This window comes from Rana temporaria, chromosome 4 (assembly GCF_905171775.1).
Source record: "Rana temporaria chromosome 4, aRanTem1.1, whole genome shotgun sequence".
NCBI classification, from domain to species: Eukaryota; Metazoa; Chordata; class Amphibia; order Anura; family Ranidae; genus Rana; species Rana temporaria.
Window position 1 is genome coordinate 29,883,545 of NC_053492.1, and position 130,137 is coordinate 30,013,681.

At 45.0% G+C, this 130,137-nt stretch overlaps 1 protein-coding gene across 1 annotated transcript; it reads left to right on the forward strand.

Annotated features, from left to right (window-relative positions):
- Positions 1–24,357: 24,357 nt before the first annotated feature.
- Positions 24,358–83,176, forward strand: LOC120936074 (fucolectin-like). The gene is made up of 4 exons (XM_040348178.1): positions 24,358–24,575; positions 36,795–36,873; positions 76,202–76,499; positions 82,861–83,176. Exons 2-4 carry the CDS (start codon positions 36,810–36,812, stop codon positions 83,009–83,011), a joined length of 513 nt encoding a protein of 170 aa, XP_040204112.1. The 5' UTR covers positions 24,358–24,575; positions 36,795–36,809; the 3' UTR covers positions 83,012–83,176.
- Positions 83,177–130,137: the final 46,961 nt, after the last annotated feature.

A 130,137-nucleotide genomic window follows, 5' to 3' on the forward strand; every position in this document is an offset into this window, starting at 1 on the left:
GTCCGTGCGCACGCGCCGTATAGAGCCGCACCGACGTTCGGCTTCTTTCGGCAACTGGTGACGAGCTGTATGCGACCGTCGGAAGGCTGTCAAATAGGAACGCCCAGTCCCGAAGATCATACCCGGAAGCGGCGGGAGAACATCGATCTCTAAAAAGTAAGCAGAACACCCGATTCTGCTTACTAAAATTTGTCTCAATCTAATGTTAAAGGGGTGGTTCACCCTAAAAACTACTTTTTCTTATTTACACTTGCCCCCCACATTACAATACGATTAAGCCTATTATCTTTTTTTTGATGCTGTACATACCTTCATACAGCTATTCACCCGTGGCTTCCGGGTTGCGAGTCCCGCGGGAGTGGGCGTTCCTAACATGTCTGTGATTGACGTTTTGACCAAAAACAAGCTCCCCCCGTCGCGTAAGTCGCGTCACGGTTGGCGAAAGGAGCCGAACGGCGAGTCGGCGCTATACTGCGCATGCGCATCACCGTTCGGCTCCTTTCGCCAACCGTGACGCGGCTTACGCGACGGGGGGAGCTCGTTTTTGGTCAAAACGTCAATCACAGACATGTTAGGAACGCCCACTCCCGCGGGACTCGCAACCCGGAAGCCACGGGTGAATAGCTGTACGAAGGTATGTACAGCATCAAAAAAAAGATACTAGGCTTAATCGTATTGTAATGTGGGGAGCAAGTGTAATAAGAAAAAGTAGATTTTAGGGTGAACCACCCCTTTAAAAAAAAAAATTTGGGTGAACTCCCGCTTTAATAACTTCTTTTTACTCAATGTTGTTTCTATTCTGAGAACAAGGCCCTTAATGTTAGTATTTTTATTTTTTATTTTGTTTTATGAGATCATTGAGACTGCCAATGAACAAACGCACAGACCAGAGCCCAAATGTATGCAATGTATTAATATTATGTGACCTATATGGGATGATATGTCTGTGCGGAGAACAGTGCTGGCTCAATGACCCTAAACAAAAAATGAAAAGTAAGAAATAATAAATAAAATAATCAGAGAAAGGGAAATATATATATATATATATATATATATATATATATATATATATATATATATATATATATATATTTGGCTGTTTGTTATATGTTATTGATGGTACTCGCAACATGGTTGGTATGTATTAATACGTTAAAGATACATGTATCTATATTTAAATGCAAAAGAACATGAAAAGGGATATACAAGGACAGATCGACAAATGGAAAAGAGATTTTTTGGGAAAACAGAAAAGCTGTGTGAAGAGGAGGGGAAGGTCCCATGAGGCAGTGCAGGCGCGAGGTGCATGTGATCTTTAGTCATAATAGTGGAAGACAACTGAATTTAATTTAACTTCATTACACTATATCACTATAATATAAACACAGTTCATTTATTTTACCACTTTACTTTCACATTTTATTAATTTCCCATGCACACATTAAAAGGATTTCCCTTTCTTTTCACATTCAGTTCACAGTCCTTTGTTTTAAAGGGTTAAGCTGGTCTAGTATGGTTTTCAAGTGTGTCCACACCCATAAGTGGCCCATTCATTTCCCATGCACACATTAAAAGGATTTTTCCTTCCTTTTCACATCTAGTTCACAGTTCTTTGTTTCAAAGGGTTAAGCTGGTGTAGTATGGTTTTCAAGTGTGTCCACACCCATAAGTGGTTTCCAGCCAACAGATACACACAATGGATTGCCATTCAATTGGGAAGTCTGTATTATTGGTTGATGTTGATCACATGGTGTTTTGTTTGATACTATATATTGTTTGTGCATTTTCTTACATGCTAGCTATGAGTAAGCACTGATTGTAGTGCAACATGGCAGCTGTATGTCCCTGTCTTTGCTGTGATTAAAGATGAGCCGGACACCCCCCTGTTCGGTTCGCATCAGAACTTTAGAACCCCGTTAAAGTCTATGGGACTCGAACATTTGAAATCTAAAGTGTTAATTTTAAAGGCTAATGTGCAAGTTATTGTCCTAAAAAGTGTTTGCGGACCTGGGTCCTGTCCCAGGAAAAATGTATCAATGCAAAAAAAGTTTTAAAAACGGACGTTTTTTCAGGAGCAGTGAATTTAATAATGCTAAAAGTTGGGGGTCCCCCCAAATTCAGGTCTGATATGGATATTAAGGGGAACCCCGCCGTCAATTTAAAAAAAAATTTAAAAAAAAATGACGTGGGGTTCCCCCCAAATATCCATACCAGACCCTTCACTGGGAAAGCCCGGTCTTTCCCAGTGACGTACGAGGGTGCGTCAGAGGGGACGGGGTCACGTGACGGGTGGACGCTTCCCCTATATAAGAAATGTCACAGCTCCAGCGCGTCATTCCGCTGGGCTGTGTCCAGCGGAGAGAGGAGCTCGCCTGCTGCGCTCTGGACGGATGGATCTTCTGCATCGCTGGACCGGACCGCTGATCACTCGTCGCTGGAGAGATCATCCGTCGCTGGATAGAAGACGACCGGGCCGAGAGTGGATTCACATCGCTGGATTTTTTTTTTTTATTAATAAAGGATTTTTTTCTACCGTGTCTGTGTGTTTTTTTTTAACTATTTACACTTCCTTCGTGAAATGGTAGAGGTACAGTGTACCCCATTACCAATTCACATAGGGGGGGGGGGCAGGATCTGGGGGTCCCCTTTGTTAAAGGGGTCTTCCAGATTCTGATAAGCCCCCCGCCCGCAGACCCCCACAACCACCGGGCAAGGGTTGTGGGGATGAGGCCCTTGTCCCCATCAACATGGGGACATCCTCCCCATGTTGAGGGCATGTGGCCTGGTGCGGTTCAGGAGAGGCGCACTCTGCCCCCCCTCTTTTCTGCGGCCGGCCAGGTTAACGTGCTCGGATAAGGGTCTGGTGTGGATATTGGGGGAACTCCACGCCATTTTTTTTTTAAATTTGGGGTGGAGTTCCCCTTTAAATCCACACCAGACCTGAAGGGTCTGGTATGTATATTTGGGGTGAACCCCACGTAATTTTTTTTAAATTGACGGCGCGGTTCCCCTTAATATCCATATCAGACCTGAAGGGTATGTTAATGGAATTTGGGGGGACCCCCAGCTTTTTTATTTTTTATGAATGAATCATCTCTGAATTGCCAGAGCCGACAATTCATTAGAGCCGCAAAGCCGGTTTTAAATGCCTTTTTTTCCTTTCAGAAATGACACTTTGTGCAGGGACAGTTCTATGTACGGGAAACATGCGCTTTTTCACATGCTGACTTTACACCCCCCCCCCCCCAGGTACGAAATTGAAAGTAATATTACACTTTTATTGTTTCACTTTTAACATTATTAAATTCACTGCTCCTGAAAAAACTGCAGTTTTTAAAACTTTTTTTTGCATTGATACATGTTTCCTGGGACAGGACCCAGGTCCCCAAACACTTTTTAGGACAATAAATTGCATATTAGCCTTTAAAATTAACACTTTAGATTTCTCCCATAGACTTTAACAGGGTGTTCCGCGGCTTTTTTGAATTTGCCGCGAACACCCCTAATTGTTCGTTGTTCGCCGAACAGGCGAACAGGCAATGTTCGAGTCGAACATGAGTTTGACTCGAACTCGAAGCTCATCCCTAGCTGTGATGTGTGGTGTTTGAAAACTTTTATCAATAAAAGGCAACCAAGAAGGTTTTTCCAGAGTGCGGCTGTCAAAACATTTCTTTCTACTATTGCAATTATATCATACACTCCCCTCCAGGAGGAGAGTATATTAGGGCAAGACCAGAGTATGTGGTACAGTGTTCCCACCGCTCCACAGTTCCTCCAACAGGTGTTAGACTGTGTGGAGGGATATTTAGCTATTCTGTGGGGTGTCAGATACCATCTAAAGAGAATTTTCTGTGACAATTCCCACAGGTTTACACTCTTTGTTGCAGCGTGCATGACGTGAAGTGCCTTTCTCCACTGATTTAGGGAGTAAGAGACGTCTAGATCCTTCGCCCATGCAGTCATATGGGACGTTTTTGACAATGTGTCCTTGTTATTTAGTATATTATAGAACAATGAGATGCCTTTAATCTTGGTGGTAGGGTTAGTGTAGTATTGGAGTACTCGCCAAGGTATATTTATTGTTGTATTCAAGTTGGAACGTAGTAGATGTGTAATCCTGTGATATGTGTAGCATTCTGAGCTGGACAGGTTGTATTCTATTTTTTAGCAACCTGAAGGTTTTAGGAGTTGGGCCAATCATTACGTCTTCGAGTCTATTTATCCTATTTTCCACCCAACTTGAGATGTGTAAGTCTGGAATGATGTGGGCTAAACTATGGGTTGTGTAAGGGATTAGCTCGGTAGCGGGGGTGTGTGACCCTCTGGATGGGTTCACTACACACGGAACTAGACAGAAAGGCAGTCGAAGACGGTTGAAAACAACGATTTTGGTTTATTCTTCCATCTTGCTAGAAACAAGTGCAAGCATCCAAACAGCATAAACAAAATCAAACATAAAATAAACCCTGGCCACTTGGGGCGTCTACCTTCACCTATCTAGGGAGTCTGGCACAGCCTAGTGCTGGGCAGTCACTGCTGGTCCTACAGCAGAAAACAATAGTCTCTTTTTGATTTTTATCACACAGAAAAATCAACAGCACCTCACCTCTTCAGAAGTATTTCTGCTCACTGCTCTCCTTCACTGAGAAAGCCTCAGGATGCAGCAATCAGTAGTAATCCTCTGGATTACTTATAGAGGCCTTAATTGCCTCATTCTGAACAGCTGAAGTTTTCCAACGCCTTTAAACCGTTCTGGCTACTTCTGCAGCCGGCACCCGATAATAATTGGTGTATTGTCCAAACAAGGCAGAAATGTATTTCCCGTCTGTGACAACACCCACAGATTTACCTGACTTCCTGTCACAGTAGGTAGTGATATTGTGGAGGTGGTTAAGTCTTGAGCAGGAGCGGTCAATAATGTTTACCAGGCGTGAAGTGATGCTTCTATAGTAGGAGAGTGTTGAGTGTGGAAGGATGCGTTGCGAGTGAGCTAGTAGAACGTGATAAAGACCCTCTTTTGATTTGTGTTTTTTTTCTAATTCTTTCCATCTAGTATTGGGACTTTGAGAGAACCATGATTTAAGCTGTGCTAGTATTGAGGCAGTGTAATAATCCCTAATAATCCCTAAATAATACTAAGCTGACACCCCCGGCTTTCCTAGTGGTGGTCAATATGGAGAATGCACATCTTGCTCTCTTCCCTTGCCAGAGATATCGGTTAACCATGGACTGGGCTTTAAAGCGGAGTTTCAACTACAATCTCAATTTCTTTTTTTTTAGAACCTTTCTCAAGCACTTACAATGTCATTATAAAACTCACGTCTCCTATTAAAATCGTCCCCCGATGTCCGGTTTCATCCTCTAAAATAACTTTGATGACTGTGTTCTGGGCATTGTCATTTTGCTTGTGGGCATGTGAAGCCCACAAGCATCCTGTTACGGGATATGGTGCTGCTGAGAGACCAGTATGCACCTCCCGCTCTGTCCCCGATCTCGCGCATGCGCATTGAGGCAATGTCGGAGCGCCGTCAACTATGCAGGTTGCCATCACAATGGGCGGGGGCGTCGGTAGTGCACCGTCCCTTTGTGATGGCAATGAATATAACAAACAATAAAACCAGAGGATTGAAGTTTTAAAATATTGTCTGCCAGGCTGCATTACTTGTTTTAAAATTAGATTCTAATTAGATCTAAGATTAGATCTGCCTTTTATCGCGTCACTTCCGGTTGGGAAGTCCCACGATTCTAGTCCTAGGGGAAACGCACTGACTCCTGAGAAATTATGACACACATTTCCCTGGAGCAGTAGCGAGCAGAGGCGCTGATGGAAATGATGACACAAACCGAGGTGATGATGAAGAAGGCAGATTTCGTGGGACCACATAGCAACAGCAATTTCAAGGTGAGTAAAAAAAAAAATTATCCAAATGTTGTTTTTTAAAGTATTATATGCACATTAATGGCAGATTGTGTTTTTGATGGAAACTCCACTTTAAGAAAGAAGGTGTTAGGCACCGGGATTGGGATGGTTCTAAATAAGTATAAGAATTGTGGGAGCAGCACCATCTTAAGGCCCCTTTCACACTGGGGCGGGAGGCGCGGTGGTGGTATAGCGCTGCTATACCGTCGGAATTACCGCGGGATTCGGTCGCTAGAGGTGCGGTATTAACCCTTGCTAGCGGCCGATAAAGGGTTAATACCACCCGCAATGGGCCTCTGCAAAGGAGCATTGCGGGCGGTATTACCGCGATTTCCCATGGTTTTAAATGGGACAGAGCGGTGAAGGAGCAGTATACATACCACTCCTCTCACGGCTCCAAAGATGCTGCTGTCAGGAGATTTTTTTTCTCTCCTGCCAGCGCATCGCCTCAGTGTGAAAGCCCTCGGGCTTTCACATTGAGTATTCAGTGCAGGAGTTTTCCAGGCGGTATTTATGCGCTAAATTTAGCGCAAAACTGCCTAAAAAACTCCTCAGTGTGAAAGGGGTCTAAAGGCTGCCAGTCTGCCTGACTAGGATAGTTCCGTCTTTGCTAAGACCCCGTTCACACTAAAGCGTTTTTACAGCGTTTTAGCGTTAAAAATAGTGCTATTAAAAACGCTCATAAAACGCTCTCCATGCATCTCAATGGACCCTTTCACACTGAGTCCTGCAAGCAGCATCTCTGGAGCAGCTTTTGGGCGCTGAAAAAAATGCACCAAAAACGCCCCTCTCCATTGAAATGAATTGAAAAGCGCTGTAAAAACTTTCACACTGAGGGACTTTCACACTGAGGCACGTCAAAAACGCCCTAAAACGTTTCGGGCGCTGGCAGTGTGAAAGGGCTCTGAAAGCACTTGGGCTTTCACATTGGGATTGCAGATGAGGCTTCGCTCCAATAACGCTCCAATAACACTCGAAAAACGCCCCAGTGTGAAAGGGGCCTAAATCTCGGAGTTTGGAGTGTAATGTGCCCAAGAATGCGGAATAATTTGCCTTAAACAAGTCAGTTGTCTTAGGTGTTAGGATGATGCCTAGATATTTTATACCCGTGACGTTCAATGTGTATGGATATAACTGTTCCATTCTGCATTTCGTTTTTGGAAGGGACAATAATACCCAGGATATATGACTTAGTATCGTTACCTTGTAGTAGGATACACCATAAGCGTAGCGCCCAGAAGCGATTCAGTTCGCATGTGCTGCGCTCTATAAATTTTTCATTCATTCATTCATTCACCATTAAACATTTGTAGCGTTTGATGTATTCCAAGTGTCCAATGAGGTCTCCACAACTGTAACCATGAGTATGACATCATCAGCAAACAAGCTAATGGTGTGTGCCGAAGAGCCAAACATAAAGCGGTAGTTCCCCCTCCAAAAAAATGTTACCCTTAGATTGATGCTCGTTTTGTCTAGGGGAATCGGCTAGTTGTTTTAAAATCGAAGCTATACTTACCGTTGTAGAGAGCGATCTTCTCCGCCACTTCCGGGTATGTTCTTCGGGTCTGGGCGTTCCTTCTTGATTGACAGGCTTCCGACAGGCTTCCGACGGTCGCATCTATCTCGTCACAATTTTCCGAAAGTAGCCGAACGTCGGTGCGCAGGCACCGTATAGAGCCGCGCCGACGTTCGGCTTCTTTCGGCTACTCGTGATGCCATGGATGCGACCGTCGGAAGCCTGTCAATCAAGAAGGAACGCCCACTCCCGAAGACCATACCCGGAAGCGGCGGAGAAGATCGCTCTCTACAACGGTAAGTAAAGCTTCGATTTTAAAACAACTAGCCGATTCCCCTAGACAAAACGAGCATCAATCTAAGGGTAACAATTGTTTGGAGGGGGAACTACCGCTTTAAATCCTGTGATTTAAGGGGGATTTTGTATGTAACTCACCAGAGGTTCCTCCTCTTTTTAATTATGGGCATCTACAAGATCATTGATTGTAACCACAAATTCCCCCATCTTGCTTTCAACGTACCCCATTCTGGACTCTACCTCCTGTATCTCCTTATTACATTTTTGCATGCAGAACATCATGTCATTTTTGATTGAGCTCCTTAGAGATAACAACATGTCCTTTAATACAGTGTCCATAACAGACTTGCTTGTTGTTGGGAATACCTCAATGCTGTCTGGCAGCTCCCTAATATCCTCCCCAGAATTAGTGCTGGGATTGGCTGTGGGGCTGCATCCAGAGCTATCCATCCGGAATTTGGCTTTAGCTGGACTTGCAGACTGAGGAGTATTAGGCCTTGTACACACGGACGGACTGTCCGATGAAAACGGTCCGCTGGACCGTTTTCATCGGACATGTCCGCTGCTGAATTTTGGTCTGATAGTTGTACACACCATCAAACCAAAATCCCCGCGTACAGGATACGCGGTGACGTGGCCGCGCCGTCGCCGCGGCGATGACGCGGCGACGTGCGCGACCCTGGAAGGTCAATGCTTCCACGCATGCGTTGAATCACTTTGACGCATGCGAGGGCTTTCGGCCGAGCGGACATGTCCGGTAAGTCGTACAGACGACCGAACATGTCCGACGGACAGGCTTCCAGCGGACATGTTTCTTAGCATGCTAAGAAACATTTGTCCGCTGGAAACCTGTCCGATCCACCGGAAAATTGTCCGGTCGGACGTACAGACGACTGAACATGTCCGCTGAAACTGGTCTGCGGACCAGTTTCAGCAGACATGTTCGGTTGTGTGTACGAGGCCTTAGGGTAAGGATGCTGGCTACCAGGAGACCCACTTTGTGTGCTGGCAGATGCAGATTTAGCTGGTATGGAGTGCATGTTATGGGCTGGTGTGGATGTGCTGACCACACCATATTGCCTACCTCCAGGTGTCTGCCATGAAACAAAGTCCGTCAGTTTCTGGGGTCTCCTGTTGTCCTTTCGCTTTCTGGTCATTGTCCCTGGTACTGCGGGGTGCAGAACGCTCTATTTTTGGGATGAAAATCCGGTCTGGTAAGCCGTAGTGAGCCGCTGTAGTTCTGTGGGGAGAGGAGCTCAGCTCTCACGCTGCTATCTCAGTCCGCGACCGGCCACGCCCCCTATAAATGAATTTTAATGATTCTAAGGTATTGGTAGCCAATAACCTGTTTTTCTATATCTCGTTTGCAGGCACCAGGTCTACCAAAGGATATAAAGTATTGGTGAGTACAAAGAACAGTCAAGAGTGCATTGGATTTATTGGTTGCTGGCTCTGAAACTCTGATCCTGTTAGTTCTCGGTATGTTTCCCTATATATCCCCATCACATCAGTACCCCACATCACATCAGAAGCATCCCATCACATCTGATGCCCGTTAGAACAGGAGAGTATCAAACAAGCTCTAACTCCAAGGCACATACAGAAACTACAAATATCACCAGCAGCTCAAAGACACTGCGAGGGAGATTTACTAAAACTTGTGCACTCAATATCTGCTGCAGCTGTGCATGGTACCAATTCACCTTCTAATTTCAGCTTATTCAATTAAGCTTTGACAATAAAACCTGGAAGCTGATTGGTTTCTGTGCAGAGTTGCACCAGATTTTGCACTCTGCGGTTTCAGTAAATAATCCTGGATGTGACAGTATTTTCACAATTTTGGTTCATTCAACTTCTGGTTGGCCCTCTTTCTCATCACACAGAACATATGGCACAGTGCCTGCACCAATGACCTTGGTAAATGCACTTTTTTTTAAGACCTTGCCCCACACATTTTTAATCACCCTTCCCTTGACCCAAAGGCAGAATACAAATTTAAAGCGGAGGTCCACACAAAAATGGAACCTCCACTTTTCGGAACCTTCCCCCCTTCCGGTGTCACATTTGGCACCTTTCAGGGGGAGGGGGGTGCAGATACCTGTGTAATCCAGGTATTTGCACCTACTTTTGGGCATAGACTCCTGCGGGGGGTCACCAGCTGCTGGCTTTTAATATATATATAATTTTTTTTACACAATTCAGAAAAATCTAACAAATGGTCTACATATTTTTAATATTTCATTGATGTGTCTGTCACAATCTGAAATTGAATTTCTTCAAAAAGGCTTACAAAGTAACTGAACTTTTGTCCCCTCTTGGTGATCAATGTGCATTGCAAGGATTTTAACAAAAAAACAAAGACATTAGTATCACTTTAGGCTTGCACTAAGCTCCGGCTTAACCCAGCTGTCCCATGACTTGGGACCACTGGTCCAATCTGCTGTGTTTGGGGAATTCCCCACCTATCAGCTGCACGTAACAAAGGGGTGAGGATGTTAGTGCGATCATTGACCCAATATGGCCATATAGCTCTATCAACTATCCTTATCAGAACCAGTGGGACAGAGCTTTAGAATCCATTCCGGTAGTATCAGTATCTGCGTCACATAGATTATCACAACTATTTATTTTGCATAGGGCATATAGAACACCACTACAAATGTATAGGTGGGGAGGAAGAGACTCCCTCAATGCCAAAAGTCTAAAGTACACCAGGGGGATTTTATACATCTAATATGGAGATGCCCAAAATGACATTGGTACTGGGAAGAAATTTCCCAGTGCATAAATAGATTGGCTCAGGTAGTCCCTTTAGATCCATAGATGCCAAGTTATTTTCAAAGGGAAAATATCTTATAACTAGATTGTTGTACCTGGCGAGAAAACTTATTGCACGCCATTGGATGGCACCGGGGGTACCCACAGGGAGGCAGTGGATCCAATACGTAAATTCTCTACTCCTAAGAGAAAGATTGTCATATAGCCGTAGGGGGGAAGCGAGCAAATTTGAACTTATATGGCAACCATGGTTAGAGGATGCCAGTCTTGCATTGCCTCAATTGATAATGGATAGACATCGGCGATAGGGAGCCTAGAGGGGTAGAGAGGGAGGAAGGCAGAAATTAGAGAAGGGAAAAAAGAGAAGGGAAAAGTTCATGCACTAGACCCTGTAGAAGCCTGTGGGTAGAAGAAATATGAAAGTTAGTCACAAGAGGAAATAAGGTGATGGTGGAGGGGGGAGGGGGGAGGGGTAGAAGGAAAAAGAAAAATAGAAATAATACACAGGCGACATGGCTGATAATAAAAATAAGGTTTTATGGAAATGTAATTAAATGTTTTTTTTATGTATATTTTTGTATATGATTGTAAACACAGAGTGTATCACAAGAGCAAAAAAAAAATATCCTTATCTACTCTCACAGTGGGACAGCTTTGTTTGGCCAGTTAGCAGTAGGCATGAGCCGAACATACCTGCGTTCGGTTTGCACCAGAACGTTCGAACAGACCGATCGTTCGCGCGAACACTTAGAACCCCATTGAAGTCTATGGGACTCGAACGTTCGAATTCAAAAGTGCTAATTTTAAAGCCCAATATTCAAGTTATTGTTGGAAAACGTCTTTGAGAACCCGGGTCTTGTCCCAGGGAACATGTATCAATGGAAAAAAAAGTTGTAAAAACTGTATATTTTTTCTTGAGCAGCGATTTTAATGATGCTTAAAGTGAAAAAAAAAATTCCTTTAAATATGGTACCTGCTGGGTGTCTATAGTAGTGACACATGTTTAGAAATGTCCCTGCACAACATGAGATTACTCTCAGAAAATAGTAATTTAATACTGCTTGCGGCTTTAACCTCCCTGGCGGTATGATTCTTTCAGAAAAAAAATGCTGAAAGCTGTACCATTATTTGCAAGGAAATTTGGCGTTTTATATTGTAGGTCTGTAATTTTTAGAAATAACTCACTTAAATCTGACCAAACAAGATTCTAATAGGCATCCCGGGTATGACATTTTTTTAAAAACAAAATTATAAATTATAATATAATAAATAATTATAAATAATTATAACAAATAATAATATAATTATAATAAAAATTATTCAATAATGTAATCAAATCAAAATCACTGAAATTTGCTCAGTTGCAGAATTGTTGCTGTCATTATTTTTTTTCTTTATGACGAATTTCCCCACAAATCGCTATCGCACAATTCTGCAAGTGATTATAATTTATTATCGCTGTTTTTTAGCTGATCTAAAACTATTTTTGACATAAAGGGACACTTTTGGTTGCTATGGACAATCTACAGTTTGCAGGGAGAAAGAAACGTTTTTATTATATAAAATGACATGCATGACACAGGACAGACCACTAGGGACAAGGGAGGTGTGTTTTTTTTACATACAGTACTGTAATCTATAAGATTACAGTATACTGTATGTAAAGTGTTTGTTTACTTTTTTGAATTTGGCGCCGTTCTCCGTCCCCGTGCGTCGTAACGTCGCAGGGAACGGAGATCGGCATCACACGGAGGCACTGTGTGAATCGAGCGAGGTCCCGCTCGCTCACACAGCGCGGTGGCATCGCTGGATCCAGGGACAAGGTAAGTAAACCATGCCTGTGGATCTAGCGAGGCAAGCCCGAGTCTGACTCGGGGTTACCGCTCGCAGCAGGAAAATCTAACCCCGAGTCAGACTCGGGAATACCGCCAGGCAGGTTAATTTAATGTTTGGTCCCTGCAATATGGATAAAAATCATTGAAAAAAATAGCATGAGTTTCCCCGCCACCACTCCCCCCAGGTCATTACAAGACCCAGTGCCGATGCTGACCTCCCTGAAGCCCTAAGCAAAATGACATGGCACATTAAAAATGAGAATCGGGGGGGGGGGGCGCTGACGACAGTGACATGTCACATTAAAGAAAGTTGAGAAGCGGGGGGAGGCGGTGTTCTGCTGTCGTAAATGACTCAGGCCAGCCAGCGAGTTTAGAAGTGGGGTGAGGGTGCAAAATGACTTCTTACCAGGCGGGGCCTCTAGTAATTTGGAGGGCCCTTTGCAGCTTTGCGTGGCCCTAAGCGGCTTGAATAGTGCGCCTTTAGGAAGGATCGGCCCTGACAAGACCCTTTGGCCCTATATACTTTGAACAGCAGTATACAGGCGGTGCAAACAAGACAAGGACTGTAGGTTTGTTAAGTAGAATCTGAACCATGTCATACTTTGCTGCTGCATATTGCACAATTTCCTGAAGGGACCCTCAACAAACTACATGACACTTGTGCCTGGTGATGAGGCCATTGATGTTCCAGTGATGGCCCGTGCGCATTTGAGAAGCTCCGCACGTTTCCCCGCCCATGACGATCGTTCTACTGATTGCCACGCCCCTTTTTAGTCGGTCAATGCAAGGCGGTGAAGAGTCTGAAGACATGATGGAGGCGAGACAGCAAGCTGCAACCAGGCAGGAGAGAGGCCAGGCACACACCAGGAGGATCAGGAGGTACAAAGCCACCAACATGAGCTTCAACGAGATGGTTGAGATGGTGGCTATTCTAAATAAGGAGGACTACGATGGCAAAAAAGGGCCTTACAAGAACCCCCAAAAAAATAAGGCCCAGATCATGGATAAGGTACGGAGGACTATCCATGCAAAATTTGGGGTGCAGAGGTCCAGGGAGCAGTTGCGCAAGAGATAGTCTGATTTAAAAATCCGAGAGCCAGAGCAGCTGGAAAGAATTCGAAGAGTCCTCAGAAGACGTAAGTAATTTTCATGTGTACTCTGAATATTTGTTTTTATTATTTTGCGGCATGTGCTTTTTATTGCAGGTTGTGTATATATACAGTTCAAGAATAGTCTCAAGGTTCATGTTTGTGGGCATAATAATTGGTTGGTCATTCTATTTAAGATCTTTTTATGTGAGACCAATTTTTTATTTAATGTAGATGTATTATTAACTAGATTTAAATAATCCAACTTAAGTCAATATACAGTAAAAGGAGAGTATGCTCAGCACAGCAGTTGATTACACATATGGACTCAGTAGCACAATGGTTGGCATGGCCGATCCGCCCTATAGGCTCACTATGCAAGCCGCTTAGGGCCCCGCAAAGCTGCAAAGGGCCCCCCAAATAACTAGAGGCCCCACTTGGTAAGAAGTCATTTTCGCCCCCTCACCCCGCTTCTCAACTCGCTGGCTGCATGGGAGAAGAGGCAAGAAGTCAGCACCCCTTGCTTCTCAATTTAATGTAAGATGTTATTTCCGACAGCAGAACACCCCCTCCCCCCACTTCTCAACTTTCTTTAATGTGACATGTCACTGTTGTCAGTGCCCCCCGCTTCTCATTTTTAATGTGCCATGTCATTTTGCTTCGGGCCCAAGGGAGGTCAGGATCGGCACCGAGTGTTGGTCACAAGAACAACCTAGTTAGGGTGTCACACAAAGGTGACCCAGTGTATACTTGTTGTTTTTCCATGTAGGAAACTTGGCCAAAGATAGAGAAATGCAGCAGCTTTGGTAATGGATAAAATCCTGTGTTAAGCTTAGAAGGATTGTAAAAAACAGACAATTGTACCACACTTTTTAAAAAGAATGATTGATATTCCTCTTTCAGGCCTCTAATCTTTTTGATTCATCTATCCCTTTTTTTACAATCTCATAGGGCGCAATCAAGCTGCAGCAGTGGAGCCGACCAACCCCACACAGAGCCAAGCCCCACCCTCGCCAGATGTGCAGGAAGTGGAAAATGCCACCACATCAGGTCAGTGTCATATAGCACAGCTTCAGGTAATACATATAGGCCTGCATAATTGTAATACATGTTTTTTTTTCCAAATTTCAGGAGGTGTTCGAGCTGTTGGGGGCGGATTGGACACCTACAGTGCCCAGGTTCTAATTGGGGAGATCATGTCCTGCAGGGCAGAAATAGAGGACACAAACCTCGCCTTAGAGAAGGTTATAAAGAAAAACCGAAAGGTGGACCAAAAACTGAAGAATCTCATTGATGTGCTGGGGAGGGTTTAAAAAAATAAAAAAATAAAAGAAAATAAAAATGGATGTAGACAAGTATTTCAAAGCAAAAATATATTTGACAAAAAAAAATAAAAAAATAAAGAATTTATATTAAGATATTTTTGGAAAAAATAAAAATGACACATTTTAAGTGTGATACAATAAATGTTTTTGGATACTCAACAATGTGTGGCTTCTTATTATATCAATGCTGCCTAAAAGAACAAATCTAGATTTGTGGTGTTTACATTGACAATGATGAGTATTTAGTACTGGAAAATAAACATGACACTATGATAACGTAGGAGAAAGCTAGAATAAACTCAAATTAGAAAAGAATCAAACAGGATCTCTAAGATCGAAGAAATGGAAGAACTGGTTCATATCTCTCAAGAACGCATTGAAAAATTTACAAACACCTGGGCATGTTGGACCCACTTTAAAACAACAACGTTTCCGCCACCATTAGGAGCTTATCCCTACTGAGTGAATAGTACTGTGCCCTTCGGCCTGTGCCCTCCCTGGCGGAGGACTGCCGACACTGATGACTAGTGTTGCTCACGAATATTCGCATTGCGAATATTCGACTCGAATATAGCATATTCGAGAAATCGCGCTATATTTCGAATTTCGCGGTGAATATTCGCAATTCCGAATATTCGCATTTTTTCAATTTGATTTTTAAAACAGATCACATCCTATCGACGTCTAAAAGCATTGCTGGTATGATTAGAGACCCTGGGCCGAGTAGCTAAGCTGAGGCGATCCTTTTATGTTGCCAAATTGAAAAAAAAAAAATTGCGATTTTTCGCTATTGCGAATGCGAAAATGATTGCGAATTTTCGATAACTGTGGTAGGAGAACTCTGATTGTCTCTGATGCAAAAGGGGGGGGCTTTGTGTATGTGTATGTTATGAATATTTGTATGTTTGATATTATTATTTTTTGTAAGAAGGAAAAAATTGCGCATACCTTAAAAAAGGGGAGAATACAGCAGCAACTCAAAAATGTTATACAACATAAATTAATACAAGACAGAAAATGGAGTCGCTCTACAAGAATAAAAAATATGTCTAGTGACAAGACATGTGGGCAAATTATAAAATAAGCAAGCGCAAATAACTTGTGAAATACACAGTGAAACAAATATATAAAAAAATATAGTCCCAATAATAGAAAAATAATCTTTCATAAAAATGTCTTTGATATGTGAAGTGAAAAAAAGGTGTTTGATTGACAAATGGCTGTGACAGATGGATAGAGTAAAGAATCACCACCAATGCAAAACACTTTTTATTTTCTATTGTAAAATATCAAGAATATTCTGAGCCAATCAGAGTGCTCCTTCCGCATTTGCCGAATATTCGCAATTATTTTGTATTGTAAAATATCAAGAATATTCTGAGCCAATCAGAGTGCTCCTTCTGCATTTGCCGAATATTCGCAATTATTTTGTATTGTAAAATATCAAGAATATTCTGAGCCAATCAGAGTGCTCCTTCCGCATTTGCTGAATATTCGCAATTATTTTGTATTGTAAAATATCACGAATATTCTGAGCCAATCAGAGTGCTCCTACAGCATTTCTCGAAATTGCGCAATAAATATCGCATTCGCATGTTGCGATATTTCGATAAAATATCACGAATATTCTGAGCCAATCAGAGCGCTCCTCCAGCATTTCTCGAAATTGCGCAATAAATATCGCATTCGCATGTTGCGATATTTCGATAAAATATCACGAATATTCTGAGCCAATCAGAGTGCTCCTACCGCAGTTATCAAAAAATCGCAATTATTTTCGCATTCGCAATAGCGAAAAATCGCAATCATTTACTTTCGATAAAATATCACGAATATTCGAATTTAGCGAATATATCTCGAATATTCGAATATATATTCGAGATATATCGCGAAATCGAATATGGCATATTCTGCTCAACACTACTGATGACCTTCCACTATAGACCATGCCCCACCCCCCCTCCCCTTTTTTTTTTTCTTAGTTGTTGTGTTTTGTTTTGTTTTGCTTTGTTTCGTCTTCTCCACTCCCTCTTCTTCTGTCTCTCTCACTCCCTTCTCCCCTCTTTATCTCCACCATTTTCTTAGAAATTGCCCCTTGTCATGGCTTGATTATCGGCCGTCTTTCCAAAACTTTTCAATCCCAGAAGATGGGATAGTGCTCAGTTCAGACATGCTTACCTTGACACCCTGTTATTAGCTGTATATGCAATGTTACCATGCATCAATCTACTTCCATGTACTTTCCAGATCTGTATATTGTACTGTATTGTACTGCCTTATTGTTTCTCAATAAAATTGTTTATGGAAAAAAAAAAAAAAAAAGAATCAAACAAAGAAAAGTACTAGAACAGGGGCAGAAAAACTGGGCCTTAGGCACTTGTGGCGGTGTCACAACACTGCAACCCCTCACAGATAATGTAATTGGAGCTCAGCAAAGAGCCACATGCAAAGTATTGCATCAAAAATTGTTATTAGACGCCCCTGTTAAACAGGGGCAGAAAAATTGGGCCTTAGGCAAAACACAACACTGCAACCCCTCACAGATACTGTAATTGGAGCGCAGCAGAGAGCCACATGCAAAGTATTGCATCAAAAATTGTTATTAGACGCCCCTGTTAAACAGGGGCAGAAAAATTGGTCCTTAGGCACTGGTGGCGGAGCCCAAAAACACAAATGTTCTTACTAGCTATCAGCAAGATCAGTGAGGAGGAAAAGGATATTCAGTCAGCAGCATAACAGGACAGTCACTCAGCATAAGCAAAGGAAGTCTCCAAGGGATATGTCATTTCAAAAAAAATATTCAGTTCCATCAGCATCAGGTGCTTGGTAGCCGGTGTTGATCCAAGCCTGATTCATTTTTATGAAGGTCAGTCGATCGACGGAGTCGGTGGAGAGGCAAACCCTGTGATCGGTCACAAAGCCTCCAGCAGCACTGAATGTGTGTTCTGAAAGAACGCTGGATGCAGGGCAAGCCAGTAGCTCAATTGCGTACTGTGCAAGCTCTGGCCAGTGATCCATCCTCAAGACCCAGTAAGCCAGAGGATTTTCGGTGGGGAAGGTGTCCAAGTCTGATCTTGCCCCTAGGTATTCACTCACCATGTAAACCAAACGCTGGCGATGGTTGCTGGAACCGGTCATACCTTGGGGCTGCGGACTAAAAAATTGTCTGAACGCATCGGCCAGACGGCCACCTTCTCCACCGCTCCTTCTGTGACTCACCGAAGCCTCAGCAACACGTTGTCCAGGAACAGGATTTGGTAATCCCCCAGGTTCTGGGAACGCGTTGCACAGACCCTTCTGCAAGGCCTCCCGAAGATGTTTCATCTTCTGCTCCCTCTGCGACGGCAAGATAAGCTCCGCAACCTTACTCTTGTAACGTGGATCAAGGAGAGTTGCCAGCCAGTAATGATCCCTCTCCTTGATACGCAGGCTTTGCAGGATCAGGGAGGCAATGCAGCGTAGGTTTGCTGAGGCATTCAGGGCACAGTCCTCTGGGTCACTGAGGACGACAGGATCCGCAGCCACCTCATCCCAGCCACGTAAAAGTCCACATGTTACTTGGGACTGTAAGTGATCTCTTGAAGACTGCTGCTGCTGATGCTGAGTGCTAGGCTCCACCTCCATGCTGCTGATACAATCACCCTCCTCCTCCTCCACCTCGTCCTCCTCTTCCTCTTCCTGTGTGCTAGGCAGGCATGCAGGACCACTGTCTGGATAAAAGGGGCCTTGAGAGGTAAGGAAGTCCTCCTCTTCCTCCCTCTGTTCTGCCTCAAGGGCCCTGTCCATTATTCCATGTAGCATGTGCTCCAACAGGTGAATAGGAGGGACAGTCTCACTGATGCATGCACTTTCACTGCTCACCATCCACGTGGCCTCCTCAAATGGTGGCAGGACAGTGCATGCATCCCTGATCAAGGCCCACTGACGTTGGGAAAAAACCCAAGCTCCCCTGACCCAGTTCTGCTGCCATATTGGCACAGGTACTCATTGATGGCCCTCTGCTGCGTGTGCAGCCGCTGCAGCATGGCCAATGTAGAGTTCCATCTGGTGGGCATGTCACAGATTAGGCAGTTCTTGGGCAGGTTGTATTCACTTTGGAGGCCTGTCAGCCGAGCAGTGGCATTGTATGACCTTCGGAAATGCACACAGACTTTCCTGGCCTGCTTCAGGACATCCTGTAAGCCTGGGTACCTGTCCAAGAACCGCTGCACCACCAAATTCAGGACATGAGCAAAACAGGGCACATGGGTCAGTTTTCCCTGTCGCAGGGCAAAGAGGAGGTTGGTGCCATTGTCGCTAACCACCATTCCAGGCTTAAGCTGGTGTGGCGTCAACCACCTCTGAGCCTGCCCCTGTAGAGCTGACAGAACCTCTGCCCCAGTGTGGCTCCTGTCTCCCAAGCACACCAGCTCTAGGACCGCATGGCATCTCTTTTCCTGCATTCCTGCGTAGCCCCTCGTACGCCTATGGAGCATGGCTGGTTCAGAGGAAACATCAGCACAGGAAGAGGCCACATAGGAAGAAGAAGAGGAGGGGGTGGAGGAGAGAGGTGTGTCACAACCAGTAGTAGTGTTTTGGAGGCGTGGTGGCGGAACAACCTCCAACACTACTGTACATTGCTCTGCGTCCTTCCCAGCTGCCAGCAGTCACCCAATGCGCCGTGAAAGAGAGGTAACGTCCCTATCCATGCCTGCTGGACCATGAGTCGGCGGTAAGATGCACCTTACCACTGACCGCCCTGCGAGGCATGGACATTGCCTTCCACATGCCGGTAGAGAGCGGGAATCACCTTCCGTGAGAAAAAGTGGCGTTTGGGTACTTGCCACTGAGGAAGGGGGCAGAACTGACAACTGAAAGGGTAGCAGTTGAAGTACTAGCAATTTCGCTAAGCTAGCATTCAACCGCTGGGCATGTGGATGGCTGGGAGAGTACTTCTTTCGGCGCTGCAGCAGCTGGGGCAGGGAAATTTGAAAGTTGAATCGCACGTGAACGCATTTACTGTAAGTTCACGTTTGCTGTTGAATCGCACGTAAACGCATTTACTGTAAGTGCACGTTTGGTGTTTAATCGCACTTAAGCGCATTTACTGTAAGTTCACGTTTGCTGTTGAATCGCACGTGAACGCATTTACTGTAAGTGCACCTTTGGTGTTGAATCGCACGTCAAAGCATTTACTGTAAGTGCACGTGTCCTGTTTATTTGCACCTAAGCGCATTTACTGTAAGTGCAAGTTTGCTCTTTAATAGCACGTAAGCGCATTTACTGTAAGTGCACGTTTGCTGATTAATCGCTCGTAAACGGATTTACTGTAAGTGCAAGTTTGCTCTTTAATAGCACGTCAAAGCATTTACTGTAAGTGCACGTGTCCTATTTATTTGCAACTAAGCGCATTTACTGTAAGTGCAAGTTTGCTCTTTAATCGCACATAAACGCATTTACTGCAAGTGCAAGTTTTCTCTTTAATAGCACGTCAAAGCATTTACTGTAAGTGCACGTGTCCTGTTTATTTGCACCTAAGCACATTTACTGTAAGTGCACGTTTGCTGTTTAATCGCACGTAAATGCATTTACTGTAAGTGCAAATTTCCTGTTTAATAGAACGTCAAAGCATTTACTGTAAGTGCACGTGTCCTGTTTATTTGCACCTAAGCGCTTTTACTGTAAGTGCAAGTTTGTAATTTTCTAGCCAAAAATATGGATTTTAACTTGTAAACACCAAATGTCATACATAGGCATAGGCATGAAAGGGTTAATAGCACATAAGCGCATTTACTGTAAGTGCACGTTTGCTGTTTAATCGCACATCAAAGCATTTGCTGAAGTCTGCCACAGTTCTCTCCATACAGTGTCTGGAAGCCGTGCAGTGCAGTTGTCTGTTTGTTTTCAGACAGTCCTGGCAAACACAGACAGCGTTTGAAAAGCATGTGTGGAGATGTAAGGAACCCTCTCTGGTACAAAACTGGAACAAGTGTTCCTCCTGTGGCCAGTAGATGGCAGTCAAGATCCAAGAAAGCTGAACTGCAGAGCAAAGTGCGCTGTAAGCACTTCTGTGTTTCAAAGGAGATTCATGCTGACACAGATGGATTACTCAGTAAGCATAGCAGTGGTCGCCAAGTAGCAAACGCATCGTACATCGACTAGTTTCGTGACCCAAACTGGTCCAGACGAAGTGACCAGTTTGGGTAACGAAACTAGTCGATGTATGATGCGTTTGCTACTTGACGACCACTGCAATGCTTACTGAGTAATCCAGTGTAGTATAAAGAAAACTAGGATTGGGACTTTAAATGAAGCATATGAAAAGCATACACCTCCATCCTTGTTGGTTGAAAGAGAGAAAGGAGTTTTTGGGCTGGCAACCAATCCTCTGCTTTTAACATTTAGGCTTCATTTCCACTGGCGTTTTTACAGCCACTTTTCTGAGCGTTTTTTACAGCTTAAAAACGCCTGTCCATGTTATTCTATGGCATCATGCCCACATAGGCATTTTTGAGCTGCAAATGGCATAGGCGTTTTTGAGCTGTAAAAAAAACGCAGGACCAGGGCGTTCTGAAGCTCCAGAGTAGAGCTGTAAAAACGCCAGACGTTAAAAACCGCTCAAAAACGCGCGAAAACGCTCAAAAACACGACCGCGACATTGTTAAAGCTGCAGCTCACAAAATTTTTTTTTTTTTTTTTTACAAAATAAACATGGACAGGCGTTTTTAAGCTGTAAAAAAGGCTAACAACAGTGGCTGTAAAAACGCCAGTGGAAATGAAGCCTTACAGTTTGACAGTTGAATTTGGCTTGCTGTTTGGGTGGTAAGTGTGAGCCTGGTTATTACGTCTACAACTTTATTTATACTTACTGTTTGCTTAAAAACGCATCTCATTCAAAGTCCCAAAAACTCCTTTCTCTCTTTTAACCAACAGGGATGGAGGTGTGTGCTTTTCATATGCCTCATTTAAAGTCCCAATCCTAGTTTTCTTTATACTACACAGGGATGGAGATGCGTTTAGTGATACCCTTAGCAGGGCTCAAAATTTCAAATCCTGAGCTACTAGCCAGGCCTCAAGAGTTACTCGCCACCAGTTGCCCTACCTAATTCATACACTGCCCTGCGCCTAATTGCACCCGTAAACACGCCCTTGTAGATTATCTCATGGAATGACAATGTTTTATGCAGAATCAAGTTACAAAATTAAATATTACCAGCAACAACTTTAACAAAATGGGACAGGGCACTGGGGGTAGACCAGAGGGACAGGGCACTGGGGGCAGACCAGAGGGACAGGGCACTGGGGGCAGACCAGAGGGACAGGGCACTAGAACTGGGTCTCTTCCCCATTCTCTTGCTGTCTCCTCTGCAACTCCCATCCATCCTCTCTCTCTCTCCCATTCATCTCATCATCAGGAGCCTGTGTGTGCGGCTCCACGCTTGCATGTCCCCACTTCCCCCTTTTATTCAGGCTGGCAGAGAGGAGACGAGCTGCAGCACAGCGGGAGAGAATGCAATCCAGCGCTGAGATCCACTCAACTGCACAGCCATTGACACCATAGCACAGCGCACACTGACAGCGCACAGCACACATTGAGACCAGTCTGTTCACAGTGCTCAGGCTAAACTGTTGGACACTTTCATAGAGCACAAGGAGAAGAAAACTGCACAAACTAGAAGGCTGCCACTCTCATGTCAAGGCAACTTTCAGTGAGCGCTGCACCGCAGTGTTTTTTTTTTGCAATCCTCCACCTCACTCATTACTTTCTGCTCTCCAGCTACATTGGTCGGGGCCCGGGGGAGGGGGGCAGGCTCAGAGAGGTCATACTGTTAGGTCAGATGGAAGGGCACGATTTTCCTTCTGTTTGGATTGGAGATAGGTGGCGTAAACAGACATCTGTCGCTCTATAGAGGTGAATTGAGGGTCCCATTTGGTCGGGCTGATCGTGTGAAAAGGGCATAAGACTGCTTTCACACTGATGTGCTGCGGTATACCCACACTGCGGTGAAGCGTAGTTCACCTGTGTCTATCCTACGGGTTAGCTGAACTTTGTCATAGACTTCGCTTGGCAAAAGTCGGCGCTGTAGAGGACACATCAGATTATGGAGCTCTGCTCCGCAGCTGCGTTCTTCCTCTACCACCAGCTTCATTCACAACACTGATGCTGTGGTATGGCGGGTCGGCAACCTGCGATCTGGGCTTGCCAACCCACCTGTCCAGAGCAGGAGGTCGCAGGCCACATCAGAGGGCTCCGCAGGCCACATGTGCCCCCCGGGCCACTGGTTGGCCACCCCTGTTCTAGGCCGACCGCAATGGAAGCGCCACCTAGCGGTCAGCCTAAAAATTACACTTTAGGATACGACGGTGTAAGACACTTACGCCGCTCGTATCTGAGCCTAATTTAAGCGTATCTGGTTTCCAGAATACGCTTAAATTTGCATCGGCGTAGATTCCGAGTTAGGTCGGCGTATATATAGCTATTTTTTGTTTTTGGAACACTATGTTGGAGCTTTGAAGGAGAACACTTGAGAAGATAGAAGACACTACACATTTGCTTTGGAATATGAGCTTTATTTGACCCTTAAGCACTGTATACACAATCGGATATCTGATGGAATCTAATCCGATGGATTTTTTCATCGGATATCCTATGAAGCTGACTTTCATCAGTCTTGCCTACACACCATCGGTCAAAAATCCAACCGTGTCCAAACTCGGTGACGTAAAACACTACAACGTGCTGAGAAAAATGAAGTTCAATGCTTCCGAGCATGCATCGACTTGATTCTGAGCATGCATGGATTTTTGTCCGATGGACTTCCACACAGACGATCGTTTTTTTTCTATTGTTTTTTTTATCCATAGGAAAATTTTTAAACATGGTAGAAAATTTTTAAACATGGTCTATTTTTTTTAACCGATGGAAAACAAACCGATGGGGCCCACACACGATAAGTTTGACCGATGAAAACAGTCCATCAGTCTGTTTTCATCGGACAAACCGATCGTGTGTACAGTGCTTTACTCATGTTGGATAATATAGTCCAGAGAGAGTCTACAATTACTACAAGGGTCAACAACAGAAGCTTGCTCTGTTATAGAATATAGAAGTGTTGGACCTTTTTGTATGGTATTATTTGGCTGGGGCATATTTCTCCAGCAGCTGATGGACTTTCTTTAATTCAGTTGACTTTTTGGACATCTGATCTGATCTCTGAGGACCAACTATAATATTGACTTTTGGTCAATACCCCAATTTATGCATACCTGCTTTGTATCATGTATCCTGTTGGCACTGATCATTATTTTCCTGGTCTATAAACTATACTGCTTTCTTGAGAAAAGTAACACACCTCGTTTTAATGGAAATGTATTTGAAAAATATTAATCTCATCTATGAATCACTTTCTTGAGAAATGTAACACCTCGTTTTAATGGAAAGGTATTTGAAAAATATTAATCTCATCTATGAATCACTTTCTTGAGAAAAGTCGCACTCCTAGTTATTATACAAATTTGTTGTAAAAAATGTAATCTCTTTTACTACTATTTGCATTTGAGGAGAACCTCCAAACACAAAATTTAATATTTGTTATTGCTCAAGTACCATGGTAAATTGTGAAACTCTCAGTTATTTGAGTTATTCTTTATATGAACTTTTCTGGAAAAACAGAATGTAACTTCACCATCCAACTGCTCTTGAAGATAAACATCAAAAACTCATATAAAAAGGAGCTAACTCCAAGCAACATTCATCCAGAAGGAAAAAGGAATCTCCAGGATTCAGAAGATAAACATCTGCAAGCATTGTGCTACTGCTGTTCCATTACTCTTCAGGTATGTGGCTTAATTATAGAGGGTCGTATTCTTGTAGAAAGTAGGCGGGCGGCGCGTAAGCCATTTACACTCCGCCGCCCCAACCTACAGGAGCAAGTGCTGTATTCCCCAAACACTTGCTCCTTAGTTAGGGGCGGCGTAGTGTAATTAGCCCGGCGTATCCCCGCGTAAATCCAAGGGGGCGGCTTCTATTTAAATTAAGCGCGCCCCCGATTCGAACAAACTGCGCATGCGCCGGGCTTAAAATAGCCCAGTGCACATGCTCCAGTTCTCGGCGTAAAACGTCAATGACGCCGACGTGTGCGTCATTGATGTAAAGTCGTATTCAAGAACGACTTAGTAAAACGACGTCCCCGACGGGAAAACACGACGTGGACCCGACGCCATACTTAACATGGCCTACGTGGGACTGGCGTAAGGTTACCCCTCATATAGCAGGGGTAACCTTACGCCTACGCAAACGACGTAAGCAACGGTTACGCGACGCAAATTAGTTCGGGAATCTGCGTATAAGGGTCATTTGCATAAACAAATGAGACCTGAACGTAAACGCCACCTAGCGGCCGGTGGAGTAATTACATTTAGGATCCGACAGTGTAAGTGTCTTACACTAGTCGGATCCTAGCCTAAATCCGGCGTATATTGTTTTGTGAATACAAAACAATGATACACCGGCAGGAATTTCTAATCAGTAGATACACCGGCGTAACTTGTTTAAGAATATGGCCCAGAATGCATAGATTAGTTATGGATCACTATTTAAAGTGGTTGTAAACCTGAAAAACAAAACAAAACAAAAAACCCTGTAAGACAAAGGCATAATGAGCTAGTATGCATCGCATACTAGCTCATTATGAAATACTTACCTTAGATCAAAGCTGTTGCAGCGGTCCCTGCACACCGCTGTGACCGGCAACATGTCTCCCGGAGTTATTTCTGGGTTTGCGGGCTCTGGGAGGTGCCGGTTGTGGAAACAGCAGGAGCGAGCCGTTTCTTCAGTGTGCATACGTCAATGACATTGGCGCAAGTGTATATAGTAAATATCTCCTAAACCGTACAGGTTTAGGAGATATTCACAGTACCTACAGGTAAGCCTTATTATAGGTTTAACTGTAGATACAAGTGGTGTAAATAGGTTTACAACCACTTTAATGGTGGCTGTATCAGGTGTAGTTTCTGCAAATTGCTGTAAAGAGTACCTGTATTTAGGCATTAAGGTTAGGTACTACAGTAAAACCTTGGATTGAGAGCATAATACGTTCCGGAAACATGCGTGTAATCTAAAGCACTTGTAGATCAAAGCAAATTTCCCCATAAGAAATAATGGAAACTCGGATGATTCGTTCCGCAACCATTGATTCATAAGTCCTTCCGTTTATAGTCCATATAAAAAGATTATAGCAATGACGATGCAAGGTTGTGTAACCATAAAATGTCCGTCCACAAATGGAAGCCTCCACAAGGGGAGTGGAAGCAAAATCCAGCAGGAGCCACAGAGTATAAGGGAGAAGAGAGGCACCTCTAAGTGTAGCAATATGTTGCTAAATGTTGTACCTTCATTAAATGTAACCGTATAGCGTAAGGGCGCGGAATTCAAATGTTAAAGATATAGGCGTGTTTTATGTTAAAGTGGAGTTCCACCCATAAATATAACATTACATCAGTAGTTTTAAAAAAATGTCATTAGTCCTTTAAGAATTATTATTTTTTTTTTTAGATGCCTTCAAAGTGTTGTTGCTAGGCAGAATATTTAATCTTCCCTCTTCCTGCACCTAGGTGCTTAAGCTTCCTAACCTACACCGCACAGACTCCTGGGAATGTAGTGGGTGTAACTTTCCAGGAGTCTGTGCACTCCCCAGTCTCGAAGAATCATGTGACTTGGACAGTACAGGTGCTGAAACCAGATCTGAAACCTATTACACTGCTTGTGCAGCACTGAGCATGTGCGAGATCTGCAAGGCTGAAATCCAGGAAGTCATACAGTCTGGCTTCATGATGCCCACACTTAAGATGGCCCTAGTCAATTTCTATTTTATAAAGTGTCTAAATGCTGTAACAACCTAACAAAACGGACCTTAGTTTACAGACTAACTTTACTAGAATACATTAAGCTTTTGTATTACAGGGGTATTTATATTTAAAAAGTGAAATTGTGGCCGGAACTCCGCTTTAATTTTACTTGACCCGGCGTAAATGACGTTTTTTTCTGAACGGCGCATGCGCCGTCCGTGGGGGTATCCCAGTGCGCATGCTCGAAATTAACCCGCAACAAGCCAATGCTTACGACGTGAACGTCATTCTACGCAAAGCCCTATTCGCGAACGACTTACGCAAACAGCGTAAAATTTTCAAAATTCGACGCGGGAACGACGTCCATACTTTACATAGGATACGCCTCATATAGCAGGGGTAACTATACGCCGAAAAAAGCCTTACGGAAACAACGTAAAAAAATGCGCCGGCCGGACATACGTTCGTGGATCGCCGTATCTAGCTAATTTGCATACTCAATGCAGAAATCGACGGAAACGCAACCTAGCGGCCAGCGTAAATATGCACCTTAGATCCGACGGCGTACTAAGATGTACGCCAGTCGGATCTAGCCCAGCTTCAGGCGTATCTAGCCCAGCTTCAGGCAAACTAGAAGTTACGCAGCGTATCAATAGATACGCCAGCGTAACTCCTTTGTGGATCTGGCCCATATTGTTTGCATACTTCATTCCAACTTGTTGCATATTAGTTGTTGTTAATTGTTTGTAAAAATCAGAATTAAAGAACATATAAACCATAACTGCAACTTGCTAAACTACTGTATCATAAACAATTAGAATAACACTAAATAAAATCCTTATTTGCCAAAACAGTCCATGCATATCCACTACATATTGGCCCTGTAATCTATTTTTCAGGAAATGATTCCTTATTTTCCGCCTTTTGTGAGTTTACAAAAAAGGAGTAAGGGGAAGAAAAATTGGAAGTTTGAGCAAGGCAATACATACATATAGGTAGATTCAGGTACGAAGGCTTAGACTTGCGGCGGCGTAGCTTAGCCTGTTTAGACTACGCCGCCGTAAGTTAGCTAGGCAAGTACATGATTCTCAATGTACTTGCCTGCTAATATACGGCGGCGTAGCCTAAAGCGGGCGGGCGTAAGGGTGCCGCATTCAAATGACTTGGAGGGGGGCGTGTTTGATGGTAATGAGGCTTGACCTCACGTTTTTGACGTTTTTTTTTCACTGCGCATGCCCCGGGCGACTACATTTCCCAGTGTGCATTGCGGTTAAGTACGCCGCACGGGCCTATTGATTTCGACGTGGACGTAAGCGACGCGAATCCCGATTCGCAGACGACTTACGCAAACGACGTAAAAGATTTGAATCTCGCGGCGGAAACGGCGGCCATACTTTAACATTGTTATTCCACCTAATAGATGGAATAACTTTAGGCCTGTAATGTGTTGCGGAAACGGCGTAAAACTACTGTGGCGGCCAGGCGTACGTTCGTGAATCGGCGTATCAACTCATTTACATATTCTACGCTGACCGCAATGGAAGCGCCACCTAGCGGCCATCCAAAATATTGCAATCTAAGATAGGACGGCGCAAGCCGTCCTATCTTAGATATGTTTAAGCGTATCTCTGTTTGAGCATACGCTTAAACATAGGTCGGCGTAGATTCTGAGTTAGGTCAACTTATCTACTGATAAGTCGGCCTAACTCTTACTGAATCTACCTAACAGTGACTTAATGAGTTTATTGACATAAAGAGGGTATAGAATCACACTCAGTATGAAATTCATATATGTGAATGTTAAATATAGTACAGTATATGAACACATACAATTAGAAAATACAAATAAATAATCCAAATAGTTCATGTATATACAACCTTAAAAACCCTTTTAAGGTTGTATATATATGAACTATTTGGACTTGTGGTTTCCAATGTTTTTTTGTTTAGGCTTCAAAAAAACGGTGGGCTCTGGGCACAGAGCACGGCACCCCAAGCCCACCCAGTTGTGTGACAATAGAGAATATTCATTCACTATTGTCACACTTATTCTCCTGGTGGCCAATCAGAAAGTGGGTCTTTAGACCTGTTTTCTGATTGGAGTTGAGTGGCATCTTGATATAGCACGTTAATTTAACCCATAAAAGATCCTGACACGATTGATATACTAGGGGCATTTTTTTTAGACAGAATCCGATTAACCTACCAGCGTTACAGATGACCTGAGCAACAATACTTGCAGGACAACACATCTGTGTGCCAACATGCCAGGGGCAGCCGTGGTCATAGCACTACTGCGTCTACGGGCACGTATGAGGAGGAGGAGGGCACGGGAGAGGATATACCGAACGCGCCTGGACCTCTTTGGCCTCGTGGAATCGGAGGTGTATCGCATGTTCAGATTTGACACTGATGCCATCCTGGAAATAGCCAGAACCCTGCAGGATGACATCACCAGCACGACACATCGTGCACAAGCAGTGCAGCCACTGGTCAAGGTCATGGCAACACTCCATTTCCTGGCCAGTGGATCTTTTCAAAGAACAAGTGGAGCTGCGGCTGGGATGTCACAATCCACCATGAGCAGATGTGTGCACCAGGTTGTCCCCGCAATCCTCAGACGCATGGCCCACCACATCTTCAGACCCACCCAGGAGCATCAGAGGATTAAGGCAAGGGCAGATTTCTACAAAATTGCCAGATTCCCACGCACCGTGGGGGCCATTGATTGCACACATGTGGCACTACAGCCCCCCCATGAGACAGAGCACATGTACTGCAATCGGAAGCATTGGCATTCAATCAATGTACAGGTGATAGCCGATGCCCAATGCCTCATATGGCACATCCGTGCCAAACACCCAGGGTCCAGCCATGACAGCTTCATATACCGCCAAAGTGACATTCCAAGAGAATTCGAACAGAACGTGTATGGGGACAGCTGGCTGGTTGGTAAATGACATGGGTGTCAGGCATGACTGTCCCCCCCCATGATGCAGACATCACGAAGAGCACATGCATGACTAACATCCTCCTGTCTTTTCCCTTCCAGGTGACTCTGCATATGCACTTGGACCCCATCTCATGACTCCATACCGGAATCCTGAAACCCCAGGAGAGAGAAGATACAATGAAGCACACACACTTACCCGTGCAGTGGTGGAACGCACCTTTGGCCTCCTGAAGTCCCGTTTCCGATGCCTGGACACGTCTGGGGGTACCCTGTTGTATTCTCCAAACTTTGTGTGCCAGATCATCGGTGCATGTTGCATTCTGCACAACTTCGCCATGAGAAGGGGCCTGCAGATTGACCTACGAGATGACCTGACCCCTGAACCACACAATCCCCCCCTAACCGAGGCTACCCCGTCTGCTGAGGGAAGAGCAGTCAGGAGATGCCTCGTGGTTGGCTTATTTTCACGTTAAACACACACATTAATCATGGCACAATGAGAATGCACGCATGCACACCACTGTGGTCCCTAGCACACACACCCCACAACCCCATTAAATTGGATTAGACCGTAGTACACCGCACGGTACTAGGGAGCAGCAACGCCACTTCAAGGCTCCAATTATGTTGCTGTATATTATTTTTCCGAAAAAATAAAATAAAAAATATTGAGTATAATATAAACAAAATAACACTCATATCGAGTATAATAATAACAAAATAACACTCATATCGAGTATAATATAAAATAAATAACACTCATATCGAGTATAATATAAAATAAATAACACTCATATCGAGTATAATAATAAAATAATATAACTGGCACTCATTTGGCCTGACGTGGACTATGCCTAGTGCCAAGGCTCCTGACCCTCTGTTGCCTGGTGGCAGCCGCGGGTGGGGGGGGGGTGTATCATTGGGAGGAGGATCATCCCCCGGTCTCTCCCTGCCTGCCTGGATTCCCTCCAAAGCCACGGCTATGCGTGTGAGGACCGCATTTGTTTGAGCCCCCACCGCCTCAATGGCTGCTGTATTGGCCTGTATGGCCACTGCCAGGCTCCTCACTTCTGCCACAAGGCCTGAATTTGTGGCCTCCAGGTCACTCACGCAGGTCACTAATGCAGTGCTGTTTACACTGACCTCCTGCACACTTTCTATGATGGTGGCAGTGTAAGCAGCCTGGGTCTGCTGCAAGGAGGCCAGGCTGTCTGCCACCCGGTGCATGTCAGACGCCACACAACCAACATGGTGGGTCTGCCTGGCCTGGTCCCTCGATAAAGTGACTTCTAAGGTGTCTGGATCACCCCTTGTCTTGCTAATAGCCTTCCTGGGTGCAGGTGTGGCTTGGGGACGACTGTATGGGGATGCCCTTGAGGGTACTTCCCTTATGGAGGAGGAGGAGGGGCTTCCCAAAATGGTGGAGGCCCTTGGGGGCTTCCCCTGAAGTTGGAGGCCCTTGGGGGGCTATCCCCTATGGAGGTGGAGGTATGGGAGGGTCCTGGGATGGTGGTCTCATCCCCCAGGTAAATTCCATCCTCAAGGTCCCCGTGCTCCTCCTCTACTTCCTCTAAAGGAGAGGTATGGACACTGGCATCATGGGATGTGGTTGGTTGCCCAGCAGCCGAGGATGGGCCCGCTTCATCCTGCACATCTGTGGATGACACAAAACATTCACATGTTGGTGGACTCACACACTTGTCACATGTTCCCTTCCCCACACACACATGCTACACACCAGATAAGAGATAAAACACACTGACCTGTCCTCAAGGGCTGATCAACAGACTCAAATCTCTCCAGGCCCTCCACCTGCTCCCTCTCCAAGCACCTGGCTATGACCTGCTCATCAGGTGTCAGTGTAATATTCAGGGCTGGTCCACCTCCGGTGCCCCTTCTGCGCCTGTTCATCTTGGCCACCTTTTCCTTCACGAGACGCCGCAGGTCATTTATTTTCTTGGCGATCTTGTCTGGGGTCCGTTCCGCATGGCCAAGGGCACTGACCTGCGCTGCAATCTCTGACAAGATCTCCTCCTTACGGACCTTGCTGGTCGTGCCACTCTCCGATCCGTGGAGGTACTTGTTGTGCCTTGCCATGGCATCAATTATGATCACCTTCTCCTCCTTAGTAAAATTCTTAAGCCTCTTTTCCTTAGGCACTGCTTCAGACATGTTTTTCGAAAATTACAAGACAAAAGTACTCACACCAAACCAAACAAAACTGCTGGTGTACTTTTGCGCTTGACGGGGGCATGTCAGGGCGTATTTATACCCTGGGGCGTAAACGGTGGGCCGGCTTATCTCGGGGGATACGATAGGCGGAGTTGTGCGCATGTGCAGTGGGACGCGGGACATGCAATCACGTGACGGCGCATGCGCCATTCGTAAGGCCCTTCATTTGCATGGGGTCACGATTCATTTAAATGGATCACGCCCACTTCCTTCCCACTTCGAATTACGTCGGCTTACGCCGTCTAATTTAAGTTACGCCGGCGCATCGCAGCACGCATTTGCTTTCTGAATATGCTGTTTGCCTCTCGAAGTTTCGCAAGCGTAGTGTATCTTCGATGCGCTACGCCCGCGTAAAGATGCGCCGAGGTACGTGAATCTAGCCCATTGTATTTATGTTATATCGTGTCTGAGATCTCAATGTCTTTTGTACTTTAGGATGTATTTTATGATAATGTACTGTGTTTTGTAATCCTTTGTTAAATGAATGTACCATTACACCCGAAGGAGCTGCTGGGTTTTTGGGCGACATATAACCTCATGGCTCCTCCGAAATTCCTAGGGGTGAATGATGCGTATTGCATATAGTAGAAGTAAAGGAATTTCCATGACAGGTGCTCTTTGTTGTGCTCTTTATTACCCAGCCGGGTAAAAACAGTAAACTTATGGTGAGGAAAGTAAAGTTGTAGAAGAAGGAAGAATAGCAGATTCAGGCGTGATAATAAGGAAACAGTCCTGCTTCCAAGCGTAACACTTCTCTGCGCCACTCCCGGCGGAGTGGGTCTAGTGTACCCGGACAGGTCTCTCTCACTGACCTGGCAGCCGGAGTATCACTCGGACAATTGTAGGATAAAAGTCTCTGCCACAGACACTCCTTAATAAACTTGAACTTGAGGAAATAGTCTCTGCCACATACCTCCCTCTGTGAGCCTCAGAAAGACACCTCTGCCACAGGCCCTTCTCTGGATTGAATTCTTGTAGATATCCCTCCTTGTAAAGGTTACGCCTGGATCTCCTTCAACTTGTCGCCCAGGTGCCGACTGACAGGTGATCAATTCCTCAGTGTGCAGCTACCTTGATCCCCGGTGGTTTGTCCAGGCCCTTTTGGATCACCAGCCTCTCAATGATGCTCCTCAGACTGACTCCTCACCAAACAGCAGTACAGCTTGAGATCCTCAAAGGTGGGAACCAAGTCACTCACTGGGTCCCCGTCACTGTTCAGATGCTCCGGGCCAGCATGGTCCCGGAACCAGGAACACCGCGTGGCACGCACGCCCCCCGGCCAGGTAGGCCGTAATGCTGGGGTGCCGTGATGTGGTCACCCTAAAGGTGGGTGCCACACTGGACGAAGAAGACCCAGAACCAATGGCGTCTGCCTCATAAATACCCCTCCCCAGCATGCACAGCGAGGACAAACCCTCCTGATTGGCTGCTGGGAAAGAGCACCCAAACCTTGACTCCACTGCTGCCACCTGCAGCACCGGGGCTGGAAGAACACCCCAGCGCAACAGCATAGTCCACAGCACAGCCAAGCTGAGACAGAGACCCTGTTTTGCACATAACAAATCTGGATCAGAGTTTAACTATACTCTGATCTACTCTCAAATTTAACTTGCACTGGTACCATAAAGTACACAGGCTTTACACACTCCCCCTACCTGAATAGACACTGTCCTTAGTGTCTCAATAGAAGTGTCTCAATAAATAGTGTCTGGTAGAAGTTGCAGAACACTGCCCCCAGTGGTCAGCGCACTGGTACTACCAGGATAAGGCAGTCCATTGCTCACTTAGATCAATCAGCAGAAAAAGGGAGATATAAAAAACTGTTTCTTCTCCTCCTTTCTTTTTCCTGGTGCTGTGAAGAAGCCGGCAAGATCCTATCCTTACTAACTTATCAAACCCACCGAAGTTCTGCCCAAACAACGAAGTGTGGATCCGGTGGAATGAAAACAAAAACTGGAAAGGGGCAACAGTTCTTGTCCGTAACTTCTTTAACCTCCTGGGCGGTGTTCCCGAGTCTGACTCGGGGTGAGATTTTTGGGCTAGGATCGGTAACCCCGAGTCAGACTCGGGCTTGCCTCGCTGGATGTACAGGGAGTTTTACTTACCTTGTCCCTGGATCCAGCGATGCCACCGCGCTGTGTGAGCGAGCGGGACCTCGCTCGATTCACACAGCGTCCTCCTGTGCCGCCGATCTCCGTTCCCTGCGACGTTACGACGCACGGGGACGGAGAACGGCGCCAAATTTAAAAAGGTAAACAAACACATTACATACAGTATACTGTAATCTTATAGATTACAGTACTGTGTGTGAAAAAACACACCCCCCTTGTCCCTAGTGGTCTGCCCTGTGTCATGCATGTCATTTTATATAATAAAAACCTTTTTTTCTCCCTGCAAACTGTAGATTGTCCATAGCAACCAAAAGTGTCCCTTTATGTCAAAAATAGTTTTAGATCAGCTAGAAAACAGCGATAATAAATTATAATCACTTGCAGAATTGTGCGATAGCGATTTGTGGGGAAATTTGTCATAAAAAAAAAAATAATGACAGCAACAATTCTGCAACTGAGCAAATTTCAGTGATTTTGATTTGATTACATTATTGAATAATTTTTATTATAATTATATTATTATTTGTTATAATTATTTATAGTTATTTATTATATTATAATTTATAATTTTGTTTTTAAAAAAATGTCATACCCGGGATGCCTATTAGAATCTTGTTTGGTCAGATTTAAGTGAGTTATTTCTAAAAATTACAGGCCTACAATATAAAACGCCAAATTTCCTTGCAAATAATGGTACCGCTTTCAGCATGTTTTTTCTGAAAGAATCATACCGCCAGGGAGGTTAAAGCGAAAAATAAAGATGACAATGCAGGCATGAGGCCTACTTATAGAACCTTGAATCCGGCAGAGTGACAATGTCCCCTCGGTGGTTTGTAGTGGTAACACAGAAAACCTGATTCACTTTCCCGGGACATTTAAGAACCACTCTATCGCTGAAAATTTACCGGCCAGGGCTCCAATCTCTCAAGCAATATTCGAACCGATGACCAACACAGATGAATGCATACTCCATATTGCGGTCAGCCTTTGGCACATTTAAACGTTCCCAAATGGCATCCTTGTACCAGTCCTCTCTCTTTTGCTCAATCACGGACATGAGGGCTGGTGGCACATAAGGATATTCCCACCCATAATCTGTGGTCACCTTTCTCATAAAAATGCGCTGTAGGCGGGCCAGTTTTGGCAAGGCACGGGGGGTCTCCACGGCCTTGTATTACGATAGCATCAGAAGCTCTCTTCAATACAGGTAGAAGAGCAGGTATAGGGTTAGCGACACTGGTGCTTGACACTCCAACTTCCTATGTTAACTGGGGAAGCCCTGCAAGTGGTGCGGCATGGCCGGAGCACTTCTTGCAGCTATGGGACCTGTTGGCTCGGGAGCTTTTACCCCACTGTGACTCGGAAAACTCTGGTTCAAACCATTTAGAATCCCCATCATCAGACAAAGAGTCCAAGTCCAATGTATTACATTCCTCTGTGGGCAGGCATGTACTCCCTCCAGCAAAAACATTGGCTGTATCACTCTTACTCACAGGCAGGCCTCGACCACAGCCGTGGGAAGCCTGAGCGGGGCCCATCTTAGCGATAGCGTGCCACACAGAGACCACATTAGTTGGTGTTGCCCCTGGTACGGCATCCGCTTCCACACTAGGCACGCACTGTTTTTCATCCACATCGCCTACCTCCGGTGATATGGTTGTGGTAGCAGCCGATGGCAGGGTAAGCATGGATGAGACAGTCACCACCTCCGGATCAGCAACTACTGTAGTTTGGGAGGGTTCCGGCCACGGGGCCTCCTCCTCCGCGGTCACAGTCCCAGTGATCCAGTCCACCTTGTACTCCCAGGAGACTCAGTCGTGGTTCCACTTGGAATAGGTAACTCCGGCATCTCTTGCATCTGGCAAAGGGCGGACGACCAGCTCCGAACATCGGGGGCAGGACAGTCCGAGGGCCTCCACGCTGCCGCTGGAAAACAGGACGAACTTCCCCTGGGTCCGCATTCGAATTCTGGTATCTGTCAGGGGAATTCCAGCAGCAGCAGACATCGCGTTGACTCCCGGCACAGACATCGGGGGTCGCAGCTTTCCAAATGGCGTTGATGGCACAGACATGTTCGCACGACCTTCTCTCGTGGGCGGGCAATCACTCTGTCCTTTGGCGTCAAACTCAGCCTGCGTCTCACGCAGGGGTGGGTGACTCTTCCCACCTGAGTTCTTTTCTTCACATGTGGCAGACGCAAATGGCTTCGCCGCACGTGCGTCCAGCTTCAATGGCGACGTTACTTCCTTCCTCACCAGGCCCATTTTAACACCCGACAATTCCTTGAATCAATTGTACATTAAACTTCTGAATTTGGGTATTTTGAGGTAAGAGCCAATCCCGGACAAGCCCCCATGTGTACTATTACCCCCGGAGAAGCTGCTGGATTTTTGGGCGACATATTACCTCATGGCTCCTCCGAAATTCCTAGGGGTGAATGATGCGTATTGTATAGTAGAAGTAAAAGAAATGTCCATGACAGGTGCTCTTTGCTGTGCTCTTTATTACCCAGCCGGGTAAAAACAGTAAACTTGTAGAAGAAGAAAAATAGCAGATTCAGGTGTGATAATAAGGAAACAGTTCTGCTTCCAAGCGTAACACTTCTCTGCGACCCAAACAGCAAAAACAATTATTGACACAGGTTTTAATGCTTCCTTGCGCTATTGAAAACTAAAAACACAAATTTGGGGTTTTACATACACTAAAATGCCCAATTAAAGGTTATCTTTCAAAAATCAAAGAGCAAGTCTAGCTTAATTATACCTATGCTTTATGATGATTGAGTTTTAATGGTTAGGTCTACACAAACCTGAGATTTCTAAAATCAAACAGCAAATACAGTTTTATGCTACACCTAACATTTTATTGTAGAAAGATAACAGTTTTGTTTATTTTCCCTACATTTTCCTTTAGGTGAATTTCTGAATCATGAGAATGATATTTCTACACACCGTCGTCTTCTTATGGATCCTCTGTGGGGTTTCCGCTCAGTGTAAGAACTGTTGTTCCTGACTGTTTGTTTAGAACTTTATTTGCTTTATATTAGGCTGACATTAAAATTGTAATTATAATTATCCTGTATAAGCTACATATAAATGATGGCAAAAAGGTAGATACATACATACATACATACATACACTACTAGATGTGAGGTGAACCTATCTATAGATCTATTGTATAAATAGATACCAATTAATCATAGATTTGAGATAAATTAAAGGTAGACAGAAAGAAAGGTAAATGCTTAGATACATTTTTATTATTATTATACAGGATTTATATAGCGCCAACAGTTTGTACAGCTCTTTACAATAAAAGGGAGAAAATACAGCAACAATACACATCAATACAAGAGGGTTGGGAGGGCCCTGCTCCTGGGAGCTTCCAATCTAATAGGGAGGGGGGTGGTGGAATAAAAGGTAATCACTGTGATTGATGAATTGATGGGAGAAATAAAAGATTTAGTTATTAGCAGAGGACAGTTTGGGTGATATTTGGAGACAAGGTTGGGGCTTGGGGTAGAGTTGTAAATGGCTTTGTATGTTGTTGTTTGGCAATGGGAAGCCAGTGGAGGGGTTGGCGAGGTAACAAGGGAGTAAATAAGCGTCTTAGTGATTTCAAGCATTTGAAAAGGGGCATATTTTGGAGATGTTACGGAGGTGAAATCTATAAGATTTGGAAAGTGATTGGATTTGGGGCTCAAAGGACAGCTCAGAGTCCAGGATTACACCGAGCACCCTGGCACGAGGGGAGGGACTGATAGTTGTATTATTGTTCTTGATGGAGAAGTCAGGGGAGGGGGCATGGACAGAAGGGAATGCTATGAGCTCCGTTTTAGAAAGATTGAGTTTGAAGAAGTGGTTTGACATCCATGCTGATATGTCAGTTAGTAATACGAGAAGAGACTGATGGTTTGAGGTGAGTAGAGAGATAGGAGTAGAGAGATAGATTTGGGTGTCATCGGCATAGAGATGATACTGAAAGCCATGGGAGTTTATCAAGTGACCAAGGGAAGAGGTGTAGATGGAGAGGAGGAGGTTTCCGAGACATTATTTTGAAGTGAAAAAATATATATATAATAGTGCGCTATATGAGTGAGTGAGTGAGTGAGTGAGTAACTTGTATAGCGCAGCAAATGCGAACTTAATCGCCTCAAGGCGCTTGTCATCCAGAGTAGTACAGATCTTTCAGAAGAGGTGGGTCTTTAGCTTTTTCCTGAATGCCCGATGGTTTTCTTCCAAGCGGATGGTCGTGGGTAGAGCATTCCAGAGCCGTGGTCCTTGGACCGAGAATCTTCGTTCTCCTTTCGATTTGTAGCGGGATTTAGGAATTTGGAGAAGGTTTTGGTTGGTTGACCGAAGCATGCGCTTGGTGACGTACGGTTTTATTTTCTCGCATAAGTATTGAGGAGCTTTTCCCTGTGAACATTTGTGGGTGAGGCAGAGCGTCTTGAATGTCACCCGGTCCTGTACGGACAGCCAGTGGAGGGACCTCAAGACTGGGGCGACTGATTCCCACGGCTTTTTACCTGTTACCAGTCTGGCTGCCGTGTTCTGGACGACTTGTAGACGCGCCATCTGGTATTTTGGTAGCCCTAAGTAGAGGGAGTTTGCGTAGTATTACAATGTGTTGGTAAAAAATGTGTAAGGCTGCCAGCACAACATGGAAAAACTGTGAAACAAAATACAAAAAAAGGATGCGGCGCCAATGAAAACACAAATGCCCTGTAAGGCAATAATAGACTCAACAAAATCAATAAGACTTGGACAGTGAGTACATGTGAAGAGATCAAACAGGAACTTCCCCACAATCAGGTAAGTCCCTAGATCAATATATCGTGAATAGTGAGTGTGTTTCTTTATAACTCAGACCACATTCCCAATCGACCGGGAAAGTGAAATCCAGAAATGCAGAAAAAATGTGCACATAAATAAAAACAAATAATTGTGATATTCATAAAGTGTCAATAAAAAAGAACAATGGTTGTCATGAACCATGAAGTCCCATTCGTTGCATCAAAATACTTCTACTGGGGTGCATATCTCGATATGCACCCCAGTAGAAGTATTTTGATACGAAACCGGTCGGGCATCTGATCATATCCATCCCACACTGCGCATAGCTACTTTATCCTTCTCTGAAGTGTGTGTGCTTTGATGCTGAGATTGCTTTGCAGTGCTTTTTTTGGTGTGATAATGGGTTATTGCGATTCCCTTATTTGAGGCTTTTGGAAGCTTGTCCTTGTTTTTGAAATTTTTAATAATTTTTTTACGCGATGAGGAGGTGTTTTCTCTTTTCTTTTTAACCTATATTGGTATACTGGATCCCCTGAGAACTCCAACTACCTCCAGGAATACCATCATCATTGTCATCAGTTCCAGATTCCAGGTCCAACCAGAGTGGAAAGGTCCTACCGGAAAAGAGCTTTAGGAGTGCCTGGAGAGTTACCCCTGTAAGGCAATCGGCCTACGCAAGCCTTGAAGACCCCCCACCGTACGGTGAGATGTGGGTCTACTCCATCCGGTAAGGGCACAACTTATTTATTTCTACTGCTGATTTTGTCTGGAGATAATACATCGCTTACCATAAAGATTGATGTTCCATGAGGACGGTATAAACTTCATGCATACAAATTATTTATATGCAACGAATGGGACTTCATGGTTCATGACAACCATTGTTCTTTTTTATTAATACTTTATGAATATCACAATTATTTGTTTTTATTTATGTGCACATTTTTTCTGCATTTGTGGATTTCACTTTCCCGGTCGATTGGGAATGTGGTCTGAGTTATAAAGAAACACACTCACTATTCACGATATATTGATCTAGGGACTTACCTGATTGTGGGGAAGTTCCTGTTTGATCTCTTCACATGTACTTACTGTCCAAGTCTTATTGATTTTGTTGAGTCTATTATTGCCTTACAGGGCATTTGTGTTTTCATTGGCGCCGCATCCTTTTTTTGTATATTATTTTGAAGTGAAAAAACAAAACGGGAACAAATACTGTACAATATTTAAAATGAAGAACAAGTAAAGTTAAATCAACAAACTCTTGACATCATTGTTTCCTAGGGATTCCAAAATACACAGCGCTACAAAAACAATATACTGTACCAGCAATAACTTTGCCCACACAGAGACATACAGACTGCCCATCAATGCAGTCTGATCTCTTCCAGCCTCTCCCTCTTCCAACAATGATAGGCTGGCTGCCAGGCCGTCCATCTCTTATGTTGGAAAAAAGTAACAGACGGGCAGCGGCGGCAAAAACACTCAGTGGGCCGGATAAATGTCCTCGGTGGGCCACATGTGGCCCGCCATGGGCCGTAGTTTGAGGACCCCTGTTTTAGAGGGTAGGGGAAGGTGCCAGCAGAGAGCGAGAAATTAAAGATGTGTGAGAGGAAGCATAGGAATCAAAGAATAATGTGACCGTAGTAATGAGAGAACAGGGTCTAGCAGACAGGCGGTAAGGCAGGCTTCTGAGAAAACTTTAGCGACCTCTTCTGTAGTAACAAGATCAAAAGAGGAAAATATTGAGAGTGGTTTTGTACAGGCTATGTTAAGTGGGATAGCTATCTGTGCAGTGGAGATGCCCCATGAATTGCATCAATCTTGTTTTTGAAGTGATTGGCAATCTCGTGAGTAAGATAATAGCTACTTAGTGAGTACCGATTTTTAAAAACATTAAGGCTGGGTTTACACTGTCTCACAGCAGGGGTCCGGTGCGTGCTGGTTCATCGTTTCAGGTCCGATTTGAGCCCGAATTTTGAGCTGAAATGGAACCTGAAACGTACCAAAAAAGCACACGTTTTTCGGGCACACCGCACTGGACTTGCTGCAGTGATATGTATCAGGAATCAAGTACTCACCGAGACCGAACTGCCGAGGGTGGTTCACCTTTACGACCAAGCGCGCCCGCCCACTGAGTTTTGGAACAGGTGGCGGAAGCACGAGGCGGTACCGGTGCCAGTGGAGAAGCGTTGACCGGTGACGGTTGTAGATGACAGGTGCTTCTGGGTGACTGCAGACGGAAACAGGAACAAACGATACTGAAGCCGGATAACCGGTACTGAAAGAGTCCAAGAAACAAACTGGAAAGTCCGGGGTGCAAGCCAAGGTTCGGGGAGCAGAGAAGACAGCAGATCCGGGTCACAAGCCAAGAGGTTCAAGGGCAGGAGAAACAACAACAGAGTCCAGGTCACAAGCCGAGGTCGGGGTCAGAAGAGTTCAATAGAGTGGTGAAGCAATCCGAGGTCAGGTTCCAGGTGAGAGGTGAGTCAAACGGAATTCCAACAGGAAATGGTTTCCAGAGACACAGGTTCAGGAAGTAGCTGACGATAAACCAGCAACCTGTCTACTGACAGGAGCTGGTTTAAATAGGGCGGTCACGCTGGTGATTGGCCCCCGAGAGGTCACATGCGTATGCGCACACGCCTAAAGTGCCCAGTTAGCCGCCGGGAAGCCAATCTACTACGCTGGTGTGTTAAAGGAGGAAGTACAGCGCTTTGGCCCTGACAGTGCCCCCCCCCCAAGGGGCGGACTCCGGACGCCTAAACTGGCCATCAACTCCGGATGCTCCTGGTGAAAAACACGAATTAGCCAAGGGGCATGCACATTTCTTGAAGGTTCCCATGAGTTGTCTTCTGGAGGGTAGCCCCTCCATTTGATCAGGTATTGGAGTTGTCTCCCCTTTTTTCTACAGCTCAAAATGGCCTCGACCTCAAACTCCTCTTCTCCATCAATCTCCACTGGTGGTGCAGGAAGAGCTGCCCTTCCCTGAAAAGGGTCGGGGATGGTAGGTTTTAGGAGGGAGGCATGAAAAACCGGGTGGATTCTATAAGAGTTGGGTAATGAAAGTTCAAAAGCTACTTCGTTGATCTTGCGTTTGATTCTAAACGGGCCAATGAATCTCGGACCTAGCTTCCGGGCAGGAACTGGCAACTTCAAATTAGCCGCGGAGAGCCAGACCTCTTCCCCAATTTCAAAAGAGGGACAGTCCTTCCTTCCCTTATCATAGAATTTCTTATAATCCTCTTGGGCTTGCTGCATTACATCCCTGAGTTTCCGAAAGTTAGACTGTAAGGTGGTTATACGTTCCTGGGCAGCTGGGACAGGTATCTCCGGGAGAGGGTCTGGCAGGAAGGCCGGGTGAAAACCGCAATTAGCCCAAAAGAGTGTTTGGTTGGTGGTAGTGTGAACAGAATTATTGTAGGCAAACTCCGCGGTGGGCAATAGAGATGACCAATCATCTTGGGAGGCAGAACAAAAACATCTGAGGTATTGTTCAAGAGTTTGGTTCGTCCTTTCCGTTTGCCCGTTGCTTTGCGGGTGGTAGGCCGATGACAAACATGTTTTGACTTCCAGGGATCTGAAAAGCTCTCTCCAAAATTTAGAGGTAAATTGGACCCCTCTGTCTGAGACAATGGTTTTGGGGACCCCGTGAAGCCTAACGATTTCTTTGAAGAAAATTTTCGCCGTTTCGGCAGCAGAAGGGGTTCCAACCATGGGTAGAAAATGTGCCATTTTAGACAGGCGATCCACGACTACCAGGATTGTCGTGAAGCCCTCCGATGGAGGTAAATCTACGATGAAATCTAGAGCAATATCAGCCCACGGACGTTCTGGAACTGGCAGAGGCTTAAGTAACCCCCAGGTCTTGGTTTTAGGACCCTTGTTGCGTTGACAGATTGCACATGAAGAAATGTAAGTTTTACAGTCTTGTTTCCATTTTGGCCACCAAAAATAACGGGAAAGTAGTTCAGAGGTCTTCCTTGCCCCAAAATGACCGGCTAACTTACGGTCGTGGAAGGTGCTCAGAACTGATTGCCTGATCTCGGTGGGAACGTAGATCCTGTCTTGAAGCCAAAATAAGCCATCGCGCTCCTTTAGTGACGATGATACTGGGTCGGAGATTTGTCTGGATGCAATTTTGATGGAATTTAACAGATCAGTTTCAGAAACCACGAGAAAATTCCGAGAAGGCAGGATGGTACTTGGTTCCGCTGTGCAAGGAGTCTCTGGGAACATCCTGGAAAGTGCGTCCGCCTTTCCATTTTTCGAACCAGGCCTATAAGTAATATGGAAATTAAATCGTAAAAAAAAAGAGCCCATCGAGCTTGTCTAGGTCTCAAACGTTTTGCGGAGCGCAAGTACTCGAGATTTTTATGGTCCGTAAAAATTATAATCGGGTGAATTGCTCCTTCTAACAAGTACCTCCACTCCTCGAGGGCAAATTTGATAGCGAGGAGTTCTCTGTCCCCTACGTCATAATTCTTCTCTGGAGTTGTTAGTTTCCTGGAGGCAAAGGCCACGGGATGGAGTAGGGACTTTAACCCTTGCCTTTGTGAAAGAATGGCTCCTAGGGCTGTCTCAGAGGCATCCACTTCCAAAGTAAAGGGCAACTTTGGATCAGGGTGCCGTAAGACAGGTGCTGAAGAAAAATCTTTTTTAGTTTCTCAAAAGCTTCCTGAGCCTCCTGTGACCAGTGAAAATGGCTGCCTTGGTGGGTAAGTTTGGTGATAGGAATCACGATGGCAGAAAACCCGACGATAAATCGCCGATAGAAATTGGCGAAGCCAATAAACCGCTGCACTGCCTTCTTATCCACTGGTGTCGGCCAGTCTAAGATGGCTTTGATCTTCTGGGGATCCATGGCGACCCCGCCGGTGGAGATGACAAAACCTAGAAACTGTATCGTCGTTCTTTCAAATTCGCATTTTTCGGCTTTCAAAAATAATTTGTGTTTCCTGAGGATAGTAAGAACTTTCTTGACGTGGTGCCTATGAAGCTCAAGAGAAGGGGAAAAAATGAGGATGTCGTCCAGGTATACAACTAAAAAATCGTCCAAATACTCACGAAAGATATCATTGACCAGATGTTGAAAGGTGGCCGGGGCATTGCAGAGCCCGAATGGCATGACGAGATATTCAAAATGACCGAACCGTGACCTGAAGGCGGTCTTCCATTCATCCCCGACTCGGATTCTAACAAGATTGTAGGCACCCCTCAGATCCAATTTGGAAAACACCTGGGCATCTCAAAATCTCTGAAAAAGCTCTGGTATGAGAGGCAACGGGTACCTATTTTTGATGGTGATCCGGTTAAGTTCTCTGTAGTCGATACAGGGTCGTAACAAGCCGTCTTTCTTTTGAACGAAAAAGATACCTGCCCCCGCTGGAGAAGAAGAAGGTCGGATAAAGTTCTTTTGTAAGTTTTCGTCAATGTATTCCTTAAGAGCCGCAAGCTCGGTTTCAGATAACGGGAAGATGCGGCCGAAAGGTATTTCAGAGCCAGGTAAAAGATCAATCGGGCAATCATAAGGCCGATGGGGAGGGAGAGAGTCAGCCTGCTGTTTATCAAAAACGTCTTTAAATTCATGGTAAACAGAGGGGACGTGAGGTGGAAGTTCAGGTGAGGTTACCACAGTTGAACAGGTGGCTACCGTGGGTGCGCAGCAGTTTTGGGCACAAAAGGAAGATGTAAAGTTGACCTCTTTCTTCAGCCAATCGATGCAAGGTTGATGTGTTTGCAACCAGGGGAGTCCTAAAATAATAGGAAAAAGCGGTGAAGGAATGAGATCTTGTCGTAGAAATTCCTGATGACCTGAATCGGTAATGGCTAGAAGAGGCACAGTTTCCTGTGAGACTAGTCCCGATTTAGGAAGAGAGCCATCGGCCAAATGTATTTGCAGGCGTTGATCCTTATTGCGAAGGGGTATGTGGAGTTTAAGGGCTAAATTGGAGTCCAGAAAATTACTGCATGCACCTGAATCAAGGATGGCCGGGAGGCGGATGGTCTTTTCCGGTAGCTGTAAAGAGACGAAGAGTACAAGATGAGTTTGAGAACTATTTGAGACATGAAGGTTGAAAACGGGTTGAATCGGGAACTTACTCGGTCTTATGGGGCAGGTGCGAAGAAAATGACCGGTGGCACCGCAATACAGACACAAGTTATTCTGGCGTCTACGCAGTCTTTCCTCACTGGTGAGAGGGGTTCGAACCAGTCCGAGTTGCATGGGTTCCGGGTCTGGAAGACTGCCGTGTTGAGGAGCCACAGGAGGGGATGCAGCTGGAACTACCCTGGGTGGAACCCAAGCAGGGCGTGAAGTCTGGAAGCGCTCAGTGCGTCGTTCTCGTAAACGTCGGTCCAGCTGGGTGGCGGATCAAGGCCTCTAACGAAGCGGGAGCCTCGGTTCTTGCCAACTCATCCTTGAGAGTTTCTGAGAGTCCCTGGCGGAATTGATATTTTAGTGCTGCGTCATTCCAGCCGGTGTCAGCTGACCATTTGCGGAATTCCGCGGTATAATCCTCTACCGGACGCCTCCCCTGGGTTAGATTATGGAGGACGGTCTCAGCAGAAGCCATACGCTGCGGGTCATCATATAACTGAGCCATATGATCAAAGAAAGAGTCCAGTGAATCTAGGATCGGACTTCGTTTTTCCATTAGGCTGTGCGCCCAAGCCTGGGGTTCTTCGGACAAGAGGGAAATAACAAATCCAACTTTCACGGCCTCGGAGAAAAAAGTTCTAGGCTGGAGGTCTAAGTATAAAGTACACGCGTTTTTGAACGCCCGGTATTTTCGGCGTTCGCCAGAAAAACGCTCCGGAGGAGGGACCCGAGGTTCCGGGTGGATCAATCCGACAGCTGAACTGGGAATGGACTGTGATGAGGAAGTCCCGACAGCAGATGCAGCAGGTGGGGGTGCTACCCCAGGAGACCCAGTTAACTGTTGTAGACGGCCATCGACTTGGACATATCCCTCCTGAAGTTTCTGCACCGCCTCGGTAAGCGCGGACACCTGCTGGCAAAGTGTCTCGAAAGGTGAACGCACCCTGTCGGTCTCGGACATTTTTTTTGTTTTCGGCTGGTTTATACTATCAGGAATCAAGTACTCACCGAGACCGAACTGCCGAGGGTGGTTCACCTTTACGACTAAGCGCGCCCTGCCCACTGAGTTTTGGAACAGGTGGCGGAAGCACGAGGCGGTACCGGTGCCAGTGGAGAAGCGTTGACCGGTGACGGTTGTAGATGACAGGTGCTTCTGGGTGACTGCAGACGGAAACAGGAACAAACGATACTGAAGCCGGATAACCGGTACTGAAAGAGTCCAAGAAACAAACTGGAAAGTCCGGGGTGCAAGCCAAGGTTCGGGGAGCAGAGAAGACAGCAGATCCGGGTCACAAGCCAAGAGGTTCAAGGGCAGGAGAAACAACAACAGAGTCCAGGTCACAAGCCGAGGTCGGGGTCAGAAGAGTTCAATAGAGTGGTGAAGCAATCCGAGGTCAGGTTCCAGGTGAGAGGTGAGTCGAACGGAATTCCAACAGGAAATGGTTTCCAGAGACACAGGTTCAGGAAGTAGCTGACGATAAACCAGCAACCTGTCTACTGACAGGAGCTGGTTTAAATAGGGCGGTCACGCTGGTGATTGGCCCCGAGAGGTCACATGCGTATGCGCACACGCCTAAAGTGCCCAGTTAGCCGCCGGGAAGCCAATCTACTACGCTGGTGTGTTAAAGGAGGAAGTACAGCGCTTTGGCCCTGACAATATGTGAACCGGCTCCATAGAGAGCCAGTCACATTCTCCTGCTATGCGAATTGAATACAGGGAAACACGCATTCAATTCGCATAGGTGTGAACCCGGCCTTGAACATACTTTTCTGATTCCATGGCAGCACATGTTCTGGTAGCTCCGCCCTTGCTTCTACCCCATGGGTCCACACTTCCATAAATTTTGAGGCTGATTTAGAGACAAGGGGCCAGATTCACCAAAAACTACGGCGGCGTAATGTATCGTGTTTACGTTACACCGCCACAAGTTTTCAGCATTAGTGCCTGATCCTCAAAGCACTTACCTGTAAACTTGCGGCGGTGTAACGTAAACCCGTCCGGCGCAAGCCCACCCAATTCAAATGGGGCGTGTACCATTTAAATTAGGTGCGCTCCCGCGCCGGACGTTCTGCGCATGCTCCGTTCGCAATTTTCCCGACGTGCTTTGCGCGAAATTACCGCAGCCCGATTTTCCCGACGTGTTTGTGAATCGCGATGTGCGTAACGTACTTACGCCGGGAATTTTTTTTTTCAAAATCAATGCGGGAACGACGGCCATACTTTAACATGGGCTGTGTAAAGTTAAGCCATGTTAAAGCATGACTAACTTTGCGACGGGAAAAAAAGACTTGCGACGACGTAACGAACGCGAAAACCTTCGTGGATCGCCGTAAATGCTCATTTGCATACCCGACGCTGGAAAAAAAACGCGATCTCCACCCAGCGGCGGCCGAAGTATTGCATCCTAAGATCCGACGGTGTAAGTCAATTACACCTGTCGGATCTAAGGGCTATCTATGCGGAACTGATTCTATGAATCAGCCGCATAGATAGGACAAGAGATACGACGGTGTATCAGGAGATACGCCGTCGTATCAGGAGATACGCCGTCGTATCTATTCTGTGAATCTGGCCCCATGTTCCTTTTCTGACCTCCTTTATAGGACCTATCTCTTACTGTCTTTAATTTGGTTTACTAATGGATGTCAGCTACTGGATCTCTGTCAGGGTCGTGAGTGGAGATATTCCCAGCTATAAGCAGGACAGTTACAGGATGATCACAAAAAAAATTCCAAAAGGAAAACATTGCGCTCGATATGATTATGAATAATAAACACCAATAATGAGTGTAAATACAATAAATGAATAGCTGCCAGTACCAACAATTTGTGATACAAAAATGAAAATGAAGGAAGCACGGAGCACACACAGGCAGGAGAAGGAGGTGAAGCCGCCGCACCTCCATTACAGCCAGATCTGTTTACATCGCTATTTATTCCCATGGTCTTGTAAGTGCATAGGGCCAGATCCTCAAAAGAGATACGATGGCGTATCTACTGATACGCCGTCGTATCCCTGTTTCTATCTTTGGAACTGATCCACAGAATCAGTTTCCAAGAGATAGACAGAAGATCCGGCATGTGTAAGGGACTTACACTGACGGATCTTAGGATGCAGTACCGCATCCGCCGCTGGGGGCATTTCGCGTCGAAATGCCGCCTCGGGTATGCAAATTAGCACTTACGGAGATCCACGAAGCTTTTCAGCTTAGTTTTTTCTCCGTAAGTATTAAGTTGCATGTGTAAAATTAGGGCTGCTTTTACAAAGTGTAAACTGTTTACACCTTGTAAAATCAGACCCTTCTGTCCAGCGACGCGTTTTTTTTTTGTTTTGAATTTTTTTTCCCCGCCGTATCTTTTTTTTTTCCTGACGCAACTTTATTGACCCGTCGCGATCCACAAAGCACGGCGTAACGTAATTTCGCGCTATGCACGTCGGGAAAATGACGTCACGAGCATGCGCAGTACGGCCGGCGTGGGAGCACGCCTAATTTAAATGGGAATCGCCCCCAGTTGAAGAGGAACGCCTTGCGCCGGCCGGATTTAAGTTACACCGCTCAAAATTTCAAGGTAAGTGCTTTGTGGATCGGGCACTTAGTTAGAGATTTTGCAGCGGTGTAACTTAAATGGCAAAAGTTACGTTGCACCGGGTTTTTGAGGATTAAGCCCATAGCTTTTTAGCCCATTAACATTTACACTTTGGTATTATGCTATAGTCTTCTCTCTTTTCTGATCATTTGAGATAAACGAACATCGCCCCAGGCATACCACAAAAGGTCAGGAGGGAGACCTAAAATCCCCACGCTTGCTGAGACCACTGTAATAGTGGTCACACTAAGGCCCCATACACACGAGAGGATCGATCCGCTGGAATTGATCCGCGGACCGGCTCCAGCGGATAGATCCCCTGGTGTGTATGATCCAGCGGATCTGTTTCCGCTGATTTTTTTCCCCGGGGATGGATTTCCAGCGGATCAAAATTTCTTGACATGCTAAGAAATCGATCCGCTGGAATCCATTCCAACGGATTGATCCGCTGGTCTGTACAGACTCACCGAATCAATCCGTCCGAATCCATCCCCCGCATGTGTCGTAATGATTCGACGCATGCGTGGAAGTCCTTATATGACAGCGTCGCGCACGTCGCCGCATCATCATCGCGGCGACGGCACGACGCGTCACCGCGGACGGAATTCCGCGGGGATTTTGATCTCATGGTTAGTACAACCATGAGATCAAAATCCGCCAGAGGATTTATCCGCGGAAACGGTCCGGAGGACCGTTTCCGCGGATAAATCCTCTCGTGTGTACTAGGCCTATTAGGGTAAGGAGACTGCAACACTACTCCTGGGTGCCTTTTTCTGGTGGATGAAGTTCGCTATATCCTTCTACCTATTTTTTTGGATGAACATTTGAATAACTTCACAAGGACATCTTTATATAATGAGGATTGTTTTTTCACTCATCTAATGCAGTGGGACTTTTCTTCCTTATTTCCTTTACCTTTTTTGCACTCATATTCAGTTGTGACACTAAAGTTTTTTCACTTTAATTAAGTGGTCTTGCATAGCAAGAGCACTTATTGTTATCTCACATATATATTATTAGTCTTATTATAGCCAAATTTGCCACCCTAACTCCTCCCACAGTTTTTACACTACATAGACGAGTAATATATCGAGACACTTGGATTGTTCCTGATCGCGTTGCTATTACTTTGTGGAACGTTTCGCCGAATCGTTCGCGAAATATCGTCATTTTTGCGGCAAAATTTTCCCATAGGAATGAATGGTGAGCGGTAGAGTGTGAAATGTCAAAAACTGAAAAATCATTACATGATTTGTAAACTGCGACCACTCCCTCATTTTTAAGCCGACCTACACAAATCATATATCAAAACGTTCAGCTATCCCTGCTGCCACTACACGTGTTAAGCGATCGACCAAACTGTTTTTACAATACGGACATTTGTTTGCAACCCACAATGTCCATTGACCTCCATTGACTTCCATTGAAATTCAAATGAAAACACCTAAGATTTTTAGGTCAATATATAAATTGTGACTGTGCCTTCAATTTCAATATTTCAAAGATATACTATACATCAAAATGTAGGTCTGGGTCTTGTGATTCACACAATATAAAGATATTTGCTGTACGATTTATAGTTTTTTAAAATACAACCATTTGAACAGGACAAGTATTAAAAGAAAAAAATCCTGATTTTCTGCTGTGTTTACAGAGAGCCCTCAAACCAAACAATTGGTTTCCTAGGAGACGCTGAGGAGTTTAATAACACCTCACAAACAGCTGTGAGGTGAGTTGGCTCCTCCCACACAAGGCTAAGGGGAACTTGGGTCTGTTTTTTTGGGCTCTGCGTAACTTCTGCATACTCTGCATATAGCAACCATCCATAGCAACCAGTCCATAGAAACCGTCCATAGCAACCAATCCATAGCAACCAGTATATAGCAACCAGTCTATATCAACCATCCATAGCAACCAGTCCATAGCAACCTGACCATAGCAACCCGACCATATCAACCAGATGATAGCAACCACTCCATAGCAACCATCCATAGCAACCAGTCCATAGCAACCAGTCCATATCAACCAGTCCATAGCAACCATCCATAGCAACCATTCCATAGCAACCAGTCCATAGCAACCAGTCCATAGCAACCGTCCATAGCAACCAGTCCAAAGCAACCAGACCATAACAACCTTCCATAGCAACCAGTCCAAATTTACCAGTCCATAGCAACCGTTCATAGCAACCAGTCCATAGCAACCACTCCATAGCAACCGTCCATAGCAACCAGTCCATAGAAACCCGTCCATAGCAACCACTCCATAGCAACCATCCATAGCAACCAGTCCATAGCAACTGTCCATAGCAACCAGTCCATAGCAACCAGTCCATAGCAACCCTCCATAGCAACCAGTCCATAGCAACCAGTCCATAGCAACCAGTCCATAGCAACCAGTCCAGAGCAACCGTCCATAGCAACCAGTCCATAGCAACCAGTCCATAGAAACCATCAATTGCAACCAGTCCATAGCAACCAGTTCATAGCAACCGTACATAGCAACCAGTCCGTAGCAGCCAGTCCATAGCAACCGTCCATACAGGGGCGGACTGACAACTCATGGGGCCCCCGGGCAATAGAAGACTATGGGGCCCCCGGGCTTACAGATGGCCACCATGCCAGGAGGCAGTGCAGAGGCAGGGCAGTTAAAATCTCTAGATTTTCACATCAAAAGCATGTCGGTTTCAGACATATCAGAGACAGATGTAAAAAAACACAGATTTTTACATACTGTCCCTGGTTTTATAAGGCTGACAACCCTGATGGGGCCCCCTAGTGGCATGGGGCCCTCGGGCAGTGCCCGAGAGCCCCAATGGTCAGTCCGCCCCTGCGTCCATAACAACCTGTCTATAGCAACATGTCCATAGCAACCAGTCCATAGCAACCAGTCCATAGCAACCAGTCCATAGAAACCAGTCCATAGAAACCAGTCCATAGCAACCCTCCATAGCAACCAGTTTTTGATGGGGCAAATAGGATGGTGCAGTTTGGATGGGGTAGTTTTTGATGGAGCAGTTTTTGATGGGGCAATGGATCGAACTGGATCGACACACTGTTGGATCACATTTACATCTCCAGGGGGACTGATTGTTCCCTGATCGCGTTGCTATTACTTTGTGGAACGTTTTGCCGAATCGTTTGCGAAATATCGACGCTTTTGCGGCAACATTTTCCCATAGGAATGAACGGTGAAGCTTTGAGTGTGGAAATGTGAGAAACTGAAAAATCATTGCATCATTTGTAAACTGCGACCACTCCCTCATTTTCAAGCCAAACTACACAAATCTTATATCAAAACGTTCAGCTATCCCTGCTGCCACTACACGTGTCCACGACTAAGCAATTGACCAAACCGTTTTCACAATACGACAATTTGTTTGCAACCTACGCCAACAATTGACCTCCATTGACTTCCATTGAAAATACAGTCAGGAAACCAAAAATGTTTAGGTCAATATATAAACTGCGACTGTGCCTTCAATTTTAATATTTCAGAGACATACTATACATCAAAATGTAGGTATGTGATTTACACAATATAAAGATATTCGCTGTACGATTTATAGTTTTTAAAATACAACCATTTGAACAGGACAAGTATTACAAAAAAATCCTGATTTTCTGTTGTGTTTACAGAGAGCCCTCAAACCAAACAATTGGTTTCCTAGGAGACGCTGAGGAGTTTAATAACTCCTCACAAACAGCTGTGAGGTGAGTTGGCTCCTCCCACACAAGGCTAAGGGAAACTTGGGTCTGTTTTTTTGGGCTCTGCGTAACTTCTGCATATAGCACACTCTGCATATAGCAACCATCCATAGCAACCAGTCCATAGAAACCGTCCATAGCAACCAGTCCATAGCAACCAGTCCATAGCAACCAGTCCATATCAACCATCCATAGCAACCAGTCCATAGCAACCATCCATAGCAACCAGTCCATAGAAACCCGACCATAGCAAGCAGACCATAGCAACCACTCCATAGCAACCACTCCATAGCAACCACTCCATAGCAACCACTCCATAGCAACCAGCCCATAGCAACCCGACCATAGCAACCCATCCATAGCAACCAGTCCATAGCAACCAGTCCATAGCAACCAGTCCATAGCAACCAGACCATAGCAAACCTCCATAGCAACCACTCCATAGCAACCAGTCCATAGCTACCATCCATAGCAACCATCCATAGCAACCGTCCATAGAAAACAATCCATAGCAACCAGTCCATAGCAACCAATCCATAGCAACCAGTCCATAGCAACCAGTCCATAGCAACCAGTCCATAGCAACTGTCCATAGAAACCATCCATAGCAACCAGTCCATAGCAACCAGTCCATAGCAACCAGTCCATAGAAACCATCCATAGCAACCAGTCGATAGCAACCAGTTCATAGCAACCAGACCATAGCAACCCGACCATAGCATCCAGTCCATAGCAACCAGTTCATAGCAACCGTCCATAGCAACCAGTCCATAGCAACCGTCCATAGCAACCAGTCCATAGCAACCAGTCCATAGCAACCCGACCATAGCAACCAGACCATAGCAACCAGACCATAGCAACCACTCCATAGCAACCACTCCATAGCAACCACTCCATAGCAACCAGCCCATAGCAACCCGACCATAGCAACCAGTCCATAGCAACCAGTCCATAGCAACCAGTCCATAGCAACCAGACCATAGCAAACCTCCATAGCAACCACTCCATAGCAACCAGTCCATAGCTACCATCCATAGCAACCGTCCATAGCAACCATCCATAGAAACCAATCCATAGCAACCAGTCCATAGCAACCAATCCATAGCAACCAGTCCATAGCAACCAGTCCATAGCAACCAGTCCATAGCAACTGTCCATAGAAACCATCCATAGCAACCAGTCCATAGCAACCAGTCCATAGAAACCATCCATAGCAACCAGTCGATAGCAACCAGTTCATAGCAACCAGACCATAGCAACCCGACCATAGCATCCAGTCCATAGCAACCAGTTCATAGCAACCGTCCATAGCAACCAGTCCATAGCAACCGTCCATAGCAACCAGTCCATAGCCATCAGTCCATAGCCATCAGTCCATAGCAACCCTCCATAGCAACCAGTTTTTGATGGGGCAAATAGGATGGTGCATTTTTGATGGTGCAGTTTTTGATGGGGCAATTGATCGAACTGGATCGACACACTGTTGGATCACATTTACATCTCCAGGGGCACTGTCTCCAGTCAGGAGTATTGGTGGAGGCAAGACCACGTCGCACAATTTCCCCAGAAATTGTAACTTTTCTAGTTTGCTATTATGATATACAAGTCTCATTATTCACTTTGCTATTTTAGCCATATATAAGATCTGTTCACAGTCAGAAATGTTTCAATCCTTTTGATCGCTGTACCGTATATTCCACAAGTTACAGGATGATACCAGGTTCCCCAGCTACCAGTAGGGTGGTATTCATGGCACAAAAAATGAGGATCTGCGCTCCCAATTATTGGTGGTACCGCATGACACTGTATTCCAGCTATCAGCAGGATGATGGTAAGATAAGGCTGGTTTCCCCAGCAAATAGCAGGGTGGTATTTAAGGTACACCTGCGATGGGGAGCATGTCTGAGAGTGTTCCCAGCCATCAGCAAGACTTCTATATTTTTGACCAAATACCCGGCTAACAGCGATTGGTTCAGAGTGTGCCCAGCATGTGTAATGATCACTCTGCGGAAGAGTTCTAAGATGCATAAGTATGAGCGGCTTTAGATGAGCACAAGCCACTTGACCAGACACCATGCCACCTGTTAGGGGTAACTCCACTTTTGTTAAAACAAAAACATATGGGGCCAGATTCACGTAGCTCAGCGGATCTATAGATCCGCTCGATCTACGTGAATTAAGATCCGCTCCCGCAAGTTTAGGAGGCAAGTGGCTAATTCACAAACCACTTACCTCCAAACTTGCGACGGCGGATCCTAAATCCCCCGGCGGAATTCAAATTCCGCGGCTAGGGGAGTGTACTATTTAAATAAGGCGCATTCCCGCGCCGATTTAAATGCGCATGCGCCGTCCGAGAAATTTCCCGGCGTGCATTGCTCCCACTGACTTTGCTAGGACGTCAGTGGTTTCGACGCTTACGTAAACGACGTCCGTCCGTATTCGAGAACGACTTACGCAAACGACGTTAAAAAATTCAAATTCGACGCGGGAACGCCGGCTATACTTAACATTGGCTGCGCCTGATAAAAGAAGGGGTAAGTATACGACGGGTACGCCGCTACGGAAACGTCGTAGGAAGACTGCGTCGGGTCCGCGTACGTTCGTGAATTTGCGTATCTCGCTGATTTACATATTATTTATCGTAAATCAGCGGGAACGCCCCCGCGCCATTTTTAAATTGAAAAAAAGATCCGACAGTGTAACACAGTGTAACACTGTCAGATCTTAGTCCTATCTATGCGTAACTGATTCTATGAATCAGGCGCATAGATAGGACCAGTGTAAGTCAGAGATACGATGGTGTATCTGTAGATACACCGTCATATCTCTTTGTGAATCTGGCCCATGGAGAGGACTATTCTCTCTGGGTGATCTATGTACATTGCAGCATTTTATCGTAGTTTGGTGCAGTTGCCTACCTTTTCTTTTTCTGTAATCAACAGATAACTGTTTTTTTCATCTTTTCCTGCTTCATGTTTGTCAGGATCTGGTTCATTAGCTTACTGGTGGAATCATGGTGCTCTGATGTGGGAAACTGTAGTGTCAGTATTCCTCTAGCAGTGTTTAACACTTTTTTTTTTGGGGGGGGGGGGGTTCTCACCTAGCAAAGAGAAATGACTATTGCATTGTCTTTTTCTGACAGCCTAGGAAACTTTAGCAGCTGTGGTTTGAATAGAAATAGTATTTTTTTTTAAATTACTACATGCCTTGTGTAAAAATTGTACATGTTAGAATATTTTTTTTTAAATCAATAATTTTTATTGAGAATTTAAACAAATTTACAAAGATAACATATAGACAATAAAGAGAAGGAAAAAAAAAGGATCACTTAGACATTAATTCTTTGATATGTGGTACAATTAAAAGGTTTCCCAGTAATAAAGTTGTAAGTGACATACAGACATACTTGAGTGATATAAAGATAGTAAACTTATGAAATATAAGGGCAAGGAATGTGGACTCCCCCCCCCCAGCACCCCAGTCGGGATCATGCTGTGCCCAGTAGGAGTGCCGCAGCCCCCACCTCTCCCGTTAAGGTTGGTGCTTCTAGTTAATCAGATGGGTTAGTGACAATCTAAGTGCTAAAACAAGATTTATCAACAAGACATACAAGAGAAGCTAAAGTAACTGAACAAGAAATTAAATAAATTAAAGAAAAGAAGACAGTCAGAACAATGTATCTTTGAAATACTGCGATATGCACTTTAGTAACTTATTTAACTCTTCTGCGTCTCTGTATACCAATCCACCCATTTCCCCCAAATTTTATTGGGTTTGATTAGATTTTTTTGGGTTAAGGAGTATAACATCTCGTGCGCTGCATGGGTATTAGTTGTGCTTATCACTTCCTTCAGTAAAGGAGTCATTTGATCTTTCCAATGTCGCATTATTGTTACATCTATGTCCAAAGATAATAATGCATTTCCTGGCATCATTTGTACTTTGATTTTCAATACTTGTGCAATTGTGTCATACACCCCCTTCCAGAAAGCAATTAATTTTGGGCAGGACCAGAGTATGTGGTACAGTGTTCCAACTGCTCCAAAATTCCTCCAACAGGTGTTAGAGCTGTGCAGGGAAAATTTGGCTATTCTGTAGGGCGTTAGATACCACCTAATAAAAAAAGTCTAGATCCCTCTCCCATGCAATCATTTGGGAGGTTTTGGACATCATGTCTTTGTTATTTAACAGATTATAGAACAATAAAATGCCTTTAATCTTGGTGGTAAGGTTAGAGTAGTATTGGAGCACCCGCCAAGGTAACTGTATTGATGGTTTCAAGTCTGAGCTTAGTAAATGTGTGATCCTGTGATAAGTGTAGCATTCTAAATTGGACAAATTATATTCTATTTGTAGTGTTCCAAAGGTTTTAGGAGTTGGGCCAATCATTACTTCCTCAAGTCTATTTATTCCCTTTTCCACCCAACTTGAGATGTGTAAGTCTGGGATGATGTGGGCTAAGCTATAGGTAGGTAGAGAAATTGTGGAGGTGATTAAGTCTTGAGTAGGCATGGTCAGTAATGTTGACCAGGCTTGAAGTGATGCCTCTATAGTAGGAGAGAGTGATGAGTGTGAAAGCGTGCGTTGCGAGTGGGCTAGAAGAAAGTGATAAAGGTCGCCTCCTTTAATTTGTATTTTTTCAAATTCCTTCCACCTAGTGTTGGGGCTTTGATGGAGCCAAGTATTGATGCAATGTGATAATCCTTGAGTAGCACCAATCCAACTCCCCCAGCCTTCCTAGTGGTGGTTAGTTTAGAGAATGCACATCTTGCTCTTTTCCCTTGCCAGAGATATTGGTTAATCATGGACTGAGCTTTCAGAAAAAAGGTGTTGGGCACTGGGATTGGAATAGTTCTAAACAAGTATACAAATTGTGGGAGCAGAACCATCTTAAAGGCTGCGAGCCTTCCTGACCAAGACAATTCTGTCTTTGTTAAATCACAGAGTTTGGAATGAAGAGTGTCTAAGAATGTGGAATAATTTGCCTTAAATGAATCAGTTGTCTTAGGTGTTAAGGTGATGCCTAGATATTTTATTCCCGTGTTGGTCCACATGTATGGATATAACCGTTCCAGTTTGCATCTGTTTTTTGAGGGGACATTAATACCCAGAATAAATGACTTAGTATCGTTTACTTTGTAGTAGGATATACCATTAAACATTTTAAGTGTTAGGTGTATTGTTGCCAAAGATTTCTCCACGTCTGTGATCATAAGTATGACATCATCAGCAAACAAGCTAATGGTGTGTGCCGATGATCCAAACCTAAATCCTGCGATTTGGGGGTGAATGCATATGTAACTCGCCAGAGGTTCCATAAGCATATTAAAGATTAGCGGTGAAAGTGGACACCCCTGGCGAGTTCCATTTGTAATATTAAATGGAGTGGAGAGCACCCCTGAAGTATAAACCTGAGCAGATGGGTTAGTATATAGAGCCATAATTGCTGAAAATTTTGTGCTATTGAATCCAAACTTTTCCAACATCCTTGCAAGATACCCCCAATGTATCCGATCGAACGCCTTCTCTGCATCCAGGGCTAGGAGCAGAGAAGGCGTTCCCTTCAAATTTGCTTGATGAACTATATTGATTAAACGTCTAGTGGCATCAGTCGTTTGACGACCCTTTGTAAACCCAGATTGGTCATTATGAATTATCTGTGGCAATATATCTATCACCCTTAGAGCAATTAATTTTGCATACAATTTCAAATCATTATTTAACAATGAGATCAGATGGAAATTCTGAGGTAGAGAAGGTTCCTTCCCTGGTTTGGGGAGGGTAATAATAAGCGCTTTCAACATTTCTGAAGGGAAGGAGGAGGAGGCAGCTGCAGCATTAAATATATCGGTAAGGTGGGGTGAGAGAATGTTCTTAAAGTTTTGTAATACACTCCTATGTATCCATCAGGACCAGTGGACTTGTTTAAAGGCATTGTGTCAATGGCTCGGGACATTTCTTCAGATGTGAAGGGGGAATTGAGGTGTAGAAGTTGTGTTGGAGTCAGTTGGGGAAGAGATACATTCTTCAGAAATTCCTGTATGGTTTCTGGTTTTGGTTGGGTGGTATGTGGATCATCTGCTAATTTATACAGAGATCCGTAATAATGACTGAATGCGTCAGCAATGTCTTGTGGATGATAGTGTTTCTTTAGTAAGCGGGTGTAATATGTATGGTACCGTATTTGCCGGCATATAAGACGACTGGGCGTATAAGACGACCACCTATTTTTCCAGGAAAACATTTGGTTTTGGGATATACTCGCCATATAAGACTACCCCCTTCCTACTAGTCTTTCTGGAAGCTGAGGGGTAGCCGGAACAACCACTGACACGAACAACCGCTGACAGAAACAGGCTTTTTTCAAATCTCACTGTGCCATTACATTACATGCCTCACTGTGCCATTACATTACATGCCTCACTGTGCCATTACATTACATGCCTCCACTGTGCCATCACTTGCCTCCACTGTGCCATCACTTGCCCCCACTGTGCCATCACTTGCCCCCACTGTGCCATCACTTGCCCCCACTGTGCTATCACTTCCCCCCACTGTGCCGGCCAAGACGATCTCCTTACCTTATTTTTTTGCAGATTCTGGCTTCCAGGCTGCGGGCATCTATGATTCAAAAGCCGCGCCTTCTCCTCAGACTGTTCCGTGATAGGCGAAACACAAATTTTCCCAGCAGGGCCTCTGTTCAGTGTTCCGCCTATCACGGATGTCCTCTCGTCCGAGGATGAGAAGGCATCCGTGATAGGCGGAACACTGAACAGAGGCCCTGCTGGGAAAATTTGTCTCAGGAGGAGGCGCGGCTTTTAAATCATGGAAGCCCGCAGCCTAACGGAGTCACGGAGACTGTCATCGGCGTATAAGATGACCCCCGACTTTGTATGCATTATTTTGCATCCAAAAGGTCATCTTATACGCCGGAAAATACGGTATTTTAGATTTGTACCTGCATCCCTGAAGGCGTTGTGCTAGGAGCTTCCCCGCTCTGTTTCCATTAACATAATAATTCATGTTTAGCCTTCTGATGGATTTTTCGAGTTTCCCCAGAAGAAGTAAACGGAGGTCGTAGTGAATTTTGGCTAGTTGTGTAGAAATAGAAGGTGTGGGATGTTGTTTTTTTATGTTTTCTAGGTCGTGAATTTTAGTTGTAAGATCAAGTAGTTGCTGTTGGTGCCGCCTCCTCCTCCCTGCGCCCAGCTTAATAAAGATACCCCTCATGAATGCTTTATGGGCATTCCAATGTGTAAACTAATCGTCTACTGATTTTTCATTATCTGTAAAGTATCGTACCAGATTTTGTTCCAAAATATTTTTGGTATCAGTTTCCTGTAGTAAAAGTGGGTTCGCTCTCCAAATTGGAACAGGGTTTGAGGAAAAGGCATCGTGTATAGTCAAAGTTATTGATGCGTGGTCCGACCATGTAATATCATTAATAGACGCTGATTTTGTTTTGGAAAGAGTCCATTGATCTACTAGAAAGAAATCTATTCTGGAATATGTTCTGTGCGGTGATGAAAAGAAGGTGAAGTTCCTCTCCCCTGCATGGATGCATCTCCAGGGGTCAAACAGTTTCTGCTGGTGTATGGTGCCTTGGAGCATTGGGTGTGCTCTGGCGGTAGAATCTAGTTGTTTGTCCGGAATTATATTAAAGTCTCCACAAACCACCAGTGCTCCTTTTTGGTGGGCTCTGATTTTCCAGAAAAGCTTGTTAACAAAGCGTAGTTGTTTAGAGTTTGGAGCCTATAGGTTAACAATGGAATACTGTGAAGCATTGATATCACAGATTAAGATTAAGTATCGCCCTTGGGGATCTGCTAGCGCTTTGTGGAGTTGAAATGAGACAGTGTCCCGTATTGCAATAAGGACTCTTCTTTTTTTAGCGTCCGTATTTGCAGTAAAAACATGAGGAAATTGCTTGTTTGTGCATTTTGGTGGGGATAGGCTGCTGAAGTGTGTTTTCTGAGCGCAAAGGATATCACATTTGAATTGTTGTGCTTCTTTCCATAATGATTTGTGCTTAACAGGATGGTTGAGTCCTTTGGTGTTGATGGAAAGGAATGTTACCCCTATTTGGGCATTAGAAATTCAGTCATTTGGCAATTTGAGTACATATATGGCTGTTTGTTAGTAAAGAGCTCCCTCTTGTGGCCAGAACTGGAATAGGATGTAGTCTCAAGTGCTAGTGCATATTGGAAAGGAATTGTACTCACAGTATGAAGTGCAGGCAATACTTCAAGTTTGTAGGCACCCTTGTAATGCTGGTGAAGACTCGGTTTAGATGCTATCTTGTATAGACCAGTTTCAGATACCTCCAAAGGCTGCAAAGGAATCTGTGGAGTTTGAACAAAAAAACTTTAACAATGAACAAAATTGGAACTTTGTGTAAAGAGACAGAATGAATTAAGCATGGGTATCTCGTACCCGGATGCAGCATTATGCTGCTCAAGTGGTATCAGAGGGGTGCGTTTGTGAGCCGAGAGAGGCTACTCCCCCCACAGAAATGAAGTTAACCCTTATTCACTTTCCAGATACTCAATGTTTTTTAGCATTCTTTGCTGTAACCTGTTGCCATTCAGGTTCAGTATGAGGGATATTCCTGGGAGAATGGGATCTGCTATCAGGCTCTGGAAGTATCTGCCATTCCTTTAGCAGGGACAGGCCTTTATCCAGTGAGTCTTTAGCGAAGGCACGTCCTTCTTTGGTAATTGTAATTTTTGTGGGAAAGCCCCATCTGTAGTTGATCTTGTGGTTACTGAGGGCTTTTGTAATTGTGTTGAGGCTCCTTCTTTTTTGGAGGGTGTACTGTGACAAGTCTACAAAGAATTGCAGATTCTGATGCTGTGGAGGGACATGTTCCCCGGATCACATCGCAGACATTAGTTGTTCTTTTATATGGTAAAAATGCAACCGTATGGGCCGTACAGACGACCGAACATGTCTGCTGAAACTGGTCCGCGGACCAGTTTCAGCAGACATGTTCGTTCGTGTGTAGGCCCGAGCGTGCAGGATTCCAGCAAACATTTGCCCGCCGGGCCTTTTCCCAGCTGGCAAATATTATCCTGCCCGCTCGGACATGTTCGGTCGTTTGTACAGACCTACCGTCCATGTCCGAGCGCCCGCCATCCCTCGCATGCGTCGAATGACTTTGATGCATGCGTGGAAGCATTTAACTGGCAGGCCGGCCCACGTCGCCGCATCATCGTCGCAGCGACGGCGCGGACACGCCCCGTGTATTGTTTACGCACGGATTTGTGTACGATGGTTAGTACAGCCATCGTACAGAAATCCCCGGGCAGACATGTACGGTGAAAACGGTCCGGCGGACCGGTTTCATCGTACATGTTTGCCCGTGTGTACGCGGCCTTAGGATCACATCCCTCAGGACCTGGGCAGGTGGGAAAGTAGGTTTGGGCAGGCGGTGTATCCTGTCTATGGTCACATCAAGATCTGTAAGCTCAGAGAGGATGTCTTTAAACAGTGTAGTAGTGTAGTCACACAGGTCACCTTGCTGAACAGACTCTGGGATCCCTCTTATTTTTAAGTTGTTCCTCCTGCTTCTGTCATCCATTTCAACTATTTTAGATCTGAGCCCTTCAATTACCTGCTCTTTTTCATCATGGGCATCTACAAGATCATCGCCCAGAGGCGATTCAGTTTGCATGTGTTGCGCTATATAAGTTTCTCACTCACTAACTCATTGATTGTAACTGCAAACTCCCCCATCTTGTTTTCAACATGCCCCACTCTGGACTCTACCTCCTGTATTTCCCTATTAAACTTTTGCATGCAGGACATCATGTCATTTTGGATTGAGCACCTTAGGGATAGCAACATGTGCTTTAATACAGTGTCTGTAACGGTCACCACCGTTTACGACCTTCCATCCCATCCAAGACAGCTTATCGACACTCCAACCAACAGGACCAGATCCATAAGAATTCCCCCCAGACACGAGACACACAGCTCTGTGCTTCTGGTTTCAAATGTAATTATAACTTTAATGGTTTCTTCTCACCTTTTTATGTAGTTAAAATCATGTGACAGTATTCAAAGGGACAATAAGATCTCCACCCCCCTAATCACACACTAAGGCTAATTACTAAACATTCTAGACGTGCCGGCGCCGGCCTATAATTATCATGATCTCATCACTGCACATTCCTTCATTAACAGCATAACAAACAAAACACCATCACACACTGAGTTCCCTAGGCAGACGTTCTGTCTCCGCATACAGCTTGACACCTATTCACTCCTCTGAGCATCACTAGGCTTTAGACAGTGTTATCACACATAAACAGTATTTAGCATACATAATTAGAGGTCTGGGAGCAGACCTGGATTAACACCTCTACAGCCTTACACAATGGTTAATGGAATATCTTAGGAGTCTATGCAATTAACACCTTTCAAAAGAATGTGTCCCCACATTGAATAGCCAACAACTTGTGATATCTCAAGACATCCTGCAAACATGAATTATTATTAATGTCCCATCTCATGTAATACATGAATTATGATTCACTTGCCACCCCATCTCCTGGCTCAATCTGTGCCCAAAAGTCACTCCTGTTACAGTGTCCATAACAGGCTGATTTGTAGTAGGAAATACCTCAATGCTGTCTGGCAGCTCTCTAGTATCCTCCCCTGATTCAGTACTGGGGCTGGCCGTGGGACTGCATCCAGAGCCATCCATCCGGAATTTGGCTTTAGCTGGGCTTGCAGACTGAGGAGTGTTAGTTTTTAAAAAAACGTAATTTAAAATGATCGTGTGTGGGCTGCACATCGTTTCTCAGGTTCTGAAAAACAACAATTTTTTATTTTTTTCAAACATGCTGCATTTTTTAACGTCGTTTTAAACTATGTAGTTTTTTGGGTTGTAAAAAATGATCGTGTGTGGGCTAAAACGACGAAAAAAACCTGCGCATGCTCAGAAGCAAGTTATGAGACAGGAGCGCTCGTTCTGGTAAAACTACCGTTCATAATGGAGTAAGCACATTCATCACGCTGTAACAGACAAAAAAAGCGTGCATCGTCTTTTACTAACAAGGAGTTAGCTAAAGCAGCCCAAAGGCGAATGGAACTTCCCCTTTAAAGTGTCGTTGTACGTGTTGTATGTCACTGCGCTTTGCTAGATCATTTTTTAAAAACGATGGTGTGTAGGCAACATCATTTTAATGATGAAGTTGGGAAAACTTTGTTTTTTAGACATGATGAAAAACTATGTTTTCTTTCATGCTGAAAAATTATCGTGTGTACGCGGCAGTAGATTTGTCTGATTTTGAGTGCATGCTATGGGCTGGTGTGGATGTGCAGCCAGATCCATCTTGCCTACCTCCATGTGTCTGCCAGGAAACAAAGTCTGTCAGTTTCTTGGGTCTCCTATCGTCCTTCCGCTTACTGGTCATCCTCCCTGGTGCAGCGGGGTGTAGAACACCCTGTTTTCTGGTTGAAAATCTGGTCTGAAAAGCTGTTATGAGACGCTTTGTGTCTGTGGGTAGAGGAGCTCAACTCTCACACTGCCATCCTAGTCTGCAGCCGGCCACGCCCCCTCACAATGTTTTTTTTAACAATTTGGTGTTCCTTTAGACCCTGTTTGACAGGGATTTGTTTATTTGATGGTGAATTAACACAAACTGTTTTACTGCATTGTACGCTTTGTACACTTTAAATAAAGTTTCTACAAAAAGAAAGGAAGACATGTGATGCGCTGAATCTTGCGCTACACTCCCCCCTACCACAGCTGGCAACGGAGAGCTGTCAGTATGGTAAAGACTCTCGTATGTCTCTGTTGTAGTGTGAATGGAGCCTTACTGCAACAGGTCTTTGTGCAGCCAACAGTCTACTCCCTCTATGCCCTGACAGCTCTATGCAGGTTTGTAGCTGGAGGTGGGCAATGCCTTCTTTACTGGTACCTCTACCTGAGTTATCAGTCCTTCTGTGGACTAGGGATGAGCCAGAACCTGCGAACAGACCAAAAGTTTGTGTGAACTTTAGAACCCCATTAAAGTCTATGGGACTCGAACGTTTGAAATCTAAAGTGCTAATTTTAAAGGCTAATATGCAAGTTATTGTCCTAAAAAGTGTTTGTGGACCTGGGTCCTGCCCCTGGGGACATGTATCAATGCAAAAAAAAGTTTTAAAAACTGCAGTTTTTTCGGGACCAGTGATTTTAAATGACTTTTTATCCTTCAGAAATTACACTTTGTGCAGGGACAGTTCTAAGCATGGGAAACAAGCGCTGCTTTACAGGCATACTATACACCCCCCCCCAGGTACAAAATTTAAAGGAATATTTTTATTGTTTCACTTTAAGCATTATTAACCACTTGACAACTGGGCACTTAAACACCCTTAATAACCAGACCAATTTTCAGCTTTTGGTGCTCTCACGTTTTGAATGACAATAACTCAGTCATACAACACTGTAACCAAATGAAATTTTTGTCCTTTTTTTCCCACAAAAAGAGCTTTCTTTTGGTGTTATTTGATCACCTCTGCGGGGTTTTTTTTCCCGCTATTAATGAAAAAAGAACGAAAATTTTGTAAAAAAATGAATTTTTCTTCATTTCTATCATATCATTTTGTAAAAAAGTAATTTTCCTCATACATTTGGCCTAAAATGCATACTGCTACATATTTTTGGTAAAAAAAAAAAAAAAATTTGGATATTATTTAGTCTGGGTGAAAGTTATAGGGTCTACAAGCTTTGGTACCAATTTCTGAAAATTGAACAATTTGATCACACCTGAAGTACTGACAGCTTCTCTCAATTCTTGAGACCCTAACAAGCCAATAAAGTACAAATACCCCCCAAATGACCCCTTTTTGGAAAGTAGACATTCCAAGGTAGTTAGTAAGAGTCATAGTTAGTTTTTTGAAGTTGTCATTTTTTCCCACAATTCTTTGCAAAATTAAGATTTTTTTTTTTTTTTTTCATACCAATATTGTCATTATAACAGGTTATTTCTCTCACATGGCATGTATATTCCACAAATGACACCCCGAAATATATTCTGCTGCTCCTCCTGAGTATGGCGATACCACATGTGTGAGACTTTTACACAGCGTGGCCACATACAGAGGCCCAACACCGAAGTAGCAACTTCAAGCATTCTAGGAGCATAAATTACACATCTAATCTCTCAACCACCTATTACACTTTTGAAGGCCCTGGAGCACCAGGACAATGGAAACGCCCACAAAGTGACCCCATTTTGGAAAGCTAACACCCCAACGTATAATCTATGAGGCATAATGAGTCTTTTGAACAGTTCATTTTTTTGCAGATGTTTTTGGAAAATGTGGAAAAAAAATGAAAACGCATTTTTTTTACACAAAGTTGTCCATTTATAGGATATTTCCAACACATAGCATGTACATAGCAAAAATTACACCCCAAAATATATTCTGCTGCTCCTCCTGAGTATGGCGATACCACATGTGTGAGACTTTTACACAGCGTGGCCACATACAGAGGCCCAACACCGAAGTAGCAACTTCAAGCATTCTAGGAGCATAAAGTACACATCTAATCTCTCAACCACCTATTACACTTTTGAAGGTCCTGGAGCACCAGGACAATGGAAACGCCCACAAAGTGACCCCATTTTGGAAAGCTAACACCCCAACGTATAATCTATGAGGCATAATGAGTCTTTTGAACAGTTCATTTTTTTGCAGATGTTTTTGGAAAATGTGGAAAAAAAATGAAAACGCATTTTTTTTACACAAAGTTGTCCATTTATAGGATATTTCCAACACATAGCATGTACATAGCAAAAATTACACCCCAAAATTTATTCTGCTGCTCCTCCTGAGTATGGCGATACCACATGTGTGAGACTTTTACACAGCGTGGCCACATACAGAGGCCCAACACCGAAGTAGCAACTTCAAGCATTCTAGGAGCATAAATTACACATCTAATCTCTCAACCACCTATTACACTTTTGAAGGCCCTGGAGCACCAGGACAATGGAAACGCCCACAAAGTGACCCCATTTTGGAAAGCTAACACCCCAACGTATAATCTATGAGGCATAATGAGTCTTTTGAACAGTTCATTTTTTTGCAGATGTTTTTGGAAAATGTGGAAAAAAAATGAAAACGCATTTTTTTTACACAAAGTTGTCCATTTATAGGATATTTCCAACACATAGCATGTACATAGCAAAAATTACACCCCAAAATTTATTCTGCTGCTCCTCCTGAGTATGGCGATACCACATGTGTGAGACTTTTACACAGCGTGGCCACATACAGAGGCCCAACACCGAAGTAGCAACTTCAAGCATTCTAGGAGCATAAATTACACATCTAATCTCTCAACCACCTATTACACTTTTGAAGGCCCTGGAGCACCAGGACAATGGAAACGCCCACAAAGTGACCCCATTTTGGAAAGCTAACACCCCAACGTATAATCTATGAGGCATAATGAGTCTTTTGAACAGTTCATTTTTTTGCAGATGTTTTTGGAAAATGTGGAAAAAAAATGAAAACGCATTTTTTTTTTTACACAAAGTTGTCCATTTATAGGATATTTCCAACACATAGCATGTACATAGCAAAAATTACACCCCAAAATATATTCTGCTGCTCCTCCTGAGTATGGCGATACCACATGTGTGAGACTTTTACACAGCCTGGCCACATAGAGACCCAACATCCAAGAAGCACCATCAGGTGTTGTAGGGACACAAATTACTCATCCAATTTCCTTACAATCTATCACATTTTTGAAGGCCCTTCATATTTCTAACACAGCATGTACATACCAAGAGTTACACCCTAAAATACATTCTGCTGAGTAATGGGTACAAAAAAAAAGGATTACCTGTGTTTTTAGTAGTGCAATTGTCCACAGGAGGAGAGCCCTGATCCAGGCAGCAGGCAGGGACGTGGTCAGCGACAATGAATGGAATTGTCCAGGCAGCAATATTGTTCATAGTCGGTACATAGCCAGCAGTGCCAAAATATTGGTCCTGGTAGTAAGGCCAGGAAAGAATGGGGACAGGGGTAGAGGCTTCTCCCACCCAAATCTCTTTGAAGCCTCCGGGCAACCAGACCCTAATCTGGGAATGAGAAAACTAAAAAATTAGTTTTTTCATCCAGAAAAACAATTCTGGAGCCCCTCACATGTGTGAGACCCCTGTGTTCCCACTAGCATAGCAGGGTAAAAGATCAATCCAAGGGGCAGGCAAAAAACGTGGTCAAACAGTCCAGGGTCAATTCCAGAGCAGGCAGATGTAGGTACAGTTTAGGGTTAGGCAAAAGAGTGGTCGTATAACAAGCCAGGGTCAGTTCCAGAGAAAGCAGAGGTATTTTTAGCATTAGGCAAAATCGTGGTCGTATAACAGTCCAGGGTCGGTTCCGGAGAAGGCAGAGGTATGTAGAGTGCAGTGGCATAAGGGGTGTGGAGGAAAATGACAGGGAATTTGAATTTTGTTTACCTAATAATTTTCAATAGTGTGGTAACGGCGGAAACATGCACCTAAACAGAGGCCTGGTTGGGAGGGACAATCGGGACAATAAACTGTTGTGTCTCTTCTGACTCCTCCTCTGGCGCACACCCAGCATTTCTTCTGACGGGCTGCACCTGTTCGACGGGGGGGGATTTTGTCAGGAAAGTGCCGTTCGTGAAGTCTGCTCACGCAATCAGTGCGAAGAATGTCTGGTGGCATTTCAGGGAACAAAAGGGCGGTGATAACGTCTTCTTGGTAGAGTAGATATGGAACGGGATTCTGTGTTGCTTTTTTGTAGATAACATAAGAGTTATAGAAGGCCAAACTGAAAAAGTAAATGGACACTTTTTTATACCAGTGACGGGATTTTCGGGAGGGAAGATAGGGTTCAATCATCTGGTCATTGAAGTCTACGCCACCCATAAATAAATTGTAGTCATAGACACAAGATGGTTTCTGCACTGGGCCGCTTCTTTTGGGGACTTCCACGTAGGTGTCATTGTGGATGGTGGTGAGCATGTGGACATCTCGTCTGTCCCTCCACTTGACAGCCAATAGCTCCTGGTTCCGTAAAGACGTCGTCTCTCCTTGTCTCAGCTTCTGATTCAACAATTTTTGGGGGAAGCCCTTTCTGTTTATTCTCACTGTGCCACATGCTGGGGTGTCTCTCCGGTAGAGATTTCTAAACAGGGGCAAGCTGGTATAAAAATTGTCCACGTAAAGGTGGTATCCTTTTCCAAGTAGTGGATAGATGAGCTCCCAGACGACTTTTCCACTTGTTCCGATGTATTCGGGGCATTCGCGGGGATGTAGTTGGGAGTCCTTCCCTTCGTAAACAATGAAGGAGTAGATGTACCCCGTGTCTCGGTCACACAGTTTGTACATCTTCACCCCATATCGGGCCCTTTTGCTTGGGATGAATTGTTTGATGCCCAGCCTGCCGTGGAATTTCACAAGGGACTCATCTATGTATATGTGCTGTTCAGGGGTATATAACTGGGGGAATTTTTCAGAATTTTTTTTTAGAAGTGGCCGAATTTTAAATAATTTGTCAAAAGCAGGGTCATTTCGGGGAGGGCACTGGGTGTTGTCATTGAAGTGGAGGAATCGTAGAATAATAAAGTATCGGGATCTGGGCATACGGGATGAGAAGACGGGCATGTGGTGGATGGCTTTGGTAGACCAATAGGAGTACCCTTTGGTTTTTTTTGAGAGACCCATATTGAAGGTCAGGCCTAATGCCGCGTACACACGGTCGTTTTATGTGATGAAAAAAAATGACGTTTTTAAAAACGTCACTTTAATTGACTGTGTGTGGGGGAAAACGTCGTTTTATGTCTTCTAAAAAACGACCAAAAAAAATTGAAGCATGCTTCAATTTTATGTGTCGTTTTTCAAAACGTCAACTTTTACTTCACAGAAATTGACCGTGTGTAGCAAAAACGTCGTTTAAAACTACGTTTTTTCATCCGCGCATGCCCAGAAGCTACTTATGAAGCGAGCTTCAATGGAAAAACGTGGTGGAACGTAACCTCGCTTTGCTAGAACATTGTGAGAAAAACGATGGTGTGTAGGCAACTTCGTCTTTGAAAATTGAAGTTTCAAAAACGTCGTTTTTTACTTCACAGAAAATGTCGTTTTTTTTCATCACATAAACTGATGGTGTGTACGGGGCATTAGAATATTTTAAACTCCTCTACGGTCAGGTCTCTCCAATGAAAGGGGCGGGCATAGCTGGAATCGGGGTTGCTTACAATAAATTGCTGAGCGTAGAGATTGCACTGGGCCACAATAGATGACAATAATTCGTCTGTAAAAACTAAATGAAAAAAATCAATCATGTCAAAATTATCGGTGTTCACCTGTACACCTGGTTGGGCGGTGAAAGGGGGGATACTTGATGCTCCAGAATTCGAAGGCAGCCACAGGGGGTTTTGAAGGCCATAGGGAAGGCTGGCATGGCCCCTATCCCTTTGGGGCAGAGAGGACACCCTACTGGTGCCTGACCTTTGTTGCACTGCTTGCGGGGTGGACGGCACTGCTTGCGGGGTGGACGGCACTGCTTGCGGGGTGGACGGCACTGCTTGCGAGGTGGACGGCACTGCTCGCGAGGTGGACGGCACTGCTTGCGAGGTGGACGGCACTGCACTAGTAGTAGGCTGCTCCACGCCAGAACGCCTTCTTTTAACGGGCACAGGTTCCTCCTCTGAATCCGTATCAGACCCGCTTCCTGTTACGGGCTCATAGGCCGAATCGGAATCGGACAGAGACTCCTCGCAGCTGTCATCAGACGCCCATAGTTTCTGGAAGGCCTGCTCGGTGGTAAAAAAATTTTTTGCCATACTGGTGGCTAGTGAGGCTGGACTGCAGAACACTGGTGGGCACTAGTGGCACTGCAGTGGCGCAGGTGTAACTGATGGGCAAATGTGGCACTGGTGTGGCTCTGGTTGCACTGCTGTGGCTCTGGGGTCACTGATTAGCAGGCGGCACTGGTGGGCACAGGCGTCACTGCAGTGGTGCAGGTGGAACTGGTGTGGCACTGGTGGGGCACAGATGGCACTGGTGGGGCACAGATGGCACTGGTGGGGCGCAGATGAGCACTGGTGGGGCGCAGATGAGCACTGGTGGGGTGCAGATGAGCACTGGTGGGGTGCAGATGAGCACTGATGGGCACAGGTGGCACTGATGGGCACAGGCGGCACTGATGGGCACAGGTGGCACTGATGGGCACAGGTGGCACTGATGTGGCTCAGATGACACTGGTGTGGCACTGGTGTGGCTCAGATGACACTGGTGCGGCACTGGTTTGGTACAGGCGGCACTGGTTTGGTACAGGCGGCACTGGTGTGGCACAGGTGGCACTGATGGGCACAGGCGGCACTGATGGGCACAGGTGGCACTGATGGGAACAGGCGGCACTGATGTGGCAAAGATGACACTGGTGTGGCTCAGATGACACTGGTGCGGCACTGGTTTGGTACAGGCGGCACTGGTTTGGTACAGGCGGCACTGGTGTGGCACAGGTGGCACTGATGAGCACAGGCGGCACTGATGGGCACAGGTGGCACTGATGGGCACAGGCGGCACTGATGGGCACAGGTGGCACTGATGTGGCTCAGATGACACTGGTGTGGCACTGGTGTGGCTCAGATGACACTGGTGCGGCACTGGTTTGGTACAGGCGGCACTGGTTTGGTACAGGCGGCACTGGTGTGGCACAGGTGGCACTGATGGGCACAGGCGGCACTGATGGGCACAGGTGGCACTGATGGGAACAGGCGGCACTGATGTGGCAAAGATGACACTGGTGTGGCACTGGTGTGGCTCAGATGACACTGGTGCGGCACTGGTTTGGTACAGGCGGCACTGGTTTGGTACAGGCGGCACTGGTGTGGCACAGGTGGCACTGATGAGCACAGGCGGCACTGATGGGCACAGGTGGCACTGATGGGCACAGGCGGCACTGATGTGGCTCAGATGACACTGGTGTGGCTCAGATGACACTGGTGCGGCACTGGTTTGGTACAGGCGGCACTGGTGTGGCACAGGCGGCACTGGTGTGGCACAGGCGGCACTGGTGTGGCACAGGCGGCACTGGTGTGGCACATGCGGCACTCGTGGGCACAGGCGGCACTCGTGGGCACAGGCGGCACTCGTGGGCACAGGCGGCACTCGTGGGCACAGGCGGCACTGATTGGCACTTATGGGCACAGGTGGCACTTATGGGCACAGGTGGCACTTATGGGCACAGGTGGCACTGATGTGGCAGTGTTGTGGCACTGATGTGGCAGTGTTGTGGTACTGTTGTGGCACTGGTGTGCACTGGTGTAGGACAGGTGGCACTGGTGGGGCACTTGTGGGGCACAGGTGGCACAGATGGCACTAGTGGGGCACAGATGGCACTAGTGGGGCACAGATGGCACTGCCTGGGGCACAGATGGCACTGCCTGGGGTACAGATGGCACTGCCTGGGGTAAAGATGGCACTGCTGGGGAACAGATGGGCCACTGCTGGGCACTGCTGGGCACTGCTGGGCACTGCTGGCACTTACTATGATTGAAACAAATCTCTCTCCTCTTCTCTCACGCTGCAACGGTGTGAGGAGAGGAGAGAGATGACCTGCAGGTGACCCACCCGCAGGGTTTGTTTACAAATGTGATAAGGAGCCGCTTCCATTGGCTCCTTACCGCGAGTGCTGTTGCTGCGGGTCCCGTAGACCCGCTCGGGCGCGCACAACTCACTCTCTGGGAGGACGTACATTGACGCCCTCCTAGAGTACAGGAACCGCTCTGTAGCCGTATTTTGGCTATAGGGCGGTTACCAACTGGTTAAAATCACTGCTCCCGAAAAAACTGCCGTTTTGCATTGATACATGTCCCCTGGGGCACGACCCAGGTCCCCAAACACTTTTTATGACAATAACTTGCATATAAGCCTTTAAAATGAGCACTTTCTATTTCTCCCATAGACTTTTCCAGGGTGTTCTGCGGCTTTTTTTTTTAATTTGCCGCGAACACTCCAAATTGTTTGCTGTTCGGGGAACAGGCAATGTTCGAGTCGAACATGAGTTTGACTCGAACTCAAAGCTCATCCCTACTGTGGACCTCTTAAAGCTAAGACACCCTTTATTTTCATGTATTTCTTACTGCCAGTTTTCTGCAGACATAAGTGCTTCCTTATAGTCATCCATCACCAAGAAAGTAAGGGTCTTTTTTCAGATAAGTTTTATTTTTTATTTTTTTTCAGGTGTATAAGAAGCTGAATTATTGGCTCTTGCCAATAAAGTGATACTATGGGTTCCTTTTTTTTTAAATAACAAACATATCATACTTACCTCCACTGTGCAGTTCGTTTTGCACAGAGTGGCCCCGATCCTCCTGTTCTGGGGTCCCACGACAGCTCTCACAGCCCCTTCCTGCAATAACTAACCCCCTTTTTCACCTTAATGCATAGGATGCATTATGGTGAAAAAACAAGAAGGTTTACAACCCCTTTAAGCCCCTCCATATCTACATGCATCATGTGCATCCTAAACGGTCTCATGTTGCTCATGTATTGGCAGGAAAAACCCTGCATGAGTCCTGTCTTGTTCAAACAGTCAGGGAGGAAGATGACAATGACCAACACGTTGTAGGCAAGACATTCTAAATGAGTTTGTTTCCACTTTCCCTGTGCAAGGATTCTCTACTGAGAATGTCCAGCTTTTTCCTTCCAGAACCAGATCTTTCTCGTGCCAATTAACACTCTTCAAACAATACATTAGAGGAAGATGTGGATGAAGTTGATCTATATGCAGGTTTTTTGTACCTCCCTTTTGTAAGACTTTGATGCCACGTACACACGGTCATAATTTCCGACAGACTTAGATAGAGAGCAGGTTCTCTATTTTTCCGACTGAAAAAAGTTATATCGGAAAATAAGTTCGTAAGTATGCAATTCTGACACACTAAAAACCATGCATGCTCAGTTTTAGGTCGACGCATGCTTGGAAGCATTGAACTTAATTTTTCTCTGCTCGTTGTAGTGTTGTAAGTCACTGCGTTCTTGTCGGTCGGAATTTGGTGTGACTGTGTGTATGCAAGCCAAGCTTGAGCGGAATTCCGTCGGGAAAACCATCCGATTTTTTTTGTTCCATCGGAAATTCTGACAGTGTGTACGCGGCTATAGGATGCCTAAAATGAAAGATCCTGCTAGAGCTACCTGCAGTGCAAGTATTGATAACACCAGTGGCGGCTGGTGCTCAAAATTTTTGGGGGGCGTAAACTAACTGAAACATTTTGAAAAAAAAAAACCCATCAATTGCAGCCTCACTGTGCCCATAAAACGCAGCCACTTTACCCATCAAGTGCTGCCACTGTGCCCCAAGTGCTGCCACTGTGCCCCAAATGCTGCCAATGTGCCCCAAGTGCTGCCACTGTGCCCCCCGCCCACCTGGCACTTACCTTGTCTCGGGTGGGTAATGAGTGACGGCGGCGAGCGGTGTCCAGCGCCCTCCATTTCTTCCCCGACCCCAATGTCTTCTCCCGCCCACTCCTTCTCTCGTCCTCTGCTATGATTAGATGCCCCCAACACACTAAACAAGCCATCATACACAGCCAGACCATCAGATACCATCGAATTTGTTTAGACCCAGAAGATAGAGATAAACATCTCAGAACACTGGCAGGCTCTTTCGATAAGAAAAGTTACAAAGACAAAACCATCAAGAACAGCATAAAGACAGCCTTGAAAACCCAAAGAGAAAATCTCCTCCAATACACAGAGAAAAAAAAACAAATAACCGAGTACCTCTGGTCACCACATACAACCCAACACTAGAAGGGATAACAAAGATAATCAAAGATTTACAACCCATTATAACAGAGGATGAAACTCTGAAAGGAATATTCCAATAACCCCCATTATTGGCTTTGAGACAACCACCCAACCTCAGACACAAACTAATCAGCAGGAAACTTCACTCTGATTATAAAGTCACTAATAATGGAAGCAAACCCTGCAATAAAAAACGATGCAAACTATGCAACCAGGTCAATCTATCCAAAAGTGTCACACACACAAATGGGACCTTCAATATCATGGGATCATACAACTGTACCTCAAGTAATGTTGTGTATCTCATCCAATGCAAAAGGTGTTTATGAAACAGGACAGAAGTTGCAAGTGAGGATAAATTAGAAGACCTCAATGTTTTAGTTCTTAAAGGGAATTTCAGAACTATCCAGGAAAGGTAAACATTTGAACCAAGAATGATAATTCTTTTTGACACAAAACTGAATGGCCTAAATTTAGATATTGGTTTCCTTACCCATTATACTACAGTTTTATGACCCCCTCTGTGCACCCCCCTCAGGTCTATAGCTCTCCCTCTGTCTTATCTCACTAAGGCCCCTTTCACACATGCGTAACGTATGTCCGTTTTTTCATCCATCTGTTTACGGATGAAAAAGGGACATACATTGATCCCTATGAGATTGCGGGTGTGAAGAATGTGGAAGAGGGGACATTTTTAACATGTGTCATGTGTTATGTCAATAGTGTCTCCTTCCCAGGCGCTCCCTTCCCAATATTCAAGACTTAGGCTATCTTCAAAAGTACAACGTTTTATTCTTCAAGAAGGACAAGCAAAAGAAAAAGCTTTCATAATTACAGCTGGTAACACATGGCAAGATGGTAGTTCATAAGGTTTCAGAAGGAGGAAAGATATGATGGTTCATCTTTCTGCTGGGCTTCCCCGAGGTCCTACTTGCTACTCAAACCACATGGATTCTTATATTGTTCTAAAAGCCAAGCTAAGCATATTTACATTTAGAATAGCTCCAAGAAAGATGATGCTACAGTCATAAACGTAACACCCACTTGTGTATATTAAGTAACATTACTCCACCCATTGTCTTGACGTAGAACTTCAAGAATAGATGTAACCTACACAGCAAATTACCTTTACTCTTCTCCTCAGCAGCCTTCAAAATTAACATGTTTCAATAGAGATGTCAGAAACTTTTATCACATAAAATAGTAATAAATTCTAACTCTAACAGGGTGTCAGCGGATGAACATCTGCTGACACCCGATCTCATCCGGGTCTGCAATCCTCCGATTCTGAAGACCCTATTTTTCCATCCGTCCACAGAGCGGATCAGATGAAAACGGACAGACGGTCCGTGTTCATCCGATCCCCCCATAGGGGAGAGCGGAGATCTGACAGGGCGGTCCCTGCACAGCCCTGTCATCCGTCGGCTCAGCGGGATCAGCGTAGCGATCCCCACTGAGCAAGCAGAGGTTCATGGGGCGGATCATCATGGATCCGTCCCGTGTGAAAGGGCCCTAACTCTGCTGCTATCTTTATTACCATTGATTTGTATGTGTTTGTTTTTCTTTCCTTTTTTTTTCTTTTTTTTCTTGTTTTGTTTTAACATTCTGCTAAAAAAATTGAGAATCAGCACTGCTTGGACCTTGAAGAAGGGAACATACCCCAAAAGCTTGTCCCGAAAAATTTTATGTTAGTGCAAATAAAAAAAGTATCACGGACAGTACTCAATTTTCTCTGGCGAACCTTGGCACCCCAGATGTTTTGGAGCTACATTTCCCATGATGCTCCACTACACTGCAGAGTGCATGAGCATCATGGAACGTGTAGTTCCAAAACATCTGGAGTGCCAAGGTTCGCCATCACTGGTATAGAGGATAAGAGGTTTTCAGACTCTCTTATTATAAAAAGGCCTTTGAAATAAAAAATGAAATAGTTATGAAAACAAACACACTAGTGTTGTCACACGCAGCATAGCCAAAAGGAAACACTCTAATCTGATGAACCACCACATATTAACCAGAACAGTGCCTGGTAAACTATGGGTGTTGACCCAAATTGGATCACACGTTTGGGACGGGCCACCACTTGACTTGGTGTCCAAACATGAAACCAGCTAATTATTGGCAAGTAATAGCACACTGACTATGAATGGCAGCGCAGGTACTGTAAGTATGGGGAGCTAGAAAATGTCTACTGGAAAAAAATACAACAAAATCTCTATAGTGATAAAAGATATTAAAAATCCCCCATGTGCTTCTGCGCAATATCTTTTGTATCTCCTCTCTTACTTTTTATACATTAAGTAATATGGTGCTCTACTTTCACATTGTCTAACAGATCGGAATATTGCCCTTCAAGGTCGAGCAACTCAGTCCACAATTATAAATGACCAACGCTATGGCTTCCTGGGAGCAGCAGTAAATGCAATAGATGGGAACCAGGATCCGGAGGCTTTCCATGGTTCCTGCTCACATACACACTATCACCTGTCTCCGTGGTGGAGGGTGGACCTCCTGAAACCCTACAAAATTGCCTACATCACAATCACTAACAGAAACGATTATAGTTCTAGAATAAATGGTGCAGAAATTCTCATTGGAGACTCTCTAAGTGACAACGGAAACCATAATCCCAGGTAAGGATGATGTTTGCATATTATTCCCCTTTAACCACTTCAGCGCTCATTCCTATATACTGTACACCTTATGGACCAGAGCAGTTTTTGCATTTCTGCTATGGGGCATTGATAATGTTCTCATTACCTAAGGTGGAATTTTACCTATTACAACTTGATAAAAATAATTAGCTGGATTCAGAGAGACCGCTGCATCTTTAAGGCGGCGTAGCGTATCGTATTTACGCTACGCCGCCTTAAGTCAGAGAGGCAAGTACTGCATTCACAAAGCACTTGCCTCCTAACTTACGGCGGCGTAGCGTAAATGTGGCCGCGTAAGCGCGCCTAATTCAAATGAGGATGGGGGGCGTGTTTTATGTTAATGTTTGGTGACCCGACGTGATTGACGTTTTTTACGAACGGCGCATGCGCCATCCATGTACATATCCCAGTGTGCATTGCTCCAAAGTACGCCGCAAGGATGTATTGGTTTTGACGTGAACGTAAACTACGTCCAGCCCCATTCACGGACGACTTACGCAAACGACGTAAATTTTTTACATTTTGACGCGGGAACGACGGCCATACTTAACATTGACTAGGCCAGCTATTTGTTGGAATAACTTTACGCTGTAAAATGCCTTACGTAAACGGTGTATCTTTACTGCGACGGGCGCACGTACGCTCGTGAATCGGCGTATCTAGGCATTTACATATTCTACGCCAAACTCAACGGAAGCGCCACCTAGCGGCCAGCCTAAATATTGCACCCTATGATACGATGGCGTAGGAGACTTATGCCGCTCGTATCTTAGCCTAATTTAGGCGTATCTGGTTTCCAGAATATGCTTAAATTTATGACGGCGCAGATTCAGAGTTACGTCGGCATATCTACTGATACGCCGACTTAACTCTCTCTGAATCTGGCTATATGTTCTTTAGCAAGCAGCATAAACCTATTGCACATTAATTATGCTACCAAAATTAGTATGTGCTTCCATGATTGGTACTGTCTCTTCTTGCTAGAGGCTGCCATTTTGCTGAAGCTAAACGGCAGTAAACATCAGTTGTCAGCAGATCGGCCTCTATAAATTTGGCATAGTGCCTAAAAATAGAGAGCAATTGAGCTTGTGCAGAGCAGGGAGAGATCGTGTATTATTGGATTTTAACCACATCAGCCCCGGAAGGATTTACCCTCTTAACCACTTCCGGACCAGCTGCCGCAGTTATACTACTGCAGGAGGTTGGCTCCCCTGCGTGAGCCATTGTAGTTGTACGTCGGCTCTTTAAGATGCGTTAGCAGGGGGCGCTCGTGTGTCTCCGGAGCTGTTGCGTGTGCCCGGTGGGCGTGATGACCACCTGGGACCCGTGATTGCTTGTGAGAGAGCGAGAACCGAGATATGTGTGTGTAAACAGATCAAATGTATTAAGATAAAAAAAAACTTTCTGCCTTTACAATCACTTTAAGGTATCAAGGTGCATAATTCATCCCTTCATGTACTAACAAATATGAGTCAAATTGGTTCTGAAACTAAACTAAACACATGCATAGCCCTGACTTATACCGTATATATACAGTATTGTGCTGCACATTTGGCATCTCTCCCAGCAATATGTGGCCTTCACTTAGGTTTGCCACCTGTACGGTTTTCTCCCGGACAGTCTGGTTTTTTAATGATGTGTACAGGTTTTCATCTGCTCCAGACCTGGACACATCATTCAGACTGGACTGCACCGAGAGTGACAAGACTGCTCAGTGGATGATGTGTCTCCCCTCCCCCACGTCTCACTAGCTGCACAGTGTGAGCCCAGCCTGCTCTATTGCTGAGTGCAGGGAGATCCAAATTTTGGCTGGGGATTCAGTGAGCACACACTGCATGCCACGGATGGCATGCAGGAGGGAACTTAAGAATCTGCATACAGAATAGAGACTGCAACATCATCACGCTATGCCCCAGTCTCTGTTGATGATAAAACCTGCCCAAAAGCAAGAACGAGGATGCACCCATATCAATTGCCAGCTTCCTTTCTATGGCAGCAGCACACCCCCTTTCCAAACTCCCTTTCTCCTGGGCACAGGCTCTTCTCAGGCTGGGCCGCTTGGTCTGGGCTGTAACAGAGCTCCTCTACAGGTGGGCAGAGAAAGGGAGACAACCCTACACTGCTTCCTGCCCAGCAGACATCAAGGCTCAATATACAAGTAAGGGAACTAGAGCAATAGGTGTCCCGCAGTTTTAGATAGTATAAGTTAAAAGCATATTTGATTCATGCACAATAAATATAACATGTCAAGAGTCCATAGTCTTGTAATATATTAAAATATTAAAACGTCCAAGAACCATAAAGGATGGTGATAGGGGGTCCCACACCCAGGGCTGCCATCAGGGGGTAACAGAAACCATGTTCCAGTACACTGAAAAAAGACACAAGGGAAGAGGCGCCTCATAAGTAAGCATTGGTTAAATCCCAGCATAGGGGTAGTCCTCAGTTTCGGCAGTCCGTTCCTGCTTGATGGGCGCTCTGTGCTCGATACAAACACAGCTGGATGGTAAGAAGCCTGTCACAGTGGAGATTGATCAGAATGAGTCTTGAGGCGCAGTTGGTATGCAGGCAAGGAGGGGTGACCTCACTGGGAAGCAACGTGTTTCCTGAGCGTACAGGCTGCAAGTGACGTGGCAGCCGTGCTCTGTGTCGTCAACATCAAGGCTCACCCCGGGACAGACTGAAGATACTGTAAGAGGATGGATGCCACACTGCATATTCTCCTCCCGTGAGTCCCAACCTGTCCTGCCTTCCAAACTGTATAATTCTGTGCCGTTCACCTGTTCTGCACCTTGCAATGCAGGTTTACTGAAAGAGAAAGTAAAGTTCATGTAGAATCTGAAAAGTCCCAGTATATTCCTGACATTGTCAAACATTTGAGCATAAACAGCAAAGGACATACAGAATACAGCCCAACTCCAGGAAAGGGAAAAAGTCCACCCTTGCAGTGCTGGGGGGAAATTGCCACTTTCACTTATATGTTGCCAGCATGTTGCCATCAGTGGCACCTGGTACTCCAAATTTTTGGGGAGGCGCAAACAAACTGAACAATTCTGGAAAAAAAAAACATCAAATGCAGCCACTGTACAATCAAATGCAGCCACTGTGCCCATCAAACGCTGTCACTGTGCCATCAAATGCTCTCACTGTGCCCATCGAATGCTGCCACTGTGCCCCCCCGCCTGCCCACCATCTGCCAGGCACTTACCCTGTCTTGATGGGGCAGCGTGTGACGGCAGCGGGTGGCAAAAGCTGTCCTCCATGCTGCTCCTCCTTGTCCTCAATGTCTTCTCCCATCCTCTCCTATGATTGGACGCCTGATAGGCGTCCAATCACAGCGCCTGTCTTTTCAGCCAATCAGGTGACGTGTAACAGACCCGAGCACCTGATTGGCAGAGATGCAGTTCAGTGTTAGGAAAGCAAATATCCATTCCCTTTTCTAACACAGCTTTGTGAACTGTAAGCGCCAAGCATTGACGCACCGCCGCTGGTTGCCACATTCCAGCCAGCTGCAGGGCTCTCCTCCTCTACCCAACGCCTCAGTATCATTGCATACATACAGGAACACGCTATGGTACGATGAAGATGATGGAGTGTGACTACAGCTTGTCACAACTTTCACAGAAGCTGCAGGGAATCAGTCACAGAGATTGAGGGAATCAGGGGAAGTTGGGTACACACAGTAATTTTTTTCCAATTTACTATGTTTATTAGGCTTCAGAGAAAGCTGCAGAGAAAGGAACTGGAGAATCTGCCCTCAGTCCCTTTCCCTGTCTCAAAAGTGAGCTATCAGGGGTCTGTTTATACCTCTGATATTTCACCAAAGCCCCTAACAAGACTGTTAAAAAGTGTAAAAATAAATACATTCGTAAAAAATAAAATAAAAAAATGACTGACACTGTCCTCTGCCCTACTGACGCCACCCTCTGCCCTACTGACACCATCCACTGCCCTACTGACACCATCCACTGCCCTACTGACACCATCCACTGCCCTACTGACACCATCCTTTGCCCTACTGACACCATCCTCTGCCCAACTGACACCTTCCACTGCCCTACTGACACCATCCTCTGCCCTACTGACACCTTCCACTGCCCTACTGACACCATCCTCTGCCCTACTGACACCGTCCTCTGCCCTACTGACACCTTTCACTGCCCTACTGACACCATTCTCTGCCCTACTGACAAGGTCCACTGCCCTACTGACTCTGCCCTGCTGACACCGTCCTCTGCCCTACTGACACCATTCCCTGCCTTACTGATGCCACCCTCTGTGCTACTGACACCGTCCACTGCCCTACTGACTCTGCCCTACTGACACCGTCCTTTGCCCTACTGACACCGTCCTCTGACCTACTGACACCTTCCACTGCCCTACTGACACCATCCTCTGCCCACACTCACACCTTGTACCCCCCCCCCAGTGCCCACACTCACACCTTGTACACTCCCCTCAGTGCCCACACTCACACATTGTACACTCCCTCAGTTCCTACACTCACACCTTGTACACTTCCTCAGTGCCCACACTCACACCTTGTACCCCCCCCTGTGCCAATACTCACACATTGTATACCCCCCCCCCCAGTGCCCACACTCACACCTTGTATTCTGTATTCTGGAAATAACTTCATGGCTTTCTTCAGAAGAGATGGTGCTATGCTGTGTGGATTTCTCTCTGGCGGTGCAGTGCAGTGGGATTCTCTCTCTCTGATGGAGTCCTGGGTGAACTTTCCCAGAAGTTCTCCTGGCTCCCTCTCTCTTCTCTTCAGCTGGGCATGCTAGGGGCTGCAGTTTATCCCCTTAGTATTGCATGTCCAGCCCTCGGGACTACATTTCCCATAATCCTCCTCTCTGCTTAATTTTAGTGTTTATTTCCCTGCCCAATAAGAAAAAACTAGTACAGTGATGAGAGGAGGAGAAGGGGGCGGAGAGCCTGCAGCAACTTCTCTTTCTCTTTCTCCACACAGACACGGTCACTCCGATCTTCTGCTGCTCTGCTCTCCTCTGACAGGAGGAAGGAGGAGAATGGACAGGGAGCACAGAGAGAGATAGAGAGAGAGCCATCCAGTTCTTTAGAGGCGCTTGAGCAGGGGGATAGAAGGAGGTCTCCTTCTTGGACCGCTCCTGTCATTTACCGGCAGCGGCCGGCGGGGAGAGCAAGCGGGAAGGGCACCCACTTACACATATCGGGCAAATTCGGTGATCGCGGGGCCCCTGTGATCGCGAGGCCTAAGGCGATCGCCAAATTTGCCTGATTGGAGAGCCGCCTCTGCACACACACTAATTACAAGCAAACAGATCACAGGTGAGGATGGTTACCTTTAATAGTCATTCAAACCCCTTTGTGTCAACTGGTGTGCCTGTTATTAGGCCAAAATCACCAGGGTAGGTAAACTTTTGATCAGGGTCATTTGGGTAGTTTCTGTTGCCATTATGATTTAAAAAGATTAAACACAGTTGATTGATAATAATGGCTTCAGCCGAACACTAACCATGAGTGAAAGAAATATTTTTGTGTTATCATTCATATTCTCAGAAAAATGGCCAAGAAATCAAACATTCTGCCAGGGTACGTAAACTTATGAGCACAACTGTATATGTATTTTTTTTTTCAGTGAGCTTCTGACCCATCCAATGATGTCAAGGGCCCCTTATACGTCTCCTGCATTAGCAGTGCATAATGCTGTTATACTCTCAGTCTAGGCTGCATGATGATACAGCCCCAGGGGGTGTGTCCATGGCAGTCTGGGCTCAGTGGAGGTGGGATTATGATAATGACTGTCACAAACCTGAAAAACTGAGAACATCTAGTGGTCAAAAAGTAGTACTGTGGGGGCAGGGCTGGTGCAAGGATTTTTGACACCCTAGGCGAAACCTCATTTTGCTGCCCCCCACCTGGCTCCACCGCAGAACAGCCACCCCCCCCACCCTGCCTTGCCCATATATACCACACCTTTTTAATGAAGCGCCCATCAAATGCAGCCCACCAGTGCCCATCAAATGCAGCCTCACCAGCGCCCATCAAATGCAACCTCACCAGCACTCCTATCAATTAAAGAGAAGAAACACCAGTGGCTGGGCGCCCTAGGCAGCTGCCTAGTTTGCCTAGTGGTAGCACCGGCCCTGTGTGGGGGGAAATGGCCAGATTTGGAGATCTTTGCAGATTGCAGATCTTTGAGGCTTTGCAGGAAAACCTGCTTTTCTATTTTATCTTTCATTGAGCTATTCTGCTTTACATATTATTTTAATGCTTTAAAAAAAAAAAAAATACAGGTATAACTATTGCCATTATTGTGACGTTTATCATTGATAATAAGAATTTAACTTCACAGGTGTGCTTTGATTACCTCTATCCCAAGCGGAGCAACACAGACCTTCTACTGTCATGGCATGGCTGGCAGATACGTCAATATCATTATACGTGGAAAGACTGAATATCTTACATTATGTGAAGTTCAAATCTGGACCGCTGACAGTGACTGAAAAGGACCACTTAAAAAGAGCAACAGCTTAATACAATAATTGAAGCAACTGCCATCCTTTCTCTTTTAACTCTTAACCCACTTTGAGTCAGTTATAGGAGGGCCTCTATCTACCCCAAAATACTTCTGATACCAAATACTTCTTAATAAACAATGTTCAAGATTATGTGTGTGTTGTCAAATGTGTTATCAGAATTCTCTGTGTTCCAGTATACAGAGGAAACGTGGTATGTGTGTTGGGGTGTATTAAAAAGGATGAAGTGCATCACAAATGTATAGGGATCTGATCTGAATAAGTAATAATTCAAAAAGTGGTGTTTGCTTATAAATAGGGAGGCAGGAGAACTAATACAGTATTCCAGATCCTAACCTCATTGCTCTTATTACCAATGATCAGAGAGAGCAATAACATAGAGCAGGGGTCTCCAGACTGCAGCCCTCAGCCCGGATGTGGCTCTTTGCTTGCCTTTATCGGGCCCTTGGGTCACTATTTCTCCCACTGATACAAGCCACTATTCCTCCCACTGATACAAGTCACTATTCCTCCCACTGAAACAAGCCACTATTCCTCCCACTGATACAAGTGACTATTCCTCCCACTGATACAAGCCACTATTCATCCCACTGTTACACGCCACTATTCCTCCCACTGATACAACCACTATTCCTCCCACTGATACAAGCCACTATTCCTACCACTGATACAAGTGACTATTCCTCTCACTGATACACGCCACTATTCCTCCCACTGATACAAGCCACTATTCCTCCCACTGATACAAGCCACTAATCCTCCCACTGATACAAGCCACTATTCCTCCCACTAATACAAGCCACTATTCCTCCCACTGATACAAGCCACTATTCCTCCCACTGATACAAGTCACTATTCCTCCCACTGATACACGCCACTATTCCTCCCACTGATACAAGCAACTATTCCTCCCACTGATACAAGCCACTATTCCTCCCACTGATACAAGTCACTATTCCTCCCACTGATACAAGCAACTATTCCTCCCACTGATACAAGCCACTATTCCTCCCACTGATACACGCCACTATTCCTCCCACTGATACACGCCACTATTCCTCCCACTGATGCAAGCCACTATTAGGATATATGATGCCCTATATTTGATCCTATACTTTCATGGTTGTTTTCATACTTTTTTTTTTTTGTGTCAGTTTTTAGTTTTGGTGTCCGGTGCTCCCTAGACTAGTGGTCAATCCCACTGACCGATCAGCAAGCCTATAAGGGTAGTTAGCTGAAATTTCAACCACTAGCAGTAGCTGACGGGCAGGGAGAACTCAGAGAGTTCACGTGAGACTAATATAAGTTAGGTCTAATATCGCCCGCTAGGCTTGCATAACTCTTGCATAACCCTTGCATAACCTTATTATCCCTCGCTCCCCCCTACGGAAGGGGCACATACAGGGTACTCCTTGCATGAGTTTAAAGATGAGGGGGAGATCGGGGAGAGGAGCGGTGGCAAATATACCTAGAACAAGCGCGAGCCCCGGATCTATAAGAAAATACATACTACAGGAAGGGGGAAAAGCTAGCCCTAGTAATAAGGCAGGTGCTAAAACAAATGCCAGTCTGTTGAGAGAAGAACTAGAGGACGACGGGGAAATGGAAACAAGACAAAAAAAAGCAACAATTAACTAAAGGGGATATGGCAGAAATGCTAGCAAGCGTGGAACTAAGATTAGAGTCCTCTATTAAAGGGGAAATAAACAGCCTACAGGAGGACATGACACATATGTTGAAAAGAGTGGAGGAAGTAGAAGAAAGAATGGACTGCCATAGCTTAGAAATAAAAGGGTTAAAGAAACAAGTAGAGGATTTATGTAAAGAACAGAGATATATGAGGTACAAAATCGAGAACCAGGAGAATAGGAACAGAAGAAAGAATATAAGGATTAGAGGCCTACCGGAACAACAAGGAGAAGACAATTTACAAGAACAATTAGATGAGATATTTGGTCACATGGTGGGAACAAAAGAGGCTCCAAGTAAAATTAAGTTTGAAAGGATACACCGGATAAGAAAACCACCAGAAGTAGGGACAGAGGTTACCGAGAGATGTGATAGCTAGATTCCATAACTATCAGGACAAGGAGCTAATAAATAGCTATATGAAAGCTAACCAACCGACTAAATATCGAGAGACTAGCTTACAGGTCTTCCCAGATTTATCAGGAGAAACGCTATCCCGGAGAAGAACAATAAAGCCATTATTGGATTTACTCAAATCACAAAATATCCAGTATACATGGGGTTTTCCGGCTTGTTTGACAGGCCGTAAGGAGGGCCGTTCGGCAACATTAAGATTTCCAGAGGAGACCCCAAACTTCTGCAGGAGATTGAATATAGACTTAATTGAGATTCCAGGATGGTGGGAGAAACAGGAGCAAATAGATAGCCCAGAAGAAGTTCAGGCATGGCAACCGGTATGGAAGAGACCACCGGCTAGAAAGAAAATGTAGGAAGAGATAAAAAAGGGGGGAGGTACATAAGAGAAGGCGTTATGTTAAAGAGAAAGAAAAAAGAAAGAAAAAAATAAATAAAAATAAGGGGGGAGAGAAATCTTTTCGTTTTGAGACACATAGGTAGAGGAATCTATATGCGGGGGTGTTTTGGAGGGATGGAGCTGGAGTGGGTGGACACGGGTGGGTCGGGTGTTCGATTTCTGTAATCCCTCAGAGCTCAACCTCGAGGAGGAGGAGCCGGGGGCCAGGAAAAGGAAAGGAGGGCCACGGCCAAGGGCCTTAGAGAGGCCAGTATTTCCTCCAAGGGAAAGGTGGGAGGGGGAGGGGGGAGGGAGGGAGGAGAAAGGGGGAGGGGAAGACAGGGAGGGGGGGACTCGTAATAGGGAAGAGGGGACCCCAGAAATCCACAAAATGTCAAGAATTTTCATAAAAAATTTCGGAGATAAACATAATATCTTATAATGTCAGGGGCCTAAATGCACCCATTAAGCGTGCAAATATAATGAAGGAGCTTAGCTTATTGAAGGGGGGTGTGATCATGTTGCAGGAGACCCATCTTACCATACAAGCAAATCGCAAAAATATGACACAATTTTACCCGGCATGGTATTTTGGAGATTCTCCAATTAGCCGAGCGAAAGGGGTCGCTATAGGTTTTGCCAAAGAGATCAGGTTTATAATAGATGAGAGAAGGGCAGATCCAGAGGGTAGATACTTGTTCCTGAGAGGAAAACTGAATGGAGCAGAGATCTCATTGGCAAACATATATTGCCCAAACAAAAATCCTATCCGCTATGTAATGAAAACGATAACTGAGTTTATAGAGTTCAAACGGGGAATAGCTATAATAGCAGGGGATTTTAATTTTCACATGGATCCAGATTTAGATAGTACGTCTCGTGCACAGGGGACCGGAATGGCATGGAGAAACAAATTGAAAAAAAACTCCATCCGTGTCAATTAGTAGATGTATGGAGGATACAACATAATAAACAGCAGGATTATACATTCCGCTCCCCAGTACACGAGACCTACTCGAGGATTGACTTTTTTTTGGTAGAGCATAGGTTTTTAGAAAATATAAGTGATTCCAGCATAGGTATAGCAACCTTCTCTGACCACGCGCCAGTTTCATTAAGACTAAAAATAGGGGAGAAACGGGTAAATAATATGAAGTGGAGGCTTAACGAAGAACTCCTTCAGGACAAAGATATAGAAACCAGATTAAAAAGGGAATTGGAGGAATTTTTGGAAATAAATTTAACAGAGGATGTCTCAGAGGCTATAGTCTGGGATACCCATAAGGCTTTTGTGCATGGAGTACTAATTAAGATGGGGGCGGAAAAAAAAAAAATAAGGAGAACAGAATAACTCTCATAAAATAAATTTATAACTTAGAACAACAACATAAACAAGATAGAAATAAAGAAACTTTACTAAAATTAAATATCAAGAGAGAAGAGTTAAGAGAGCAAATAGAACAAGAAACCAGAAGTACATTTAATCAAGTTAAGAAAGAGAGGTATTTATGGGATAATAAACCAGGGAAACATCTAGCAAAATTATTAAAAAAGAAAACAAATCTCAACTTTATTGAGAAAATACAAACAAGTCGGGGTGAAGTAGCGCACAAAACTAGTGAAATAGTGGAGAGTTTTAAAGAATACTACGAAAAACTTTATTCAATCAATAAACAGGAGACTAAGGAAGAGCAAAGTTTAAAGGGAAAAAAAATATATGAATTTTTAAAGGAAATAGAGTGGGAGGTAATATCTGAAGATAATATCAATAAACTTGAAGCCCCGATCTCAGAAAAGGAAATCAGAGAAATAGTCAAAAACGCGCCAAACGGTAAGAGCCCAGGACCGGATGGTTTAACGGTTCTATATTATAAAAAGTTTATTGATATTCTGGCCCCGAAAATGTGTTCGTATATGAATGGCTTAGGTGAAAAGTGGGACATGAGTAAAGAAGCTATTGAAGCTACTATTACTTTAATTTTGAAAGAGGGGAAGGATAGCACACTTTGCTCGAATTATAGACCAATTTCTATATTGACTTGTGACACCAAGATTTTCTCCAAAATATTAGCAGAGAGGATGAAGGGAATAATGAAGGACCTGATCTACTCCGACCAGGTTGGTTTTGTACCAGGACGGGAGGGGAGAGATAATGGAATAAGAACGTTGTTAGCCATTCAGAAAATTAGTGATAGTGGAGCCCCAGGTCTACTCTTATCAGTAGACGCTGAAAAAGCGTTTGATAGAGTGGACTGGGGCTTCATATACAGTAGGTGAACCCGATTTTGTGTCAATCTCGCTCCCTTTCTCGGCGAGATTGAGCACCTACGAGCCCCATCGCGGGAGCCAGCGCCGAGCTGGCTTGCCGCGATGGAGACAGAGCCGTCATAGAAGCGACGGGAGATCCGACTTGGATTCCCGCCAATTCTACACGTGTGCGGCGTTTGTTATGAATCCTGAGGGGGAAGTCCCCGCCGGATTTTAAATAAAAATCCGGCATGGGTTCCCCCCTCAGGAGCATACCGGGCCCTTAGGTCTGTTATGGGTTGTAAGGAGAGCCCCCCTAGGCCGAAAAAAAAAACGGCGTAGGGGGTCCCCCTACAATCCATACCAGACCCGTATCCAAAGCACGCTACCCGGCCAGCCAGGAGGGGAGTGGGGACGAGCGAGCGCCCCCCCCCCCCTCCTGAGCCGTACCAGGCTGCATGCCCTCAACATGGGGGGGTTGGGTGCTCTGGGGCAGGGGGGCGCACTGCGGCCCCCCCACCTCAGAGCACCCTGTCCCCATGTTGATGAGGACAGGGCCCCTTCCCGACAACCCTGGCCGTTGGTTGTCGGGGTATGCGGGCGGGAGGCTTATCGGAATCTGGGAGCCCCCTTTAATAAGGGGGCCCCCAGATACCGGCCCCCCACCCTAAGTGAATGAGTATGGGGTACATCGTACCCCTACCCATTCACCTGCAAGAAAAGTGGTAAAAACACAAATAAACCACACAGGGTATTAAAATATTTTATTAGTCTGCTCCGGAGGCCTCCCCTGTCTTCTTTATTAGCTCTTTTACCAGGGGAAGCTTCTTCTTTGACGTCTTCGGGTGGGTGGGGGCCGCCGTCTGGTTCTCTTCCACCGCCGGGGGGTGGGGGCTTTTTTAAAAGCCCCCACCCCCCGGCGGGTTTCCTCCGGCGTCTTCGGCGGGGGGCTTCTTCTTCCGCTATCCCGACGGGTCTTCTCCGCTATCCGGGGGGTCTTCTCAACTCTCCGGGGGTCTCCTTCTATGTTCGCCGCTCTCCGCTGTTGACTCGGCGCACCCCGGTTCTTCATCTCGCTGTCATGTTCTTCACTTCTCTTCTTCTCCCGATGTTGACACGCCGGTCCTTCTCGCTGAAATGATGGATGCGCGCCTTGCATCGGACCTATATAGGCCTCACCATCCCATCATGCTCTGTACCTACCCATGTGATACCTACCCACGTGGTAGGTATCACATGGGTAGGTACAGAGCATGATGGGACTGTGAGGCCTATATAGGTCCGATGCAAGGCGCGCATCCGTCATTTCAGCGAGAAGGACCGGCGTGTCAACATCGGGAGAAGAAGAGAAGTGAAGAACATGACGTCACAGCAGGGAAGAAGAACTCACAGCACGGAAGGAGAAGAAGACGTACAGCACGGAAGAGGGCACCGGACAGCGAGACGAAGAACCGGGGTGCGCCGAGTCAACAGCGGAGAGCGGCGAACATAGAAGGAGACCCCCCGGATAGCAGAGAAGACCCGTCGGGATAGCGGAAGAAGAAGCCCCCCCGCCGAAGACGCCGGAGGAAACCCGCCGGGGGGTGGGGGCTTTTTTAAAAGCGCCCCCCCCCGGCGGTAGAATAGAACCAGACGGCGGCCCCCACCAACCCGAAGACGTCAAAGAAGAAGCTCCCCCTGGTAAAAGAGCTAATAAAGAAGACAGGGGGGGCCTCCGGAGCAGACTAATAAAATATTTTAATACCCTGTGTGGTTTATTTGTGTTTTTACCACTTTTCTTGCAGGTGAATGGGTAGGGGTACGATGTACCCTATACTCATTCACTTAGGGTGGGGGGCCGGTATCTGGGGGCCCCCTTATTAAAGGGGGCTCCCAGATTCCGATAAGCCTCCCGCCCGCATACCCCGACAACCAACGGCCAGGGTTGTCGGGAAGGGGCCCTGTCCTCATCAACATGGGGACAGGGTGCTCTGAGGTGGGGGGGCGCAGTGCGCCCCCCTGCCCCAGAGCACCCAACCCCCCCATGTTGAGGGCATGCAGCCTGGTACGGCTCAGGAGGGGGGGGGGGTGCTCGCTCGTCCCCACTCCCTTCCTGGCTGGCCGGGTAGCGTGCTTTGGATACGGGTCTGGTATGGATTGTAGGGGGACCCCCTACGCCGTTTTTTTTCGGCGTAGGGGGGCTCTCCTTACAACCCATAACAGACCTAAGGGCCCGGTATGCTCCTGAGGGGGGAACCCATGCCGGATTTTTATTTAAAATCCGGCGGGGACTTCCACCTCAGGATTCATAACAAACGCCGCACACGTGTAGAATTGGCGGGAATCCAAGTCGGATCTCCCGTCGCTTCTATGACGCGCTTGCTGGGATGTGCTGTCACTATTCCAGTGAGTGCGAGATGTCGGCGAGATCTCGGCACCATGTCGCCGAGAATCAGCGCGATGCTGTCGTGCTAAAAACACAATATCACAAACACCTACTGTACAAGACATTAGAGAGAATAGAAATAGGCCCAAAAATGTTAAATTGGATTAAGGTATTGTATAACAAACCTGGTGCAAGAGTAAAAATTAATGGGACCCTTTCAGGAGCCTTTGAACTTTACAACGACACAAGACAGGGATGTCCCCTATCCCCCCTATTGTTTGTCCTAGCATTAGAACCACTATTAAGGAGAATAAAGAAGAATCCTGATATAAAGGGCATAGAAGTAGGACGGGAGGAACACAAACTCACGGCCTACGCGGATGACATCCTGTTCTACTTAACATGTCCGAGAATAACGTTACCAAATTTACTAAAACTAATGAAACAATATGGAGAGCTCTCTAATTTTAAAATGAATCCAACTAAATCCGAAACCCTAAGTATTAATATAGCTAAGAAAGACCTAAATATTTATCAAAAGGAGTTCCCATTTGTGTGGGGGAAAAAGGAAATAAAATATTTAGGGGTAAAAATAGCAATCTCAAAAAAAAGGATTTATAAAGTAAATTTCGTACCTATGCTGGAAGATATTAAAACAGAACTTAGTAGACTCACTGCAGGTCAGATATCCTGGGGGGAGAATGAATATTTTTAAGATGGTAATCTTGCCCAAAATCATATATAAGATACAGATGTTGCCGATTGCTCTACCCCAGAAGTATTTTTTTACTAAAATTTGTTTGGCAGGGTAAAAAAGCTTGTATCAGCTGGGCAACTTTAAAAAAAAAATAAGACACAAGGGGGATGGGGAGCACCAGACATTAGAAGTTATTATGAAGCAGTAATTCTCACAAGAGTGATAGACTGGATTAGGGACACTAAGCAAAAAAGGTGGGTAAGCATGGAATACCAGATGAGAAACGTTCTATTAGGGAGTGTTATCTGGATTCCAGATAAATATAGGGAGTTAGGTAAACAATCACATAGCATTACACGGCACGCTATCAAAATTTGGGACAAAATTTTACAAGAGGGAAAAATGGGATTTAAATTCACCATTTATGCCATTAAAAGACTCAAAATATTTTGCACCGGGGTTAGAGAAGATATCTGGGAAATGGATTAGGAAAAAAAATGCTCAGCTGAAAGATGTCATGACGCAAGATAAATTAAGCACCTATGAGGAATTAAAGGACAGAAGGGAGGTAATAGAGATAAACGAATGGTGGTATGGCCAGTTAAAACATTTTTTTGAGGCTCTCCCACAGCCGTGTAGAACTGCGGAAAACCTACGTCCCCCCTCGAGAGAATCAGTCAAGGAGAAGCAGGGAAAGGAGTTATCTCTAAAATCTATAAAAATCTAATAGAAGTAGATCAATCGGACATTCCACCATATATTAAAAAGTGGGAGGAGGAATTGGGATCCTCTCTGAGTATTCTAGAATTAAAAAAAATATGGAGAAGAGTGCATACCTCGTCAGCAAATAGTAAAATAATTGAATTAAATTACAAATGTCTGATGCAGTGGTATATTACCCCAGACAAGGCTCACAAATACAAGAAAGAAGCCTCAGAATTGTGCTGGCGCGGATGCAGACAGATCGGAGATATGGCGCATATATGGTGACAATGTCCAAAAAGTAAATGGTTTTGGAGAAGGATTAGACAGTTAATCACCGAAATAACGGACATAGAGATTGCAGATGATCCCTGGGGATGCTTGCATCAGAGGATTAGATTACCTATGAAACAATATCAGAAAAGTCTATTACCCCATCTTCTAACAGCTGCTAAAAGCCTGATAGCCAGTCACTGGCAAGATAGGGAAAGTCCCTCCATTAAAGAATGGTGCAACAAAATAAATTCCATTCAAAATTTTGAATTCTTAAGGTTAAGAGACATAGACGGCTTAGAGGAATATGAAAAGACCTGGTCTAAGTGGTCAGAGTTCAAACATTCCATGGTATTTGCGGAGTTAATGGGTGCATAGGGCATAGGACCTTGTCAGACTTTTTAGACTTTTAAGGTTGGATACAACATAAGAAAGTAATAAAATAGAAAATAAGAATGATCAGAAGATACAGAAAGGTAACTGGAGGTCCAGGCGGAGGGGTGGGGGGGGGGAAGTGGTGGGGCAGAAGGGTTGTAATAATTAGGATAGAAAAGTTAAAAAATTGTGTAAAAGTAAACAAAGTATATACTTGTTCCTTTTGGATACGAAAAAAAAAAAAATTCACATACAAAAACTTTCACATATGATGCGAAACCAGGAAGGAGACATGGCGGGCAAATGAATGGCGGGCAAGTCTCACTACCTTCTCTCGGTAAATGGTTAAGTCTGAAGTGGAAAAAAAATAAAAAAATAAACAATGTTCAAGATTATGTGCGTGTTGTCAAATGTGTTATCAGAATTCTCTGTGTTCCAGTATACAGAGGAAACGTGGTATGTGTGTTGGGGTGTATTAAAAAGGATGAAGTGCATCAAAAATGTATAGGGATCTGATCTGAATAAGTAATAATTCAAAAAGTGGTGTTTGCTTATAAACAGGGAGGCAGGAGAACTAATACAGTATTCCAGATCCTAACCTCATTGCTCTTATTACCAATGATCAGAGAGAGCAATAACATAGAGCAGGGGTCTCCAGACTGCAGCCCTCAGCCCGGATGTGGCTCTTTGCTTGCCTTTATCGGGCCCTTGGATCACTATTTCTCCCACTGATACAAGCCACTATTCCTCCCACTGATACAAGTCACTATTCCTCCCACTGATACACGCCACTATTCCTCCCACTGATACAAGCCACTATTCCTCCCACTGATACAAGTCACTATTCCTCCCACTGATACACGCCACTATTCCTCCCACTGAAACAAGCCACTATTCCTCCCACTGATAGAAGCTACTATTCCTCCTACTGATACAAGCCACTATTCCTCCCACTGATACAAGCCACTATTCCTCCCACTGATACAAGTCACTATTCCTCCCACTGATACAAGCCACTATTCCTCCCACTGATACAAGCCACTATTCCTCCCACTGATACAAGTCACTATTCCTCCCACTGATACACGCCACTATTCCTCCCACTGATACAAGCAACTATTCCTCCCACTGATACAAGCCACTATTCCTCCCACTGATACAAGCCACTATTCCTCCCACTGATACAAGCCACTATTCCTCCCACTGATACACGCCACTATTCCTCCCACTGATACAAGCCACTATTCCTCCCACTGATACATGCCACTATTCCTCCCACTGATACAAGTCACTATTCCTCCCACTGATACACGCCACTATTCCTCCCACTGATACACACCACTATTCCTCCCACTTATACAAGCCACTATTCCTCCCACTGATACAAGCCACTATTCCTCCCACTGTCAACATGGTTGAGACACCATTCCTTCCAGTAACACCAGTAGTAGGGCACTATTCCTCCCACTGACACAATGATGGGGCACTATTCCTCCCACTGACACCAAATATGGGGCACTATTCCTCCCACTAACACCAAATATGGGGCATTATTCCTCCTCCTACTAACTACAGGCCCTCTGTATTTTTTTTTTACTCCTACTGACCTCCAAGTCCCAGTCCCCCCCCCCCCCCCAAAGTCCCAAGGACAGTAAACTGGCCTTTTGTTTATAAAGTTTGGAGGGAATCTGATGTACAGTATCTCACAAAAGTGAGTACACCCCTCACATTTTTGTAAATATTTTATTCTATCTTTTCATGTGACAACACTGAAGAAATGACACTTTGCTACAATGTAAAGTAGTGAGTGTACAGCTTGTATAACAGTGTAAATTTGCTGTCCCCTCAAAATAACTCAACACACAGCCATTAATGTTTAAACCGCTGGCAACAAAAGTGAGTACACTCCTATTGAAAATGCCCAAATTGGGATCAAAGTGTCAATATTTTGTGTGGCAGCCGATATTTTCCAGCACTGCCTTAACCCTCTTAACACTCATGACGACATCACAGAGCTGGTGGATGTTAGAGACCTTTCACCCCTCCTCCAACCGTTTGAGGATGCCCCATAGATGCTCAATAGGGTTTGGGTCTGGAGACATGCTTGGCCAGTCCAACACCTTTGCCCTCAGCTTTTTTAGCAAGGCAGTGGCTGTCTTGGAGGTGTGTTTGGTGTCGTTATCATGTTGGAATACTGCCCTGCGGCCCAGTATCTGAAGGGAGGGGATCATGCTCTGTTTCAGTATGTCACAGTACATGTTGGCATTCATGGTTCCCTCAATGAACTGTAGTTCCACAGTGCCGGAAGCACTCATGCAGCCCCAGACCATGACACTCCCACCACCATACTTGACTGTTGGCAAGACAAACTTGTCTTTGTACTCCTCACCTGGTTGTCGCCACACACGCTTTACACCATCTGAACCAAATACATTTATCTTGGTCTCATCAGACCACAGGACATGCACAAAAGGTAGATGAAAGATGGATAGCCACACTCCACAAACCGTGTAGGTTGCCTTTTATTTAAATAAACAGCAAATACATCACCAAATCATAAAACAGGAACAGGGGAACAGCCGACGTTTCACACAAGATTAGTGCTTATTCATGGATGGTCTGACCACAGGACATGGTTCCAGTAATCCATGTTCTTAGTCTGCATGTCTTCAGCAAACTGTTTGTGGGCTTTCTTGTGCATCATCTTTAGGCCCCGTACACACGTCCAAGGAACTCGACGTGCCAAACACATCGAGTTCCTCGTCGAGTTCAGTGTTGAAGCCGCCGAGGATCTCGGCGGGCCAACTTTCCTCATTGAACAACGAGGAAATAGAGAACATGTTCTCTATTTGGCCCGACGAGTTCCTCGTCGGCTTCCTCGCTGAAAAGTGTACACACGACGAGTTTCTCGGCAGAATCCAGCTCCGATCGAGTTTCTGGCTGAATTCTGCCGAGAAACTCGGTCGTGTGTACGGGGCCTTAGAAGAGGCTTTCTTCTGGGATGACAGCCATGCAGACCAATTTGATGCAATCTGAGCACTGACAGGCTGACCCCCCACCCCTTCAACCTCTGCAGCAATGCTGGCAGCACTCATACATCTATTTCCCAAAGACAACCTCTGGATATGACGCTGAGCACGTGACCTCAACTTCTTTGGTTGACCATGGCGAGGCCTGTTCTGAGAGGAACCTGTCCTGTTAAACCGCTGTATGGTCTTGGCCACCGTGCTGCAGCTCAGTTTTTTAGGGTCTTGGCAATCTTCTTATAGCCTAGGCCATCTTTATGTAGAGCAACAATTCTTTTTTTTTTTCAGATCCCCAGAGAGTTATTTGCCATGAGGTGCCATGCTAAACTTCCAGTGACCAGTTTGAGAGCGTTAACCCCAAATTTAACACACCTGCTCCCCATTCACACCTGAGACATTGTAACAATAACGAGTCATGTGACACCGGGGAGGGAAAATGGCTAATTATTTTGAGGGGACAGCAAATGTACACTGTTATACAAGCTGTACACTCACTACTTTACATTGTAGCAAAGTGTCATTTCTTCAGTGTTGTCACATGAAAAGATAGAATAAAATATTTACAAAAATGTGAGTTTTTTTGTAAATACTTACTTTTGTGAGATACTGTATCTTCTTATAATAAATATGAAGCTTCATTTTCGTTTTTTACAACCCGAAAAACGACATTGTTTAATACATCGTTAAAAAATGCAGCATGTTCGAATTTTTTTTTTTGTCGTTTTTCAGAACCCGAAAAATTATGTGAAACCCACACACGATCATTTTAAATGACATTTTTTAAAAAACGTTGTTTTTTACATGCCGAAAAATGGTGTGTACGCGTCATAAGACTGGGATGCCATTAAAGTTCATGTGTGTGTGTAAAGGCAGGTGTCCCAATACTTTTGATAATATACAGTAGTCTATCATTGACAGCCAGTACTGAGAGCTATAAGCCAGAAGAAAATCTGATCGCCTGTAGAAATTCCAACGTGCAAATTTCCGATGCATGCTCGGAAACAATTCGACGCATGCTTCTCAGCATTGAGCTTAATTTTCTCAGCTCGTCGTAGTGTTGTATGTCGCCGTGTTCTTGATGGTCCAAAGTTCAGACAACTTTTGTGTGACCGTGTGTATGCAAGCCAAGCTTGAGCATAATTCAATTGGAAAAAACATCCAAGGTTTTTTCGACAGAAAATCAGATCGTGTGTACGCGGCATAACAGGTTTTCTTCTAAGATTGCCCTGTATTTGGCTCCATCCATCTTCCCATCAACTCTGACCAGTTTACCTCTCCTTGCTGGAAAAAGCATCCCCACAACATGTTGCTGCCACCACCATATTTCACAGTGGGGAGGATGTGTTCAGGGTGATGTGCAGTGTTAGTTTTCCACCACCCATATTGTTTTGCTTATCAGCTAAAAAGTACAATTCTGGTCTCATCTGAACAGAGCACGTTCTTCCACATGTTTGCTGTGTCCCCCACATGGCTTCTCGCAAATTGCAAATGGGACTTCTTATGGCTTTCTTTCAAAAATTCTTCTTGCCACTCTTCCATAAAGGGCAGATTTGTGGAGAGCACAACTATTAGTTGTCCTGTGGACAGATTCTCCCACCTGAGCTGTGGATCTCTGCAGCTCCTCCAGAGTTACCATGGGCCTCTTGGCTGCTTCTCTGATTAATGCTCTCCATGCCCTGCCTGTCAGTTTAGGTGGACAGCCATGCCTTGGTGGGTTTGCAGTTATGCCATACTCTTTCCATTTTCTGATGATGGATTGAACAGTGCTCCGTGAGATGTTCAAAGCTTGGGATATGTTTTTATAACCTAATCCTGCTTTAACCACTTGGTGTCCCGGCTATAGTTAAAAGATGGCCACAGGGTGGCTCTCAATTGCCGGGAGGACGTCTATAGACGTCCTCGCCTCCTCCGGCCACTGGGGGGCACGTGAGCGCCGCCGCATCACTGCAGTGCCAACGCGCGTGCCTGGCAGCCGCTAAGTGCCAACGGGTTCCCGCGATCGGCTGTTAGACAGACAAGGACGTGGATCTGTATGTGTAAACACACAGATCTACATGCTGTCAGGGAGAGAAGACCGATGCTGTGTCCCTTGTACATAGGGACACTGATCGGTCACCTCCCCCAGTCAGTCCCCTCCCCCCACAGTTAGAAACACTATGCAGGGCACACATTTAACCCCTTCCTCACCCCCTAGTGTTAACCCATTCCCTGCCAGTCACATTTATACAGTAAAAGTGCATATTTATAGCTGTATAAATATGAATGGTCCCAAAAATGTGTCAAAAGTGTCCAATGTGTCTGCCATTACTAATAAAAAAAAAAATCATAAAAAAAAAAATCATAATTTTGTCCCCTATTTTGTAGGCGCTAGAACTTTTGCGCAAACCATTCGCTTATTGCGATTTTCTTTTTTACCAAAAATATGTAGAAGAATACGTATCGGCCTAAATTGAGATTTTTGTATTTATTTATTTTTTAAAAAATTGGGATATTTATTATAGCAAAAAGTAAAAAATATTGTGTTTTTTTTTCAAAATTTTCGCTCTTTTTTTGTTTATAGCTCAAAGAATAAAAACCGCAGAGGTGATCAAATACCACCAAAAGAAAGGACATAAATTTTGTTTGGGAGCCACGTCGCACAACCACGCAATTGTCAGTTAGGGGGTATATGTGCCCAGTAAGCAAGTGGTTAAACTTCTCCACAGCTGTATTCCTGACCTATCTGGTGTGTTCCTTGGCCTTCGTGATGCTGTTTTTTCACAAAGGTTCTCTAACAAACCTCAGAGGGCTTCACAGAACAGCTGTTTTTATAGTGAGATTAAATTACACGCAGGTGGACTCTATTTACTAATTTAGGTGACTTCTGAAGTCAATTGGTTCCACTAGATTTTAGTTAGAGGTATCAGAGTAAAGGGGGCTGAATACAAATGCACGCCACACTTTTCAGATATTTATTTATAAAACAAATTGAAAACCATTTAACATTTTCCTTTTTACTTTACAATTATGTGCCACTTTGTGTTGGTCTATCATATAATATGCCAATAAAATGCATTTACATTTTTGGTTGTAACATGACAAAATGTGGAATACCTTTTCAAGGCACTGTATAAATACACAGGTTGCAGGTGGAAGACATATTAGCTGTGTAGGGGCACAGAAGCCTCTGAAGTCTTGTAGTCCATTACAAGTTTAGGCTGCTCCTTTTTATAATAGGCCCAAGAACTACAGTGACCAGATTTCTATGGGGTGTAGGATAAGAATGTGCAGAAGAGATCCTGTTTTAGGTAAGTACCACTGACCACCTATGAATGAGATCCCGTTTCAATACCAATCAATATTTGTCCAGGTCCCAGTGGCCCAATTGGGAATTGTCCCACTGAAGACAAATGACTGGGGACACTTCGCTGAAAACAAATATAACAAGGCCCTGCTGACACTGATCACCAAAGTAATAAAGGCATTTACACCGACCACCAATGTACAAGTAAATTATTACAGAGCTCTGATGTAGCCAAAGAATTCACACTGATTATCAATGTAATAGATGCATTTATAGTAACCATCAATGAAACACATTCGTTACTAGTGGCCACCAAGAAAAGGGGAACATTTACAATGACCACAAATTAAACAGGGATTTTACAGTGACCACGATGGTAACAGGGGCATTTACTTAATAAAACTTTGTAAACAAAAAAAATGTGCTAGTCTATAAGGGGTAAGTCCAATCAAGTGTATAATACCTTGTGGGGTTAGCTCTTTTATTTACTATTTACATTTTTAATGAGCGCTGGGAGTACAGGTATCGCTATACTTCCCATGTTCCAAACCTGAACCTTCAGGTCTCCAATTGATGTTTGGCTTCAATGTAGTATATCTAAATCTGATAGTACATCAGCCTGGACAGTACGTCACTTACAGGTAAATCTTTCATAATGTGCTAGTATGCAATGCATTTTTTCCCCCATACTTTATTACCGCTTTAAATGTTAGGTGTGTGACTTTTCTCAAGAAAATTATATATATCATAGACCAGGAAATAGTGATCACTATCAAAAGGAATTTGCCACGCCAGCAAAAAGGAATTTACTAAGCAAAATTGTTTTCTTAATACGTGATAGGCTTGTGTGCAAAAGTGTTTGACAGTTCCCACACACGGCTCATGTGTAAGGTAAAGTCAACAGGCTTGGAAAGATCAGTTTGTAAATGGATAGAAAACTGGCTAAAACACAGAATTCAAAGCGTAGTGGTTATTGATTCTTACTCTGAATGGTCTAAGGTTATCAGTGGTGTACCCCAAGGTTCAGTGCTGGGACCCTTACTTTTTGTCAGAATGTTTATACTGAAATATTAAAACAGTATTGTATTTATGAGATTATGCAAATCTATGTTTTGGGAGATTTTCAAATTTTTCCACAAATACAACCAAGTAATTTAAGTTTGTTTATCCGTGCTATTTTGAAGACAAGTGATACAATGATGTGCTAAAATATATATTTATTAACTAACAATTCTGTTTAAAATAATATCAGGTATATTTGGTGATAATACAGATATTGATATACTTTTAAATATCAAAGATATATGATTAAACGGATGATGATCACATTTCTACACTGCTCTTATTACACCATATTTTAATACTTGAATGATAACTTGGTAAATTAGACTTGGTAACTCTTAGTGAATAGCTTTCCTTGGCTCCACTGACTTATGTAAACAACTGGTGTTGATTTTAGTTCTGGTGATCTTTGAATTTATATGGGCCCATAAACATCCCCGAATACAACGGAACCAATTAATGCTCCCTAAGAGAAATGGAGGACTGGGAGTGCCGGATTTACGTAAATATTATCAAGCAATACAACTCGTAGATAGTAAATAATGGGTTCAGATTGAATATGCTCAATCCCTCTTGCCCTTGGCCAGAGCCGCTTGGTGCGTTGCTTCCATCTCTAGAGAGATCTTTAACCATCCCTTGATAGATAATACTGTTAGGGTGTGTTCGAGCCTCCTCCCCACTGTGGGCATAATATCAGAAACTTCGCCCTTGTACCCGATACTCGTGAACCCCCTCTTTTCACTGGGGCTTGAAGATGAGGCCTTTCGACATTCATGGAAAGCAGGCTGTTCTTAAGCGTCCAGTTTTATAAATGCGGGGGTATGGTTGACAATCACGGAGCTGATTGAAACGACAGGTATCTTTAAATTGAGATTTTGGCATGCTCCACAGATCACCCACTTTCTTACCACCCTTCCGGCTCCGGGAGAGTTAATCAGACCCCCTATGAGATTGGAGAAATTGTGTTTGAAGGGGGGAGGAGTGTCACACACCCTGTCGGCTAATTACGAAAGCTGGGAGAAACCTACTTCCTGTGTTGTGTTCGGTAACAGAACGCCAGTGAAATTGAAAAGAATCTTTCCTGAATCCTCAGATTTATGCTGGAGATGTCAGAGAGATAGAGGTACTATGTTACACATTTTCTGGGACTGTCTGAAATTGAAACATTTCTGGACAGAGGTTAGACATTCAATCGTGTATAGAGGAAAAGATTCCGGAAGACCCAGGTCTCTTTCTTCTTCATTCTTCCCATATTCCGGAGAATGTGTACAGGTACTCTATTATCTTCCATCTCTTAGATGCTGCAAAGGCATGTATCCCCTTGAGATTTAAATCACTAGTACCCCGACAATTGGGAAGTGGCTACGTAAAGTAAGGGAGATAGGTAAATTCGAAGATTTAGTACTCTTAGCACGAAACCAGCAGGAATGGTATAATAATATCTGGTCGCTATGGAATGCTTTTCTGGCAACAGACGAGGGAAGAAACTTGATAGACAGGGACTAGCTTAGAGAGGGTGGGTACTCAAAGTTGTCAAGAAAAAGGAAAAGAAGAGAAGGAAAGATTTTAGCTCTGGTGATTCCTTCTCAAAACAAACCATTGTACAGACATTGGTCTTAGCTTTGTAGAAACAGACAAAAATGTGTATGTCTCTCAACCACTTGCCAACCAGGCCAGTTCTGACAGTTCTCTCCTACATGTAAAAATTACATAGAACCCTCAAACATTATATATGTTTTTTTTAGCAGAGACCCTAGAGAATACAATGGTCATTGCAACTTGTAATATTGTGCGGTATTTGCGCAGTCATTTTTCAAATGATTTTTTGGGGAAAAAAATGTTTCATGTTAAAAAAAAACAGTAAAGTTAGCCCGATTTTTTTGCATAATGTGAAAGATGAAGTTACGCTGAGTAAATAGATACCTAACACGTCACGCTTAAAAATTGCACACGATCGTGGAATGGCGGCAAACTTCGGTACTTAAAAATTCCCATAGGTGACGCTTTCATTTTTTTTACTGGTTACATGTTTTAAGTTACAGAGGAGGTCTAGTGCTAAAATTATTGTTCTCGCTCTAGCGTTCGCGGCGACACCTCCCATGTGAGGTTTGAACACAGTTTTCATATGTGAGCGAGACTTAGGTATGTGTTCGCTTCTGCGTGCGAGCACACGGGCACAGGGACATTTTAAAACATTTTTTTTTATTGTTAATTTTACTTAAAAAGAAAAAATATTTTGACACTTAAAAAAAAAAAAAATGTGATCACTTGTATTCCTATTACAAGGAATGTAAACATCCCTTGTAATAGAAATATGGCATGACAGGTGATCATTCTTATGGTGTAGGAAATCGCAGGCTGAAAACGCCGATATCTGAATGATGCCTATAGCTTCAGGCATCATTCAGATATACCACCACAAAGCCGAGGACATCATATGATGGCCAGCTGTCGGCAAGTGGAATATTTGGAATATAATTATATCATGCTGTAGGTAGAAATAACACAACTCCAAATTGCTAGGCCACGATATTAAATAGTTTTATTTTGTATATGCCAAAACAATTCAATTATCAAAAGATAAAATAGAAAACTGATACTTTTACGTGGTCTAAGAAACGTTGGTTTTGAGAAGTATCAGTTAGGTGTCCGCACGGACTTCTTCTAACACACCTACATATCTGCGTTATCAAGATCCCAACACCCTCTCGCCTTCCAAGAAGATTTCAGCCTCCTTCCAGCTTTTCTTTAGATTTTAGCCACCTCGCTCTGCTATTTGTAACCACTTTTATCCCTCCTAGAATATGGGTGTGGAAATAGCTTTCACGTCATGAGTGACCTAAAACACGTGTCATTTCCTGGCTAACCCTTATAGAAAAATTGTAGTTCCCTATATTAATCATTTCAAAGTGGGCAGTGCTGTATAAGATTTAATTGTATTTAATAATCTGATAACCCTTTGACCTTGGCTTAGCAAAACCTATAAACTATCAAAAACTGTCTAAAATCTGTCAAACCGCTTCAGACATTGTGGCGCCTTCTTGAAATATATGTGTTTGAGAAAATCTCCCCACACAAATTAACTGTTGTTCTGCATACCTTAAAAGTTAAGTCATTGGTTTCTCATTATGCAATAATTATTTTACACACAAGTCCACTCTAATAGCTGGATTCAGGTAGGGCGCCGCATCTTTAAGGCGGCGTAGCGTATCGTATTTGCGCTACGCCGCCTTAAGTCAGAGAGGCAAGTACTGTATTCACAAAGCACTTGCCTCCTAACTTTCGGCGGCGTAGCGTAAATGGCGCTGGCGTAAGCTTGCCTAATTCAAATGATGATGGGGGGGCGTGTTTTATGTAAATGTTTGGTGACCCCGACGTGATTGACGTTTTTTACGAACGGCGCATGCGCCAACCGTGTACATATCCCAGTGTGCACTGCTCCAAAGTACGCCGCAAGGACGTATTGGTTTCGACGTGAACGTAAATTACGTCCAGCCCCATTCACGGACGACTTACGCAAACAACGTAACATTTTCAAATTTCAACGCGGGAACGACGGCCATACTTAACATTGACTAGGCCAGCTATTTGTTCGACTAACTTTACGACGGAAAATGCCTTACGTAAACGGCGTATCTTTACTGCGACGGGCGCACATATCTAGGCATTTACATATTCTACGCCGAACTCAGCGGAAGCGCCACCTAGCGGCCAGCCGAAAAATTGCACCCTAACATACGACGGCGCAGGCTGTCATATCTTAGCTAGGTTTAAGTGCATCTCAGTTTGAGCATACACTTAAACTTACGACAGCACAGATTCCGAGTTATGTCGGCGTATCTACTGATACGCCAGCATAACTCTCTCTGAATCTGGCTATAAGAATAATTATTCATTTAAAATATTCATAATATTATGAACATGCTATATCCATTTTAATATGTACCAATATATTTTTATGAATATATCCAAATAATATATCATAATTATATCTTGGAAGAATTATAATAAAAATACATTAACTAAAGATATAGGTAAAACGATTTACTCAATTAGCGTATATATACACTCTAATCACAATATCATATAACTTTTGCTAATATGATTATTTGTACTTGAGTAATATTATAATATGTTTCATTAGTGAATAAGCCCTCTTTTATCCCTAACTCCTGGAAACAAACTTTAGGTCTGTGAGCTCATGGTTCCCTTATCTTGTTTATTTTACTAAGTGTCCAAACCTCTCATTTACGATCTGGGATAAAAATACAGATAAAGCTAACACAGGGGCTTATTTACAAAAGGCAAATCCACTTTGCACTACAAGTGCAAAGTACAAGTGCAAAGTGCAGTTGAAATTGCACTGTAAGTGCACTTGGAAGTGCAATCACTGTAAATTTGAGGGGTAAATCTGAAATGGAGGGGAAGCTCTGCTGATTGTATCATTCAATCATGTGCAAGCTAAAATGCATTTTTTTTTCTTGCGTGTCCCCCTCGGGTTCAGTGCAATTTCAAGTGCATTTTGCACTTGTAGTTTGCACTTGTAGTGCAAAGTGGATTTCCCTTTCATAAATAACCCCCAGAGTTTACTTGTGAGGCACTCTTGAAAAATCATATACAAAAAAATGTGGAGTAGCGCTTAAAAAAATAATAATTGAAGGCCTCCAAATGACGAAAGGCTGTTGTGAAAATGTCAATCAAGACACTGTAGTACATGTGAATAAAATCAATTAGTCAAACAATCAATAGTCCAAGTGAAAAACAAAAACAAAAATAGGAGCGTAACGCCCCAGGCGATAAATCAGATCTGGCTCCAATGTGGATAAATGCAACTTGCTGACCCTTACCACAAACGAAGGTCCCAACGGACCTAGTCAAGCTGGAATCGCTGAGTGTATTGAAGAAAGGACTAGTCTGTGTAGAAGGTCCCTCCCGAGGTCATAAATCCACAATTAAAGCAACCAGAAAAAAAAGAAAACTCATATAGTGTAAATCTGTGTTGAAATATACACCTAAGTGTATCACCCTGTGACTGGCAACAGACAGTGTGAACATAAAAACCACCACCAGTACACACACTGACCCTTACCAGAGCATAGGATCCATCAGGATCAGTCAGAGCATAAGGAACATGCACAGTGAGCAGCAATGGAGCGTCTCAGCCGATGTTGAAACAGGAGATGCAGTAAATCCAAAGTATAAGGGGAGGAAAGAGAACTCACATGGCGTGATATCGTATGGATATTTATTAAAAAAATAGTATCACTTACAGTTAGGTACAGAAATGTCAGCAGAGAGAAAAAGCCGGCCGGCGTGACAAAACAAATCCTCAATTCGCGGTGACGTCAGCACGTCGCCTCCCTACGTTTCGTCTGCTCTAGACGTGGTCACGGGAATGAGGAGACGTTCTGCGTCACCGCATAAATACGAAAAAAGGGCGGGGAATCAACCAGACAGCAGTCTCTGAAGATCACCCGTCCGCCATCTTACTTGAGGGCAACAGTCAGGGAAACGAATACTATTGCATGTATAAGAACCTAAGCTGTTATGGGAACGTATCCTAACAACGGAACCTTAGATATTATCTCTTCAAGGGACCGTGGAGGGAATACTAAATATGCAACACTCAAAAAACGAAACTAATAAACAAAATAAACAAAAGGGAGGATGATCTAAAAATAGTAATATACATCCTCAGAGACTGATGTCTGTTTGGCCAGCGCAATGGCAACATTATTATAAAATGCAATCAGAAGATATATAAAATCAAAGAAGACATGATAACAGTCTGAACACTGCCAGAAAAAAACTGATACATGTCCTCTGAACCTGGTGCTTCATTCAGTAACCTAAATAGCACCATCATTAATATCTATTAATGGTATTATAAATGATATAGATACAGTAAGACACGTGTAAAGGGACCATTGCCTGCCAACAATGACCCAGTTAAAAAACTGCAAAAAATTGAAAGTATGCAGTGTTTGATAAAAAACATATATAAAACATGTGAAACATATTATATTGTTAAAAGGCATATAAAAAAAGTTAAAAAAGACAAAAATATTCAAATATAAAAAACAAATGAGGTGGGTATCCTGCACCTAAGCGTTATCGATGAAACAATTAACATCTACCTCTATGTTCATACCGTGAGGTTCATAACATTTTAATTGGTGAATCCACATCATCTCAGATCTTGAGATGCTCCTCACCAGATCACTCCCTCTCCAGTGTGCCTGAAATTTTTCAATTCCTATAAAAATTGTGCCCACAGGGTCCTTATTGTGAGCCAACAAATAATGTTTGGACACAGAATGATTAGGGAAGCCATTACAGATGTTCGTGAGATGTTCATTCAAACGTATGTGGAGGGGACGTTTAGTCCTTCCCACATATTGGAGTCCACAAGGACATTGAAGTAGGTATACCACTCCCACCGTAGAGCAGGTGATGAATGTTTCTATTGGGAACCTCTTGTTTGAATGTCTAGAGCCAAAGCTAGTGTTTTTTTTAGGGATTTGACGATTGACCGCACAAACATTACATTTGCCACATTTGAAAAAACCCACAAGACCAGATAAAAACATGGAAGGGATCCTGGGTGGATCCAGGACATTAGGGGCCAACTTATCCTTCAAGGATGATGAACCCCTAAAGATGACACGGGGTTTATCTGGTAATATTGCACCCAAAATTTTATCACTCTTGAGCACATGCCAATGTTTACTGATGATATGTTTAACACTGGCATGTTGACAGCAATAATCTGTCACAAAAGGAGTTTTGTAACTGCCACTTTGATCATCTCGGGGTTTAATACAAAGTAAATCCTCACGATTAGTTTGGGTCACCAAATCCAAAGTGTCAATCAAGGAACCACGGTCATAACCCTTTTCGACAAAACGTTCAGTAAGGACCTTAGCCTGATCAAGGAAAACGTTATGTTTACTACAGTTCCTTTTCAAGCGAAGGAATTGTCCCTTGGGCACAGCTCTAAGCCAAGTGACATGATGACAACTGTCACTTGGAATAAAGGCATTTCTGTCAGTACTCTTAAAGTAGGTGGCAGTGGTGAAAGCATCAATGTCTGCAGAAATGGTAAGATCCAAAAAATTAATTTTTTGCTTACTGGCCTCATATTTAAGTATAATCCCCCTATTGTTAGTATTGAGGAATGTCATGAAGGTGGACAACTCATTCTCAGACCCTGTCCAAAGGAGGAGGATGTCGTCTATGTACCGCGCCCATAACCGAATATGGGGCCTAGTACTAACACAGACGACATCCTCCTCCCATTTGGCCATAAATAGATTGGCCAGACTCGGGGCATATTTGGCCCCCATCGCCACTCCCCTATCCTGCCTGTAATATTGGCCATCATGCCAAAAGAAGTTGTGAGATGCGGCATATTGCAGTAACTCCATGATCAAGGAGATTTGAGCAGTCGGAAGACCTGAGTCTCTTTCAAGAAAAAATGAGACAGCTTCCAACCCCAGATCGTGTGGGATCACCGTATACAAGGAAGTGACATCTGCAGTCACCAGCCATAAATCTGGTGTAGGTTGAATATCAGACAACAGATTAATGACCTGTCTGGTGTCCTTTAAATAGGAAGGCATGTTCTTCACCAGAGGCTGGAGAAAGAAGTCGATGTATTTGCCCACCCGGGACGTCACGGAATCAATTCCGCTGACTATAGGGCGTCCCGGGGGGCAAACGGGGTCTTTATGTATCTTAGGAAGGTAATACATTATAGGCACCCGAGGAGCCTTAGGAACCAGAAATGCTTTTTCCTTCCTATTCAAAATGTTAAGACGAAAGCCTTTATTTACAATCTTTACCAAAGCTTTCTTATATCTGTCTCCCGGATTAAGGGGGAGACGGGTATAAGTATCGCCATCGTCAAGAATACGTCTCATTTCCAATAAGTAGTCGTCTTTATTCAAGACTACAATACCACCCCCTTTGTCCGCAGGGCGGATGACGAGATTCTTGTTGGCACACAGAGACTTAATACCCTCCTCTAAACTCAATTTGCATCTTACTTTCTTGGTATTCAGACTATCCAAATCTTTAAGAGTAAGGTCTCTAAAGACTTTTAGAGACGCCGGAAGTTGACCCGGTGGGTTATAAGTGGAGGCATTGGCCAGACCTGAATGAACATAGTTAGAAGTCATAGTGGTTGATGGATTAAAGGGGTTTGAGGAAACGTAACGCTGGATGTTTAGTTTCCGAATAAATTTATGAACATCCATGTATGCTCTAAATTTATTGATGTTTCTTGGAGGGGCATATTTCAATCCCTTATCAAGGACATATAGTTCTGAACTAGACAAAACATGGGAACTGAGGTTAAAAATGCCGGCCCCTGTTACGTTTTCGGCCTTTTTGGGCTTAGTGTGTTTGCCCCCTCGGCCCTCGGGAAAAATCATGTCTTGCTATTGCTGCTTTGGCTCGGACCTAACAAACATCTGAGGATGGAGCGAACCAGTGTTTGATGTGTAATAGTTGTGTTGCTAAATAATAGTCTTTTAATTCCACCATACTTAACCACCCAATGCTTTTATGTCTAATCAAGTGTGATCTTCCTTTCGTATTGTCTATGAACAACTCAATAATTTATATATTAAAAAAAAGATACCCCTAAACTAATCCTGAATTTTGTTGGCGCACTCTGAATTTTTTGCCTGGCCTGGCAGCCACTGGATAGGTTAAGGAGAACTGGTAATTTCCATTAGCAATGAGAACAATGAGGTCAGGATGTGGAAAAAATATGTCCCCTGCCTCCCTGTTAGGCCTCGTACAGACGACCGGATCTATCCGCTGGGATTGATCCGCGTAACAGTTCCAGCAGATAAATCCGGTCGTGTGTACGTCCGAGCGGACATTTCCCGGCGGATACAAATCCAGCCGACGGATTCCCAGCGGATAAAAATTTCTTAGCATGCTCCGGTCGTCTGTACAGACTCACCGGATCAGCCCGTCCGCTCCCCTCCCTCGCATGCGTCGTAATGATTCGACGCATGCGTTGAAGTATTTACCTTCCAGCGTCGCGCACGTCGCCGCGTCATCGTCGCGGCGACGGCGCGACACGTCACCGCGGATGTATTCCGTACGGATTTCGATCTGATGGTGTGTACAGCCATCAGATCCAAATCCGCCAGAGGATTTATCCGCTGGAAACGGTCCGGCGGACCGTTTCCAGCGGATATCCTCTCAGATCTACAGGTGATACTAGAAAAATTTGTATATCATGCAAAAGTTTATTTATTTCACTAATGCAACAGACTCATTACATGCAAAGCAAGATAGTTCAAGCCGTGATTTGTCATAATTGTGATGATTATGGCTTACAGCTCATGAAGACCCCAAATCCACAATCTCAGAAAATTTGAATATTGTGAAAAGGTGCAATATTCTAGGTTCAAAGTGTCCCACTCTAATCAGCTAATTAAGCCATGACACCTGCAAAGGGTTCCTGAGCCTTTAAATTGTCTCTCAGTCTGGTTCAGTAGGAATCACAATCATGGGAAAGATTGCTTACCTGACAGTTGTGCAGAAAACCATCGTTGACACCCTCAATAAGGTGGGAAAGCCTCAAAAGGTAATTGCAAAAGAAGTTGGATGTTCCCAAAGTGCTGTATCAGAGCACATTAATATAAAGTTATGTGGAAGGGAAAAGTGTGGAAGAAAAAGGTGCACAAGCAGCAGGGATGACTGCAGCCTGGAGAGGATTGTCAGGAAAAGGCCATTCAAAAGTGTTGGGGACTTTCACAAGGAGTGGACTGAGGCTGGGGTCAGTGCATCAAGAGCCACCACACACAGACGGATCCTGGGCATGGGCTTCAAAGGTTGTATTCCTCTTGTCAAGCCACTCCTGAACAACAAACAAACGTCAGAAGCGTCTTACCTGGGCTAAAGAAAAACAGACCTGGTCTGGTGCTCAGGGGTCCAAAGTCCTCTTTTCTGATAACAAATTGTGCATCTCATTTGGAAACCAAGGAGCTAGAGTATGGAGGAAGAATGGAGAGGCACACACTGCAAGATGCTTGAAATTCAGTGTGAAGTTTCCACAGTCTGTGATGATTTGTGGAGCCATGTCATCTGCTGGTGTTGGTCCACTGTGCTTCATTAAGTCCGGGGTCAACGCAGCCATCTACCAGGAGATTTTGGAGCACTTCATGCTTCCTTCCACATGGGGAAGGTGACTTTATTTTCCAGCATGACTTGGCACCTGCCCACACTCCCAAAAGCACCAAAACCTGGTTCAATGACCGTGGGATTACTGTGCTTGATTGGCCAGCAAACTCGTCTGACCTGAACCCCATAGAGAATCTATGGGGCATTGCCAAGAGAAAAATGAGAGACATTAAACTGAACAATACAGAAGAGCTGAAGGCCGCTATTGAAGCATCCTGGTTTTCCATAACACCTCAGCAGTGCCACAGGCTGATAGCTTCCATGCCACGCCGCATTGAGGCAGTAATTGCTGCAAAAGAGGCCCAAACCAAGTACTGAGTACATATGCATGCTTCTTTTTTTCAGAGGTCCGATATACAATCCTTGTTTTATTGATTGCATGTAATATTCAAATTTTCTGAGATTGTAGATTTGGGGTTTTCATGAGCTGTAAGCCATAATCATCACAATTATGACAAATCACGGCTTGAACTGTCTTGCTTTGCAGAAAGAGAAAGGTTGGGACTTTAAAATGAGACCATGGCTTGCATAGCATACAGGTCTCCATCCCTGACAATATGGACAACAAGTGGCAAACTGGGGACAAGGGGACAGCGGGACTTTAAATGAAACACAACACTGGGATTGGAAGAAACAATCAACATATAATAAAAAAGTTGTTTTATTCATAACATACGGGAGCCTATTACATAAAATGACATTCCTGTTACATCAGTAAATAAGTAGCAAAATAAGATAGACACATGATTGGTAAATCACAATGGAAAAATCATAAAATTGCAAACATGATAGACAATATAACAAATGGTTAACATGAATGTCAGCAGGTTACCCAAGAATGTATGAAGAGGTAGCATAGCATAGAAAATTGATAATTCAACCAATTGATAAAAACCCATGGGGACCACATTGCTGTAGTGAAACATACATAAAAGGCTCTACGCGTTTCGTGGAGTGATATCCACTCATCAGGAGCTAGTTGGGGACACCTATAATATAGAATAATTTAATTAATGGTAATTAATTAAAGCAGGAAGAGAGGGAACAGTAACTGTGATCCTAGCACTCTTACCTGGAAGTAAATTAAAATGTTGAATATAGGAGCTACTGCTAATATTGAGAATAAAATGCCTAGGGGTGGATGAGAGACCAGCCCCCCAGGGGAGCTGAGGCGGAGAGGGTGAGGCGGCGGGACCATCGAATGAGGGGTGCAGAAATGATGCTTGGAAAAGAAAACCCCCTTTCCAATGCTGTGGTGATGAATGGGAGCCTTAGGGCATCTATAAATCAAATAAATAGAGAATTCAGTATGGGGATAGTGTATTTAGAGTGAAAAGGAAGTGGGGGTAAAAAGTAAGAGGACATATGGAAAGGAAGCAAACAAGACACCATGTGGAGATGACATAGTGATAGGAAAACATGGTTACCGTGAAGACAAAGATCGCACTCGCTGCACGTCGACGCCATGCCCCCGGTGCCCACGTGACTAGCGTCATCATGATGTCACGTGATGGCACCGGCTATTTCCACCAGTGCGTGCCCTGATGGGGGGGGGGCTTCAGCAGCACACACATGCAGACGCCTGTCCGCGTGGCTGCTCCTCTCCTGTGGCACGTTTGCAGTGTGATGTTGGCGGGACTGTGTTAGTCGGCGGCCCATCTTTGTCTTCATGGTAACCATGTTTTCCTATCACTATGTCATCTCCACATGGTGTCTTGTTTGCTTCCTTTCGTGCACATTCACACTGCACTGGCTTTGTGGTTTTACTCCTTCTCATCATTTTTTATTATTTTTCTCTGTGGGTCTTTCTATCACTACTCCATTTGGGCATTTTTTCCATATGTCCTCTTACTTTTTACCCCCAACTTCCATATCTAAGCTCCCTTTCACTCTAAATACACTATCCCCATACTGAATTCTCTATTTATTTGGTTTATAGATGCCCTAAGGCTCCCATTCATCACCACAGCATTGGAAAGGGGGTTTTCTTTTCCAAGCATCATTTCTGCACTCTTCATTGAATGGTCCAGCCGCCTCACCCTTTCCGCCTTAGCTCCCCCGGGGGGCTGGTCTCTCATCCACCCCTAGGCATTTTATTCTCAATATTAGCAGTAGCTCCTATATTCAACATTTTAATTTACTTCCAGATAAGAGTGCTAGGATCACAGTTACTGTTCCCTCTCTTCCTGCTTTAATTAATTACCATTAATTAAATTATTCTATATTATAGGTGTCCCCAACTAGCTCCTGATGAGTGGATATCACTCCACGAAATGCGTAGAGCCTTTTATGTATGTTTCACTACAGCAATCATGTGGTCCCCATGGGTTTTTATCAATTGGTTGAATTATCAATTTACTATGCTATGCTACCTCTTCATACATTCTTTGGTAACCTGCTGACATTCATGTTAACCATTTGTTATATTGTCTATCATGTTTTCAATTTTATGATTTTCCCATTGTGATTTACCAATCACGTGTAGAGTTGAGCGGACACCTGGATGTTCGGGTTCGGACCCGAACCCGGACTTTGAAAAAAAAGTTTGGGTTCGGGACCGAACCCAAACCCGGACTTTGACCCAAACCCGAACCCCATTGAAGTAAATGGGGACCCAGACTTTTGACTACAAAAATGTTTCTAAAAAACTAAGGGAAAGGGCTGGAGGGCTGCAAATGGCAGCAAAATGTCGGGAAGAGCATGGCAAGGGAAATAACTTAAAATAACATAAAAAAATAAAAATAAAAAATATAATGATTTTGACCTAGGAGGACGAGGTCCATACAGTTTTGTTCAAAATTATTCAACCCCCCAATGCTGTAAAGGGTTTTAGGGAATTTTGTGTACATTTGTAATTGTATTCAGAATGAAATCCTACAAGGACTTCTTAAAGAACCATATGAACTAAAATGACATCAATTGGTTTTGTAATACAGTAGTAAATGTTTATTTTTTGAATTCTTCATTTACACAATTATTCAACCCCTTAAAGCCTACCACTCTGAAGAACAGAGGTTCATTGAAGTGTTTTCAATCAGGTATTGAAAACAACTGTGGATGTCAGGGAGCAGAAATAAAGCCTAATAAGCACCAGGAAGACAAGAGAAGAGGTGATTACTCTTCACAGGAAGGGCAATGGCTATAAGAAGATTGCAAAGATGTTAAACATACCAAGAGACACCATAGGAAGCATCATTCGCAAATTCAAGGCAAAGGGCACTGTTGAAATGCTACCTGGTCGCGGCAGAAAGAAGATGCTGACTTCGACTGCTGTGCACTACCTGAAGCGTAGAGTGGAGAAAAGTTCCCGTGTGACTGCTGAGGAACTGAGAAAAGATTTGTCAGATGTGGGTACTGAAGTTTCTGCTAAGACAATACGGCGTACACTGCGTAATGATGGCCTCCATGCCAGAACTCCCAGGCGCACCCCCTTGCTGTCTCCAAAGAATAAGAAGGGTTGACTGCAGTATGCCAAAAGTCATGTGGGCAAACCACACAAGTTTTGGGATTGTGTTCTGTGGACCGATGAAACAAAATTAGAACTCTTTGGGTCCATGGATCAATGCTATGTTTGGAGGAGGAAGAACAAGGCCTATGATGTAAAGAACACGTTGCCTACTGTGAAGCATGGCAGGGGGTCAATCATGCTTTGGGGCTGTTTTGCTTCTGCAGGTACAGGGAAGCTTCAGCATGTGCAAGGTATCATGAATTCTCTTCAGTACCAGGAGATATTGGATGACAATATGATGCAGTCTGTCACAAACCTGAGGCTTGGGAGACGCTTGGGAGGCCGGCCCGGTGTCTATTCTGCACAAGGTACGGACAAGTCCTGTGGGATCCATGCCTGGTTCATTTTAATGAACGTGAGCTTGTCCACATTGGCTCTGGACAGGCGGCTGCACTTGTCTGTGATAACGCCCCCTGCCTTGCTAAATACACGTTCAGACAATACACTGGCTGCAGGGCAGGCCAGCACCTCCAAGGCGTAAAGGGCAAGCTCAGGCCATGTGCCCAATTTGGAGACCCAGACGTTTAAGGGGGCATAGCCGTCATTCAGTACGTGTAGGCGTGTGCACACATACTGCTCCACCATGTTGCTGAAATGCTGCCTCCTGCTAAAACATTCCATATCAGCTGGTGGTGCTGTTTGTTGTGGCGTGCTGACAAAGCTTTTCCACATTTCGGACATGCTAACCCTGCCTTCTGAGGTGCTGGCGGTGCCCCTGCTGCGTTGGCGACCTCTTCCTCCTCCTCTGCCTTCGCCTTCTGCTTCCACTGTGCCCCCGCTGCCAGGTGGGAATTGCACCAGCAGCGCGTCTACCAGCGTGCGATTGTACTCGTGCATCTTGCGTTCACGCTCCAGTGAGGGGATTAAGGACGGTACATTGTCCTTGTAACGGGGATCCAGCAGCGTGGCCACCCAGCAATCAGCACCTGTTATAATGTGCGAAACACGCCGGTCGTTGCAGAGACACTGCAGCATGTAATTGCTCATGTGTGCCAGGCTGCCCAGAGGCAACGAAAGCTGTCCTCTGTGGGAGGTGTATCATCTGTGTCCTCTGTATCCCCCCAGCCACGCACCAGTAATGGCCATGAGCTGGTCTGGATTCCATCCTGCTGTGAACATGGTTCCTCCTCCTCCTCCATGTCTTCCTCCTCTTCATCCTCCACCGCGTCATCCTCCAGAACTGTGCCCTTGCTGGACAATTGTGTACCTGGCCTTTGTTGGTGCACGAACCCACCCTTGGAGCCACTTGTGAATGACTGCCCTGAAAGCCTTGGAAATGATCCCGATTCCTCCTCCTCCTCCTCCTGTGCCACATCATCTTCCATCATCGCCCGTAGCGTTTTTTCAAGGAGGCATAGAACTGGGATAGTCACGCTGAGAGCGGCGTCATCGGCACTGGCCATGTTGGTGGAGTACTCAAAACAGCGCAACAAGGCTCACAGGTCTCGCATGGAGGCCCAGTTATTGGTGGTAAAGTGGTTATGTTCCGCAGAGCGACTCACGCGTGCGTGCTGCAGCTGGAACTCCACTATCGCCTGCTGCTGCTCGCACAGTCTGGCCAGCATGTGCAAGGTGGAGTTCCACCTTGTGGGCACATCACATATGAGGCGGTGAGCGGGAAGGTCGAAGTTACGCTGCAGCGCTGCCAGGTGAGCAGCAGCAGGGTGAGAACGCCGAAAGTGCGCACAGACGGACCGCACTTTCTGCAGCAGCTGTGGCATATCGGGGTACGTTTTCAGGAAACTCTGCACCACCAAATTCAGCACATGCGCCAGGCAAGGGATGTGCGTCAAACCGACTAGGCCCAGAGCTGCTATGAGATTTCGCCCATTATCGCACACCACCAGGCTCGGCTTGAGGCTCACTGACGCCAACCACTCATCGGTCTGTTGTTCCATGTCCCTACACAACTCCTGCGCGGTGTGTGGTTTTTCCCCCAAACAGGAAAGTTTTAAAACTGCCTGCTGGCGTTTACCCATGGCTGTGCTGAAGTTGGTGGTGAATTTGTTACGCTGACTGGATGAGGAGGCGGTAGAGGATGAGGAAGCGGAGTAGAAGGAGTTAGGAACAGGAGGCAAACTGAAGCGCCCTGCAATCCTCGGTGGTGGAAGGACATGCGCCAAACTGCTATCCGCCTCAGGCCCAGCCGCCACTGCATTTACCCAGTGTGCTGTTAGGGAGATATAACGTCCCTGACCATGCTTACTGGTCCACGTATCCGTAGTTAGGTGGGCCTTGGCACAGATGGCGTTGCGCAGTGCACACCTGATTTTGTCCCCCACTTGGTTGTGCAGGGAAGGGATGGCTCACCTGGAAAAGTAGTGGCGGCTGGGCACGACGTACTGTGGGACAGCCAATGCCATCAGGCTTTTAAAACTCTGCGTCTCCACCAGACGGAATGACAGCATTTCAAAGGCCAGTCATTTTGAAATGCTGGCATTCAGGGCCAGGGATCGCGGGTGGGTAGAGGGGTACTTCCTCTTACGCTCCAGTGTTTGGGAGATGGAGAGCTGAATGCTTCCATGGGACATTGTGGAGATGTTTGGTGACCCAGGTGGTAGTGTTGCTTGCCGGTCCTCTAATTGAGGGGTGGCAGGTGGCACTGTCACTACAGAGGTGGATGAAGAGGCAGAGAGGCCCAAGACTGATGCAGAAGAGGAAGCAGGAGGAGCCAGAGACCTTTCTTGGTTTTTGAGGTGTCTACTCCACTGCAGCTCGTGCTTTGCACTTAGATGCCGGGTCATGCAGGTTGTGCTCAGGTTGAGAACGTTTATGCCTCGCTTCAAGCTCTGATTGCACAACGTGCAAACCACGAGTGTCTTGTCATCAGCACATTGTGTGAAGAACTGCCACGCTAGGGAACTCCTTGGACCTGGCTTTGGTGTGCTCGGTCCCTTGCTGCGTTGGGCAGTAGCAGGCGTACTGTCTAGGGGACGGACGCTCTGCTTTGGCACCCTGCTCCCTCTTCTGCTGTGCTGGTGGCTCTGTGCGACCACCGCCTCTTCCTCCGAACTACATGGGTCACCTGCATGAGGTTGATTCCATGTCGGGTCGAGGACCTCATCGTCCTCCACATCATCTTCCACCCAGTCTTCACCACTGCCCTCCTTGTCGGTCTGCACAATTGGCAACTGTGTTTAATCATCATCCAAGACGTGCTGTGATGGTCCCCCCATATACTCATCTTGAAATATAAGTGGTTGGGCATCGGTGCACTCAATTTCTTCCCCTTCTGGGGCTGGGCTAGGTGGATGGCCCTGGGAACACATGCTAACAGACTCATCAAAAAGAAGAAGAGACTGCTGCATGCTTTGGGGCTCAGACTGCTTGGCTGATTTGCAAGGGGGTGAGGTAAAAGACTGATGGTGGACATCGGCTGCAGGCGCCAACTCTGAACTTTCAGCACAAGACTGGTTGGAAAACAATGTGAAGGAACTGGAGGCACTGTCAGCAACCCAATCTACTACCGCCTGTTCTGCTCCTGGCCTCAACATTCGTAGAGCTGGATTAGGCCCGACCAAATACCGCTGCAGGCTCTGTCGGTTACTCGCACCTGAGAAAGATGTTTCACTTGTGCGTGTAGCTGGCACAGATCGACCATGTCCTCTCCCTGCATGACCGCGGCCACGTCCCTTATTTGACGTTTTCCTCATATTTCTCAAAATATGGATTTAAATATTTAAATACAACAATATGGTGAAATAGGCAGAGATTCACCTATATATTTCTCTACCTATAGCAAGAAGCAGGAACCTAGCCCTAAACAATGTACTGCACAGACAGTATATCACAGGGGACAGGTAGAGTGCTGGTGAAATAGGCAGAGATTCATCTATATATTTCTCTACCTATAGCAAGAAGCAGGAACCTAGCCCTAAACAATGTACTGCACAGACAGTATATCACAGGGGACAGGTAGAGTGCTGGTGAAATAGGCAGAGATTCACCTATATATTTCTCTACCTATAGCAAGAAGCAGGAACCCAGCCCTAAACAATGTACTGCACAGACAGTATATCACAGGGGACAGGTAGAGTGCTGGTGAAATAGGCAGAGAGTCACCTATATATTTCTCTACCTATAGCAAGAAGCAGGAACCTAGCCCTAAACAATGAACTGCACATACAGTATATCACAGGGGACAGGTAGAGTGCTGGTGAAATATGCAGAGAGTCACCTATAGATTGCTGTCCCTATAGCAAATAGCTGGAACCTCTCCCTCAACTATGTACTGGACACACACAGCATATCACAGATGCACAGGTGGTGGCAGGTGCAATGCTGTTGAAATATACAGAGTCACCTATAGATTGCTGTCCCTATAGGAAATATCTGGAACCTGTCCCTGAACTATGTACTGGACACACACAGTATATCACAGGTGCACAGGTGGTGACAGGTGCAGTGCTATTGAAATATACAGTCACCTATAGATTGCTGTCCCTATAGGAAATATCTGGAACCTGTCACTGAACTATGTACTGGACACACACAGTATATCACAGGTGCACAGGTGGGGGCAGGTGCAGTGCTGTTGAAATATACAGAGTCATCTATAGATTGCTGTCCCTATAGGAAATATCTGGAACCTGTCCCTGAACTATGTACTGGACACACACAGTATATTACAGGTGCACAGGTGGTGGCAGGTGCAGTGCTGTTGAAATATACAGAGTCACCTATAGATTGCTGTCCCTATAGGAAATATCTGGAACCTGTCCCTGAACTATGTACTGGACACACACAGTATATCACAGGTGCACAGGTGGTGACAGGTGCAGTGCTATTGAAATATACAGTTACCTATAGATTGCTGTCCCTATAGGAAATATCTGGAACCTGTCACTGAACTATGTACTGGACACACACAGTATATCACAGGTGCACAGGTGGGGGCAGGTGCAGTGCTGTTGAAATATACAGAGTCATCTATAGATTGCTGTCCCTATAGGAAATATCTGGAACCTGTCCCTGAACTATGTACTGGACACACACAGTATATTACAGGTGCACAGGTGGTGGCAGGTGCAGTGCTGTTGAAATATACAGAGTCACCTATAGATTGCTGTCCCTATAGGAAATATCTGGAACCTGTCCCTGAACTATGTACTGGACACACACAGTATATCACAGGTGCACAGGTGGTGACAGGTGCAGTGCTATTGAAATATACAGTCACCTATAGATTGCTGTCCCTATAGGAAATATCTGGAACCTGTCCCTGAACTATGTACTGGACACACACAGTATATCACATGTGCACAGGTGGTGACAGGTGCAGTGCTATTGAAATATACAGTCACCTGTAGATTGCTGTCCCTATAGGAAATATCTGGAACCTGTCCCTGAACTATGTACTGGACACACACAGTATATCACAGGTGCACAGGTGGTGACAGGTGCAGTGCTGTTGAAATATACAGAGTCACCTATAGATTGCTGTCCCTATAGGAAATATCTGGAACCTGTCCCTGAACTATGTACTGGACACACACAGTATATCACAGGTGCACAGGTGCAGTGCTGTTGAAATATACAGAGTCACCTATATATTGCTGTCCCTATAGGAAATATCTGGAACCTGTCCCTGAACTATGTACTGGACACACACAGTATATCACAGGTGCACAGGTGGTGACAGGTGCAGTGCTGTTGAAATATACAGAGTCACCTATAGATTGCTGTCCCTATAGGAAATATCTGGAACCTGTCCCTGAACTATGTACTGGACACACACAGTATATCACAGGTGCACAGGTGCAGTGCTGTTGAAATATACAGAGTCACCTATATATTGCTGTCCCTATAGGAAATATCTGGAACCTGTCCCTGAACTATGTACTGGACACACACAGTATATCACAGGTGCACAGGTGGTGACAGGTGCAGTGCTATTGAAATATACAGTCACCTATAGATTGCTGTCCCTATAGGAAATATCTGGAACCTGTCCCTGAACTATGTACTGGACACACACAGTATATCACAGGTGCACAGGTGGTGACAGGTGCAGTGCTGTTGAAATATACAGAGTCACCTATAGATTGCTGTCCATATAGGAAATATCTGGAACCTGTCCCTGAACTATGTACTGGACACACACAGTATATCACAGGTGCAGAGGTGGTGGCAGGTGCAGTGCTGTTGAAATATACAGAGTCACCTATAGATTGCTGTCCCTATAGGAAATATCTGGAACCTGTCCCTGAACTATGTACTGGACACACACACAGTATATCACAGGTGCACAGGTGGTGGCAGGTGCAGTGCTGTTGAAATATACAGAGTCACCTATAAATTGCTGTCCCTATAGGAAATATCTGGAACCTGTCCCTGAACTATGTACTGGACACACACACAGTATATCACAGGTGCACAGGTGGTGACAGGTGCAGTGCTGTTGAAATATACAGAGTCACCTATAGATTGTTGTCCCTATAGCTGAAGAAAAATTCCTAAACTATATGAAGCAGATGTCACAGAAATAAAGAGTGCTTGTTTAGATTTCTGAAGCAGGATACACCTATCTGACACTGTCCCTCAATAAACAGCAAACTGTCCCTATAGCAAATAGCTGAACAAAATTCCTAAACTATATGAAGCAGAGCAGATGTCACAGGAATAAAGAGTGCTTGTTTAGATTTCTGAAGCAGGATACACCTCTCTGACACTGTCCCTCAATAAACAGGAGCCTGTCCCTACCATAGCTACAACAGAGTGACGAGCCATAAACCATAAGATGATGCAGATCTCAAAGAAATAAAGAGTGCTTGTGTAGATTTCTGAAGCAGGATACACCTCTCTGACACTGTCCCTCAATCAGCAGCAGCCTCTCCCTACCATAGCTACAACAGAGTGATGAGCCATAAACCATAAGATGATGCAAATCTCAAAGAAATAAAGAGTGCTCTTTAGATTTCTGAAGCAGGATACACCTATCTGACACTGTCCCTCAACCAGCAGCAGCCTCTCCCTACACTAGCTAATGCAGAGTGACGACCTGTGCTGTGTGCCTCTATCTAATGTAGAGGCTGGTCACATGCTGCACTGGCCAATCACAGCCATGCCATTAGTAGGCATGGCTGTGATGGCTTCCTAGTAACTCTAGTATAACAAATGGCGATTGGCTGCCGTGCAGCGCGCCATAAAATAGCGAACTCCGAACCCGAACCCAAACTTTTTCCAATTATTCGGGAGCAAAAAAAAAACAAAGTCCGTACCGAACCCGAATTTTACAGTTCGGGTTCGCTCAACCCTACTTATTATATCAAAAATAACAAAAATATGTTTTTTTACCTTAATATCTACCTTAAATCACATTGCTATTTGCCTAGTGTACTTGTTTGTAGCCTAAATACAGAAATTTGCACCTAAAAATTTAATTTAGTAACTTTTGTGAAATGGCAGTAAAAACATGGCTGCGCCAGTAAATTTCAGGTGTCGTGCCAGTAAATTTCAATCTGGTAGGTTGGCAACACTGGTCCAGCCTGAAGTGCCTGCTGCCCTCCAGACAGTTCTGCCATGAGCCTGCTGTTCATGAGGCCTCAGCTGGACTAGCTGGCAGGCCTGGAAGCTACTGTAAATGAGGGACTGTCTCTTGTTGGATCTGGTCTGAGATCACTGGCAAAGTTATCAGGAAGACAGTGGAAGGAGGCATCCATTCATCTGAGGACATTTGTAAGTGCAGACTGTGTGAAAGATCCTAGAGACTGTGAGCTGCAACTGAGTGTGCAGGAAAAGGCGGTACTGGCTGGTATCCTGAAGAGCTTAGTCCATCATGTTCTGTGTAAATTTGTGTCGTAATCTGCTTCAACTAAGCCAAGTCCATTACTGGCCCGTACAATAAGTTGACCAGATTTTTAAAATGAAATCCGGGGACATATTTTTTGTTTACTAGTAATGGCAACAATCAGCACTCTCTGCCCATCGCCGTCCACTTCACAGCCTCTCAAGTCTTACTCTCCGGGCCTCGGCTACTACTGGATGGGGAGCGGAGGAAGATCACTCCGCCAGGGAAGGCAAGGAGATAGGCAGGTGGCTGGCCGGGATTTGAGCCAAGACAGAAGAACATGCGAGCGAAGCTGAATGGGCATGCGCCCGAAACTGAAGAAACAGGGATGGACTGGCCATTGGGACTACAGGGAGTTTCCCGGTGGGCCGATGGCTTAGTGGGCCGGCTTCAGTGACAGCGGACCGCTTCCCCCCTCCGCTCCTCTGTCTCTCCCTTCCCACACTGCTCACCTGGGGGGGAACAGAGAAGCAAGGGGAGGACCAGAGGAGCAGGGGGGACAATAGGGTGAAGGGACAGACATCTGACTCAACAGCTATGGCCTGGGAGTTTCTCACTTCTGCCTAACCTTGTCCCCTAAAGGGGGGTTCTGAACTGATTCTTTCCCCCGGGTGAAATAATGTCTAGCTTCCCCACTGGTACTGCCTATAAGAGTACCAGTACCAGCCATTCTACTTTATTAGAGTAGAATGGCTAGTGAAGTGGGAGAGGGGGCTTGGGTGGCCGGGGGGGTGAGGGAGTTGTCCGGCAGCCAGGGGAGAGACCTGTCAAAGTGGGCCAGTCTGGATGAAGTCCAGGGCCAAATTTTTGTCCCAGTCCAGCCCTGTGAAGAAATATTCCCTCCGCTCCGACCAGCACATGATCATCAGAAAGGGGCACAGATAATGGGAAAAAATACAACCCCGCTATGCTAGTAGGCACGGCGGAGCGGGGGTGTGTAATTCAAATGTCAAATTGCCCCTGCCCCCTATTAAATTCAATCTGGGGACAAAACCAGGGACAGACTTGGTCCGGGGACAGTGTCCTCAATCAGGGGACTGTCCCCTGAAATTGGGGATGTCTGGTCACCCTACCGTACAAGGACTGTGTTTAAAGTGCTGCAGAAGAAAGTTTTTGTCCGCAACTTGTAGATAGTTATTTTTGGAGCATCCCACTCAAGTTATCTAACAAAAAAAAAAAACACCCCTGTACTGTTTATTGGGTCAAAGCATGACTTGTGGGGCAAAAGCTGTGGGAAAATATCTCAGGGACCTAACTGCTGGCCCCTACAGGGGTACCACTACAAAATAAATAAGATTCAGGAGGGCAATATTTTCAATATGAAACCAAGATCAAGAGCATGGGGACATGGCCTCAAACTAACTGGAGGAAAGTTCAATACTAATCTTAGAAATAATTTGTTAGCACTACCCCTGTAAGTGCTTCTGAGTTGAACAGGTTCTTTAGAAAACTGGTGCAGAGGCAGCCAGTCACACAAGCAATAGTCTATTCACTCCAGCTCATTAAACAGTCTAGGGCAGGGGTCTCCAAACTGTGACCCTCCAGTTGTTCAGGAACTACATTTCTCATCATGCCTCGTCATGGCTGTGAATGTCAGAGTTTTACAGCAGCTCATGGGATATGTAGTTCTGCAACAGCTGGAGGACCATAGTTTGGAGATTCCTGGTCTAGGGGATGTCTTTTTAAAATGTATTGCTTGTAGAAACTTGTAACCAGAGAGGATAAAGGGTGTGGTATACTTCAAAAATGTTAGGCACAGTTAGTAGAGTACCCTTTCCACTCAGTATCAGCAGCACCATGTATGGAAGGGCATACATGGATGTCCTCCCATGATCACACTGCCCTCTTCGACTTTTTACCATGTGATCAGCTGTCCGCCAATGACAGCTGATCACAGGATGTAAACACAAGACTGTTATCGGCTTTTCTTTCCTCGCGCTGACAGCATGGGGAGAGAAGAAGAGAGGCGATAACCGACTTGTGTAACATCAGTGATATTCAGGGCACTGTGCAACCTATCAGTGCCCATAAGTGCCTCATTATCAGTTTCACTTAACAGTGCTGCTTATCAGTGCCCATCAGTGCCATATATCAGTGCTGCCTCTCGGTGCCACTTCTCATTGCCATTTGGTGCCACCTATCAGAGCCTATCAGTGCTACCTATGCATGCCCATCAATGCCGCCTATCAGTGCAGCCTCATCAGTGTCTCCTCATCAGTGACCACCAGTGCTACCTCATCAGTGTCCATCAGTGCAGCCTCATCAGTGCACTACAGCGAAGAAGAAAAATTACCTGTTCGCAAAATTTTATAACAAACTATGATTTTTTTTTATAATTTTTTTTTTCATTTGTTTAGCAAAAAAAATCAGTGGAGATTAAATATGACCAAAAAAAGCTCTATTTGTGTGAAGAAAAAGTCATATGAGTAAAGTGTTGCATGACCGTGCAATTGTCATTCAACGTGTGCGAATGCTGACAATTGGCCTGGGCAGGAGAAGAGTAAAAGTGCCCATTGGGCAAGTGGTTAAAGTGTATTTTTTCCTGAAAATTTGCATTTGATAAACACACAATTATTGTGTGGCATAAAAAAATGTAACTACCACTATTTTATTCTCCACAGCATTTGATTTCATTAAATATATACCATTTGGTAGGTGCTAAATAATTTTCTAGCACAAAATGCAGGTTTTTACATGTACGTGAGAAATGTCAGAATAGGCCCAGTTTTGAAGTGGTTAAAGAATCACTGTTAGTTTAAAGTGTATCCAAAGTAAATCTGCATTCTGCCAGTGTGATCAAGTAGGGTGAAAAAAAATCAATACAAGCATAAAAGCCAAGAGATAAAACATGAGAACAAAAACATTTACGGACAATGCTATTCTTTAGCCAAAATGTTTATCTTTGGTGAAACAGTGGCCAAAAATTTGGTTTTGTGCATGATTGTAAATTAATAAAAATCTTTTTGCAGAGCACAGAATGTTACCTGCCAAAAAAATAAAAAATATTAGCAAATTTGAAACAGCTGTGGAAAAAAAATGGTTGAGGTGTTAGGCCTTGTACACACGGTCGGACCAAACCGATGTGACTGGTCCGTCGGATCGTTTTCATCGGTTCACCTCTGAAGTGGCTGTACGGCCTGATATGTGTACACACCGTCAGTCCAAAATCAGAACGTGGTGACGTCAAACACACGACGTGCTGAATAAAACGAAGTTTAATGCTTCCAAGCATGCGTCAACTTGATTCTGAGCATGCGCGGGTTTTGAACCGATGCTTTTCTGTACTAACCATCGGTTTGGTCTGATGGGGCAGCGTTCCATCGGTTCGGTTTTGAAGAATGTTTTAAAATTTTGGACCGAAGGAAAACAGACCGATGGCCTATACACACGGTCGGTTTGGTCCGATGAAACTGAACTTCGGTTCATTCTCATCGGTTCGGTCCGACCGTGTGTACGGGGCCTTAGTGGTGCAAAAACTGTAAACCTACATAAATATTCATGCAGAGCACAGGATTGCTGCTCTATGCATGCTGATGATTAGGGATGAACCCGAACACCCCCCGTTCGGTTCGCACCAGAACCTGCGAACAGACCAAAAGTTTGTGTGAACTTTAGAACCCCATTGAAGTCTATGAGACTCGAAAAGTTTGAAATCGAAAGTGCTAATTTTAAAGTCTAATATGCAACTTTAGTTTTTTTCGGGAGCAGTGATTTTAATAATGCTTAAAGTGAAACAATAAAAGTGAAATATTCCTTTAAATTTCGTAATGGGGGGGGGGGGGTTGTGTATAATGCCTGTGAAGTAGCGCTTGTTTCCCGTGCTTATAACTGTCCCTGCACAAAGTGTCACCTGCAAGTCACTGGGAAAGCCTGGGTTTTCCCTTGCGTCAGAGGGGGGCGGGGTCACGTGACGGGTGGCCCTGCCACACCTACATAAAATCTGTCACTGGCTCCCGCCGCATCATTCCTGGAGTGTCTCCGGTGGAGACAGGTGATGTGCTGCGCTGCGGACATCTCATCGCTGGATCCTGGACCTGGATGAAGAGGAGATCTTCTCATCGCTGGACCTCGGAGAGGAGATCACCCATCGCAGAATAACGACAGCGTTGGAGCGGAGACCGAGAGTGGCTTACCACTTCTGGAATCTTTTTGTTATTTTTTTATTTTTAATAAAGGTCTTTCCCAACGGTGTCTGTGTTTTTTTTACAATTTGTTACACTTTCTTTGTGAAATGGTAGGGGTACAATGTACCCCATTACAAATTCACATAGGGGGGGCCCGGGATCTGGGGGTCCCCTTTGTTAAAGGGGTCTTCCAGATTCTGATAAGCCCCCTGCCCGCAGACCCCCACAACCACCGGGCAAGGGTTGTGGGGATGAGGCCCTTGTCCCCATAAATATGGGGACAAGGTGCTTTGAGGGGTCACAGACCCCCAAAGCATCCTCCCCATGTTGAGGGCATGTGGGCTGGTATGGTTCAGGGGGGGACGCTCTCTCGTCCCCCCTCTATACCTGTGACCTGCCATGTTGCGTGCTTGGATAAAGGGTCTGTGGGGAACCCCACATATGTTTTTTTTAAATTTGGGGTGGAGTTCCCCTTAATATCCATACCAGACCTGAAGGGCCTGGTAATTGAATTTGGGGGGACCCCAACAAAGTTTTTTCTTTTTATCAATGACTTTTCTCTGTATTGCCGGGAGCTGACAATTCATTTCCTTCAGAAATGACACTTTGTGCAGGGACAGTTCTAAGCACAGGAAACAAGCACTGCTTTACATGCATAAATTAAAGGAATATTTCCTTTCCTTTTAAAAAAAAAATTGCATTGATACATGTCCCCTGGGGCAGGACCCAGGTCCCCAAACACTTTTTATGACAATAACTTGCATATAAGCCTTTAAAATGAACACTTTAGATTTCTCCCATAGACTTTTACAGGGTGTTCTGCGGCTTTTCGAATTTGCCGCGAACACCCAAAATAGTTCGCTGTTTGGCGAACAGGCAATGTTCGAGTCGAACATGAGTTCGACTCGAATTCAAAGCTCATCCCTACTCTGAACAGCATTATACAGGCGGTGCAAACAAGACAGGTACTGTAGGTTTGTTGTTAAGTAGAACCTGTTTGTAATTTTGAACTGGTACATTTTAACGTGTAGCTCCAGCAAAAAAGTATAAAAAAAAATAAGCTTTTTGGAAAACACCCCTGTAACACTTGTTTTTCTGTCTGTGCATCTGTTCAGAAGATTTCACCTCACATTCTGTCCCAATGACAAAAGTTTTTTGGAAAATGTGGGTTTTTTAGTGAAACAAGGATTGGTGATAAAGCATCAGTGGACAGAAGACACCTCTTAGGCCCCGTACACACGACAGAGTTTCTCGGCAGAATTCACCGAGAAACTCGGTCAAAACCTGGATTCTGCCGAGAAACTCTGTCGTCTGTACAGTTTTGGATCGATGGAGCCGCCGAGGAGCTCGACGAGAAAATAGAGAACATGTTCTCTATTTTCTCGTTGTTCTATGGGAGAAGGCGGCCCGCCGAGCTCCTCGGCGGCTTCATCCCAAAACTCGACGAGGAACTCGACGTGCCAAGCACGTCGAGTTCCTCTGTCGTGTGTACGGGGCCTTACAGAAGAGAATTTCCTTTCCTAGGGGTAGATTTCCTCTCACTTCCTGTTGTCTTCTTCCATTTGCAAGTAGGAGTCGTTTGTAAGTTGGATGTTTGAAAGTAGGGGCATGTTGTATATATATGTCGAAGAAATGTGGGCCCTAGGTGTTGGTGTTGCTACAACACCGTAAGCCCTCACAGTTAGTCTTGGTGGGCGCTGGAACGCCCTGCTGTGTACTATTATATCAAGAATTGTAATTACATTCCATTGTTGAACAGTGGTAGAAAAATTGGGCCTTTGGTGCTGGTGCCACAACACTGTAAGTCCTCACAGTTACTCTTGGTGGGTGCAGGAATGGGCCCTGCTGTTAAATATTAGATCAATAATTGTAATTACATGCTCCTGTTGAACAGGGGAAGAAAAATTGGGCCTTTGTTGTTGGTGGTGGTGGTGTTGCCACAACACTGTAAGCCCTCACAGTTACTCTTGATGGGCGCAGGAATGGGCCCTGCTGTGAAATATTAGATCAAGAATTGTAATTACATGCCTCTGTTGAACAGGGGACAAAAAATTGGGCATTAGGCACTGGTTCCACAACACAGCAACCCCTCACAGATACTCTAGTTGGAGCGCACTAATGAGCCCTGCTGCAGAGTATTGCATCAAAAATTGTAATTACACGCCCCTGTTAAACAGGGGCAGACAAATGCTGGTGCCACAACACTGCAACCCCTCACAGATACTCTAGTTGGAGCGCAGGAATGAGCCCTGCTGCAAGGTACTGCATAACAACATGTAATTACATTCCCCTGTTAAACAGGGGCAGAAAAATTGGGCTTAAGGTACTGGTGCTGGTGCCACAACACTGCAACCCCTCACAGATACTCTAGTTGGAGCGCAGGAATGTGCTCTGCTGCAAAGTATTGCATCAAAATTGTAATTACACGCACCTGTTAAACAGGGGCAGAAAAATTGGGCCTTAGCCACAGGTGGTGCCCAGAACCAAAAAAGTTCTTACAAGCTATCAGCATGATCGTTGAGGAGGAAAAGGATAGTCACTCGGCATAACAGGGTAGTCACTCAGCATGACAGGATAGTCACTCAGCATCAGCATAGGCAGTCTTGAAGGGATCTGACATTTCCAAAAAAAAAATATTCAGTTACATCAGCATCAGGTGCTTGGTAGCTGGTGGTGATTCATGCCTGATTCATTTTTATGAAGGTCAGTCGATCGACCGAGACGGTGGAGAGGCACACCCTGTGATCGGTTACAAAGCCACCAGCAGCACTGAATGTGCGTTCCGAAAGAACGCTGGATGCAGGACAGGCCAGTAGCTCAATTGCATACTGTGCAAGCTCTGGTCAGTGATCCATCCTTAAAACCCAGTAACCCAGAGGATTTTCGGTGGGAAAGGTGTCCAAGTCTGATCTTGCCCTAGGTATTCCCGCACCATGTAAAACAGACGCTGGCGATGGTTGCTGGGACCGGTCATATCTTGGGGCTGAGGACTAAAAAATTGTCTGAACGCATCAGTCAGACGGCCACCTTCTCCACCGATCCTTCTTTGATTGACCGAAGCCTCAGCAACACGTTGTCCAGGACCAGGATTTTGTAACCTCCCAGTCTCTGGGAACGCGTTGCACAGATCTTGCACAGATCTTTCTGCAAGGCCTCCCGAAGATGTTTCATCTTCTGCTCCCTCTGCACCGGCAAGATAAGATTCACAACCTTACTCTTGTAACGTGGATCAAGGAAGGTTGCCAGCCAGTAAGGATCCCTCTCCTTGAAAGCACGAATACGAGGATCCTTCCACAGGCTTTGCAGGATCAGGAAGGCCATGCAGCGTAGGTTTGCTAGGGCATTCGGTCCAGAGTCCTCTGGGTCACTGAGGACGACATGATCCAAAGCTACCTCCTCCCAGCCATGGGTTTCTTGGGACTGTAATTGACACAATCCTCCTCCTCCTCGTCATCTTCCTGTGTGATAGGCAGGCAAGCAGGAACACTGTCTGGATAAAGAGGGCCTTGAGAGGTAAGGAAGTGCCCTGTCCATTATTCCATGCTGCGTGTGCTCCAACAGGTGGATAAGAGGGACAGTGTCACTGATGCATGCACTATCACTGCTCACCATCCTCGTGGTCTCCTCAAATGGTGACAGGACAGTGCATGCATCCCTGATCATGGCCCACTGGTGTGGGGGGAAAAAACAAGCTCCCCTGACTCTGTCCTGGTGCCATTTTGGCACAGATATTGATGGCCCTCTGCTGCGTGTGCAGCATGGCCAACGTAGAGTTCCACCTGGTGGGCATGTCACAGATTAGGCGGTTCTTGGGCAGGTTGTATTCCTTTTGGAGGTTAGCCAGCTGAGCACTGGCATTATATGACCATCAGAAATGCACACAGTTTCCTGGTCTGCTTCAGGACATCCTGCAAGCCTGGGTACCTGCCCAAGAACCACTGCACCACCAAGTTAAGGACGTGAGCAAAACAGGGCACATGGGTTAGTTGTCCCTGTTGGAGGGCGGAGAGGAGGTTGGTGCCATTGTCCCAAACCACCATTCCTGGTGAAAACTGAAAAGGCAGCAGTTGAAGTGCTAGCAATTTAGCTAAGCTAGCACTCAACCGCTGGGAATGTGGATGGCTGGGAGCGAACTTCTTTTGGTGCTGCAACTGCTGGGGCAGGGAAATTTGCATGGTACAATTTGACGTCCATGTACCGATAGTAGATTGCCCGCAAGTACTTGGCTGTGACACACCTAATTTTACACCTTCAGTCCTATCAGTGAAGGTTTCAGAGAGGACTGAAGGTATAGGGGGGTTGTAGATCCCAGCTGATGAGGAGCAAGGAGAGGTCTGCTTTGTTCTTTGGTGTGGGTCTTTGAGGTACGCTTGCCAACGAACTGCATGGCAGGTCGACATATGTCTGGTCAAGCATGTGGTGCCCAAGCAGGTGATGTTTTGGCCACGCGAGATACGCTTGCGACGTATGTTGCAAATAGCAGCGGTGCGATCTGATTCACTTGTCTCAAAAGAGGCCCACACCCAAGAACTATTGGAATAACGCGGAGAGACAGCAGTGCCCTGCACATGCGGAGCTCTGCGGCATGATGCAGTCTGTGTGCTGCTCTCAAGCTGGCCCTTGGAGGGCATCCTGCCTCGTTGGAGATGTGCCTCCTCCTCTCTCCTATCAGGCGCTCACGTGGAGTCAGTGACCTCATCATCCCCTCCCTCCTCATCACTGTAGCAAACCTGGCAGTATGCTGCAGCTGGGGGAACATGACTGCCAGATTGCTGTCCTTCTAGGGCACCCCGTCTCTCTGGGCTCACGTTACTGCCTTCCTCTAGCTGGGTACCATCATCGGAGCCTTCAAAACGCTGTGCATCCTCCTGCAGCATGTACCTAACACTGTGGTCAAACAGTTCGGGGGACTCCTCAGGAGGACATGGTGGGGCTAGGGAAGGAGTGACTGATGCCA

Coding starts and splice junctions, on each gene's coding strand:
- LOC120936074 (XM_040348178.1), top strand. CDS start 36,810: ATGAGAATGATATTTCTACACACCGTCGTCTTCTTATGGATCCTCTGT. Junction 36,874..76,201: donor CTGTGGGGTTTCCGCTCAGT/GTAAGAACTGTT, acceptor ATTGTCTAACAG/ATCGGAATATTGCCCTTCAA. Junction 76,500..82,860: donor AACGGAAACCATAATCCCAG/GTAAGGATGATG, acceptor TTAACTTCACAG/GTGTGCTTTGATTACCTCTA.